The sequence below is a fragment of the Mya arenaria genome, chromosome 9, assembly GCF_026914265.1.
Source record: "Mya arenaria isolate MELC-2E11 chromosome 9, ASM2691426v1".
Lineage (NCBI taxonomy): Eukaryota > Metazoa > Mollusca > Bivalvia > Myida > Myidae > Mya > Mya arenaria.
The window spans coordinates 5,372,238-5,516,416 of NC_069130.1; the positions used below are offsets into that span (position 1 = coordinate 5,372,238).

Here is a 144,179-nt window from a genome sequence, read left to right on the forward strand (position 1 = left end):
GATCCATATCAACGCGCGCTTAATGATTAACAGCGGTGCAGTATCGAGTTAATACAGATGTACCTTCACGAAAACCGTCAATAATCATTTAATTTTTGAGTAAAAACCATCTTAACATCTGTCTAATTAAAGGGTCTAAAAGTTAAAACGTCTAAATTATGATATTAGAAGATTTCAAAACTTTAGAATCCCTGTCTATTTTTTTCATTATCACTGGTTTTCACAAGTCTGAAATCTGAATTTTCGGCTGATTTCTGAAAAAAAAACATTGAGACCCTATCATTTTATGCTACTGTTTATTTGACTGCAAGTGGCAAAAACTCCACAAAACCTATTAAACCTTTTTTAACTAAAGTCTTAAACCAATGAGTGCTCCGTGTTCAATAACAGCCAGGAACTACAACAATTGCAGGAGTGCAGAAACAACAAACAGTCCAATTTTAAAGGACTTTTATTTTCTTAAATTCTGAGAGAGATACAAAATAACAAAATATGACATACCAGCACTGTAACAAATATGACATGCCAGCACTATAACAAATATGACATGCCAGCACTATATTAAATATTACATACCAGCACTTTAAGTTACATAACATCGAAAACATTTGTAGACACTAACAAGGAACCAACACCAACATTTGTCTGTTGTTGTTTTTCAGTCAAACAAGGGACATAACTTGACATTTATAAAAAACAGAGTTATGGGCCTTGTTTAACATGTGTGTGTTGTCACTGACAACAAGTGTACCAAGCTTTATTTGAATATCTTGAACAGTGTTAAATTATGGCTAATTGAAGTTTTTGCACAATTATGCTGCGTATGCCAACAATGACACCAAGGCTTTGATGATTTCACGTCTTTTCTTTTTCAAAAAACAGAGGAGCTTATAGCAATGTACATGAACAAAGTTAACATTGCACTGAACTAAAATAATCAGGCTTTGTGGATAAAAATATAATGTTTTAATACATACATTTAAAAATGTTGATCAATATTCTGTATTATGTCAAAGAATTTGTGAAAACCGGTATAAATGTGAGTAGAAGTGATCAAGAAAAAAATAAAACTGAAGAAAAAAACTCATCATAAATAAAAATAATATTAATAATAAATTATAATGATAATAATAATAATGATAATAATAATGATAATAATAATGATGATAATAATAAAACTTATAATTATAACAATAATAATAAAATCAAACAGCAATTGTCAAATAACGTATTTTATCTTCTCTCTGTCAGACTGTTATACAGCTGCATTTGTCAACAGCATGTACATGTTTCTATAATTATGTGAACATATAATTGTTCATAAATCTATACAATAATTAAAAAAAGTTTGAGCATGCATTACATTATTAACAACACTTTAATGTCATGTGTGTTAAAGAAATGACTAAGAAAGGACCAATTCCTGGTGGAGGTCAATTTAGTAAATAAGAATTTGAGAAACTTTAACAAGAGCACTGTGTTTTTCCCAGTCAAACAAGAGACATAACTTGAAAATAATTAAAGTCAGAGTTATGGGCCTTGCTAATACATGTGTATTGTATCTGGCAATTAATCTTCATTACAAGGCATCTAATAAAGGATGAAAAACATTTTTTTCAGATGTACTGACCAATGAATTGTATATGCAGCTAATCTAAGACAATCTCAAGAAATATATTTGAAAATCTCATATAGCCCATTTCATTAAAAAATCTTGTTTGTTTGAAACAATCTTAAATTTGTTGCAATGTAACTTTGATACTGGCTCAAGTTAATTCATACTTATATTTAAAGATATATAACAAAATAGTAAAAATATGGCAGTAAGTTGTTTTATTTTTTACGATTAAGAACTTTAACGAAACAGGCCCATACAGTGTTTACACCACAGAGATGAATCTATGCTTTGACCTTTTTAGTGTGACCTTGACCTTTGTGCTAATATATGGTTTGTGGCTTATAATAGCTGGCTAAAATTAAATGAACACAAAAAAGCAAAATAACAGAAATATGACACTAAGGTAATTTCAATTGCAAACACAAAACTTCTATAAATTAATGCAACAGGTCCCAGATTTGAAACATTGGGTCATACCCTGATTACAAATATCTGTTCACTACTGTGCTATTACTGATCCTTTTTCTAAACAGTTAAAGGGATTCACTCATGGTTTGTAAAGAAAAACAACGAAATAAAGTGTGGCAAATCATAAGGAGTGTCAAAACTGAGATACCGACAGCTGGAACCGCTCATCTAATGTTCATATTTGCTCAATTATCATCTTTGAAGACCACAATTTTGAATACCGTCGGTCAGGCAATTGAATCAAATTATTGTAGCATGATTGGTTGATGGATACTATAACGTGAAGTTTCCAATGTATTGGATAAAGGTTAAAAAAATTATACATCAGTTGTAGTATAAGTCCTTGTGGCTGGGTGGTGAAGGCATCAGTTTTCAAAGTTTTTCTTGACTGTACCTGCATGAGTTCGCTCCCCTCTACAACCAGAATAATTGTTTATTTTTATTTTTTACTTGAAATCATAGACCTATAAACCATAGGTCCCTGTTTAAATGTATTTTTTTCTGCAATTTTGGTTTCAAAAAGTAAAATAATTACTAGTATAACAAATGTTTTCAGATGCATTACCGAGAATAATTTCTTGTTGTCCCAAAACATAAGCAAGTCCCTTTAAATAAACCATATCGACAAAAAGGCCAAGTATAATGAATTTTGTTTTAATGGCTTAATTGGCTGCTGCTCGTTACAAACAAGACAATGTTACCCTATGTACAATAATGTGAACCTTAGATGCCTGGTGGCCCCATAATATGTCGGTATCATTTGAAAGGGTGTGATAGAAGAGAAAGATTAAATAGAAATGATACTAAAAACATATATTTAAGAAATATTACACACCACTGAGGGTCATATGACATTATAAGGACTGGCCAGTCAGCCCCCTAAGGTGTATATGGACCGAGGCATTAGCCAGTCAGGGGTTGAGTGGCCGGTCCTTATAATGCCATATGGCCTGAAGTGGTGTGTAAATATTTCTTATATTATACTGAAGATTTTATATTACCATTCAATAATTTTAAAGCACTTTAGATGTTTTTTATCAAACATAGCTTATAGTGTTTGCTTACGACAATATTTGCCGTTGTGAAAAAAGCAAGCCACACTTGCCAGTTGTAAGTAATAAGCAATTAATTCCCATTCAAATGGTACTAATGTTATTGGGTCATCAGGCATCAAAATTGAACATAATCACCAATGGCTTGATGGTTGATTTGTATGTTGAGTACCTTAAAGACTGGTGATAAAAGCACATAAATATCATGTAGCAACAAATATCATGAAATCTTCCAGTTTTCAATTTCTAGGTTGTCAAGTTGCCGGGTCTCTTTCTGTTTCCATAGATACCACAGAACACCAACGCCAAGGCACACCACACACTCAATGTAGTAACCGTCCACTAAGGTCACGCAGTTACCCCCTCCAGCTGTGCAGGCCTGGCGACATAAAACATAGCACATTTATACATGTACAAACAACATTCTAAAATAGATTTATAGCAAAATCTTTATAAGAGCAGTATATACAGACTTCATGTTGTTTTTTTCATGAACAAGAGGCACTTTATTATGAAATTGAAAATGACAGTTTGGCACTAACATTTTTTATGAAGATTTACTAGAAATCAATGGACTTGATATATACGACTCATTCATGTTTTGTAATCAATTCTAATACATGATAAATGAAGTTAAAATACATTCTATCCAGTAGTTTTCAAGTTATGCATGAGACAAAAAATGTAACAAAGAGCAATAACTCTGTAGTAAGCTGCAATAGAGTTTTGGTCCTTGTACACTGCACTTCCTCTATTTGTGCTTTACCATTGTATGAAGTTGAATTGAATTTAAACAATTAGTTTTCAAGTTATGCCCTGGTCAAGAAATATTGAAACAGACTGACCACAGGGTGACCCCAATATACCCCTTCAAACTTTGTTTGTCGAGGGTATAAAAATTACATAAGACGGAACCTGTTCCTCTGCTGCAGTAGTACAAAGTTGGCCACTGTCACATGACTTCCATGTGATAGCACTGACCAACCAGAGTCCTAGAGTTGACGGCCAACTCCAACCTGTAACATAGACTTTAGAAATAGTTGTGTGTTATATTCAAAGCCATTGTAACATAGGATCGAGAAATAATTGCGTGTTATACGCCAGGCAATTGAATCGACTAGGTACTGAGCTTACCTAAGTAAGTTAGAGCAAAGTGCTTACCTAAGCAAGCAAAGGCTATGAGTATACTTAAGTAAGCCAGAGAATTGAACTTACATAACTTGTATACCTAAACTATCAAAGGTACTGGACTTATGAAGGTCAACAACTTCACTAAGCTTACCTAAGTGAATAAGTGTACTAAGCTTCCAAAAATACAAAGAATATTGAGCTTAACAAGATTGTTTTGGAAACTAAGCTAATAAAAAACACACAAGAATATTGAACTTGCCAAGCTAATGAGCTTACTAAGATTGGCAAGGATAATGAGCTCACCTAGATTGGCAAGGATAATAAGCTTACCTAGATTGGCAAGGATAATGAGCTTACCTAGATTGGCAAGGATAATGAGCTTACCTAGATTGGCAAGGATAATGAGCTTACCTAGATTGGCAAGGATAATGAGCTTACCTAGATTGGCAAGGATAATAAGCTCACCTAGATTGGCAAGGATAATAAGCTCACCAAGATTGGCAAGGATAATGAGCTCACCTAGATTCCCAAGAGTATTCAGCAGGGTCATGTATGTACCACCTATTGCTGGGTCACTGACTTTGGCATTAAATGCCATACGCGACACAAACATGCTCACACAAAATACCTGAAACAAGGAGGAAGAATAGTATCAACTTTTACAATAGATAATTAGCTAGCATAATACACGGTGGAAAAAATGGTGAGAAATATGCTGAAAAAAATTGATTTCATTTCCAAAATATGACCTATAAGATCTTTCTGAAATACGCCTGAAACAGACTTGGAAAAAATGGTAAAAAACTTCATACAATTCATAGTACGCGGGCATTTTTTTAAAATCATATTTGAAGGAGAATTTAAACCTCCTTCTACCTGCAATAAAATTCTGTATTATTACGATGAATTTATTCCCTTATAATCATCTGCACAGATTGGCAGACGAGAGTAGCGGTATATACGCCTCCCACTTGTATGGCGCATAAAAATGATTGCACAAAAGCTTATTGAATAGAGTTTCTTTCTTTTGGTATGTTCAAATAAAGAAGTAGACCACTGAATGTGTAAGTTACATTTAATATTCTCCAAAAACAAAAAGATATATATGGTATCATACATGAGGTATCTTTACCAGTAAGTACAAACAATTTTTAGGAAAAATTATAAAGCAAGCCTTTGGCTGTGACAAGTTTCAAATTTGTTTCCTTAGATGGCAACAAATGTTAAATTGTTTTCATCACATGACAAATCAACCAAAAATAAAGATTTTATTTATTGTTGGTCAAAGGGTTCATGCTTAATTATAGGACGAAATGATATCAAGTAATATCACACTATTGTATATTAGAAAATACATAATGGTTGTATTACACTCTGAACAAATGTCATATGATAAAATAGGATTTATAATAAGTACTGCATTTTGATCCGAGAGGTTGTCTTCAACTCAAGTGGGTTATTTGCAAATCAATGAGAGAGTCGAATACAATATTCAGGATCAAAATGCAGTACTTACAACCCTTATTATTATATACATTACTGGTTAGATCACTTTTAAGACACATGTCTTCATAATAAATGTCATTTAAATGACGCACTATTTTGTTTTATGTCGCCATTTTAACATCATGCAATGATAATTGTTATGACGATACATCAAAAGAGAGTAATATGACCAAATTGCACTACTTGAGTGAAATGTGAACAACCATATTTACTGTATTATACATATTTATGATGGGCATATATATATATGTATTTTGACTTGACTGAAAAAATCACATAACTTGTTTACCTCGTTAATCATGTAAAAAGCGAGAAGGAGAATGTAGAAGTAGTATGGCAGTTCCCCTCCATCAGTCGTCAGCCCACCAGCCAGATACACGAGGAATGCCATGAATATTGTCATTGACAACCTAAACACAGAGAATAACAAGGTTATCACAAGAATAACAAGGTTATCACACAAAATTAATTACCAACTTTTCTGCTTAAAGGCCCTAAATATAGGTTAATTCATTTTTGTTGTTGATTTTAATGCATTAAATTATTTGGCTTTGATGATCAAAACATAAAAATGCATATGGTTTGGGTACAGATAAGAATATATTTAATAGCGATATTTTAGTGCTTTTTATAACTGGGGAATTTGCGACCACATAGCTATTAACTAAAAAACATTGATAAAAGCTAGAGAAATTAAACTTTTTTTTGTAAGCAAATGATATGCTTCTTTTTGTTTTTATCATTAAAGACAAATGAGTTCACCATGATAATGCATTAAAATGAAAACAACTTTTTTTTAATCAACTTATATTGTGGGCCTTTAACTCCTTCGTCAGCAGTCCTGAACAGTTTTATGAAGAACCCAAGGAGTTGTTTTCATACCTATTTGAGATTTTCAACCCCCGTTATTCCTGGTTAAAAATCAATTCTTAGTACAAAACTGCTCCTTCGATTATTGATGAACATTACCTTAGCATAGAGTAGATAAATTATAAGCATCTTAAGCTTTCATTTTCAACAATCATATGGTAAAACTCTACAACTAGAACTCCGCGAGTCGGATGTGTCGCCTGACGAATTATTTACTGTCGACATTATAGCTGTTAGATTGGCATTTTATTCATTTATAGACAATGATGTTGCCATTTAACTTTCAAGTGTAGGTGGCATTTGAACCCTCAATCAGATATACCTACGGAATAAGTTTCAGGTTGAAACCTATAGTTTACGAGATATGCCACGGACAAAACCTAAGCAAGAAAATTAACAAAGGGCAATAACTCTAAAAATATGGCAGCAAGAGTAACGGTTCTTGTGCATTGCACTTGCCCTCAATGAGATCTATCTAGCTATGAAGTTTCAAGTTGATACCTCTTATATTCTTCAAGATATGCCTCGGACAAAACTTTAAGCATGAAAATTAACAAAGGGCAATAACTTTAAAACTAAGAAAGCAAGAGTTACTGTTATTGTGCACTGCACTTGCCCTCAATGAGATATATCTAGCTATGATGTTTCAAGTTGATACCTCTTATATTCTTCAAGATATGCCCCGGACAAAACTTTAAGCATGAAAATTAACAAAGGGCAATAACTTAAAAACTAAGAAAGCAAGAGTTACTGTTTTGTGCACTGCACTTGCCCTCAATGAGATCTATCTAGCTATGAAGTTTCAAGTTGATACCTCTTATATTCTACAAGATATGCCCCGGACAAAACTTTAAGCATGAAAAATAACAAAGGGCAATAACTCTAAAAATATGGAAGCAAGAGTAACAGTTCATGTACACTGCACTTGCCCTCAATTAGATCTATCTACATATGAAGTTTCAAGTTGATACCACTAATAGTTTAGGAGATATACCCCGGACAAGCGAAAATGGGACGCGGACGCCGCCGCCGACAAAAGTAACCCCTATATGTCGTCTTTTCAGACGACACAAAAACCATTCTGTCACATTCCAAGCCCAAGACAAGGTCAGAGACAATGTGAAGGTGGTTTGACATTCATTTTACTTACAGACAGCAGAAGTAATACACAAGTCAATTGTAACCACGGCCCCCTTAGGTCCGGGGGTATACCGGGGATACCAGGGGAAATGGGCCGTGTTTTTACCTTTCAAGTGGCCCCGCAGTGCCGGGTGAATGTGGTAGTTTTGTCTTCATGCAAAATATAGTGGGGAATGGGCCTTACTAGGGTCACTTGGATGCGGGGGCATTTGGCTGGGATTTTACCATCAGTTCGTCCCTGCAGGACAGAGATTTTACCCGGGTTTGGCTGGACTGAAAGTCCCCTCTATTCCCCGGACCTGGGGGGGCTGTGGTAACAATTGACTGGTGCATAATAGAACAATCATTGCACCAAGACCACACAAATTTGATACTTTGATATTCTGATTTTGGTAAAGAAACATTTGAGCATGCAAGCTTTTTTTCCATTTTGTTTAAAAATTGGAACTGGCAAAGCAAAACTTTTCTTCAAACATAACTTAGAAGATAATCCAAAATATGATTACCGGATACCCAATGAGCATTCATTTCATATGACTGTATCAATCTTCCGGGCGCTGTCAGAGACTTTTAATAACCTGTTTTTGCCTGGTTCAATGCAACATGGGTTTATAAAAAAGTCTTTTTTATGAAACATAGGAGCAGTAAATTTCTTGAACAAAACTTTGATATGGTCAGGAACACAGCAGGTCTTTTTCTAGCCAATTTTGGAACGATACTCAGTATTTGCTCCATAATTTGGGAAAATACATACATGTAGCTTAAATATTTTAAATACGAATAGAAGGGTATTTTGTCACAATTGGAAATTTTGCATGATTATAAAAAAAATTGGCAATTGTCTGACTTGTGACATGCCTAGAAAAAAGCAGGGTTAAGGTAGCTGTAGCATGATTCAGCATGTTGCCACAGTTCAATTGATTTAGGTTTTTTCCAGGTACACATTGTTTATCATTGACAATTATTGCAAATCAACATACAACATGAAATCACCTACTTGGGAAGGTAAACTTTTAAGAACACATTTAGAGGTCGTGGTCCAGCCGAATGTTTTGATATTACAAATGGGAGTATCAGTTGGATCGGCACTAGAGGTACGGCGTACAAGGCGATTGTGGTCTTCGAAACTCCAGCGTCTATCAACTTCAGCTGGGAGACTGCGTCTACTGCCACAAAAGCCACCTGAAATTATTAAATCATTATTTTTTATTCTATGGGTTGGTGGATAAAACTAAAAAAAATATGCTCCACAAAATAAATTCACCTATGATGAAGTAAAGAAGTACATGTAGCTCATATGTAAGCTATGGTAAAAAATGGCTTGGTTAGGGTAACATCTTTTTAAAAAAAACTGGTAAGGTAGGTAGGCTTCTTTATTTTTTTTCAATTTAATTTTTTATTTAATAGGCTTTATGTAAAAATGTTATTGTCACCATTGGAGAATTGTGTAAAAGTGATTTTCTGTATAAAGCTTTAAAGGTATTAAACTACATATTAAAAAAAATAAAAATATATATATATTCATTTTTTTTTCTTTCCAACTGACAAAAAAACGGGTCTTCGCCTTTTTCCTAGGTAGGGTCAGGTAGCCCAAACTAAATGTATTTTTTAAGGCCCATGCCTGTTAGTCAAATAAGAAAAATGGTTAGTTTTGGGCAACTGTAAACACTTGCTTATAACAGATTTATATTCCTGGGGCAAGTTTCAATGAAGGATTCATACTTATAACCACAATAATCTTAAACCTGTAAAAACTTTACAAATGGCAAACATTGATGATTTTTTATTTCCTCAACTTCGTACTCATTTTTTAATACTGTTTAATTCACACAAATATGTAGTGCAATAATGCAATAATAATGCAATAATGAAACAATGACAATAAGATAATTTCTCTTCATGGCTAAATTCTTTCTTGAAACAGCACCCCGGATATTTGTTGTCGGTAAACCTTCTTTTTTTTAAGCCTAATGGCCAACATTAAACTTTCCTTTTTAAGCCAAATGGCCAACATTAAACTTTCTTTTTTAAGCCAAATGGCCAACATTAAACTTTCTTTTTTAAGCCAAATGGCCAACATTAAACCTTCTTTTTTTTAAGCCAAATGGCCAACATTAAACTTTCTTTTTTAAGCCAAATGGCCAACATTAAACTTTCTTTTTTAAGCCAAATGGCCAACATTAAACTTTCTTTTTTAAGCCAAATGGCCAACATTAAACTTTCTTTTTAAGCCAAATGGCCAACATTAAACCTTCTTTTTTTAAGCCAAATGGCCAACATTAAACTTTCTTTTTTAAGCCAAATGGCCAACATTAAACTTTCTTTTTTTAAGCCTAATGGCCAACATTAAACTTTCTTTTTAAGCCAAATGGCCAACATTAAACCTTCTTTTTTTAAGCCAAATGGCCAACATTAAACTTTCTTTTTTAAGCCAAATGGCCAACATTAAACTTTCTTTTTTTAAGCCTAATGGCCAACATTAAACTTTCTTTTTTTAAGCCTAATGGCCAACATTAAACTTTCTTTTTTTTAAGCCTAATGGCCAACATTAAACTTTCTTTTTTTAAGCCTAATGGCCAACATTAAACTTTCTTTTTTTAAGCCTAATGGCCAACATTAAACTTTCTTTTTTAAGCCTAATGGCCAACATTAAACTTTCTTTTTAAGCCTAATGGCCAACATTAAACTTTCTTTTTTAAGCCTAATGGCCAACATTAAACTTTCTTTTTTAAGCCTAATGGCCAACATTAAACTTTCTTTTTTAAGCCAAATGGCCAACATTAAACTTTCTTTTTTAAGCCAAATGGCCAACATTAAACTTTCTTTTTTAAGCCAAATGGCCAACATTAAACCTTCTTTTTTTTAAGCCTAATGGCCAACATTTAACTTTCTTTTTTAAGCCAAATGGCCAACATTAAACTTTCTTTTTTAAGCCAAATGGCCAACATTAAACTTTCTTTTTTAAGCCAAATGGCCAACATTAAACTTTCTTTTTTAAGCCAAATGGCCAACATTAAACTTTCTTTTTTAAGCCAAATGGCCAACATTAAACTTTCTTTTTTTAAGCCTAATGGCCAACATTAAACTTTCTTTTTTAAGCCTAATGGCCAACATTAAACCTTCTTTTTTTTAAGCCAAATGGCCAACATTAAACCTTCTTTTTTTTAAGCCAAATGGCCAACATTAAACCTTCTTTTTTTTAAGCCTAATGGCCAACATTAAACTTTCTTTTTTAAGCCTAATGGTCAACATTAAACTTTCTTTTTTAAGCCAAATGGCCAACATTAAACTTTCTTTTTTAAGCCTAATGGCCAACATTAAACTTTCTTTTTTAAGCCTAATGGCCAACATTAAACCTTCTTTTTTAAGCCTAATGGCCAACATTAAACCTTCTTTTTTAAGCCTAATGGCCAACATTAAACTTTCTTTTTTTAAGCCTAATGGCCAACATTAAACTTTCTTTTTTTAAGCCTAATGGCCAACATTAAACTTTCTTTTTTTAAGCCTAATGGCCAACGTTAAACTTTCTTTTTTTAAGCCTAATGGCCAACGTTAAACCTTCTTACCGCTTGCAGCAATCTTCTGAAAACAGACAAGCTATTTTTTAAAAAGAAGATTTTTGTGACTTCACGTTGACAATCTCTTTTATCTCAACCAAAAAAAATATCCAAGCTTTTTCTACATAGGGGTTCTGTACGGTTTGTTTTCACCTTTAAAGATGCACTCTTACTCCAAAATAAAACTTAGTACAATTAATAATATTGTTTTAATATTGCAAAATGATGAATAAATGTCGAAAATAATGGTTCTTACAAAGAATACCGAGTTTAATTTGAAAGAAATGTGCAGAAAACACGGTATTTCTACCTTAAGAGACTAAAGAAGATCACAAAAAATATTTTAGCATTCACCAATCATTTAATATTTTTGGGCTTTCTGCTACTAAATACATGGTTACAATATTGTTATCAGTAATTGATAATTTCCATAAATACATTATTTAGTAAGTAGCTAAAGGTTTATCAGTCAAATGTTTGTTATACATGTGTATGTATTGATTTTGAATATAGTGTCACTTTAAATTAACCATTGACAATTTTACATATACATGAACTATGTCAATGTTTTATGTGATGTTAAAGTGATTAATTGCCAAGAACAGCATGTGTGACAAGGCTGATCACAATGTTGTGCACTGGGTGGCATGTTAAGCTTGAAACAGAGAAACTTTGCATCTACATGGTGTAACATGAGCAATAAATTCAAGGATCATATACATGCTGAAATAATATTGTCTATGTGAAACCGGCAATGATCTGTCCTGGTTGAGAGCATTGTTCACCATATCACAGTTTGTTTCAGATTCATAACTGTAAAAAAACATGTTCATGTAGTACCTGTAACATACCTGTAGAATCTTGGAGGCCTCTGTTATAAAGACACCTAAGTCCTTTTTATATCCCTCATTCTGTAGAAAAGGTACGGCAGAAATTTCCCTTGCAGTTATTATAGGTTTAAAACTATGGTGAAGAAATAAGTATGGTTTGTTCATTTAACGCTGTCTCTTTACAGCACATATTTTATATTCAGTGGTCAACTACTGGTACTGCCCATCAGTTTCAAAAATCCTTCAATTTCAGACCTATACATGTGTAGCAAGTTCTTATCATACCTAACTTTAGAAATCAATATCATGGTAACAGGTTTAAACCTCAAAATTGTGTACCACAGTGTAATGTACAGTTGTGTAAGCTATACAGGCCTTATAACCCTGAATATTTGTGTAAGCTATAACAGGTTGAAGAATTATAACACTGAACTGTTGTGTAAGCTATAGTAGGTTTAAGCATTATAACCTTGTACGGTTATGTAAGCAATAACAGGTTTAAACCTCATAACCCTGTATCATTGCATAAGCTATAACAGATTTAAACCTCATATCCCTGTATCATTGTGTAAGCTATAACAGGTTTAAGCCTCATATCCCTGTATCATTGTGTAAGCTATAACAGGTTTAAACCTCATAACCCTGTATCATTGTGTAAGCTATAACAGGTTTAAACCTCATAAGCCTGTATCATTGTGTAAGCTATAACAGGTTTAAACCTCATAACCCTGTATCATTGTGTAAGCTGTAACAGGTTTAAACCTCATAACCCTGTATCATTGAGTAAGCTGTAACAGGTTTAAACCTCATAACCCTGTATCATTGAGTAAGCTGTAACAGGTTTAAACCTCATATCCCTGTATCATTGTGTAAGCTATAACAGGTTTAAACCTCATAACCCTGTATCATTGAGTAAGCTATAACAGGTTTAAACCTCATAACCCTGTATCATTGAGTAAGCTATAACAGGTTTAAACCTCATAACCCTGTATCATTGAGTAAGCTATAACAGGTTTAAACCCCATAACCCTGTATCATTGATTAGCTACAACAGGTTTAAACCTCATAACTCTGTATCATTGATTAGCTATAACAGGTTTAAACCTCGTAACTCTGTTTTTAGAGTGTGGGATTGGAAGGGGTATATATGTTTACAATGCATTTCACGATGCATCCAGATTATGCATGGGCATTGATCCTAGAGAGAGAGTATCAGTCTTAGGAGGTTGTGGGGCATAATGCAGACAAAAACCCTTGTAGAGTTATTTTGGTTTGTTAACACACTAACACACTGGACCCCCATTGAACATACCTCTAAGAAGATGGTTAGTATATTTAATGCCCAGGCAGAGGATAGTTGTTGTAAACTCTGGGTTGGCATTCGAGTGTCTTACCACTCTACAACAAGTTCGCCTCATTTTAGAACAACCATTTAACACTATTAATACCTTACCTTAGCTGTAAGCAGTTGTATGGTGTACGTTATCACTGGTTTAAGCTTCATAACCCTGTAAAGTTGCCTGTACGTCTCCACAATGCCTTGTTCATGGTCCACTCCTGGTTCCAACCTCTCCGGCTTAAAAATCAGCACCAGAGTTGTCACCGTAAAAAACACAAAACCCCAGAAATATAGGAACCCTGCAAGACAAATATATATATATACATGCTCATATTTTCTTTGTTTTACTTTGAATCTAAATTTATTTGGAGAACACATGAGGTAGACGAAGGCTCTAAAAGCACATGGCATGCTATCAGCAGTGTGTCTTTGTTTTAAAGGCCCTGGCACATGACTTGCAATAAGCAAAGAGTCTTTGTTTTAAAGGCCCTGGCACATGACTTGCAATAAGCAGTGAGTCTCAGTTTTAAAGGCCATGACATATGACTTGCAATAAGCAGTGAGTCTTTGTTTTAAAGGCCATGGTACATGGCTTGCAATCAGCAGTGTGTCTTTGATTTAAAGGCCATGGCACATGGCTTACTATCAGCAGTGTGTCTTTGCTTTAAAGGCCATGGCTTGCAATAAGCAGTGAGTCTTTGTTTTAAAGGTCATGGCACAAGGCTTGCAATCAGCAGTGTGTCTTTGTTTTAAAGGCCATGGCACATGGCTTGCTATAAGCAGTGAGTCTTTGTTTTAAAGGCCATGACACATGGCTTGCAATAAGCAGTGAGTCTTTGTTTTAAAGGCCATGGTACATGGCTTGCAATCAGCAGTGTGTCTTTGTTTTAAAGGCCATGGCACATGGCTTGCTATTAGCAGTGAATCTTTGTTTTAAAGGCACATGAATGCAATAAGCAGTGAGTCTTTGTTTCAAAGGCACATGGCTTGTAATAAGCAGTGAGACATTGTTTTAAAGACACATGGCTTGCAACAAGCAGTGAGTCTTTGTTTTAAAGGCACATGGCTTGCTATAAGCAGTGAGTCTTTGTTTAAAAGGAACATTGCTTGCAATAAGCAGTAAGTCTTTGTTTAAAAGGAACATGGCTTGCAATAAGCAGTGAGTCTTTGTTTTAAAGGCACATGGCTTGCAATAAGCAGTAAGTCTTTGTTTAAAAGGAACATGGCTTGCAATAAGCAGTGAGTCTTTGTGGAACATGGTTTACAATAAGCAGTGAGTCTTTGGTTTAAAGGCACATGGCTTGCAATAAGCAGTGAGTCTTTGTTTTAAATTGCCATATGGTTCATGGCTTGCAATAAGCAGTGGTTTTTTGTTTAAAAGGCACATGGCTTGCAATGATTCACTCACATGGCTTGCAACAAGCAGTGAGTCTTTGTTTTAAAGGCACATGGCTTACAATAAGCAGTGAGTCTTTGTTTTAAAGGCACATGGCTTGCAATAAGCAGTGAGTCTTTGTTTTAAAGGCACATGGCTTGCAACAAGCAGTGAGTCTTTGTTTTAAAGGCACATGGCTTGCAATGATTCACTCACATGGCTTGCAACAAGCAGTGATTCTTTGTTTTAAAGGCACATGGCTTGCAATGATTCACTCACATGGCTTGCAACAAGCAGTGAGTCTTTGTTTTAAAGGCACATGGCTTGCAATGACTCACTCACATGGCTTTCAACAAGCAGAGATTTATTGTTCAAAACACACTGTGTTTGCAACAAGCAATGTTCCTCTGTTATAAGGGCAAATTTGGAAGATAATAAAGAAGGCCCAATACCTGAGAATGTGATGATGCCCTGTTCAGAAGGCTGAGATCTGAGGTACTTGTTGCAGAAATCTGCTGACTCCAGTGTGAGAAAAAGAACATTGCCAAGGAAAATACCAGCCGTCTGACCGACTGAATTGCATGTACTGGCCCAGCCAACATTGTGTCTAAAAACAGAAAAGAGAACTCTAAAAGGAAAAAGCATAGTAAAGAGAACATTCCCCTAGAAATACCCAGCTGTCAGACACACAGAGTTATATGTACATGTACTGGCTAAAACCCACATTGTGTCTAAAAAAAGTCAAGAGAACTTTGCCAAGGAAATATTACGCCATCATTATTTTACTTTCAGGTTAAATTTTTGATTTTTTTTTTTTTTAAATAGTATTGAACCAACTTCAGTATATATGGTACATGTATATGAACATTTGTAATACATTTGTGTGTGTTTTGATAAAATCTTAAGATTTTTCCTCTTCATACAGTTCATTTTCTAATTGAAAACAGGATGTACCAGCGGTGTTTTCAATTTCTTGTGTGGTTGACAAGAAATTCATTTCCTATGCAAAAGTCAGACACACACATATCAATAACTGTAAAAATTCAAATCAAATGCCAATTTTTTTATCTGAATTGTTAACTCACCTTGCAAGCATGCTGATGGCCCAGCCATCAAGCGAAATGTCCTGTGTGGCAGCCAGAAAGTTGAGGAAGAAGAATACCACAAATAACGTCATCAGGTCTATGTTTCCCGAACCATTTTCCCCCTTCCCCAGTATACCATCCACCCGGGTTGAGAGGTAAAGCATGAAGATGCCGATCAAATACTGAGTTGGCATTAGCCAGGTTTTTCGTCTACCAAATTTTTTAACATATAGCGAATCCACAATTGGTGCCCATAACAGCTTCATGCTAAAGGGCCAATCAATAAAACTGAACCTTGCTTGAACATCATAGCCAACTTTCTTCGTCTGAAGAATTAGTGGAATACTGGCAGACAGTCCGAGTGGAACTCCTTGGAGAACATACAGTAATGTCAACAGTATGATGTTTTTAACATCCCCCTTTAAGCCATGGTGTCGACCTGTAGATGATGACTCAGCTTCAGAGCCATCCTTGTGTAAAACTGCATATTCTATTTCCTTAAACTCACATTTTTGTGCTTGACACTTCATTATATGTTGAAGAGCAGAAAGCCTTTATCAAGCTGTTACAGGCAAATCATCGTATATTGACAGAGTTTGATTGTAACATGATGACTGGTGCACTGAAAGTAGAGAAAATCTGATACTAGTACTTACAACAATGTAAAACAGACTACATGTACAGGGGCGGGTCAAGGATTTAGATAAAAAAGGGTGCTTCAGAAAAGGGACAGGGTGCTAAGGGTAAAAAGGGGACATTGAATCGGGTATGAGGAATTTGAACATTATAAATTTGGCTAAAAATGTTTGAAATTGTGTTTAATTGAAGTAATATTAGGTTTCCACTGTAAAATATGTAGAGTGTGTATGTATTTATAATCTTATAAGAAGTTTTAAACAAAACAAAAGAAATATTTGACAGTCTTGAGCATTTATTTCTATGAAGGCAGAAGGGTGCCCATGCTGGTCCCCACCAGGGCAGAAGGGTGCCCATGCTGGTCCCCACCAGGACAGAAGAGTGCTAATGAAAAGGACAGCACGCAGCAACCTTCCAAAACCCTTCTTCTAAAACCCTAAATGTACTTGTACGTAACTTTACAAAATCCTGAATCCACTGCTGGCTACAGCTGCTTGAAATTCTGTTCAGAAAACAATCTGGTTCAAGATATGATGTTTTAGTGTTAGAATTAAAGAATTAAAATTCTTCAAATAAATTATCCGTTTATTGTATAGAAACCAAGGCTTGTAAAACACATTTTTTTTTAAAGTTTAAAACTAACCCTTTTTCCTTAATGGGGCAAAAAAAGAAGGTTTGGTAAGGGTTACATCCTTTTCAAAAACAGGCAGGGTAGGAAAGATTTTTTATATATATTTTTTTATTTGGCTTTATGTTAGATAATTATTGTCATTATTGGAGAATTGCGTCAAAGTTATCTTCTGTATTAAGCTTTAATGGTTTAATACTACAAATTAAAACACATTTAAAACAAATATTATTTTTAATTTTTTTTTTTCTTCACCAACTTTCTTTATGAACAGTAGGGTTAGGTTTTCGCCTGTTAGGTAGTTAGGGTCAGGTAACCTGAACCAATTGTATTTTTTTAGTCTTCGTTATGCACCTTCCTTATCACAAATCTGATTGACAATTTTTTATTATTATTATTATTATTATTTTTATTATTATTATTAGTGAAATGAGAGAAATGACCCAAATCAATCTGGTATGTGATATTTTGGTAATATGACTATGGTATGTACACACTAAAGTCTGACACCACAATAAAATTTGCATGCCCATAATGACAATTTATAGTCAATCAGATTGGATATATAGACCTGGGTTGTACAACTTGTAGATATTGTATGTGAGGGAAAGAAAAGAGTTTTTTTATTATAAAAATTCATTTATCTTTATGTAATTTAAAGTCCAAGTGATCAGCTTGTGACCGGATTGCTCAACTTCAACACTGACCAAACTTCAAGCAAATGGCATGTATATGATGAACTTCCATAAAGATAATAAACATAGAAATATTACAAACAAGAGTGCTGCCGAGCGAACACTTAATGCTCGACTGTACTTTTCAGTCTATTAAGGGCAAAACTCGACCATTATTAAAACACACGTGCACATCCTCACTAGTAGTATGTTTACAAAGTTTCATGCAAATATTTGGTAATAATGGTCATGAATGGTTAATAAGTTATGGCCATAGTAAAGTGTCTGCATGACTGTTTCAAAACATCAACAGGCATAAGTTGACAATTATAAAAGCCAAATTTATGGGCCTTGCTACAAGTGACATGTCCAATTTTCAAAAGTAGCATACATGTGTACAGTTTTATGTGTATATCCACAACAGTTATTAAGTTAAGGCAAGTTTTTCGCATGACCTTTTTAAAGGATCAAGTGACATAACTCCGTAATTATTGACAGTATCTGGCATTGTGTATTTTAGTTTGAGAACATGTGCGCATATCTTGAATAGTTGTAGCTGAGATCAATTTTTATGCACAATGACGTGGATGTTGCTGACAACACCTAGGCTATGACAATAATGAGCTGAAAACATTCACTAAGTCATTTGTTATTTATATGAAAACAGTTAAACACTTCTTATTTTGAAAATAGTTCTTAATTTTTTTTACAATTGATCCATTAATTAATAAGTTAAAATAAGATAAAAATAAAGACACAAATAATAAATAAAAAAATAAAAAAATATTAAATAACCATATATGTATTTACTTTATTACAAAAAATGAATACATATACAGTACTGTGCGTATATAAATTAAAATTACTGTAATATAAAACAATAAAAAATGTTGTTGCATAAATCTTTCTTGTGAAAGATGCATGCAGATAAAAAAAATCTTGAAAACTAAATAAGGAAACATTTGACATAACTGGAAATGATTAAAATGACAAGAGGATAAAAAATACAAAGCATACCTGTACAAAATGCCACACTCCAGTTGAAAGTGAAAGTAAAATTGTGTTTCCGGTTTCACTTTGAAGTCGAAGTTGTCTCCCTTCATCTCCCTGGTGTAACAAAACAATCTACTGACTAGTTAGTAGACTTTCAGGTGTAGTTTTTACGAAAATATAGTACAATGTAATTTTTGAACCTTTTCAATCCTTTTTTAAGCATGTTTTCTCTTTATACTAGGTATTTTATCATGAAACGTTCTACAAATTTTAAAACGGTGCGATGTTGATTTATTCCTGGAAAATTAATCCTAGGCTTGGGCGCTTTCTTCAATGTATTTTGATGTTGAATTTAACACTCTTCAATCAAAACAGTTGTTCTGTAGCTTGAAATTGTATCTTTATTTAATTATATTGATTTGGATTAAGACAGATGTAGTGCTTTGTTGGAAGTGAACTATTCAAGCAACTTTGAACATATGATTATTATCATATTCATGATATTGGAATACTGTACATCATCATTATAACAACCACCACCACCACCATCATCATCATCAGCAGCAGCACCACAACCACCACCACCACCACCACCACCACAATCATCAACATCAACTCATACATTTCTAGTAACGCAGTCCTCTGGTAGAATGTAATGTCAGAAAAATACTGACCACATGCAGCAGTCTGAAACGCTTTTACATTTTCTAAAATGTGTCTTTTATTATTTAACAGGTTGGATAAAAAAGGTCAAAATACTCTACTTGCAGCTCAATCTAAATGCCTCACAAGGTCCTGAGAATGGGAAACTGTTGAGTGTGGGTTGGCTGACTACATCGGGTGTGAGTTGATTCCAGAGAACAATCGATGTTGGGTAGAACTGTGCATGTAAGCCAATTTCATTGTTGAAACCTGGATGTTTTGATAGTCGTGACACCTGGTTTAGTTTTATGTGAGTCTAAGTTGAGAAAATAAAGGTTTATTTCAACCTGGCTAATTATAATTTTAAAGAACATTGTTGCGCTGACTAAATTCCTGCCCGCTGGTCACTCAATATTTTGCACTACTTGTTCTTGAGTAGTGGCATTTGACAATGCCTGAAACTGGACTATTTTGGTTGACCAGGTGGTTCGTATGTGGGTCCGAAATAGTTGATGAGAACTCGAGTGTTTGCCAAACATATGTGTTGGAAGTATTTGACTTGGCTTAAAGCAGACTTGATGATATGTTAAGGTCTTTATTCAATACATAATTGCAACTGTTGAAATCTGCACGATGAGGGGTTTTCAGGCTGTTTGGCCTCTGTTTCCAACTTAGCTTCTGTGATTTTCTAACGAAAAATATCAGTTTCAGATAGTGTTTAATACATCACACATATATGGAAGAGTTGGTATTAATTACTTTCAGAGTGATAGAACAACTTTGAATACCTGCTTCTGGACAACAGGTATATTTGCCTGTTAGAACAATGGGTGTGCAGGGCTTACTGGGCACATGTTTGGAAAACAGGGAAGCATGCACTGACACATATGATCTAGTCCAAGTGGCCCAGCAGCAGGGTGGACTTGAACTGATTGTCGACTTTTACTCATTCGAGCATTATATTCTGTCAAAGTTTTGGAAAGGATTAAGTCAGCTGCGTGGCAATGACTACTTGCGTATTCTTGGTGGAGAGTATGCTTCACTGCACAACTATGTCACAAAGTTAGTGAATGACCTTAAGTCTCAGGATATTCATCTGGTGTTTTACATTGATGCTGGCAAAGGAAGCTCTTTTGACACTTTAAGGCAGAAATTTAACACCTGGGCAAACAGGCATGAAGAGGATATCAAGAAGATGTCACAGATTCTTGATGTTTTGTGGGGGAAGACTGAAATCAGCCAGCTGTCCACGTACACAAACATTCGTCCAGTAGTCCTGGAGGACCAGTTTATGGCTGCGTTGAGGTCGTGTGGGTGTGAGATACATCAGTCACCCGCTGGGGAGGCAGATTTACTCATCATCAGAGCTTTAAGAGACAGGTCTAAGGCGTTTGCAATTCTGAGCAATGACTCTGACTTCTGTGTGTTCAAAGAAAGTAGGCTGATTCCTCAGGAACTGTTTGACATTGAGAATGACCTTCAGCTTGGAGAGCCTAGGGAGTTACCAGAGAAACCACTGAGGCTAAATGTCAAGGTCATTTCTACAGAGAATGTCATGGCCATGTTAAAGGTATGTATGTAAGTAGTTGTTTATTCAGTTTGGTGTTTTATACATTGCTCTGATGCTCAATTTTTGGCATGTTCTTTTTTTGAAAAGAATTATATAATATTTAAACTACCATTTCTTTTTTTACTGAGAAGCCCTGTATTGAGTCAAGAAAAATTATTGCACAGAGTAATCTAGTATTCATTCTGAGTGACAGGAGGATTTATATGTCATGTATGAATCTTAATACCTTCTTTTATGATTCAAACATGATGTGGGTACATTATTTTCAGTTGAACAACCACAGACTCCTCGTGGAGATGAGTATTGTTGCCGGTAACGATTTCACGGGACCATACATGCGGGGCGGCCTCCACCATAAGATTGATGTCAGGGGACGACGGTGCATACAGAACTTTGCCGGCTGGATCCGACACTACCACACTGCTGACAACCACCCGTACCTGGCTGACCATATTGTGCGTAATTTTGAGTTACTTCCAAATTACCTCAGTTTTAATCATGTCTGTTTTCTTTCAAAGAAAAAAGTCAAACTGTTGTCCTAATCTTTATGTTGTTGGTGGCAATAACATTGTGCAAAATCATTAAACTTGACAATTATTCAAAAGCAGTTTATTATATTAAGATGTTACTTTAGCATACATGTTCGTTAGTGGAAATATTACTATACACACACATGTATGTGGTCAGTAGCAGCTAGCAATGCCTAATTGTTGTTGATAGTATGTCTCATGATCATCATAAAAAAAGTCATGCAAAATTTCAGGTAGACAAGGTTTAAACCTTGTGAAATAAGGCAAACAAAGATGATTAGGTCAATGGTGTAATGTAACCTACTTGCAGGAAATGGATCCTGGTTTCCGGCAGGCCGTTATCCACAGTAGGAACTTCTACAACTTAAGAGGAGAACCAGACAAATGTCCCCAAAAGGGATACTTCTCTCAGGTGAGGATGGGTCTAGGAGTGTTGATAGTCTGTGGTCCTCAATGCAGTCTAACTTAATTTAGAATACTGTTTTACAGCCTACATTCTCAGCCAATGAAATTGTTAATAGGCTTTCATTAAAACCTACGCTTAATCATTAAGAATTTCAACTTTTGCTGGTGTTTAAAGGTCCGCCAACTGCAAGATACACACTCCCTGCGTCAGATTTCAGCCAATAAGGTTGTATTCTAAGTCAGTCAGATGATCTGAAGTAATATTTTAATGATTAAGAAGGGCTCATTCGCTCTGCCCATTCTTAATCATTAAACTCTTACTTCATGTCATCTAACTATTTCTTCTGTTAGGTTTTATGCCAGGTATTGTCTTGGCCAGAGTGTTATTACAGAGTTGCAGTAGTAGGCGTCATTAAATATATTTTTATTTTTCATGACTTGAAAACCTTTCTAGGTACATGTATCTATATCAAACTTTATTAGGATAAAACACATATGTACATGAATGGAAAGTCCCATCACTCTGGCTGAAGCATGTTGAGTTATGCTCCATAATTAGCAGAAAAAGATGAATGCATTTCAATCATTACAGAAAGGTCCTTTCTGGTTCTTTATGTCATTTCACTTGGAATATTTTCGCTTTCAACCCTGGATTGGCAGATTATAAGTATCTTCCATGGCTGCTCGTGTAAGATAGGTTCATTCCAACCCTTGCGTAGGGTGTTTTGGGGAAACGAGGTTTACCAAGTTTCCCAGAACATCCTGGACAAGGGTTAGGATGAACCAATCTATCAAGAGCGTCCATTCAAGATCCGTTTTGTCCCACCTCAGTTTATCAAAATGAAGTTAATATGTATTTTTTAGCTGGAACTCTTGTGTGTAGTAAAATTAATGTGCCTATAGGTATGGGATATTTTGTCTTAGATATGTGCGCAGTGATTCAAAATATGTAAAAAGTCAAATCATTCTTTTAATAGTTCTGTGGAGAGTGCAGCATTATTTCTTGAATGCAGTGTGAAAACTTTTTTTGTGCCATTTGAAGCGAGAAATGCTTTATTTGGATTTAAAATATTGCCATAAGACAAGGTTTCTATGTTGCTATAGACGATGGTCTTCAACAAGGGAGGCATTGCTTGATGACAATAAAAAACTAGTTACATCCAGGTACTTTTTTTATTTTTGCTCGTGGGCAAAATTTCCAGCATGGCCAATTATTTGTATCTACTTATCTGAGGTGGGAGAAATGTACTACCAGTGCTCTTGTTGGCTAATAAGCTTTGCCCTGCAGGCAGTTTACTTATTTATTTTAGATTTGTTTGTACATTTATTATGGTTCTAGTTGTTTGGTGTATAGAGAAATATAATTTGGATTTTTGACTTGAAGTTAAAATTGAGTGGAAATAATTTTCTAGGTGATAGAGGAGAAGATTCGCTCTGGCCAGTATCCTAGCAACATCATGAGCATGCACAACAACTTCTACTGGTACCGCATGTTACTGGAGGACAACAGCTATGGGGCGCCGTGTGCAGAGTGCGCGCTCACACCACTACGGGCTTACCTTTACCGCATTGTGCTGCCGAGGCAGGAGCAACTGGTCAATGAACATGGCCGTAGTCCATACGAACATCTGAGAAAAGCTGGGGTAGGTTCTCATAATTGGTTGTGCTTGTAATCCATTGTTTAAAATTAACCAAATCATGTATGAAGTCAATTAATTATAGGCCCATGTTGTGGTCTAATTGAACGGTTAATTTTAAATGGTTTAATATGACATTAAAATAGAATTTCATAGGCTTTAAAATCATAAAATGGTCTTGAAAATAACCAGAAATATTACTTACATTATTCTAGTTTCATTAAGCTGTTGTACAATACATATAGATATTCTAAGAACATTTATAATGCTCTTTTTATAAAATATTTATGTTAACAATTAAATGTGCATTTATGAGTTTAGCCAATGGAACTCTTCTCCATATGACTCACATTTTATATTAAACATACTTTGATTAAATATATATATATCATACATCTGAAAGCAACATTGTATGTTGTATTATTTTTTACATGAAATACTGAAACAGATTAAAACAAAAGCAGATCTTGTATCAGATCTGATCTTTAACCCACAAGGAAAAGCGATAGACGAATGTTGCTTAGCCCCTTCACAAGGTTCAGCAGGACAAAAGATTCCACTCTTTTCTGCATATTAATCATCTATTTATTATAACAGTCAAACCCTGTTGGCTGGAACTCCAAGGAACTGGCAAAATACAGCAAGCCTCAGAAAATTTGAGCCAAGTGTGAATGCATAGCTTCAGTATAAAGCAATCGGTCCTTTACATCCAGTTTGAGCCAACAAGGAATTCGAGCCAAGGAACTTCAAGCCAATGGGGCTTGTTCATACCTATATCCACTGATAAATGCTATTTTAGCCATACTCTATATTACCTAGGTGATAGCAATAGACGATGGCCGTGCCCCTCCCTTGCACAAGATCCAGCCAGACAAAATATTCAGCAATCTCCGAACGTTTCACCTCATCTGGTCACATCAAGAAAGGGGTACAAGGGTTTATTATTTCTGCCTTTGGGGCAAGTTTAAGGCCCCATTCATAAATGCAAAATGTTCTTTTTCACAGAAATATTAATGAAATTCACAAGTCTAAAACTCTAGTTTAGAATATCTGATAATTTTTTTACCCTTAGATAGATATATATAATTTTTGCTCAGAATTTCTTAATTGCTGCCATTTGTACCTGATCTGTCACCAAATGCAACCAAGTATGCACTCTGAAATACATGATGATTTTTTGGTTGATTGTAAATAATTTCTTATTTTTAACTATCATAAATTCTCCGCTGTGTCAATTATTGACTGAATTAACAGTAAGTCTACGTCCTTGTTCATTTTCACATGCATCTGTTTGTCATTGGCTTTTCTGATGTTTTCTATATTTAAAGGGTTTTGAATACTCAAATAGGTCGGCTATGCATGATTTCGAATGCAAGTTACTTGTCAAATCAAGCCAAATTGATCCTACTTCTTGTACTAGTACTTCATTATTATGTTCCTACATGTACGTCCACAGGTGAGGCTGTGAACTGGTTCGAGCGTTATGGGCGTAAGAATGGCTTCATTTTCTACATTCTTCGCTACTTCCTGCTACTGAACTGGCAACAGAACCTCCATGTGACAGATAACGAATTCCTTGCACTTGTTGCCATGGTGATGGGACGCTCTAGTGAGGAGCACTACCAGGCTATAGTCATCCGGCCAACTGTACGCTGTGTCACCATCGGCAACTGGATGCAGGTTTGGACTTAATTTGTTCTATACTTATATAGTCTTACTGGTGTTTAAATTAAATAAGCAATCTAATTCAAAACATTTAAGATGTATTTATCATAAGCAACAAGATATGAAGCTAGCATGTTTGTGAAATAACAGAAACTGGCTGTTTGGATTTATTGGAGCCTTGGATGCCACAAAGCACATGAAAACAATCATTTGGTTTTCTCATTGGATACCTTATAAGAAATAGAAATGACCATAGGGCTTTTTGCCTTACATTTCAGGATGTGTATCGCCATGGTTACCACATGTTTGGAAGTGTTCTGCACATTCGCCACGAGTTTCCCTTGCCAAGCGAGCTGTTCAGTGGCTCTGTATGGACAGCCATGTATATGGTCTGTCAGGATGAGAGTAAGAAATGCCTTCTTGTAAATGTATACTAGTATCTGAAGATGTTGAATAGGGAGCAAGCTGTATGGGCAGAACGCACGTTTTATGCATTAACTCTCACCTTTAATAGATACATTCAGGAAACCATTGAAAAAAATGAAAGCTGGTATTAAACTGAGCATGCATGATCATGTTAAAATGAAAATTTGCTGTGTTATTTAAAAGCTCCATTGGCTAGGCAACTTAAATTGTAGCCTAAGATGGCCGCAGAGGGGTACTACAATATTGCTGATGAATTGCTATATAGCACCACAGAGAAAATTGCCTTTGTTGCTAACCACAGAAAGGTTCCCATAGAATGTTATGGTTTCATTTTAAAAGATTAATGCTAGCAATAGTAAAAAATCAGCAAGTTTAATCATTAAAACTCATCAAGGTTACAAAGGTGCAATGAAATGAAGAAATAGTGTTTTGCCACTTGATTCTGAACTCAGACTTTCATAAGACTGTTGGTAATCATGGCTTGATATCATTCAGCACATCAGGAATAGCCTTATGGCTGTCCGTAACTTAAACAGTTTTTGACAGAAAGTATATAAATGACCTTCTTCAATAATAAAATTTATATTTAAAATGCTGCCGTATCGATTTTAATGAAAGAAAATAGTTTGATATGTTATTTTGATTGTTAATTTAAAAATTATTCACGGTCATCACCGACTTTGGATGCAAACAAACAATTTACAATAATACTTAATCATCGTTTTATTCCTAAATAATGCTTTGAACATTTGCAGATTGATGTTAATGTGATTGTGGTTTCTACTTTCAGCCTTTCGAATTGCTGCACGTGAGGTTTCACCACAAGTGTTGTACCAGACTCAGCAGGAAATGAACGCTGTTATCCGGGAGAAACGTCACATGATCAGACACATAGTGCAGGATGTTTTTCCATTTGATGATAAGTAACTGTGTTTAAACCAGCAAGGGCAAACACTAGTTGTTGAGGGCAATTTTTTGTACGCAGCTCCTTTAATACAGAAAATATAACAGTTTATGTGGCGCTGAATGGAAAATGAGCCACCATATTGTTGAGGACATTTGATGACTGAGAAACATGACAATGTGTTGTCCTGCCCTTGAAAATGGTATTAAACTGGAAAAACCTTGATGGTATATGCTTCATTCTCCAAGACTTTGTATCTTGTTCCAATATTGAGTATAGGCTACATATTTGATATGGATAACTGGTTGCTGTACATGAACAAGTATTTCCATGTTTTGGGTTGAATGGCAAATATTTTGAACATGCTCTTGTTCTGCCACATCCACAATATGAGTTTGATTTCAATGGTGTACATGATTGTTGGGTTTTGTCCTATCCAGCCTGTAATATCATGGGGAAATCAGTGTGTTTTGATTAGATGTCTGTGTGTTCCATATGCTACTGGAACAAGTATTCTAAATGGCTTACCAGTATGTTAAATGGGCATGTTGGGATAACAGGTCTATTCAATGGTAAGTCAAGCTTACCTGTATGTAAAATGGCATAAAGGTAATTTTAATAGCTTACCAGTGTGTAAACTGTACATGTCTGGCTTACCTTAGTATTAAATATGCATGTCTGGCTTACCTGAGTGTTAGATATGCATGTCGGGCTTACCAGTGTGTAAAATGGACATGTCTGGCTTACCTGAGTATTAAATATGCATGTCTGGCTTACCTGAGTGTTAGATATGCATGTCTGGCTTACCAGTGTGTAAAATCGACATGTCTGGCTTACCAGTGTTCAAAATGGACATGTCTGGCTTATCAGTGTGTAAAAGGTGTATGTCTGGCTTACCGGTGTGTTAAATGGGCTCCTTACCGGGGTGTAATATTAGCATGTCTGGCTTACCGGGGTGTTAAATGAGTATGTCTGGCTTAAGGATGTGTTATATGTGCATGTCTGGCCTAATAGTGTGTTAAATGGGCATGTTTGGTTTACCAGTGTTAAATTGGCATGTCTGGCTAACAGGTTTCTAAAATGGGCTTTTTTGGCTTACATGGGTGTTAAATGGGCATGTCTGACTTACCTGGGTGTTAAATGGGCATTTCTGGCTTACAAGTGTGTTAAATGAGCATGTTTGGCTTACTGGTGTGTTAAATTAGCATGTCTGGCTTACCATTTGTTAAATGAGCATGTTTGGCTTACTGATGTGTTAAATTGGCATGTCTGGCTTACCAGTTTGTTAAATGAGCATGTTTTGCCTACCAGTGTGTGAACATAAGCCAGTCTGGCTTATAGGTGTGTTAAATTGACATGTCTGGCTTGCAAGTGCATAAAATTAGCATGCTTGGCTTAACTGTGTTAAATAGGCATGATGCAACGATGCAACAGCAAGTCGAAATAACACGTGGTCCAAATAAGAAATCATGTCGCCGAATGTCGTGCCGATGACGATAATGTTATCCATATAAATCAGGCATTATTGCAAAAAGAAACCTAGCTAGTTATTCCATCAACCGTTCGAAAATCGCAGGGGCGTTACAAAGTCCGAATGGTATGACTTTGAATTTGTATTAGCCTCTTTTGAAGATAAAGGCAGTTTTAGAGCTACCCCTTTCTTCTACCTCACATTGCCAATATCCGGAATTGAGATCCAAGCATGATTACCATACAGCCCCAGTCAATTTATCCAGATAGTCTTCAATAGCTGCTTTAGGATTATTATGCATCCCCTTTTATGACTTCATTTAAACGCCTTTTATTATTTGGGGCCACTGTTTTCTGTACCATGACAATACCACATACCCATTCGCTCGCAAATAACTGATTTTTTTTCTATCATTTCTTCTATTTGTCTATCAGCCTCCTCCCATATGTGAAATGACATTCTCCTGAACGGATGTCTTATAGATTTCGCGTTGCCTGTGTGTCAATCTGATGTTTAACGATGCCTGTCCTCCCGAAGCAGCATCATTTATAGAAAAAGTTTCAGAGTGTTTAACAAGCAATTTCCACATTTCTCTCTGTGCATGTCTGGCCTAATAGTGTGTTAAATGGGCATGTTTGACTTACATGTGTGTTAGATATGCATGTCTGGCTAACAGGTATGTAAAAAGGGCATGTTTGGTTTACCAGTGTTAAATTGGCATGTCTGGCTAACAGGTTTCTAAAATGGGCTTTTTTGGCTTACATGGGTGTTAAATGGGCATGTCTGACTTACCTGGGTGTTAAATGGGCATTTCTGGCTTACAAGTGTGTTAAATGAGCATGTTTGGCTTACTGGTGTGTTAAATTAGCATGTCTGGCTTACCATTTGTTAAATGAGCATGTTTGGCTTACTGATGTGTTAAATTGGCATGTCTGGCTTACCAGTTTGTTAAATGAGCATGTTTTGCCTACCAGTGTGTGAACATAAGCCAGTCTGGCTTACAGGTGTGTTAAATTGACATGTCTGGCTTGCAAGTGCATAAAATTAGCATGCTTGGCTTAACTGTGTTAAATAGGCATGATTTGCTTACCTGTGTGTAAAATGGGCATGTCTAGCCTACCTGTGTGTGAAATGGGCATGTCTGGCCTACCTGTGTGTTAAATGGGCATGTCTGGCTTACCAGTTTGTAAAAGGGGCATGTCTGGCTTACTGGTGTGTTAAATGGGCATGTCTGCCTTAATGATGTGTTAAATAAGCATGTCTGGTATTCCAGTGTGTTAAATGGGCATGTCTGACTTACCAGTGTGTTAAATATGCATGTCCGTTATACCAGTGTGTTGAATGAGCATGTCTGGTATACCAGTGTGTTAAATGGGCATGTCTGACTTACCAGTGTCTAAAATGTGCATGTCTGGCTTACCGGTGTGTTAAATTGGCATGTCTGGCTTACTTGTGTGTTAAATATGCATGTCTGGTATACCTGTGTGTTAAATTGGCCTGTCTGACTTACTGGTGCGTTTAATGGGCATGATTTGCTTACCAGTGTGTAAAATGGACATGTGTGGCTTACCTGAGTGTTAAATATGCATGTCTTGCTAACCAATGTGTAAAATGGACATGTCTGGCTTACCGGTGTTTGAATGGGCATGTCTGGCTTACCAATGTGTAAAATGGACATGTCTGGCTTACTGGTGTTTTGAATGGACATGTCTGGCTTACCAGTACGTTAAATGGGCATATCTTGCTTAGTTGTGTGTTAAATTAGCATGTCTTGCTTACATGTGTGTTTAATGTGTATGTTTGACTTATCTGTGTGTTAAATGGGCATGTCTGATTTACCTGGGTGTTAAATGGGCATGTTTGACTTATCTGTGTGTTAAATGGGCATGTCTAACTTACCTATTTGTTAAACTGGCATGTCTGACCTATCTGGGTGTTGAGTGGGCATGTCTGATTGATCTGGGTGTTAAATGGGCATGTCCGACTTACCTGTGTGTTAAATGGTCATGTCTGACTTATCTGGGTGTTAAATGGGCATGTCTGACTTACCTGGGTGTCAAATGGACATGTCTGACTTACTTGTGTGTTAAATGGTCATGTCTGACTTATCTGGGTGTTAAATGGTCATGTCTGACTTATCTGGGTGTTAAATGGGCATGTCTGACTTACCTGTGTGTTGAATGGTCATGTCTAACTTATCTGGGTGTTAAATGGTCATGTCTGATTTACTTCGGTGTTAAATGGGCATGTCTGACTTACCTGTGTGTTGAATGGTCATGTCTAACTTATCTGGGTGTTAAATGGTCATGTCTGATTTACTTCGGTGTTAAATGGGCATGTCTGACTTACCTGGGTGTTGAATGGGCATGTTTGGCTTACCCATGTTTAAATGGGCATGTCTGACTTACCTGGGTGTTGAATGGGTATGTTTGGCTTACCCATGTTTAAATGGGCATGTATTTTAGGTTCATACAAAAGAACCTAATGAATGCCTAATGTGGGTACATCTATCAAAAGATAACCCAGGCAAATGCCTTACTCTGATATATGTATTATTGGTGTTGAAATGGAGTTTGGAAGCACAATTTGTATGTTCTTAATTTTATCTAATAGGTTAAACCGTTCATTCATATTATTTGATTTCTCAATTAAATTTTATTCCCACTTAAAAGTTGCATTTTATTATTTTATGAGAAAAAGTTTAAGTGTTAGATTGACAATATTGCGTTAGTTTTTCTACGTCAAAACTAATGAGTTGTTCTCTATCCGTGAGAATCAGTAAAAAAAGGATTGTTACCTGTTGATGAGTCTATATTCTTGAAAAAAACCACAAGTATATAGCTGAGTCAGTTTACATGTTTTTATTAATCTGCGTTTGCATAAATAATGTTGTTTTAAGTTGAAAAAGATTAACATTGAATAAACATTCAAACTTTGTCTGATTTCTTTATTATTTGTAACTTTGTAGAAAATAATCTGGTTGTGATATACACAAACACCTATTTGAAAAATAGGGCCATAATGGCCTTAAATTGTGAGTGAGTTTTAAACCTTAGTTTTATGTGAATGAATGAGTTAATTGGTTAATGGCAATGCAACTTTATATTAAACTACAATTGAGATTTGTCGAATTCATTGCTATTACTTGAAAATTAAAAAAGTATGTCAAAGGTCACAGTGGACTGATATTTGTTTGCAAAACTGCACACATTGGTTTAAATGTGATTTTTGTAGCTTCAAATATAAGAAAGTAGGTCAACAGGTATCAGTCAAGGTCATTCAAGAACAACATTGGTATTTATATTTAAAACTGTTCACATATTTTTTCCCCTTAAGCTTAGAAAATAAAATAGTAGGTCAAAAGATCACAGACAAGGGCATAAAGTCACAACATTGATATTTGTTTACAAACCTGTACACATGGACATTATTCTATTGCTGAAATTTCAAAGATAAGAAAGTAGGTGAAAAGGTCACAGTCAATATCATCCAAGGACAACATTGATATTTGTGTGCAAAACTGTATATTTATATGGTCCAACTTTCTTTTCTGTAGCTTAAAAATATGGGGTGTGACTAGCTTTGACTCTAGGTGTATAATTTGAACAGTATGGTAGAGGGCCATCATATGATGCTACATAATAAATATCAAAGGTCTGGGCCATGTAGTTTAAGAAAAAAAGATGTTCAAAGATTTTCTTGGTCATTTTGTCTTCAAGGGCATATTTGAACATTCGCCTTCTTTCTTAAAAACCGTCAGTTCCGGATCACGCCCTTGAAGTTGGCAATTATCCGAGTGTCATGTACTCCTGCATACATTTCTATGATGTCATCAATGGTAGATTGAGACATACTGCATTGATTGCATACTTCTTGCTAAGTCCATCTGCAATTTTATGAAGCTGACCAGGTTTAGGCTCAATTTACATGTCATACATTGAAAACACTTTTATCCACCTTGCAACTAAACGTTGCAGAGGATTTGCTTGGTTCACAAAATTCTAGACAAAGCGTCTATAGTCACTGCATAATCCTTTGAATTATTTGACATCCACCATAGGTGAAGGAAAATGCCTTTATTAACCCCACGCACTTTTGCCGTATTGGTCTTAATGACACAGAAATTCAACGTTCTTCTGAATAAAAACTGGAGATTTCTTGGTTTCACTATCAACGATGCAACAGCAAGTCGAAATAACACGTGGTCCAAATAAGAAATCATGTCGCCGAATGTCGTGCCGATGACGATAATGTTATCCATATAAATCAGGCATTATTGCAAAAAGAAACCTAGCTAATTATTCCATCAACCGTTCGAAAATCGCAGGGGCGTTACAAAGTCCGAATGGTATGACTTTGAATTTGTATTAGCCTCTTTTGAAGATAAAGGCAGTTTTAGAGCGACCCCTTTCTTCTACCTCACATTGCCAATATCCGGAATTGAGATCCAAGCATGATTACCATACAGCCCCAGTCAATTTATCCAGATAGTCTTCAATAGCTGCTTTATGATTATTATGCATCCCCTTTTATGACTTCATTTAAACGCCTTTTATTATTTGGGGCCACTGTTTTCTGTACCATGACAATACCACATACCCATTCGCTCGCAAATAACTGATTTTTTTTTCTCTATCATTTCTTCTATTTGTCTATCAGCCTCCTCCCATATGTGAAATGACATTCTCCTGAACGGATGTCTTATAGATTTCGCGTTGCCTGTGTGTCAATCTGATGTTTAACGATGCCTGTCCTCCCGAAGCAGCATCATTTATAGAAAAAGTTTCAGAGTGTTTAACAAGCAATTTCCACATTTCTCTACGAAATCAGATGGTTCTATGATTCCACTATTCTCAGTAAGCATTTAAACCCTTGCTCTCTAGCGATCACCTCTGATTGTGGAGTGACAACTACCTATTCAACTAAAATTACCTTAGCTGCTTAATGTTCAACCGACACTAACTTTTAACACTTTCTCACCAATGCTGAGAGTATCATTGGTCAGATCAAGCTTTTTCCTTTCAAAAAATCCAGACCAATGAAAACAGTGTTTCCACTTTAACGTCTGTGATGAAATGCGTGCCGTCTAGATGGAAGGGAACGGAACGGAAGATTTACCTTCGATGATTAGGGGTTCTCCAGCTGCTACATCAACTAAGGAAGAAACTTTATGGAGTGTTTTTCCTCCAAAATTCGCTTCGATGCTTTATTGGATAAAAATGAAAGCGTTGCCCCAGTGTCAATAAGATTTTACATAATTGATTCCACATTCATGAAAAATGCCATCACCGAAGTATTACGTTACTTTTGATTTGTTTTTCTTTTATTCCAGGTCCCCTGTTTGGTTGTTAGAGCCATTTCTTCCTATAATTTGGGCAATCCCTCTAAAAATACTACATTGCTTCACAATTGAAACAACGTTTTTTTCACGCTCATTGTTAAGGTGGTTGGGCACATTTGTTCGATAATGTTTCCACAGCCTTGGCCAAATTGCCTTTAAAGCTTTGGAAACAGTGTAGCTCATTTTCAAGTTTCGACATTCTAATGCCATTACTATCATTCTCATGAACAGACATATTCACTTTCATTTCTGTGATATTTGCGCTCTGACCTTTGGTAAGCCTCCATCTCAAGTACATGCTAAACCGCGTCATGGAGGTTCGATGGTCTAATTGCGGTAGCGTTTCAGTTGCTCTGTATTCGCCTCCGTAGTTGGCATCCGTACAAGTTTGTCTTGGTGGTAGGAACCGATCTTCAAGCGCTTTTAGTGCAGCAGTCCTCGGCGCTTCCACCCAAGATGGGTGCATGTTAATCAATCCGGGCAGCAGTCACTACATTCAATTAAAAGGTAGTCTTAAGGCGGAAATATTTATCAGCTTGTTGTTGAACATTGTAATTTTTAATCAATTTTCAAGGAATCAACCATAGCGTGAAATACCTAAATTGCCAAAATTCACTCACCACATATCTGAAAATAATGACGTACACTCTGGAGGCGTTATTGGGCGGCGATAAGCCTTGCCAATATTCCCGGTCTGTAGGGGTCGCATCGCCTCCCTCTGGTCGCATCAGCCACTCAAAAAGGTCAATATGGTTCTTTTACCCAAACAGGAGGCCTAGACGTCAATTTTGGTCCAAAGATAAATTTTATTGAGCGGTGTTTGCCCTGGGTGTACAGTTTCTCCATCCAGATTAATCATCATCATCATCATCATCATCATCATCATCATCATCATCATCATCATCACTATCATTCTGAGCAAAAGGCAGCCCGTCCGAAACGCTCTTTTCATCTAAAAACTTCTTTCATACGCATGTTTATTCAATCGACTTACTGGCGCAGAAGAGTTACTGAAAAGGACATCAGGTGATAATTATTTTTATTTTGTGAAAAGTAAAAGCAAATATCATCCTTTGATAATGATGTTAGATCAAGCATGTTATATGTTTAATTTCTTATAAAAATATTTTAACAATGTTTCAGTTATTTGGTAACTTAAAAATGACACTTTTAGTAGAAAAAATAGTGCTAGTCAGTGCATGTCGAACTTGTTCTCTAACTATGTCTTTTTAACATAACTGTTTTAATAAAAAAATGGGCCATCATTTGTTTTAATAATTGATTTTCAAACTTATTTTTTCTACTTCTTAATTTCATTTCAGAATAATTATTGCTTTATTGTACGATAAAGTGCATGCCATTATTATTGATACAGAACAGACGTCCCTGATACTGCTGATCCTGCATTTATTGTAAAGATAACCATTGAGTATTATATTAAATGAGGACAGTTTTAATTTAAATAGATGCTCATTCAGGTGGTTAGTCAAGGCATCAGATTTTCATTTGTATTCAGTTTCGCATAAAACATCATAATGAAAAGAGAGCTGTATACTTTATTGATATGAATGTGCTGAAATTTTAAATATCAAGTTCTACTTTAATGAGATGTCTTAATGCTTATCAAATAAGAAATTGTCCCCTGGTCTGTGGGTACCTTACTATCCTTGATAAACACACCTAGTTTTTATTTAGTATATATCCACTGTGTTGTTTGTGGAGTTTTGTTCTGTTGATCCTTGTTCCTAGTTTGTAATTGTTTGATTTTGTGTTCTATGATTTTGGCTTTACACTGTGCCATTAAACGGGGTTTATGTTTAAATTTCTGGCTTCTGCACTTGAGGTTTTCATATAAATATTGAACAGTAATATTATTCAAGGAAATTCTTTTCACAGTGTCAGTTATTTACCAGCTGGATAAGCAACATAACAGTAGTACGAAGTAAGTAAGAAGTTTTCTAAGAAGTCCTGCCGATATGGCTTCCAATTCAAAAATGATGAAAACAGGTAACCAATAAGACAACAAAACCATACAACAAATATGATATAACCAAAGTGAAAACTACTGTAACAACATGCTTAGACAACGAAAAGAGGCATGCATATAAAACTACAGGTGTCCAATGATAAACAATTCCATCTTTGAATTTATGAAAGGTTTACCGAAAATAGGTGAAAATATTACGCTCGATAGAAATGATCAAAACACTGCATTGATTGGAAAATACCAATATGACATTGATAAAGACAGTTTGACAAGAGATTCCGAATCGCTATTGGTAGTTGCGTACATTGAAATCGTCAACCATTTGATTTACTCAAAAGATCCATGATTATAAACTGGATGAAGTAAGTGCAGTGAAATATTTCGTGGCCGATAACTAGTGTTACAATTGCTGGCAAAAGCATGTATTGATTCAGAAAAATAAACGACGAAGTGATAGGTAGGGTATGTCTGCCATTTTAATATTTACAGAACTTGTGTATGCAGGAGTCGTGGGTGCGATCCCTGGCCGCGTCATACCGAAAGACGTTGAAAGTTGGTACAAGTAGCTCTCTTGACTGGGCTTGGCATTTAAAGGTTACTGCTTGGAAAAGTGGTGTACTCAGTACTGGTTTAACCCGGGAACGTTGTACCTCATGTATCGGTGCTTTACACCGAGCAAGTAAAAGAACCAAGGGGTATCTTCGAAAAAGAGCTAGGGTATCGCACTCGGACTTCCTTGTATCCTACTTTTGTCAATTGCGCGTGCTTTTCTTTGAGCAAAAACAAAGCTACCCATTGAAAGTAAATCCTTGCACATTCACGGATTATCCTAGACCGCAAAGTCTTAAGAAATACATGCATGCATGCATGCATGCATGCATGCATGCATGCATACATACATACATACATACATACATACATACATACATACATACATACATACATACATACATACATACATACATACATACATACTCTTTAGGAACAGCAGAAAACACCACAAGCAACACCGTGCATACATACTATATCAAACCATATTACTTTAAAAGACGGAATATGTTCAAGTTTATTGAGTTGATGACCTCTCAGAAAGCTGTTGTAAATAGAAATTTAGCGATATATGTGTATAAAGCGTTCGAATTACGAAAAACGTTTCATATGTATTATGAGTTAAAAAATATATCCTCTTCGCTGTTAATACATCATGTCTTACGACCTATGACTTATTTTGTATAACAATTAATGTACGTTTTATAATATGTATACTCATGGACATATTGTTTATTGTAAAAAACTATGTACCCAAATGAGAATGACCACAAAGTATCCGCGATAGGGATGGAAGACCCATTATGTAACCAGGCGTTAACGCCGTCATTCCTCGGAGTGTTTTCCAGTTGTTTAACGCTCATGGTCTTTCACTTTTGGAAAATAATGGAAACTACTACTTTGTGTCACATTTGCACTAGTTAAGCAATCTGATACCCACAAATTACAACCATAACGGGTTTCAAATAACTTTCATTCTTCCAATGATCATTCTACCGAGTAATTGTCTTTTGTTCGTCTTCCCAGGTACCGACAGGATTGAATACCGGCGTACAGGGTGCCGCCATTTTCCTAACCTGCTAATCTGGGTTTACTCTGTGTACAGGTATATTCCTCGGATATCAACCCGAAAACACCGGCTGTTTCTGTTTACATACGGAAAATCCATACCTGGTATTTTTCGCTGTATATATCTTCAAAAGTAATAAGGCTGTTTTTATTGCTTGCTTTGGATAAATATGGGTGTCACTAAGTTATTTAGAAGATTTTTGACTTAAATAGAAAAATGAGTTTTATTTTCCAACAAGAAAAGAAAACAAAAGTTTGTTATTAAATAGATTTCTTGTATTTAAAAATTAAAATATATCCCGATTTCGAAATCACTTGATATTTGTTTTTTAGTCTATGGTCAAAATAAGAATATTTTATTGCGAATTTTTAACTAAAATACGACAATAATGTTTATTTTCGCTAAAATAAGTGTTACCCTGGTTTAATAATAAAAAAAATCAATTATTGAGGTAAATATCAAGAAAGATCAGATTTTTTTTTTATAATATGTGATGTGTGAATGAGAAGTAAGAAACATGTATTGTCCTGTCTATTGTCCTCTGGTATGCGTGTACAAGAACGGGTTTTTCAACTATTTCAAGCTATAAATAGATATTTATATTTTGGAATATTTCCACCTCTAAGTCAAACACAAACCTATTCATATATTTCATTTTGTATTGTTTAAGAGTATTGTTTTTGCAGTATAGATTTATCTTGTGCTTTATTCATTGGATAAACATTCATACTAAACTGTTTTATTGTTATGAAAATCCAGGTAAATTATACTTTCGTTTTGATATTTACAACGCAATAGTAGTATTTGTTGTTGCATTTGTTGAAACATCTGATTTTTTTGGTTAAACAATCGCCTTTGCTCAAAACTGCATATCAAATTTGACCTTCCAAGGTGGTACCTAACAATCCTTGATAAACATACCTAGTTAATTTATAAAGCTTGTATGCACTGTGCTGTTTGTGGAGTTTTGTGCTCTTCTTCAATGTTTCTTGTTTGTGACTGTGATTTGTTTTTATGTTCTATGTCTTTGGCGTTTGCCCAGTGCCATTAAACCGGGTTTATGTTTAAGCTTTTTGCTACTGAGGTTGTTTCTGTAGTTTTACGCATAAATATTTACACATTTGCAGGTAAATTTGCTTTCAATTTATATTTGTGGTATATGAATGATATAGTACATATAAAAATAGGGCTATGCTGAGGCCAACAAATTATGTTTGGCTACCAACTTTAATTACAAATTATTTCTGAATGTAATTTCCTGTTGTTTTTTGTGTGACAAATATGTGTTTTACAGTGTGAAGACGTTTGAGTCAACACATCTTTGGGTTCTTTATGCTGAGTGTGCTTAAGCATCTGAGAATATTTTTGATAATAGGTGTTATCATTTAAAAAAAATCTTTCAAAAATGTTATCTTAATGGTGGAAACTAAGATGGAGATTTAAGTCATATGTGACGTTAATACCACAAAATACATAAAAGTTTGTAAATAGCCGCTTTTGTTGATGAATGTTTAGGGGCTGGTGAAGGTAATAGTCCTGTTTCCCGTCTGGCGAATCTGTTCATACTATGGTTATGTTTAATGGGGTCATGGCTGAAATTGTGATTGATAATGGTGCCAGTATTTCATTATTTCTATAGAATTCACTTGATGAAATGCCAACTAACCAGTTATGAAACCATTGTAGAGTCTCGAGTTGGTGCAAAGATTGATTATTTAGGTTAAACCGAATTAAAATTGTGTTTGGTTTTTCAGAATTCTCATTTGTATTAACCATTGCTGGCTGTCCATGATAACAAGCTGAGTAGGTTTTGTCCCGACATTCTAGGTACTATTTGTGTGATTCCTCTGATGGATTTTCTGAGGCATGGGAGTTGGCAGTAGATACCTCGTTTGATGTTCAGATGCTTGGTAACCCGTTTATTAGGCTATCAAAATCCAGGCCAAACTTCAACTTTGACATGTGTTACTAGAAATGTTGACCAAAAGTAATAACTGGTAATCCTAGGTATGTTGTCTTTCCAAGGCTTATAAAACAGTCTGGGTCATTTGCTGGAATTGTTATCAAAGAATGAAATGTGTCTGCGACGACAATACATAATTATGAGAGGTAAAGTTACGGTTTGACAGATAACCAAAGGTGATGTAGTTGAACAGTCTGTCTCTGAATTACCTAGTTCTAAACCAATTGAAGAGATATGCGCAGGTCAATATCATCTGATAATTTGTCCCGAGAGCAACTCTTTCTAACAGGTATTAAGAAAAAGGATATATGGTTTTCCACTGGTTCAACCGACATTGGTTGTGCTAAACTTCTCAAGATTGGGCTTGAAGATGCTAAGTCATTCAAGCAACCATACCGAAAGGATACCAATTACAATGTATACAGAGATGCGTCAGCATGTTAATCAAATGTTGCAGGCCGGTGTCATGAAGAAATTAGATATAAATAATCCTTATTCAAGCATTATTGTCTCAGTAAGATGGACACGTAAGATTTTATTTACAAAGATTGGCGCTTTTTTAACTCTACAACTAGAACAATGCGTACCTAGATCTGATTATATGATTGATACATCAGTAGTTTCTACCAAATTTCCTTAACTTGATATACGGTCAGGAAACTTGAATACGGGAATGGAAGAACAAAGCAACCAGTATACGACTTTTTTTTGGTAGGAAATCTAAATGCTATAAAACAATGAATTGAAGTTGAAACCCTCCAAATGTGAGCTTTTTATGTTTCTATATCTTATAAGGACACACCATTTAAACTATAGGAGTTCATATCGATCCAAAGAAGACTACAGCTGTTCGAAAGTAGCCAATACAAAATAAGGTGAAAAGAGTTGAGACAATTGTTAGGAGTTTGTTCCGAATTACGCCTGGATTATAAACACTTAGATGCATTTACATTCTTAACGACACGAGAAGTAAAAGGCTTAGAAGTAATGTGAAATTGGGGAAATAAACAGCAGTTAGAATTTGACATGTTTGTCAAAAAGCTAATAAACGCTCCTATCCTGTCTTTTGCAGATATTATAAGCACGATATCCTGCATAATGATATTTCCGAATCTGGTTTAGGGACTGTCCTATACCAGAAAAAGGATGATTGTACAGAGCGTGTCATAGTTTATGGTAGTCGATGTTTGAATCCGAGCAAATTGCGATATCTTGCGCAAAAAATCCTAAAATTGGCAGTTATCAGTTTAAAGATTATCTTTGGGGTAATACTTTTGAAAAAGTGACTGAAAACTCCCTTGACATAAGTTCGCATTTCAGCAAAGTTGTATGCATTTACCGATGGTTCAAAGTTTGAGCAAACTTCAAATTTCCATTGCGTTACAAGCCAGGCACGTTTTATGCCGACGCTAATGGACTTTCAAGAATTTCAGAAGTTCAACCTTGTTCAAGTTGTCTGTTGAGCTGCTTTTACACATGTACCACTTTTATCTTGTATTTCTACAGGTTCTGAATTGCCAGTGGACACTGTCGATAATGAAAATATTAACACTATAATAAAAAATGACTGGAAGAAAAAAAAGGCAAAAGATACAATAATTTTTAGGAGGCTGTTGTGAAGTGGTTCTCGCCAAAAGAGATGTTGAAGAAGTCGTCGCTTCGGGTAAAGCGTTTCCTTAGGGAATGAAGACATCTCTTTGTAGAAAATGAATACTGTATAGAACCATTACACAAGACCGTCAGCCATGTAACCAATTATTTTATTTCAATTTGTTATAGGAGGTATACATGATGATGCAGGGCATTCTGGTAAAGCGTTATGGTTAACCAGGCAACGGTTTGACTGGTCAGTGCTTAAAAAAATGTAAACATCTTGGTAGAAAAATGTGTATATTGTATAAGTTTCGAATACATGGAGCTGAATTAGTAACATTACAACAAGTATCCCTATGGAACTTGTTTGTATAGATATTTTGACTTTAGAAATGTTCATGGGAGGTTAAGCGTGTCCTAGTAATAAACGATCTTTTTACGAAATACGGGCTATCTGCGCCATGTCGTATCCAAAGATTTTTAGGGCGAAGAAACTTCTGATCTGAATGTAACTCCATCTCGTGACCAAGCCCAACAATAGATGCAACAGTCGCAGCAGTCTGACAGAGTGATATACGATTCTTGACCAGAAATAATAGGAAGTAATAACTTTCGATTTATTTCAGAAACAAACATTCTATCTGAGGTACTGCCCAACAGGCCAATCAGAGTCCGTAAACCATCAAAAAGATATGGCAAGTGGGTGTATCAGAGGGAGGTTGAGACTCCTTCATTATTTCATGTTAAAGCTTAAGATGATTGTGTTGTTTATGAAATGTGTATTGTTTGCATGCCCTTGTAAAACAGCATTGTTGACATTAATGTAAATCTTCTCTGTATTTGGATCTTTCTGTTTTATGTCAGAAAGAAAATATTTGGAAAAAAACGGGTCAGGATTGTATATTCTCTGTACTATTTAGTATGTGTATATATATATTTATTGTGGATACTATAACATGGTTTAAGGTTCAAAATACTAGGAATGTCCTTTAATTCCCCCCCCCCTTCGAAAAGAGGGGTATATGGCATTGCAGATGTTGCTTGGTCGATTGGTCGGTTGTTCGTTCATTCGGTAGTTCGGTAGGTCGGTCGGTAGACAAAAAAATGTCCGAGTGATAACTCGACAATACCAACATCTGTGGTCCCCAAACTTGATTAGGTTGTTGGGCTTGACCAGATTGACACCTATTGATTTTGAGGTCATCCGCTAAACGGTCAAGGTCACAGTGACCTTGACACAGAGCTTGGCCTTGTGGTAGCTCAACAATGTCTGGAATTCTGGATCTTAAAATGACAAGTAGATGACCCGGATTAATTTTAAGGTGATCGGGTCAAATGTAGAGGTTGCAGTGACATTGTGCGCGAAAATTTGTCCCAATGCCTATACATTGTGTCCTCAAACCTGACTTGACTTATGTTTGACCGCTAGATGACCGAAATTGGTTTTGAGGTTATCGGGTAAAAGATCAAGGTAACAATGACCTATAACGCGAAACGTTTGTCCGCGTGATAATTTGACAATACCTGCCTGCAACCATTGGCCTTAATCCTGACATGAAGGTTGGCATTGATTTTATGGTCATCAGGCCAAAAGTCAAAGTCATAGTGATCTTAAATGTGAAAAGCCTGTACGAGTGGTAACTAGACATTGCATAGACCTATGGTCCTCAAACTAGACATGTAGGTTGGGTGTGACAAATGGATAACCCTATTGATTTTTGCTTTTTAAGTGTCAAAAGTCAAGGTCATATTGAATTTGAACGCAAAAATCTTGTCCGACTGATAACTTGGCAATACCTGCATCGCCATAACTTAAAGTTGACGTGGAGATTTTTTTTATTAGCTAATCCCTATTGATACCAGGACAAAGCAGCTTATTTATCCAGTTATCCAAATATCCCTGACAAAATGGCGCTCAGGGGGAGGCATTGTTTGCTTAGGTATCTTGAATTCAGGTTTCAATGTACTTTGGGTTTGGTACATTTGTGAATTGTTAGTTTACAGTTTTTGTGATATAGGCCAATGCCAATCGAGGATTTTTAAAATATTCTGATCTTAATTTAACGTACATCGACTCTTACGAATGCACTAAATGTTATGGTCAAATTTTGACGATCTACAGAAAAAAGTGCTGGTACACCCTCGCTGTTTTCTAAAGATTGCAAAAGCTGAACTCTAACATTTACTTAAAGGCTGTTGAAGAGCTCTTCGTACATGTAAGAGTCAAATTTTGACGATCTATAGAAAAGAAACTGCAGTGAAATGATTGGACTCAAAATTTAAAAATGCGGATTTATATACCCAAACTCTAGATCCGATCTTAGTTTTACAGATTTCTTTCCTTACGCAATCCATAGTTTTAAGAGCAGACGGATTCTTCAGTTCCGCATGTGAAGACAATGTTTTAAATGGCAGGTTTACAATTTTTTTTTAAATATATTCTATATAGGAATCACAAAAAAAAAACTCTCGCCACCGTAAAATTGTGTGCGGGTGAACTTTCATCAGCGGATTCAGTGTTGTTGTTTTTCCGCAACCGAACTTAACCAACTTTTCCGGCATACTGTTTTTTAATGCACTGACTGTACACTTGACCTCCTCCCTGTGTCCGCCATGTACTTCTGGGTCGCCCTTACTTCCGTCTTCATCATGCGTGTCACATTCTCCGAGTTTTTGGTTAAAAGGATTTGACTCGTTCCATCCGTAATCGTGTAGACATCTAGCCTAGCTTGCTGAAGTCCGGCAACAAAACCAATTTTTGGACGATAAGATAAAATCTTAGTAGCTTACACTGTGAGCATGAATATACATGTATTACAATAAGCTTGATATATTTTCGATATTTCTTGAGTGTTTTAAGTTGAACTTACATTGACCGATATGTTCCAACATAATATTCTAGTACTAGTTTGGCTCCAATTACCCTGGTTGTTTCCACTCCCTGCGTCTTACTGTTCGATTTGAAATGAAAAAAACAAACCAACAACTTGATGTTGCCCAGAGAGCATTTTAAGTAGAAACGACCACCGTCCACATAGAACTTTATATTTTATTATATTAAAGGTAGAAAATTTAAATGGTCACCATGTCGAACACCACGTTCCCTAACAATACGGCAAAATTAACATATTTTTGTAAATTGTCGGTTTCAGTGAGTTTCAGTTAAAATCACCAAGACGAGGGGCTTAACATGTTGTTTGGTTCTTAATACACATCACATATATATGTAACACTTTACAACAGGTGTTGATTACTTTCAGGGTGAACAAACACTTTAAATACCTTCTTTAGTCAACAGAGATATTTGCTATTTACAACAATGGGTGTCCGGGGTTTGCTGAGTACATGTTTGAAAGACTCGGACGCATGCACTTACACGTATGATCTAGTCCAAGTGGCCCAGCAGCATGGTGGACTTGAACTGATTGTAGACTTCAACTCATTTAAGCATCACATTCTGTTAAAATTTTGGAAAGGTTTAAGTAAGCTGCGTGGCAATTATTACTTGCGTATTCTCGGCGGGGAGTACGAAACACTGCACAACTATGTCACAAAGTTAGTGAATGACCTTAAGTCTCTAGGTATTCATCTAGTGTTTTACATTGATGGTGAGAAAGGGAGCTCTATTGAGGCTTTAAGGCAGAAATTTAACACCTGGAAAGAGAGACATATAAAGGAAATCGAGAGGATGTCTCAGATTCTTAATGTTATGCGGCAAAAGACTGACATAAACGACCTGTCCTGGGACACAAACATTAACCCAGTGCTCCTGAATGACCAGCTTATGGCTACCTTGAGGTCATGTGAGTGTGAGATACATCAATCACCCGCGGGAGAAGCAGATTTACCCATCATCCGAGCTTTAAGAGACAGACCCAAGGCATTTGCAATACTAAGCAATGACTCGGACTTTTGCGTGTTTAAAAAAAGTAGGCTGATTCCAGATGATCTGTTTGACATTGGGAATGACCTTCATCTTGGAGAGCCACGTGAGTTACCAGCAAAACCATGGAGGTTATTAGTTAAGGTCATTTCTACAGAAAGGGTTATGACCATGCTGAATGTAAGTATGTAGCTGTTGATTCGGTTTGCTTTGTTAACATGAATGTTCAATCATACGTATCTGTTCATTCTGTAAAGCAACCTTCCAAGTACGACTTTTGCATTTTTGAACGCTTACACAGACGCCGACTATCACAAACATACTTTATATACACATACATTATAAGGACATATCTGTAATAGATTGTGATCATTTGGATCCATATCAAAATTCCTTTTTCTACACACATTTTGCACAGATGTTAGAAGTATTATGTTTAAACTATACATTGTAGCGTTTCTTTTAAACTGAAAAACACTGTTAAACAATGTAATATACAAATCAATCTAGTCCACGATTATTTTTGTTATTATGTTGATTATATATGGGATGTATATAAAATGTTTGAACCTTGACTTCTGTTATAATTGAAACACGGTTCGGGTACACTATTTTCAGTTGAAAGAACACGGACTTCTAGTAGAAATGAGTATCGTTGCTGGTAACGACTACACACGACCATATATGCAAAAGTATATCCGCCATCGCACTTATTTAAACAACGGGAAATTCAGTTATAATATTGATGTCCAGGGAGGACCTCACATACAGAGCTTTGCACACTGGATCCAAACAAACCAAACAGCTGAGGAGCATTGGTACTTGGCTAAGTGCATGGTGTGTATTTTCAACTCAAAAATCTTATTTTTAACCTGTGTATTTTCCGTGTTTTTTGTCAAATATAGTTTCTGGTGCATTTTTTGTAAACTTTGGCAATTACTCAAAAGCTGTCTTCGACCTTACCATGCTACTTAGTACATGTAACCGGTAAAAATATGTAATAATATGTACTCTGTATGCAATGAGAAGGAATACCATTCACTCTTGCTTTAACAGTTGTCTATTGTATGGCCAAGGTTTATCTTAAAAAGACATTCAAAACTGTTTACACGGCATAAACGATCGAAGATGATTAAGTCAATTATGTTATGTAACCTAAATGCAGGAAATGGATCCTGGATTCCGGCAGGCCGTTATCCACAGCAGGAACTTCTACAACCTAAGAGGAGAACCAGACAGATGTCCCGATAAGGGAGACTTTTCTTTGGTGAGGATTGGTCTAAGAGTTGTGAAAGTAATAGCTTTGCAAATGATGTAGCATGTGCTCAATGCAGTCTAAATAGACTTACATTTGGTTGGATGCGATGTATTTTCATGGTCATAGTGTCACAACAGAGTAACAGTAGTAGGCATCGTCAAATGCATTTATATTTTTCATGTTGTAATCTACATGTATCATGTATCAAACTTCACTCTGATAAGATATGTGCTGAAAGTCCCATCACTCTGGCTGAAGCATGTTGATTAATGCCCCTTAATTAATATATTATAAGACAAGCGTTACTATGGATACAACCATAAAGGTTCTATCCGGTTCTTAAAGTCATGTCAAATGGAACATGTTCGCTTTTCAAACCTCGATTGTCAGATATGTACTTCCAGTGCTCTTGTTGGCTTATAAGCGTTGCCCTGAAGGTAGTTTACTTATATATTTGATTTTGTTGTACATCTATTAATTATTATGGTTCAAATGGTCATTTGGTGTATTGAAAAATATAACTTGGGTGATTGATTTTAAAGGGACTGTACACTAGTTTGGCACCAAAATTATATTTTCTGATTAATAAAATGTTTTACTCTTTAATATCATAATTGTAAAAAAATGTAAAAAGTCGGAGACCGGGTTTGAACCGGTGTCGCCAAAACTGAAGCTCAGTGTTGTATCCACTGTGTTACGAAGGCTTACCCTACACGGTTGGAATATTTAAGCTTTATACCTAACTCGGTAATATCACGTGATAACATCGACTAGCAAATCACGCATAAGGAATGAATTCTACTAGTTAGACATACCTAGTAATCTTTTTTAATAGAAAATACGAAAAAACTGCGAAAATAAATTAATTGTAAAATATTTTATTTTTTATATTTATGGCACGTCAGTTAGTAAGTTTCAATGCATTGTACTCATCGATAACACGTTTAGGTCAGTTTTCGAACAATTTTCTCTTTTATTTCGCTATTTCATCATACGGAGTACAGCCCCTTTAAAATGAGTTGAACTAATTTTCAAGATGATAGAGGAAAAGATTCGCTCTGGCCAGTATCCTTGCAACATCATGAGCATGCACAACAACTTCTACTGGTACCACATGTTACTGGAACACAAAGACACTTGTGCGGAACGTGCGCTCACACCGCTACGCGCTTACCTATACCGCATTGTCCTTCCGATGGAGGAGCAGCTGGTCAATGAACATGGCCGTAGTCCATCGGAACTTAGTGAAGCTCAGGTAAGTTGTACTTGCAATCCAATGTTTTTCTAACTAATCACAACATGTATGAAGGCATTTAATTATAGCGCCTATGTTTATGATCGATATCATGGGTTAATGACAAATTGGCTTAAAAATAATAAAATGTCCTTGAAAATAACCAGAAACATCACTTTAATACATTACCCAATCTGTTGAACGATACTCTAAGAAAATATATAATGCTCTTCTGACCAAAGCTCTACGTTAAACAATTCAATGTGCATTTGTGAGTTTAGCCAATGAAACTCTTCTCCTTATTACTCAAATTTTATATTAAGCATACTTTAATTTAACATAAAGAAAGCTTAATGTATATGATCTCTCAGCCCCAGCATGTAATCTTATGCACAGCAACTTAAAAACAGAAAGCAACATCTGATAGCAACATTGTTTGTTGTACTTGTATTGACATAATAATGAAACAGATTAAAACAAACGCAGAGCTTATAATATTTAACCCCCAAGTTAAAGTAATTGAAGCCTTTCACAAGGTTCATCTGTACCAAAAATTCCAATCTTTTCTGCATATTAATCATCTATGTATTATAACAGTCAAACCCCGCTGGCTCGAAATCCAAGGAACCGGCAAAATACCGCGAGCCTCAAAAAAAATCGAGCCAAGCGTGAATGCAAAGCAATCGGACCTTTACATCCATTTCGAGCTAACGAGGAATTTAAGCCAAGGAAATTTAAGCCAAGGGGGCTCGACTGTTCATATCTGTATTCACTGATAAATGCTATTTTGACCATTCTCAATATGACTTAGGTGATAGCAATGGACGGTGGTCGTGCCCCTCTCCTCGATAAGATCAAGCCGGACAGAACAGTAGAGAATCTCCAAACTTTTCACCGCATCTGGTCGCATCAAGAAAAGGGTAGAAAGATTTTTGCTACCTGAAATGGGGCCATAATGAGGCTCCATTCATAAATGCAAAATATTACTTTTATCACAGAAGTATCAATAAAATCAACAAGTCTGATGTTTTACAAAAACAAAGTAAAAAATGGTTTTTCGGTGTTATAAAATTAGAATTTTCGCGAAAAATATGTTGCAAAATGCAACCAAGCATGCTCACAATGATTTTTTGGTTAATCGTAAATGATTTTTTAGTTTGGTATTACTGTATGAAACCACTTTTCTGTTGTGTCAATTATTGACTGGTTTAATGGTAAGTCCACCCTCGTTAAATGTTTTACAAGCATCTGTTTGTCCTGGGTTGAATACTCAGATAGGTCGACTAGGCATTATTTCAAATGCAAGTTACTTGTCGAATCATTGCAAGTTGAAACTTGTACTTGTATTTCATTATTATGAGTTCCTCCTACATGTATGTCCCCAGGTGAGCATGTAAACTGGTTCGAGCGCCATGGGGATAAAAACGGCTTCATTGTCTACATTCTCCGCTACTTCCTGCTGCTGAACTGGCAACAGAACCTCAACGTGACAAAAAACGAGTTCATTGCACTCGTTGTCATGGTGATAGGTCACTGGGATGAGAAGCACTACCAGGCCATGAGCATCCGGCCGAGTATACGCTGTGTCAACATCGGCAATTGGATGCAGGTTAGGACTGTTTGTTCCATTTCTATGTGAATTGTTTTACTAGTGTTTGAATTAAAAAGTAATCTTATTAAAAACAATAAGATATTTTTATAATGAGCAAGAAGATATAAAGCTGGCATGTTAATGAACTGATAGACACTCATTCTTTGAAAGTATTGGAGCCTTTGATGCCAAAAAGCACATATAAATAGTTTGGTTTTCTCATTGGATAACTAATAAGAAATGACCATATGGCTTTATGCCCTACATTTCAGGATGTGTATCGCCATGGTTACCAAATGTTTGGAAGTGTTCTGCACATTCGCCGCGAGTTTCCCTTGCCAGGCGAGCTATTCAGTGGCTCTGTATGGGCAGCCTTGTATATGGTCTGTCAGAGTGGCGGTAAGAAATGCTCTCTTGTAAAATTATACTAGTATTACAGATGTTGACCTGAGAGCAAGTTGAACGGAAAAAACGCGCGTTTTATGCAATTCCTCTCTTATTTAAAATATACATTGAGGTAACCGATGAAAATAGTGAACACAAGGATTGAACCGAGTATGTATGATCATGTCATATGGAAAATGTGCTGTGGTTTTGAAAAGCTCTTTCGGAGAGGCGGCTTAATTGTAGCCTTGGACAGCCGCCGAGCGCTGTTATGATATAGCTGATGCATTAGCAAACTGCCTTCGCTACTAACCACAGGCGTTTGCCAAATAAAATGATATGTCATCATTTTGAATAAATAATGCTAGCGTTTTTATTATGATATCTCATTCATATTAAAATTATACAATAAGTACAAAACATCGATAATTACTACTTAGCTTCGCTTATGGCTCCTACAATGCTTAATATTTTCTCATGGAACGTCCGCGGTATAATGTCGTCAGCTTTCTCGCTCTCATGCATGCTTGACGAGCACAATGTTGACATCGCTATAATATCTGAGCACAAGCTAAAGCCTGGTAACAAGCTGTTCTTAGACAGTATTCATGCTGATTTTAGTTATCTGTCTATGGAACATAATGATACATCTTGCGAAACTAATGCAGTATCCTGCGGGAGAGCTGGCATCGCTTTCATGTTTCGTAAGAGACTGCTTGTTAATATCTCGCAAGTGCATGCGTGCCTCAATAACAGAGTAATTGGTATCGAGGTATGCAATGTTCTAGATATACCAACGTACATTTTCGGTGTGTTTTACCAGCTGAAAACGACAGAACATTTTATTGTGAAGTTATTGGCGAATTAGAAGCGCTTATTTCATTTTACTGTACCCAGGGCCATGTAATAGTTGCTGGTGATTTTAATGCTAAATTATACGACTATAGCCCAAATTCTGTGGCATTAACAAGAATCGTAAAAAGCTATAACCTTATACGTGTTAACCTTCGCCCATATAGCAACTCACATGACTATAGCTACGTAACTAACCGAACAATGATAGATCATATGTTGGTATCCGCCGATTTGTATATACGTGTCACATCGTTTGAAGTCATTGACGAAAGTAAAATACTTACGTCTGATCACTTGCCATTTGTCATGACCCTTACTGCAGATACTCAAAGTCGACATGCCGTTAACGATACAAATGTAAGGCGAACTCATGTCGCTTGGGATAGACTTACACCTGACGACATTTGCATGTATCAAACAATGCTAGATAAAGCGTTTATAAACGAGGAGTTATCCATACTCACAGACGTTAATACATTAAATGAGACCATTGTATCAGTACTATTATCAACGTGTGACAAATATCTACCAACACACAACCCGATACACAAACCAAAGACTTACTGGAATGATGAAATAAAACAAATATATCTAACTGCTAAACACAAGCGATTACAATGGATGCGAAATGGTCGTCCGCGCAATCCAAGCGATGATTCATTTAAAAGATTTAAGCGAGCAAAATCCCATTTTAGAGCTACACAGCGGAGGTTCGCCTATGTGCATCATATTTTCGATAAAATCGATAACGCGACAGGAACAGATGACAAGTTATTCTGGCGCCTTCTTAGAAAGTTAAAAAATAAAAACCCTAACGGTGTTTCAAAACTTGAGGTTGATGGCGTAAAGTACGAGGGTGAGATGATAAAGGATGGTTTTGCTAGTTTTTACCGATCCGTATTTGATGTTGGCTATAATGTGCCGCTTTCAGAATTTGAGCGTGAAGTTAAAGACAGAAGTAATGAAAAGGTTCGCGAATATTTACCAGATAACACTACATTTAAAGAAATCTCAGAACATAAAATTAGGATCGCGATTAAAAGATTAAAACGTAAAAAAGCGCCCGGTCCAGACTCGGTTTTAAATGAACACGTTTTATACGGTGGGCAACCAGTTATTATGGCCCTTAAGGTTCTGTTTAATGATATAGTACGCTACGAAGAGTACCCAGCGTCATGGAAGCGTAGTTACATCATCCCTATTTACAAAGGAAATGGCAAGCCACGGTCAAGTCCTAGTAGCTCCAGGCCGATTTCACTTATTTCTACGTTTTGCAAAATATTCGAGCGTGTCATCGTAAATAGATTTGATAAAATGTCATTTTCCAAATTTCCGAATAAACAACAACAAGGATTCCAAAAAGGACTGAGTTGTATAACTGCAGCCTTTAATCTACAAGAAGTAATTGCGCATAATCTCGATAGTGGAAGTAATGTATATGTAGCTCAGTTAGATATGAAAGGCGCCTTTGATGTTGTCTGGCACGACTCCCTATTTTTGAAATTGCACGATCTTGGCATTCAAGGGAAGCTATGGAAAACTCTACTTTATGGTTACCAAAACCTTACAACATACGTGAGGTGGTCTGGTTCAACGTCTGCCTCTATAAGTGTACGTAGATCTGTCCGCCAAGGTGGCGTATTATCAGGTTTTTATTATTTAGTGCACATTAACGACCTGCTGAATCGATTAGAAACATCTGGATATGGCGCCAAAGTTGGTACAATTGCTGCAGGGAATCCTACTCTCGCAGATGACATTACACTCGTTGTTTTAACGCCCTCCGGTCTTCAGCATATGCTTGATATCGTACATGACTATGCAGTTCTTCACAAATTTGAAATAAATTCTACAAAATCTTGTTGCTTGTCGTTCTCCACAAAACGCTTGTCAGTTCCGCTAATAGTAACATTTGCCGGACAATCGCTTAGTTACGTAGAATCGTCCACTCATTTAGGGATACTAGTTAACTCTAAGTATGGAATGCGGTCTACAACACGTTTTGAAGAACGGTGCCAAACGGGCAAAAACTCATCCCATGCTATGAAAGGTTATGGACTACATGGCGAAGGTCTTAGTCCATTAACTGCCACTAGCATATATAAAAAAGTCATTATTCCAACTATTTTATATGGAAGCGAATTGTGGAATAACCTCAAGTCATCGGTTCTCGATATTATCAATAGGACTCAACATTATGTTGTTAAAATGATTCAAGGCTTTTATTAATACACTCGTTCCGACGTGTGAGTCAATGGTGAGACTATATCGTCTTATAAGCTTAGTCGAGATACGCAAATTATCTTTTCTGCAAAAGATAATGACGTTGCCTTCCGATAGTTTAACGCGACAACTTTTTGTAAGGAAATATATAACATTTCTTAATCGCCGAACAAGTAATCCAATGCTTGGCTTTATACCTGACATATGCGCTTTGGTAAACAAATACCGCTTACAAGATAGCCTTAATTATTTCATATTGCATAATGTAGCGCGTTCGAAGTGGAACTGGAAAAGCTCTATTCATAAAACCGTGAAACAGACAAAACTTACTTTATGGCGCGAAAGACTTATTAGCGACAGGGATTTTTTACTATTCAAAAATCTCTATAAACAAATTGAGCCATGTGTTGTGTGGCAGTCCGCAAATAATCGCTCGGACTTAAAACTTGCGCATTTTATTGCTAACTTGTTGCTAGACAAGCCCTCTTTACTGCACTCCGTCTGTTTTATTTGCAAACGCGTGTTCTTTAACAAAACCGAGCATATCGTGTTTGCTTGCCCGTGTACAGCAGCTGTACGCGATAGTTTTTATTGTGATATAAACATGGTATTTGGTCAACATGTCGGATCCGACTTAGCTAAAAAAGATTCGACAATTTTCAGAGATTTTGTTTTTGGGAGCAAGTACATACAAAATGAAGACAATAATCAATTGCTATCATGCAAGCTCAGTTTTCGTTATGTACAAGATGCGTTCAATGTATACAATACTTTCGATAGTGTTTAAATAATACTGGAACAGTGGCATTTGTGCTTATATTGCGTAAGATGATTATGTTTATATTGTATGATCATACAATTGCTGTTAGTTTGTCATAAATATTGTGTTTGAATTGAACCCATTGTATACATGTATGTATAACTCTCATGCTTCTTCATGCATGAAATAACTTTTTCTACTGACATATTTAAACATGCTTATATATATTACATTGTGTTCTAATCTCCCATGCGGAGGATATATATTGAAATAAATGAATAAAAATAAAAATGAAATGAAAGTCATCGCTTAGTCTCCAGATAATGCTTTAAACATTTATAGATGAATATTTATGCAATTGTAAATTATAATTTCAGAAAAATTAAAAAAGAAAAAAAAGAAAGCTGCTCTGCCTATATGCAAAACAGTGTTGCGCAAGACTCGGAAGAAAATGAACGCTGTTGTAATAGACAAACATGACATGATTACAGACATAGTGCAGGATGTTTTCCCATTTGGTGATTAGTAACTGTGATCAAATTAGCAAGGGAAAATAACACTTGTGGGGTGCAATATTGAACACATCTTCTGGCTGATTATATGAAAGTTATTAGCAGGCGCTTTATTTAAAACGAACGGCTATAGCGTCGATGACGTTTGATGAAAATGTTATTGTGTGCCTTCACCTTATATAAAATTTCTTTTTGCGGCTTAGTCGCTTTTGTAATGACTACATGGCATTTTGATCAGACTTTAAACGTCGCATAACTCAGAATCTCAGTGGGTGAGCCATGTAGGTCTCCAAGCCGACGAAGATTGTGTACATAAAGTATGGTTATTTGTGTTTGAATTATCAACTCCAGTGTTTGCCATCAATAAATCATGAATTTACTTATTTTTATGCCATTTCAAAATACTAGTAAGGCACAAATTATTATAAGATATCACTCCACGTCTTTATCAAAAGCCAAATAGTCGCTTTGGGAAAATTGAATTGTGTATCCTCCCGAAAGGGAGTTTCCAAATAAAAATAATAATAATAATAATAATAATAATAATAATAATAATAATAATAATGTTATACTTACAGGGAAAAAAACTTGATCAGAACACACTTGTATGTGCAGTTCTAAAGAACTTTACAAAAGCATTCGACTGTCTGCCCAATGATCTCAAATTAGACAAGGTTAATGCATTTTGATCTCTCAATCCAAACATGTAAACTAATTCAAAGATCTTTCAAACAGAAAACAACAAGTCAAACTTGGTCAAAATATCAGTGAGTGGAACTCCATCCTGAAATGCGTGCCACAAAGATCAATATTAGGGCCTCTAGTCTTCATCATCCTTCTGAATGACATCTTCTACTTTATTAAAAATTCTTGATATTGTTATGGCCACTTTCGAGGAAGAAAGTAACATTAACAAGCGTTAACCGATAGGGCGGCCCTAGCGCGTCCTAGTTTACTTTTTATTTAAATTTTGGGGTTGAAAAGTAATAAAATGCGCCCAAAATGCACCATTTCTGTATGTAGGGGTTTGCCCATCATAGGAGCAACCAAGTCTTTGCACGATTATGTTTCTGATAATGACAGCAAAAGTAGTTATATTACATGAAAAATTAAGTATTTTCTCATATAAGCAATTCTTTCCAGCGATATTTTGTAGCAAGCTAAAGTATTTTTTATATAGATTATAACATTTATTTACAAACTACACATGTGTGTACCATGCTTTGATCCCCATGTACATAATGATACTTACAACTTTGCTGTTTAACATGTTTACTATTATTATCATCGATTTATAGTCTTGTAAGAACTAACCGTATGTCAACTAGCGGAACCGTGCGCGTGTAGACTGGCCGTACAGCAAGGATAACTAATTGATAATATCATTATATACATTTATCTAACCCATCTTACTTTATGTAATTTCCTGCATAAATATAATAAGAAACGGCTTTTGTAAATACTGTTTTCTGATATGTAGCCTATTTAAAACTATATGCTTTTATATCCAGGTCAGCTGCTCATTGTTATGTAATGTCTATTTGTTTTGCATGTCTGAGATTAGCTCAGTGAGCTCTTTGGTGTTTATCAAGATTTATTTTCAAATAACATCCCTGGGGTGGAAGTTGTCCCCATCTTATACACTTATACAGGACAACTTTGAAAATCTTTAGAGACTGATTAGTTATATTAGTTGTTCATTTATTCGGAATAAATTCCTCAAAAAGATCAAGTCCTTATTCATGAATACGGTCTGAGACTGTCCGTTCCCTGGTTTTGTCTACCAGACCCCTGACATTCATGCTACGATCGTGACTGCACTTCTCATCATCACACACGGCGCTGTTCACACACATGGGACACGCTACTGCTATGGTGGAGAAAGTGTGAAACGCCCAGTTATCGAAGCCGCTATAGTTGCAGCGAGGAGTGGGAATACTTTACTTATTGATAGGCAGATTTTGTGGATGCTACTAAAATCGCAGCATAATTGAAATGCACTAATATCCACGATATAGCCTGGACAAACTCAGATTTAAAAAAAACACTATAAAATAAGGTGGAAAAACGGAAAAAAAATCCAGTATATGATTATAATTCTTTGCTTTTATTTCCATATCAAGTTCAATTTCTATCATATTTTTGAAAACTATCAGGTCAAGGGAGGTAACTATAAATAAATATGCAGGACATGATTGTTTGTTGTGCACTGTACTTTCTCTCATTGCCATCCATCACTATTTCAAGTTTCATTTCAATCATTTTAGTAATTCCAAAGATATGGCCCGAACAAGCACCAATCAACATGAAAAAATGGTGAAGGGGAGATAACTTAATTAAAGTAGTAAGACCCTAATGGGTTTCATTTCAAAGTTTTAAAGCAAAATAATAAAAAAAAAATTGTAATTCCATCTACCTATTTCAGCCAGGTCTGCAAGCAATGAACTCTTCAAAAAACCTAATATGTATGTGTAGAAATATCTTTAATTGCTGTTTAATAAAAATCAAATAAAAAACGTCAGTAAAAAAATGTATGCTACTGAAAAAAGAGAAAATGCTTTTGGATGGATTCAAACGGCTAACTAAGGAATCCCTTAAAAGATGTGCCTGCGCTTAACAACATAGGCTAAAGCATTAAAATTGAAGAATTTCAAGTGGTTTTCATTAGGAGTGTGGGCAGGGGTTTTCATTGACTTTGACAAATGGGGTCATTGTTGTTTCCTTCGCTCCACGTGTATTGGGCCCTTCATAAATTGTTAGGGCCATTTACGATTTAACACTCATTTGAAGTGAAAAAAAACACACATAATATTTGCGTGAGTTGACTGTGGCTCATAAACTTTAACGTGTTTTTCGCCATCCTTCCCAGATGTTAAATGAAAAAAACAACACTATAAGTTATCTAATAATCAGGCTATCAGGCTGACATACTCCATTAGCCGACAGAGAATACTTTAGAAAATACTGTTAATGGCTCAACGTCAAATTCTACGAACCCGAACCATAACGGGTTTCAAAAAGCTTCCATTCTTCAATGATTACACAACCGAGTAAATAAAAGTCTTTTGTTCGTCTACCCAGGTAAAGACAGTATTGAATATCGGCGTACAGGGTGCCGCCATTTTGCTAAGTGTCGACCTGTCGATTCAGATTGACGCGTGTCTACCTGTCTTAAGTTGTGTTTACTTTGAAAAGGTATGTTCCCCGGATATTAACCCGAAAACACTGGCTGTTTCCGTGTTGATACTGAAATGTTTATGCTGTACATTCGGAAAATCAATACCGGGTTTCTTTGCTGTAATTTTCGTCAAAACTGGTAAGACTGTTTCTGTTGCTTGATTTGAATAAATATTGGTGGCACTTAAATGCAACAAATAAATAGATAATTTCGCGAAATTAAGATTTTTGGCTAAAACAGAAGAATTAGCTTTTTTTTCCAACGAGGAAAGATAAAAAAAATAAAATATATCCCGATTTTGAAATAATGTGATATCTTTGGCGAAAATAGAAATATTTTATTGCGAATTGTTAACTTGAATACGACGCTAAGGTTTATTTTCGCTACAATAATGACCAAGGTTTAATAATAAAAAAACTCATTTATCAATCCCTTAAAATAAATATTAAGAAAGATCAGATTTGGTTTTCTTAACATGTGAAGTGTGAATAAGAAGTGAGTGATACTAAACATGTATTGTCCTGTTTACTGTTTACATGGATGAGTCCTGTGCGTGTACAAGAACTGGTTTTACGACTATTTCAAGTTATTTATAGATGTAAGCATTTTGGCATACTTCCAACTCTAAGTCAAACAAATCCTTTTCGAGTCAGGTTTTTACGTGAAAACATATTAATATCGTTTGTTTTGTAATATCAAATTATATTGTATTTGCAGTATTGATTTATCTTGCGCTTCATTCATTGGATAACCATTAATACTAAACTGTCATTTGTTTTTCTATTGTTATGAAAATCCAGGTGAATCATACGTTCGTTATTAAATTTAAACCGCACTTTGATCTTAGCATTGTGATCAAATTACTTAGGAGTATCTTTCTTACTCCATATGTGTAATAATTATATCATTTGTTGATACATATAATATGTTTGTTTTTATTTTGTGTTTGTGTTGAATGAATAATATAGTACACACAAAATAAAAAATAGAGTTGTGCTGTGGCAGTGAAGATTTAGGATAATACTAAAATAGTTTTAGATAATACTTAAGATATTCTCTGCACATGTTTGGCTAACAATTTTAATTACAGATTAATTTTGAATGTAATTTCCTGTTGTTTTTGTGTGTGTCAACACATCGTTTGGTTCTTTATGCTAAGAGCGCTTAAGCATTTCAGAATATTATTGGATAATAGGTGTTATCATTTAGAAAAATCTTTTTAAAAAATGTTATTTCTATGGTGGAAACTAAGATGGAGATTTCAGTCATATTAAGACGGCAATGCCCAAACTCACAAAATATCAGGTTTGTAACCGCTTTTGTTGTGGACCATTCAGGGGCTGGAGAAATTGAAGGTCATCTTTCCTGTCTGGCGAATCTTTCAATTCTATGATTATGATTAATTGGGTCAGGTCTGAAATTTTGATTGATATTTGAGGTGCCAGTATTTCATTATTTCTATAGAATTCACTTGATGAACTGTCAAACAAACCAGTTATGAAACCATTGTCTCGAGATGATGCAAATATTGATTATATAGGTTACACCGAATGTGAGTTGTCTTTGAAATTTTAGGATACTCCTTTATATTTTTCATTGCTGGTAGTTCATGATAACAAGCTCAGTAATTCTTGTCCAGACATTCTTGGTACCAGTGTGATTCGTTTGTTACATGAAAGCTCATCTGATTGTTTAACTGGGGCATGGCAGTAGATACTTCGTATGGTGTTCAGATGCTTTGTAAAACGCCAATGAGGCCTACCAAATCCATACCAAACTTCAACTTTGACGTGTGTTACTAGAAATGTTGACTTAAAGTAATTACTGAAAATACCGACTTTGGAAATCCTAGGTATACTGTCTTTCAAAATGTAAAGAAGTCTGGGTCATTTGCTGGAATTAGTTTCGAGGTATGAATTATGTCTGCAAAGCCAACACATATGAGACCAAAAGTTACGGTTTGCCAGTTAACCAACGGTGATGTAGTTGAAAAGATAGCCTCTGAGTTACCTTGTTCCACACCAATAGAGATAGGCGAGATCTTGTTGTTATAATCAACTGACAATTTGTCCCAAAAGCAACTCTTTCCAACAAGTATTGGGTAACCGGATACATGGTTTTCCACTGGTTCAATCGACAATGGTTGCGCTATGGATTACACCTCAGAGAGTGTTTAGTTTTCATACGTGATATTCTTTTCTACCAGAAACTTTGAAGAGAATGTCAAGCGTTTGGCATTAGTAAAATCAAACACTGGATTGAAGTTGAAACCCTCCAAATGTGCGTTACTTATGTCTCTTATTTCTTATTTAGTACACATTATTTCAGCTAAAGGAGTTCATACCGATCCAGAGAAGATGGCAGCATTTGAGAAGTGGCCGATACAAAAGCATGTAAAAGAGTTAGACAATTCTTAGGAGTGTGTTCCTAACTTCGCCAAACTACGCCTGGATTGTTAACATTTAAACGCATTTACTTTCTTAACGAAACGATAAGTAAAAGGCACAGAAGTAGTGTCCTGTCTTGGTTATGAACAACAGTTGGTATTTGACATTCTTGTCAAAAAGCTGTAAATGCTCATGCTCTGTCCTTTGCAGATTTTCTAAGACATTTATCGTGCATATTTATATTCCCGGATCTCGTTTAGGTGCCATCCTGTATGAGAAACAGGATGATGGTACAGAGTTTATGCTAGTTGAAATTTAAAGGCAAGTGAATTGCGACACCCTGCGCAAAAAACAACAACTTTTTTGTTCGCTCTAAAATAGGATGTTACAGAAAAATTCAATGATTATCTGTCAGGTAATACTCTTGAAGTAGTTCCTAAAAATAATCCCCTGCCATATGTTTGCATTACAACAAAGTTGGATGCGGTCAGTTACCGATGGATTGCAGCTTTAGCAAACTACAATGTTCATTGCGTAACAAGCCAGGCACGTTTTATGCCGACGCTGAATGACTATCAGGAATTCCAGAAGTTCAATCTTGTTCAATCTGTCTGTGGAGCTGCTTTTACAGATGTACCACTTTTATCTTGTATTTCTACAGGTTCTGAATTGCCAGTTGACATTGTCGATAACGACAATATTAACACTATGATAAAAATTGACTGGTTCCAGAAAGAACAGGCAAAAGATACAATAATTTCTAGGGTGGCTGATCTGTTGTGCAGTGGTTCTCGCCCCAACGAGATGTTCCAGAAGGAGTCACTTTGGGTGAAGCACTTCCTTAGGGAATGGAGCCATCTCATTGTAGAAAATGGAATACTGTATAGAACCATTACACAAGACCATCAGCCATGTAACCAATTATTTATTTTAATTTTTATAGGAGGTATACATGATGTGGTTAGCCATGCAACGGTTTAAGTGGTCAGGGATTAAAATGATTGTAAACTTCTTGCTAGAAAACTGTGGATATTGTTTAGGCACGAAGTCTCCAATACGTGGAGCTGAATTAGTAACATTACAACAAATATCCCTATGGAACATGTTTGTATAGGTATTTTGACTATAGAAATATCCATGGGAGGTTAAACATGTCCTAGTAATAAACGATCATTTTACGAGGCACGCAATAGCTGCGCCATTTTCAGGGCGAAGAAACTTCTCATCTGAATGTAACTCCATCTTGTGACCAAGCCCAACAAAAGATGCAACAGTTGCAGCATTCTGACAGAGGGATATACGATTCTACACATGCAATAATAGGTAGTCATACCTTTCCATTTCAGAAACAAAAGTCTATCTGAGGTATTCCCCAACAGACCAATCAGAGTCCGTAAACCATCAAAAAGATATGGCAAGTGGGTGTACCCGATGGAGGCTGATGCTCCTTGATTAGTTCATGTTTAAGCTTAAGATGATTGTGTTGTTAATCATAATGTTTATTTCTTGCATGCCCTTGTAAAACAGTATTGTTCAAATTAATGTAAGTCTTCTTTGTATTTGGATCTTTCTGTTTTATGTCAGACAGAAAATATTTGAAAAAACCCCGGTTCAGGATTTAATACTGTCTATACTTTTTTGTATGTTTATATATTTATTATGGATAATATAACATGGTTTTAGGTTCGAAAATACTAGGAATGTCTTTTAATTCCCCCCCTTCGAAAAGAGGGGTATATTGCATTGCATATGTTTCTCGGTCGATTGGTCGTATGTTCGTAAGTTGGTCTGTCGGTCAGTCGGTCGTTGGGTCGGTAGACAAATGATTGTCCGAGGATTATGAGGTTATCCGCTCAACGGTTAAAGTTACAGTTACCTTGAATGCAAGAGCATGTCCGACTTATAACTCAACCATATCTGGACTTCTGGACCTTAAATTGACAAGTAGATGATCTCGATTGATTTTGAGGTCATCGGCTCAAATGTCAAGGTAGCAATGACATTGTCCGCGAAAAATTGTCCGATTAATAACACAATGCCTTGACCTAGACAGTGTCCTCAGACCATTAGATGACCGAAAATTGTTTTGAGGTCATCTGGTCAAAGATCAAAGTTACACTGACCCATTACGTAAAAAATGTGTTCGAGTGATAACTTGACAATACCTGCACCCATTGGCCTCAAATCTGACATAAAGGTTGGCATTGATTTTGTGGCTATCAGGTCAAAGGGCAAGGTCATAGTGATCTTAAATGTGAAAAGCCTGTCCGAGTGTTAACTAGACAGTGCATAGACCTATGGTCCTTAAACTTTACATATTGGTTGGGTGTGACATGTGACGACCCTATTGATTTTGGCTTTATAAGGGTCAAAAGTCAAGGTCATAATGAAATTGAACACGAAAATCTTGTCCGACTAATATCTTGACAATACCTGCAACGAAATAACTCAAAGTTGACATGGAGATTGTTTTTTTCATTAGCTAATCCCTATTGATTAAAGGTCAAATCATCTAATTTATCCAGTTATCCAAATGTTTCTGACAAAATAGCGCTCAGGAGGGGGGGGGGGCATAATGTTTGACAAAAATCGCTTTATATGTATATTTTTTATAGTTGGTATTTCATTGACCTATGCTATTTAGACCTTGTTGTGTATAATATCATGCTAAGGTATCCTGAAATCAGGTTTCAATGTACTTTGGATTAAGTACATTTGTGAATTGTTAGTTTACAGTAATTATTTCATAATGGGCCAATGCCGATCGAGGATTTTTTGAATATATCTGATCATTAATTTTACGTACATCGATTCTTACGAATGCACTAAATGTTATGGTCAAATTTTGACGATCTCTAGAAAAAAAGAGCTGGCCACCTCGGCTTGAGGCCGAGGGTAAACCCTCGCTGTTTTTTGAAGAAGCTGAACTTTTTACTTAAAGGCAGTTGAAGAACTCTTCGTACATGTTAGAGTCAAAATTTGACGTTCTACACAAAAGAAACTGCGGTGAAATGATTGGACCGAAAATTTAAAAATGCGGATTTATATACCCACACTCTAGTTCCGATCTTAGTTTTACTGATTTCTTGGAAACCTCCGATGGCCACGGTCAGAGGACCTACGATTATAGGTTTTCGTTTTATACACAACGCCTTTTTTGCTATAGATTGTATTTCTTTACTTACGCAATCCATATTTTTAGGAGCAGACGGATTTTTTTCAGTTCCGCATGTGTAGATAATGTTTTAAATGACAGGTTTACCATTTTTTACAATATCTTTTATACTGGAATTACCAAAAACCTCTCGTCTTGTTGTTATGAGAAAAGCTACAGAAATGCGGGTTGCATGCGGGTGAACTTTCATCACCGGATTCAGTGATTTTTCCGCAGATTCGTTTAACTAGTTATCTATAAATATAGTTATACAACTTGGGTGGTAATCATAAAGCATCTTAAGTCATTTCCTAACTTAAATCAACTTAAATCAATTTCTTAAAATTTTAAATCAAATTTAAGTCAAATTAAAAGAAATGTGTTTTTAACATTAAAGTTTCATTTATCTGCAATGTATTTAAAGGTAACTGGTAACACGAATCTTATCTAGTTAACAAGTTAGTAAGTTACTTATAAAGTGGAATTCGCAAATCATAACTAGATAACTAATTACTGCTAATAGCCAAAAATGCATTGATAAATAAGTGGTAACACGAATATAATATATAATAATATCTAGTTAACCAGTTATTATATTACTTATAAAGTGGAATTCGCAAACAATGTCTAGTAAACCTGTTAATGTTGTACAGCTAAACAAAGGTAACTTGTTGCAGTTCTTGGCACTTTCAAGCCGGTTTTAAGTCTTATGATATTTATCTTACCGAAAAAAGTAACGAGAATATTAACTAGAGAGCTAGATAAATAAAAAGTGGTTAACACGAAACAATCCGCGAACGTTAACAGGCTATCTTACGGCAGTTATATGCCACCATAGGAAACAAAGTTTTGATATGTTCGTAAATTGTGGGTATATGTGAGTTTCTGTTTCTTTTTTGCTTATGATCGGGGATTTATTGGTATTTTGATTTAATTTTCTAAATACCCCCTTTTAGGTTACTCCTTTGCTACCCTTTTCGCCTCTCAGTTTTAACTGCCGAAGATGTAATCAATCGTATGCCGGCTTGTGAAAAAATAGTTATCCAAATATGTTTTGAAGATTGATGTTTAACTCGTGTGTCAGTGTAAACATTTCATAAACACCGTAAATATTTAATAATGCATTTATGTTCCTAATGATGACAGTTCAATTATTTTTAAATTCGACAAGGCTTGAATGAATTGACTAAATTGCCCTGGTACTGAATATGTGAAAGGTCGAAAGTGTCAACAATGTGGATTTATATCGGATTAAAGGGTTTTAGATTTGTTTCATGATGAACCGTGGATATTAAATCACATCCACTGTCAGAGATCAGTCTGATTCGCATGTAGATGGCGTGAAGACAACGCTTTTAATTGTTGTTTGAAAGTTCAGCAAAGTTCGGATTACAAAGTCAGTCAGTTTTAAACGAAATTAAATATTTCATACTACATCGAATTTATTTTTATAAGAATTCGAGTGTAGGTCGTACGTATGTGCAGTAGGCATTGTACTTGGCTTTTGGCAGACTTGACGATACAAGACAGAACATTATTTAATTTCACATATATTCACAAGGTACATAGTCATAGAATATAAATACATTTATATAATGTGAATTTGTCACATAATACAGATTCGTTACATGCAATGTTTATTTTTAGAAATAAATATTTTGTCATACGTGAAAACAATTGTGTACAAAATATAAAATATGAAGATGAGCTGGTTTAAACTTATCACTATATGTTATGGAAGTTCTATGTTTAAGAGATTCTTTTATTTATTTGGATAATTTTAATAAAGTATTGTTGTTGTCTGACTTAAGCAGTTCTATAAACTTATACATGTTTGGTCTGACATAAAATATTTCTGGAGATATTTCCTTCTGATATCATTATAACACGGACATATTAATATAAAATGAAAGCCATCTTCTAGATCATTGCAATTACAAAAAGTACAATAACGTTCATTTCTAGGAATGTTGTTATTTGCACATCTACATGTGTGGATTCTTAATGAATGTGCTGACAATCTTAATTTAGTCATAAAACATCGAAACTTATGTAGTAAAATGTTCAAGCATTGTTTAAAGTCTAATATACTTTTAATATTATTATACCGGTTCAGATCACTACTTCTAGCCTTGTCATTACCCCATGTTTGCTTAAATGTAACAATTAATGTTTCTCTGAACAATTGTGATATAACAGTGGATTATAAAAAACATGCATATCCATGCTTGCTCAGAATATTTTTAACATCAGTTACCCAATTACGTTCAACAATTTGACAGTCTTTTAATAGAAATATTATATATTTCCTTGCAGCATCTTGTTTTCTTATATTTTCTTATATTTTCTTATACATTTGTAGCATTATCTGTTTTCAAAACTTTGAACCAATCCTTTAAATTTATGTGCTCGATCTCTTTTGATTTTCAGAAACCCCAAACCTCTGACCCATTATCTTGTATTGAGGCAACAAGGGCATGAAATAATGCACAACTAAGTTTTGGCTTGATAAACATACCTAGTTTTTAGCTCTACTGGCCAAAGGCTTCAGTCTTCAGTTTTAATTGTATCTCGATGAAACTTGTACAGTATCTAGATATCCATCAGAGCTCGATTCCTTTAAAAAAACTAGTCAGATCCGCCCATGCAGGCCTAGATTATGGCCTTTGATAGTATAAAAAAATGCTATAGTGTAAACAATTGGTTGTGAACACGCTACAATCTTCAGTTTTGATCGTATCTCTACGAAACTTGTACAGTATTTAGATATCCATTAGAGCTCTGTTCCTTTCAAAAACCAGCCAGATCCGACCATGCATGCCTAGAGTATGGGCCATGAAAGTATTAAAAAATCGGTTTGTCTGTAAACAATTGCTTGTGAACATGATACAGTCTCCAGTTTTGATTGTATCTCGATGATACTTGTACAGTATTTAGATATCCATTAAAACTTGGTTCCTTTTGAAAATCAGCCAGATCTGCCCATGCATGCCTTGATTATTGGTCTTGAAAGTATAAAAATGCTATTTTAAGCTAAGTCTATTTTTAGCCAAGTCTACATGAGCGAAGTCTATTTTTAGCCAAGTTTACATGTAAAGTCACAATTGCTTGTGAAGGTTTGTTCAAATTATGCCCCTTGGGTCATTACTGCCCCCTACCCCCGGAGATTGTCCCGCAAGGGACTAGTGTGGCAAATGCAAACGACCTCGGCAACGTTGGCGGAGGCCTAGGGAAGAGTTCTCTTTTCTTTGTAAGGGATGGTCTCCACCTCACCCCCACCCTTTAATTGGGAAATGTTAAAAAAAATCTCAAACCACTATGCAAATCCTTGCTTTTTTGAACAAGGCTTTATTTAGTGGTCCACTACCATGCTTGTTCAAAATATGCCCCTTGGGTCAAAACTGGCACTGCCCTGGGTGTCACAATTTTCCTAGAGACTTATTTAAGAAATATTTTCAAAATCTTCTTGTTTAAAACCACAAGGCCCATGCCATTGATATTTGTTGTGGAGCATCATATGATGCAATTGAAAACATTTGAAATAATGCCCCTTGGGCAAAAGCTGGCCCCACCCCTTTTGACTTACTTATTAATTTTTAAAGCTACAGTAATGAAATTTTGACCATGTGAGCAGTTTTGCAAACGAGCATTAATGTTGTCCTCGGATGTCCTTGACTTTGACTGACTTTTTATTTTTAAAGCTACAGAAATAATGAGTACAGTTTTGAAAGCAAATATTGTTTACCCTCAGATTACCTTTACTCTGCTTACAACACTTCCTGTCCTCAGATGTTGAACATGTAGCGTTTTCAGCTAACCCAAACACTAAAAGTGAACTATATATTTGTTGCCTATTACTCAAACGTACATGCTCCGGATTGAAAATGACCACAAGAGCCATGTCAGTAGAGCATAGGCCCTTTTGGGCCTCTTGTTTTTATATAGTATGTATGCACTGTGCTGTTTGTGGAGTTTTGTGCTGTTCTTCCATGTTTCTTGTTTGTGATTTTATGTTCTAAGTCTTTGGCGTAAACCCAGTGCCATTAAACCGGGTTTATATTTAAACTTTTTGCTACTGAGCTTGTTTCTGTTGCTTTTCGCATAAATATTGATATCATGCTTATTGCAATTAGCTAATAAAACATTAAGTGCCTTAAGGGCTTTTCTAACTATGTGTTCATGATTCCTGGTAAATGTAACGGTGTGATTGCAAACACTCCCCAAATAATTGAACTTAAATCCAATAATATGTGTATAGGAACTTTTCATTTCTTAACAGAGCACCTTTTTACGAAAAACCATGACTTTGGTTTTACTAATATTGACCTCTAGACTCCATTTATTACAGCAAATTTTTAATAATGACAGAGACCTTTTAATATCTTCAGGTGTGTTACTTAAGAAAATAATATCGTCTGCAAAAACAAAAGTAGTATAACTATAAGGTCATTAATAATGAGGCCTTAATTCATATATGTTAAAATATTTCTAAATCTTCCATAGACAGAGAACACAAAACAGGAGACATTACTTCACCCTGACTAAAGCCTATGGCATATTCCAAAAAAAATCATAATGATTATTTAAAACTTTAACAGACGATTTTACTCTTTCATACGTATCTTTATCAGTTCGAAACTTAATTGTTTTATATAATTAGTTTTATACATTTGTAATCATAGGATATTTCTGTAAATGCAATAAAAAACCTCTTTATTAAATCTACAAATACACAAAACATGTATATTACGGGTTTTCCTAAATGCATGATTGTTACAGTAGAAATCAGCAGGGCCCGGAGCTTTCGTTGCTATTTCGTTTTTGTATACACATCGCATATGGAACTTTTAACAACAGGTACTGATCACTTTCAGAGTGAATGAATAACCTTAAATACCCGAATTTGGACAACAGGGATATTTGCTATTAACAACAATGGGTGTCCGGGGTTTGATGAGTACATGTTTGGAAGACGTGGACGCATGCAGTGACACGTATGATCTAGTTCAAGTGGCTCAGCAGCGGAAAGGACTTGAATTGATCGTCGACTTCAACTCATTCAAGCATCACATTCTGTCAAAGTTCTGGAAAGGTTTAAGCAAGAATCGTGGCAATGACTACCTGCGTATTCTCGGTGGAGAGTATGCCTCACTGGACGAATATGTTTCAGAATTAGTGAAGGACCTTATATCTCTGGATATTCATCTAGTGTTTTACATTGATGCTGAGAAAGGGAGTTCTAATGAGGGATTAGAGCAGAAACTTGACACCTGGAAGGAGAGGCATGGAAATGACATCAAGAAGATGTCACAGATTCTTGATGTTTTGTGGTGGGAGACTGAAATAAGCAAGCTGTCCTGCGACACAAACATTAACCCACTTCTCCTGGATGACCAGCTTATGGCTACCTTGAGGTCGTGTGGGTGTGAGATAAACCAATCACCCGCGGGGGAAGCAGATTTACTCATCATCCGAGCTTTTAGAGACAGGCCCAAAGCATTTGCAATACTGAGCAATGACTCTGACTTTTGTGTGTTCATGGACAATAGGCTGATTCCAGACCCTGGCATTCATACGTTCAAGGGAAGTAGGCTTATTCCAGATGAACTGTTTGACATTGGGAATGACCTTCAGCTTGCAGAGCCAATAAAGTTACCAGCAAAACCACGGAGATTAAAAGTTAAAGTCATTTCTACAGAGAAAGTCATGGCCATGTTGAAGGTATGTATGTAGCCGTTGATTCAGTGCGTATACTTTTACATGTAGTGTGGGTGTGCCAAGACAAAACCACTCAACTTCGGAGTTCGAAAATATTTATTTATACGTAGTCGAACGAAACCTAAAACATATAAAAGAATATGCTAACATAATCATATTATTAATAACACAAAATACAAAGACAATGGACAGTGATCGGTAAATATATCAAGGGAGACTTCGCGGTTAAATACATAAAACATTCTAAGAACTATGAGCAATAAACTTACCAGGCACGTCTAAATAATAATTAAATATGAATGAATATTTGAGCTCAAAGATAAGAGCGAATATTAAATAAGTAAGAATATAGTAACAACTGTTACTATTGAAATCTTGACTTGCGTCGATGATGATTCAGAACGGAATGATTTATGTGTATATATAAATAAGGGCGTGTGCAATGAAGCGGGAAAAAGGGGAAAAGGCATTATGAACCAATCAATCACTCTATAAATTTAGACAAACTCGCATAACCAGTATTCACGCTCTGACGCACTCGGACATAGACGGACATTGACGGACATAGACGGACAGTAACGCACAGAGGACAATAACCACGTAGTACAACACTAAACACGACGATACACAAACAATACAAAACAATATACGATATAGAACCATACCAAACACACAAACTAATAAAATACTGAAATATGCACCTTGCTACATACTCCCCCTCCTGGTTGGAATGTACCCTACATTCAGGAAACATACTTTCCGGGTAAAGAGAGTAAATAACTTTATCTCAAGGAAATGAAATATGATAGATATCAATATTAAGTGTCAACGATAGTGTATTCAAATAATATTACGAGAAGAATAAAATCTCATAATGTATAGCAAAGGCTTAAGTATTGTATATAAAACATGAGACAAAGGATGTGGCAAATACAATAGAGTATATCTCAAACAGATACAACTGTTAATACATATATGTCACAAAGGGCAGCAGTCGCTTCGCAATGAAAATGCCTGTAACGCAATATGAATATTATAATGGGTAAAACCATAGTACACTGCGCTATAATAATAATAAAACTACTAATATTGTTGTGAAAACTACCTGAAAAGCTATAATGAGAGCAGTACAACTCATACATAAGCCTACTCAATCTACTTAGTCTCAAACAAAGAATTCAGCTGTTTGCTGATAAGCCCACTCGCCATACCTATCAGGTGGACGTTTAGTACGTCGCGGCCTGGGCACGGGTATGGGAGTAACAGGACTCGGACTAAGTCTAGAAATAACTGGATCAGGAGTACGTAAGGACGGGACAGGACTGGGCGTAGGTGGAGCGACAATATGAGGGGTATGGACAGGAGAGGACGGGGCTAAAGAATTGACACGTGTGGCCGGTTGAGAAGGACTGAAACGACGAAGATCTCGACGCTGAGGGATGATATAGACAGCGGAGGAACTTGACTCTTCCGAGCTAGTGTCGCCATCATACTCCTCGTCGAGATCTTCGTCGATTCAGTCCTTCTCGTTGGGCGCCAAATGTAACAGACTGCACAAATTGCTATGTGCACCTGTCGGGGTTCGAACCCACGACCTCTCGCTCTGCAGGCGGACACTCTCACGCGTCGCTATAAAAGCTAGCTCTATAGCGAGACAGTATAAGTGCCGCTATATACATCGTATACCCGGTTACATACATAAATGCTTTATCATATACATCTGGTCATGCTGCAAAGCATCCTTTCGATTCAGACTCTTTGTACGTGAAGTTTACACAGAAGCCAGTTATCATGAACAAACATACATTATATACACATATCTCAACATTTTCACAAAACGGCCGTCTGACGGAGCACTGTCAAAACATTATTTTGAAAACAGGTTTGTCGAAGTGTTTTATGAAACTAATCACCTTATCAAACTCCGGTAATAAAACAAAGGCATGGCTCTTTAAGCGGCAAATAATGCCCTTTTTTCATTTAAAATGTTGAAGTAAAATGAAAGTTATCTTTGTTTTAAGTCTTCATTTAAAGCAAAATGTTGCCTTCCGACGTTGCACTCATGGCGTAATCTATCACGTGGTATACACAGACTGTATCTCTTATGGGTTATAGCCCTTTGCATCCATATTAAAATTATACTTTCCGTATCCATGATATATATTTGGAAGGTTCCCCGTAGGTTTTGCTCCGATTTTACAAGTATTTTATTCAAACTACAGTGTAGCTTTTCTTTTAAACTAAAAAGCACTGAATTGAGTAAATATGTAATGTACAAAGCAATCTAGTCAACATGTTTTTATTTCTGTGGATAATATATGAAATGTTTATGGAAAGTTTGAATCTTTAGACCTCTGTAATAATTTAAACACTATTTTCAGTTGGAAAATCACACACTTCTCGTAGAAATGAGTATTGTTGCCGGCAACGACTACACAAGACCATACATGCAGAAATATATCCGCCATCACACTTATGTCAACGATGAACGCAAGTATAAGATTGATATCAAGGGAAGACCTTGCATACAGAACTTTGCCGTCTGGATCAAAGAGTACCGAAAAGCTGACACTCATCCATACCTGGCCTTCCGCTCAGTGTGTTATTTTGTTTTACTTCCAACGTCCAAAATTTTTACTAGTCTGCTTTTCTTTTAAGAATTCCTCAAAAGCTGTCTATGACCTTAACATGCTACTTAGTACATGCTACCGGTGGAAATATAATAATGATATTTAATATATAATGTACTCTGTATGTAGTCTGTAGGAATACCCATAACTCTGGTTTAAGCAGTGTTGTATTGTATAGCCCTGGATTATCTTCAAAATTCATTTAAAAAGGTATACAAGGCATACATTATCAAAGATGATTAAGTCAATTATTGAATTTAACCTACTTGCAGAGACGCCATCCTGGTTTCCGACAAGCCGTTATTTACAGTCGGAACTTCTACAACCTAAAAGGGGAACCAGACAAATGCCCTCAAAAGGGAGACTTTTCTCAGGTAGAAATGGGTTTAGGAATCTATATAGTTTGTCTGATATCATTGCAAACGAGTTAGTATGTCCTCGGTGCAGTCTAACTTGACTTATGTTACAACATATATTGTCATTATGTCAAGATTATTGTGTCGCCTACGAGTTGTAATAGCCAGAACTAGTGCCAGAAGTAGGCATTGTCAAATATATATTTATAGTTTTCATAGCTTGATAACCTTTCCAAGTACGATTAGCTGCATTAAACTTGATGCTTCCAAGGCGGTACCTAACAATTCTTGATGAACATATATATATATATATATATCTAGAGAGAGTATTTATGCACTGTGCTGTTTGTAGAGTTTTGTGCTGTTCTATGTTTCTTGTTTGTGAATTTGTGTTCTATGTCTTTGGCGTTTGCCCATTGCCACTAAACGGGTTTATGTTTAAACTTTTTGCTACTGAGCATGTTTCTGTAGCTTTTTGCATATATAATTATAATGTAATCTGTATGTACTCTGTAGGAATACGCATAACTCTGGTTTAAGCAGTGTTGTATTGTATAGCCCAGGATTATCTTCAAAAGTCATTCAAAACGGTATACAAGGCATACATTATCAAAGATGATTAAGACAATTATTGAATCTAATCTACTTGCAGACACGCCATCCAGGTTTACGACAAGTTGTTATTTACAGTCGGAAAGGTGAACCAGACAAATGCCATCCAAAGGGAGACTTTTCTCAGGTAGAAATGGGTTTAGGAATCTATATAGTTTGTCTGATATCATTGCAAACGAGTTAGTATGTCCTCGGTGCAGTCTAACTTGACTTATGTTACAAGATATATATTGTCATTATGTCAAGATTATTGTGTCTCCTACGAGTTGTAATAGCCAGAACTAGTGTCAGAAGTAGGCATTGTCAAATATTTTTATAGTTTTCATAGCTTGATAACCTTTCCAAGTACGATTATCTGCATCCAACTTGATTAGGGTAAAACATAAAAATGTGTGAAAATCCCATCATTCTGTCTGAAATACATGCTGAGTTATCCCTTTTTTTAAACTGAGAAACATAACGAGCAATACAAAGGGTAAAAACAAAGAGGTTCCATCTTGATTCTTTTTTTTATGTAGCTTAGTACCTGTTCACTTTCACCCCTCACTTGACACCCACCCTTGCAGTGTTCTTGTTCCCTAATAAGCTTGACTTAAAGGTATAGGTAGGTACCACAAGTCCGTGCTCTTGTTCCCTAATAGGCTTGGTCCTAAAGGTAAAGGTAGATACCACCAGTGCTCTTGTTCCCTAAAAGGCTTGGTTATATAGGTAAAGGTAAATACCACCAGTGCTCTTGTTCCCTAATAGGCTTGGTCCTAAAGGTAAAGGAAAATACCACCAGTGCTCTTGTTCAATAATAGGCTTGGTCTTAAAGGTATATTTAGACACCACCAGTGCTCTTGTTCCCTAATACACTTGGTTCTAAAGGTAAAGGTAGGTACCACCAGTGCTCTTGTTCGCTAATACACTTCGTATTTAAGGTAAAGGTAGGTACCATCAGAGCTCTTGTTCGCTAATGCACTTGGTCTTAAAGGTATAGGTAGATAACACCAGGGCTTTTGTTCACTAATAGGTTTGTGTCTTAAGGTAAAGGTTAATACCACCAGTGCTCTTGTTCGCTAATACACTTGGTCTTAAGGTATACATAGGTACCACCAGTGCTCGTGTTCGCTTGAACACTTCGTCTTAAATGTATAGGTAGGTACCACCAGTGCTCTTCTTCCCTAATACACTTGGTGTTAAAGATATACGTAGGTACCACCAGTGTTCTTGTTCCCTAATAAGCTTTTCCCTATATGTGTAGGTGGGTACCATCAGTGATGTTGTTCCCTAATAAGCTTTTCCCTATAATATATTAAGGTGGGTACCATCAGTGTTCTTGTTCCCTTATAGGCGTGACCCTATATGTGTAGGTGGGTACCACCAGTGTTCTTGCTTCATCATAGGCGTGGCCCTATATGTATATGTAGGTACCACCAGTGTTCTTGTTCCATAATAAGCTTTTCCCTATTTGTAAAGGTTGGTAACCCCAGTGTTTTTGTTCCCTAATAAGCTTTTCCCTATATGTGTAGGTGGGTACCATCAGTGTTCTTGCTTCATTATAGGCGTGGCCCTATATGTGTAGGTGGGTACCACCAGTGTTCTTGCTTCATCATAGGCGTGGCCCTATATGTATATGTAGGTACCACCAGTGTTCTTGTACCATTATAGGCGTGGCCCTATATGTATTGGTAGGTACAACCAGTGTTCTTGTTCCCTAATAAGCTTTTCCCTATTTGTAAAGGTTGGTACCCCCAGTGTTTTTGTTCCCTAATAAGTTTTTCCCTATATGTGTAGGTGGGTACCACCAGTGTTCATGCTCCATTATAGGCGTGGCCCTATATGTATAGGTAGGTACCACCAGTGTTCATGCTCCATTATAGGCGTGGCCCTATATGTGTAGGTGGGTAAAACCAGTGTTCTTGCTTCATTATAGGCGTGGCCCTATATGTGTAGGTGGGTACCACCAGTGTTCTTGCTCCATTATAGGCGTGGCCCTATATGTGTAGGTGGGTACCGCCAGTGCTCTTGTCCCCTTAAAGGCGTGACGCTTTATGTGTAGGTGGGTACCACCAGTGTTCTTGCTCCATTATAGGCGTTTCCCTATATATGTAGGTGAGTACCACCAGTGTTCTTGCTCCATTATAGGCGTTGCCCTATATGTATAGGTGGGTACCACCAGTGCTCTTGTTCTCTAATAAGTTTTTCCCTATATGTTTAGGTGGGTACCACCAGTTCTCTTGTTCGCTAATAGGCTTTTCACTATAGTTGTAAGTGGGTACCACCAGTGTTCTTGCTCCATAATAGGCGTGGCCCTATATGTTTAGGTGGGTACCACCAGTGTTCATGCTCCATTATAGGCGTGGCCCTATATGTATAGGTAGGTACCACCAGTGTTCATGCTCCATTAAAGGCGTGGACCTATATGTATAGGTAGGTACCACCAGTGTTCATGCTCCATAATAGGCGAGGCCCTATATGTGTAGGTAGGTACCACCAGTGTTCATGCTCCATTATAAGTGAGGCCCCTATATGTGTAGGTAGGTACCACCAGTGTTCATGCTCCATTATAGGCGTGGCCCTATATGTGTAGGTTGGTACCACCAGTGTTCATGCTCCATTATAGGCGTGGCCCTATATGTGTAGGTAGGTACCACCAGTGTTCTTGCTCCATTATAGGCGAGGCCCTATATGTGTAGGTGGGTACCACCAGTGTTCTTGCTTCATTATAGGCGTGGCCCTATATGTGTAGGTGGGTACCACCAGTGTTCTTACTCCATTATAGGCGTGGCCCTATATGTGTAGGTGGGTACCACCAGTGTTCTTGCTTCATTATAGGCGTGGCCCTATATGTATAGGTAGGTACCACCAGTGTTCTTACTCCATTACAGGCGTGGCCCTATATGTATAGGTAGGTACCACCAGTGTTCTTGCTCCATTATAGGCGAGGCCCTATATGTGTAGGTGAGTACCACCAGTGTTCTTGCTTCATTATAGGCGTGGCCCTATATGTGTAGGTGGGTACCATCAGTGTTCTTGCTCCATTATAGGCGTGGCCCTATATGTATAGGTAGGTACCACCAGTGTTCTTACTCCATTACAGGCGTGGCCCTATATGTATAGGTAGGTACCACCAGTGTTCTTGCTCCATTATAGGCGTGGTACTGTATGTGTAGGTGGGTACAACCAGTGTTCTTGCTCCATTATAGGCGTGGCCCTATATGTGTAGGTGGGTAAAACCAGTGTTCTTGCTTCATTATAGGCGTTGCCCTATATTTGTAGGTGGGTACCACCAGTGTTCTTACTCCATTATAGGCGTGGCCCTTTATTTATAGGTAGGTACCACCAGTGCTCATGCTCCATTATAGGCGAGGCCCTATATGTACAGCTATGTACCACCAGTGCTCTTGCTCCCTAATATACTTGGCCCTTTATATATACATAGCATGGATTATTGACTTTTAATTGAGTTGAAATAATTGTCAAGGTGATAGAGGAGAAGATCCGCTCTGGCTCTGGTCAGTATCCTAGCAACATCATGAGCATGTACAACAACTTCTACTGGTACCGCATGTTACTGGAGGACAACAGGCGAGGGGCACCGTGTGCGGAGTTGTCTCTCACACCGCTACGTGCTCACCTTTACCGCATTGTCCTGCCGAAGGAGGAGCGGCTGGTCAACGAACATGGCCGTAGGCCATTTAATAATCTTGCAATAGCTTGGGTAGGTTTTTGTTTTGTTATTCGGCGTGATTGGAAACCATTGATTTTGGAATAAAATCAAAATATGAATAAGCTCAATAAGTATAGGCTCATGTCGTGGTCAAATTGAAGGGTTAATGCCAAACGGTTTTAATTGACATCAAATATATAAGTTAGTTTGAGACATTCATGCTTTAAAATCATGAAATGATTTCGAAAAAAACAAAAATATTACTTACATTGTACAAGTTTTATTTACATGTTCTTATTCTGAGAAAAATTCGTCTTATGAAATATGCATGTTAACGCATTAAATGTGCATTATCGAGTTAAGCAAATGAAACTATTTCCCATATAACTAAGTTTTTTAAGTTTAAACATATTTTGTTTAACATATAAATCAAACATCATATAACAACATTGTAAGTGATTTTGTGAAATACATAATGTTATATACTTGTTATAGGGAAACAGATTAAACCTAGGGTAGGGATTATAATGTTTATCTCCCGGTGAGATAGCCGGTGAGAATTCTTGCTCCCTGTCCCTTTATTTGGACGAAATATTCCGCTATGTTCTGTGTATTGATAATTTATTTACTAAAGCACATAAATCCATCAGGTAAAAAAAAAAACACTTTTATTTCTGGATGTTGATTTTTCATCAATTATAACACACATATATCTACCAGGCCAAAATGTTCCAAAATTTTCTACATTTTAATTATCCAATAATTATAACATACTTATATCAACCAGGTCAAAACTATTTTACTATTTTCTGCACATTAAGTATCCATTTATTATTAAATATACATTATATTCACCGATTAATGCTACTTTAGCCATTCTCGGTATCATCTAGGTGGAAACAAAAGACAATGTTCCTGCCCCTCCCCTTGACGAGATCGAGCCAGACAAAATCTCGGACAATCTCAACACGTTCCACAAAATCTGGTCACATCAAGAAAAGGGTACACAGTTTTTTTCTACCTAAAATGGGGCCATTATTTGGCCCCATTCATAAATTAAAGAGGTTACTGTTTTACAGAAGTATAAGTGAAATTCACTAATCTGAATCTTAAAAATATTCCATGTTTGTTTTACAAAAAACAACAACAACAAAGCTTAACATTTGTTCTAATTATGTTTGGCCTTCTTTTATTTGAATTCACATTGGGTATTTATTAAGTCATGCCATTTGTAACTGAGCTGATGCCAAATACAGCGAAGCTTGCCCTCCTAAGTACAATGTGTTTCTGGTTGCTTTTGAATTTATGTTAATAATAATATTGTCTTTCACTGTTTCTGTTTGGTTATTTATCGTAAAGTCGTCCCAATTGTGCGTCCGTCCCACCGTCTGTATGTCACACCCTTGTACGAATAAAAACTACTGATGGAATTAAAAACTAACTTGGTATATTGATTTATGGCAAAGAATAAAGATGCATTGCACAATAACCATGGGCATATTATGCATATATATTAAGTTATAGCCCCTTTATCTTTTTTTCATAGTCAATGCTTGTCCGGAACTTATCTTTGAAAGTACAAAAGGGATTTAAATAAAACTTGAATATGGATGAATGGCATTGAGAAGGAAATGCAATGCACAAGAACCATGATCGTTCTCAACACAGTTCTGTAGAAATCTCCCCTTTACCTGATATTTATCGAAAACGGGTTCTTGTCCGGGTCATGTCTTGGAAAATAGTTAGAAATTGAAACGAAAGAAATAATAAGGATGATTGTATATGACATTGAGGAAGTGCAGTGTGGAAAGCCATTTTTTTTGTCCCAGTATATTTTTTTAAGTTATTACCCATTTACACGTTATTTTTGTTTTGAAAATGGGTACTTTCCAGTTCCTCTTTTACATCTTTTTGCATGAATATGATTTTTTCTCAACTTGTGGTTAGAAATGCTTCAACCATTTACCTTCTTACGAACATTGTATAGCAATCTCTGCCTTTCATTGAAATTTGGCGTTTGAGCATCGATACTCACATGCATCTGTCAGGGCTTTTAATACCTCTGTATCAATCTTATGGTTATGAAAACTCAAACATGAGTATATGTAAGCTACTTTTCAAATCGATGCAAGTCTACCTCTACTTGTTATTCATTACTATGTGTAACTCCAGTGTTCCTACATATACGTCCACAGGTGCGACTGTGAACTGGTTCGAGCGTTATGAGCTTAAGAAGGGTTTCATTTGCTACATTCTCCGATACTTTCTGCTGCTGAACTGGAGACAGAACCTCCAGGTGATAAAGGATGAGTTCCTTGCACTCTTTGCCATGATGATGGGACGCTGGGATGAAAAGAAATACCAGGCTATCGTCATCCGGCCGACTGTACGCTGTGTCACCATCGGCAACTGGATGCAGGTTTGGACTTTGTTTGTTTCATTTCTATGTGCATAGTTTTACTGGTTTGAACTTAATAAGCAATCTAATCAAAAACATTTAAGATATATTTTTAACAGTAGAACAAAGAATTGATGCGGACATATTCGTGAAATTATAATAATGCTCGCTCTTCGATTTATTGGAGCCTTGGATGCCACAAAACACATGGACAAAACTCTTTCGGTTTTCACTTTCGATACCTAAAAGAATGACCATATGACTTTATGCCTTCCATTTCAGGATGTGTATCGTCATGGTTACAATATGTTTGGAAGTGTTCTGCACATTCGCCACGAGTTTCCTTTGCCAAGCGAGCTGTTCAGTGGCTCTGTATGGACAGCCATGTATATGGCCTGTCAGGATGACAGTAAGAAATGGTTTCTTGTAAATGTATACTAGTATTATAGATGTTGACCTTAGAGTAATCTTATGTGCATAACACACGCTTCATGCAATAACCATCATCTTTTAAAGACATTTAGGTTGCCTATGGTAACAGTGAAATGAGGGATGAAACTGAGCCACATGATCATATTAAATGGAAAATTTGCTGTGTTAAAGAAAAGTTCCTTCTGCGAGGCGGCCGAATTATAACCTTTGACAGTTTCGGACAGCTATTATGATAAAGCTGATGCATTGTAGTTTGTTACACAGCAGAAAGCAAACTACCGATGCTACTAGCCTAGGAGTTTCCCATAAAATGATATGTTATCATTTTAAATCAATAATGATACATTTTTTTTAATTAAATCTCTTACATGTTTGAAGTATACGATAATTCTCTTCCTTAAAAGTCATCAACAGAAATTTTATTATAACCATGATTTAGATTTCTCAAGTTATAACATTTCTTTTTTCAAATGCCGTCGTATAGATTTTTAAAGAAATACAACATTTTGTTAGTCGATTTTTTAAAAATCGTAAAGGGTCATCATCGCCATTGGAGGCAAACAAACGATTTTCGACAAAACTAGATCATCGCTGTATCCCTTAATTATGTTTCGAACGTTAAAGATAATATTAATGCAATTGTGGTTTCTGCTTTTTAGCGTTCCAGAAAGCTGCTCGTGAGGTTTCGCCACAAGTGTTGAACCAGATAAGGGTAGAGATGAACGCTGTTATTCGAGAAAACCGTGACATGATCAGAGACATAGTGCAGAATGTTTTCCCGTTCGACGACGAGTTACTGTGATTAATCAGCAAAGACAAATAACACTTGTGGAGTGCAATTTTCTGTACGCGTATCCTGATTGATATTAATGACAGTCATTATCTTGCGCTTAATTAAAAACGAACGGCCATATTGTCGAGGACATTTGATGATATAGCAATGTTAAAATATGCCTTCACCTTTGATGAAATTAGTTTTTGCGGCTATGTCGCTTTTGTAATGACTACATGGTATTTTGAGCAGACTTTAAACGCCGCATAACTCAGAATCTCAGTGTGTGAGCCATGAAGGTCTCCAAGCCGATGAAGGTTGTATACATAAATCGTGGTTGTTTTTGTTGTAAATTTCAACACCAGTGTGTGCCATCAATAAATGATTAATTTACTTAATTTTCTATGCAATTCCAAACTACTAGTCATGCACAAATTATTATATCACTCCACGTCTTTATCAAAAGCCAAATAGTCGTTTTGGAAAATTTGAATTTTGAAACCTCCCGAAAAGGAGTTTCCAAATTATAATTTGTCAAAAGTTCAGAAATCTTAAAACCAAGCTCAAAAGAGAATCTATAGCTGTTTTTTTTCCAAGAACGGAGTAGTGGAGGACTCAAATCTAAAATAAACATATGGCAGACAATTTATTCCTTTTCTCTCATAGAAACCTACAAAAAAGGCAGAAACCAATAACTTAGTTTGCATCAACATAGTGGAATATATTGGAATATCTAGAACTCAGCTTAAAGAAAATCACCCTAGTATTGACAAAATACAGTAAAATTGTCAAATATCCCTGATGTGCATTTCACCCCGGAAATCGATCAAGATATTGGAAAATATATTTATAGGTTAAATAAAAAAGCAACTGGAAAGTACCAGATTCCTCCAAAATTCATCAACGATGGCAAAGTTCCCATCCAAAACATGGTCAATGAAATCATAAGCCAATGATCATTTTCAAAGCACGAGTTGTCCCTATTTTCAGGAATGAACTATAGACCAGTCAGTCTTTTACCATCAATGTCCAAATTATATGAACGGATTATAAGTGAGCAACTGAACAGTCTATTTGATGAAAACTCATCCTTTCCTGGCAACTTTCAGAACAACATATTGGATGCCAAATTACCCTGTTAAAGGGACTCGCTCAATGTTTGTAATATTGCACTTTTTAACGGAATAACTTGTGGCAAATCATTAGGAGTGTTAACATAAATAAAAACGATTACTTAAAATATCTGACACTAGTTAATTGTATCCCAATTCAATTGAAAACGAAGATTAACTCAGAAAATATCAGTCAAAACAGACCCAAACAAATAACAGGTAAGATAAAGGAATCGAAACAAACAAATAATTTTCTATATTCGATACAACGAAAAAACAAATTCAAGCCATCATAAGAAACTAAATGGCAACATACATTCCCAAACATAGAAAATATTGAATGGAAGAAAATACACAATATAATTTATATAAGCTCGAATGTTACATCATTACGAAGTTTTATTTATAAATTATTTTAAAGATTAATACCCACAAATACATATTTGCATAAATGTAAAATAAAACTCTAAATTCTAACTTATGTGATTTTTGTAACATACAAATCGAAACAATAAACCACTTATTTTGGGACTGTCAGAATGTAAAACCACTATGGAATGTCTTAAATAACTTTATTAAACAACGATCGATAAATATCGTTGTAACGAAAGCAATAACATTTTTCGGTATCCATAACAAATTTAAACACACACCAATATATAATTTTCTTATCTTATTAATGAAATTTTATATATTCTCAATGAAATATCGAAACACTATCCCATCATTCAATGCATATTTACAATAGATAACTCTGAGACAAAATATTGAAGAAGATAACGCATACAAAACAATATGATTACCACACTCTCAAATGGAATGTATTAAAATTATGATACATTTTTTTTAAATAATTAAAATGCCGATTGTATGAAGAACCATAATGCATATAAATAGTATAGATTCTTTTGTCAACTTTTTATACAACGATATATAACAAAAGAATAAATAAGTGAAGGTGACGTGTGGATGTGTGGATGTGCGTGTGTGTGCATGTGTGCGTGTGTGTGCGCCTGTGTGTGCGTGTATGTTTGTTCCTAGGTGATTAGTTTCTAAAGTGTGCATAAAGGTAGCTAAGCAATTGGATATCCTTCAAAGACTAAGCAAATTGTTTACAATTAATACAAAGCTTATTACCTTTAAATATTTAATCTGATCCAGTTTCACCTACTATTCTGTTGTTATATAGTGGCAAGACCAACACAGAACAAATAGAATAGATTCGATTCAGGGCTTTAAAATTGTTTTAATGATTACACCTTAGCTTCTTCATATAGTTTATTTGCCAACATTACATCTGAGCAGGGTAAGATGCATCGCTAGTAAAACTTACAACTGTCTGTACGGTTTCTCACATGAATATGTTCAAAACCTTGTAGACATGTAATTTTAATTTACGATATGAAAAATGTGTAGATGTACCATCAGTAAGAGCAACTAAATAAGCCAAAAGCTATATCCGCTTTGATACTTTTTTTACAACTACAACTGCTGTTTTTTTTTCGGCAAGATTTTAATAAGGTGTAACGAATTGGTGTCTTACTCAGTGGTAGGTGCTGATATTGTCAGGACAATGGCCGGGTAGAGATTTGGCTGGAAACGTGTAGGTAGGGGTTGTCCCCTCATAGGTGCAACCATGTCTTTGCACGCTATTGTTTCTGACTCCTTATATAAGCAATTCTTTCCAGCGATTTTTTCCTAGCAAGCTAAAGTATTTTTTATATAGATTATAACATTTTTATTTACAAACTACACATGTTTATACCATGCTTTGATCCCCATGTACATACTGATACTTACAACTTTGCTGTTTAATATGTATACTGTTATTATTATTGATTTATACTCTTGTAAGAACTAACCGTATGTCAACTAGCGGAACCGTGCGCGTGCGGACTGGCCGTACAGCAAGGAAAACTAATTGATAATATCATTATATACATTGATGTGATCCATCTTACTTTTTGTAATTTCCTGCATAAATATAGTAAGAAACGGCTTTTGTAAATATTATTTTCTGATATGTAGCCTATTTAAAACTACATGTATATGCTTTTATATCCAGGTCACCAGCTCGTCTTTATGTTATGTCTGTTTGTTATGCATGTCTGAAATTAGCTCAGTGAGCTCTTTGCGTTTTACCAAGATTTGTTTTCAACTAACGTCCCTGTGGTCGAAGTTGCCCAATCTATACAAAAACTTTGAAAATCTTTAGAGGCTAATAAGTTATATTAGTTGTTCATTTATTCGGAATAAATTCCTCAAAAAGATCAAGTCCTTATTCCTGAATACGGTCTGAGACTATCCGTTCCCTGATTTTGTCTACCAGACCCCTGACATTCATGCTACGATCGTGACTGCACTTCTCATCATCATACACGGCGCTGTTCACACACATGGGACACGCTACTGCTATGGTGGAGAAAGTGTGAAAAGCCCAGTTATCGAAGCCGCTATAGTTGCAGCGAGGAGTGGGAATACTTTACTTATTGATAGGCAGATTTTGTGGACGCTACTATAATCGCAGCACAATTGAAATGCACAAATATCCACGATATGGCTCGGACAAACTCAGATTTAAAAAAAAAACACTATCAAATAAGGGGAAGAAACTGTAATAATGCAGGGCATAATTATGATTCTTTGCTTTTATTTTCATATCAAGATCAATTTCTATCAATTTAGTGTTTTCCAAGATATGGCCTGGACAAGTACTCATTTTTGAAAAATATCGGGTAAAGGGAGGTAACAATAAATATGTAGGGTAGGATTGTTTGTTGTGCACAGTACTTTCTCTCATTGCCATCCATCAATATTTCAAGTTTCATTTCAATCATTTAAATAATTTCCAAGATATGGCCCGAACACACCAATCATGAAAAAATGGTTCAGGGGAGAAATATCAATTAAGGTAGTAAGATCCTAATGGGCATCATTTCAAAGTTTTAAAGCAAAATAAAAACGTTCAAGAAATATTCATGAACAAATAAGAGTTATCAATTCAAAACCACCTATTTCAGCCTGTAAGTAATGAAATATTCAAAGAAGTTAATATTAATGTGTTGAAATGTTTTTAATTACTGTTTGATTAATAAAAAATAAAACCTTTTGTAAACAAATGTAAGCTACTGAAAAAGAAAAGGCTTCTGGGTGGATTCGAACTTGAATCCCTCAAAATATGTGATCCTGCGCTAAACAAAAAGGCTAAAGCATTGAAATTGAAGTTTCAAGTGGAGGGCTATCTTAATAAACATGATAGGATCATGGTTCTTATGCACTGCTCTTCCTCTCATTGCCATATATTAAGTTTTATTTCAATCCCAGCAGTAATAATTTTTAGTTGTTATTGAGAGTAGTTGCATGAGTTTTTTTACCTTATAGAAATAAAATACAGGCACGAACAGTTTTTTAATACATAGATGAGCATAGAGTAAAACAACTCGAAGTAATCATTCAGTTATAAACATAGTTGACCACAGGTAAAAGTCTGCATTTTATCTGCTTTACTTTACACCAGACATATTTCTCCCTGTGGTCAACCATGCCAAACCGTTGCAAAACATGGGAAGTTTTCAACAAAATCAACATGGATCAGTCAACAGTTTTCTCTCTCCATTTTTTCACATATACACTTTGATCAACAAGTACACATGATTTAACAAATATACAGTACCATCTAAATAAATCAAGGGCTTAGAGCACGACCAACATTGCTCTAACATTTTCGAAGGGGGGCATATAAAAGGGTCCTAAAGATACGGCTGCCAATTCAAGAATGATGAAAACAGGTAACAAGTAAAAAAACCAAACCATAGATCAAGCAGGAAATAACCAAAGTGCAGACTACTGTAATAACATGCTTAGACAAAAAAGGGGCATGCAAATAAAATTACAGGTTTCAAATGATAAATAATTCCATTTTTGAATTGATAAAAGGTTAACCGAAATATACATCAAGGAGGCATTGATATTGCGCGTGACAGATACGATCAGAAAACTACATTAATTGGAAAGACCGGTATGACATTAATAACGACAGTATGACAAGCGATTCCGACTCGCTCCTGGCATAAACACACGTTGACATCGTCAACTATTGTAGTCTATAAGTCCATATACACTGGATGAAGTTAGTGCAGTGAAATATTTTGAGACCTACAACTAGCGTTACAATGGCTGGCAAAAGAATGTATTGACTAAGAAAATAAACGACGAAGTGCTTCTGATAGGACGGAATGCTAGGCTTTTTAATTTTGGTTGTGTATGCTCAATTGCTCACAAACTAAAGATACTTTCTACATACATTGTTCCCAAATTTGCATTTTATATAACAATATTCAGTTCGAAATGATGTCTCAAAGCCTCATTTCATAGAACAAAACAAAAAAGTGCTTTTTATACCAAGTGTAAAACCTTCAAATACAGTGTATTGATGTTTTATTGTTCACAGACAGTGTTCAAACCTGACCGTTTAGATGTTTTGCTTGCCTTTCGATTTATATCACATTTGCAACATGGCGAACACATATTGAAACCACCTAGTTCTCCTTGATAAAAAACCGTGGTTTTATATATAGTATAATGATTATATATCTGTTTGATGTTTGCAGTCAAAGGAGTAATTCCTCATTGGTTTTGCCGGAAGGAACTGAAGATATGATTATCCGGATGCTGTATTCGAAAGTTGTCATTCCTGATGAAAACCAAGTGGTTATCGGTGAAACTAGAATTGAGACACGGGTTAAACGCTTAAACGCTTGATGTTAGAAAATATCAGTCTGGATGTCATTCCTGATCAGAAAAAAGTATCTTGCGAGAAAAGAATCAATAGTATAATTATGTAAAAAATAGTTGCTATGTTTTGAATACGTTAACTTGACAGCTGTTCCAAAACGCACATATGTTTGTGGTGAATATAAATGTTAAAAGACAAAACAGCCAAAATATTATACATTTTAAATTTTGGAATTGTGGTTACGATTAACCGGGTCCTCAATAAAATTTGACTGAAACGTCCATACAAAGAAATGTGAACGATTAGTCGACTTTCTTGTTTGCTAATGTTCTATAAAGAGGTCAGTTTGTACCGGCTGAAAACAGTAGAAATGCCTTTGAACCGTTCATTTTGGTCAACAGTCGGTTCTTTCTGAGAACATTCATAATTGATATTGAAGAGTGCATTTATCATTATCAATTTTCATACGAATGCTCGTTGAAAGCGTGGCTAGTATGGCATTTACATATCCATTCCATATCTGATGCATAGATGTTTAATTCATGTCCTTACGTTTAATCTTTAATTCATGTGATATATTGCAAATAATTACATTGTTAACTCTTTTAACAGTGTTTTATAATTTATAAAAGTAACTTATTCATAAGGCACTCATTCATGTTTTGGAACCAAAATTGAAAATTCCCGGCACTGCATCTGAAAACACTAACATCATAGTTATATATATATATATATATAGTCTGATATCGAAATTGCAGACAAAACACATTCAAGTTTTAAAAAAGTGTTGATGGTTTCATCTGAATCAATTTGGCTGTTTTTGCTCCTATCTGTTTCTTTCAAATTCTCTGGTTTGGGAAGACTACTCGGTGTCATAATGTCACAAACTGGATCAGGAGTTTCAACAAATTCATCACGGGGAAATGGTTGTTCAGTGAACTGGGGGTTGTCTTCACTGGATAGTTTTAGAAGATCTCTTGCAGCATTCTGCGTCTCCCTTTTCTGGGGCGATCCACTGTACGTCGATATCTGCAACAACAATGTGCCTTTACATCTATAGATGAGATACCGATCACGTTCAAATGTTTTATTTATTTCCAAACAAAATAAAGTGGGCACATTGCGTTGTATAACTAGTATAATACTGAAAGTGATCAAAAGTGGATTAAAAAGGATTTGTTTGTGTGTTTTTGAAATGTTAAACAATAGCTATACAGGTAGTACAGTGTATACAGTGTATACATGTATATAGAGCATATTGGACATTGGAATTTGGACAGTGGTCATTGAGTGTATTGGAGTGATTTGAATTCTTTGCATATATACAACATACATGTAACAAGATGGGAATAGACATAGCACTCTACCGGGCACGTATAGGAGCATTTATTCAACCTTGTGCTAAGCTAAAGAAATGCCCGACTGTATATACTCCGTACTCAAAGTCATCTGACATACACATGATAACTTTTATGTGCTGCAGTTTAATTGAGGAATCGGTTTCAAGTTACGAGTTTCATGACACATGCCCCAGTGGCATCAACAGTGTCACCATTGAGCGTCAATATAAACAAACCAATACATGTCCGATAGTGAGCAATTTCATATTTGTCGTATACCAGTCGTCTTTTGATGTTGTCCTCAGACGTGGAGCAGAATCCAGGCCCAAGCAGTGAGACAGACCTTATACTTGATGCTATAGAAGCAGCGAATGCAAAAACCACGTCACAAATCACTGAAGTAAAAGATGAAATCTCCAAATTACGTCATGATGTTTCGAATATCCAGACTGAACTATGTAATGTTAAATCTATTTGTAGAGATCTAGATAAACGCCAAAAGGCAACAGAAAATGATCTTAAAACTATTAAATCCAAAGTTGACGACATTGAATATTCTTCTAGTGTTTTTGAAGCTGACTAAGGTCATTTGGCAATCAGTGATGAAACTAATCGAGACCATATTGACATTATTATGAAGCAAATGAACTAAATAGAGCGCGAGTCGCGTAAAGGTAATTTTCGGACTAGGAGACGAGGAGCACGAATCATCTGATGATACCAAGTCCAAAGTTATAAGTTTAAAGATCATAATAACAAATTTGAACTGTTTAAGTTTAGAGATAAATTAAGGCTGCATGGTGTCAGAATAGCCAACGACCTTACAAGTTATAAAAAGTTACAATTAGATGATCTTAAAAGGTCTGGTAAAAAGGGTTACTTTAAGAAGGGTACTTTAGTTGAGCTTGACAATAACGTTCAACCCCGAGTATTCAGGCGAGCAACCAGGCATCAAGATCAGCAGGTACAGCCACCTCAGCAGGATGGAGATCCAGCCAGACGCAGAAACAGCTAATGTTATAGACTAGGGGGGTGGTCAACGCTCATTTGTTCGGAAACTTAAAGTGGAAGTTTTGTCATGGAATATTTGTGGAATTTATACTAAATTGAATAATGATGATTTTATACAATATTTTTTGGCGTTTGACATTATCTGTCTCCAAGAAACATGGTGTCTGGAGTGTAATGACATTCAACTTATTCTACCTTGTTATTTTTGTTATTTTTGCCCTGCGAAAAAATCTTTGAAGGCTGGGAGAAATATGGGGGGTGTAGCAATTTTTATAAAGGATTACCTAACTCAGTATATTAGCCGTGTTTGTGAAGATTTTATTTACGGAATATTGATAGTTATTGATAAAGGTATATTTTGTCCTGATAAACAGATTCTTTTAGTGTCATTATATAATCCACCACAAGTGTCACCATTTTATACGGATAAAACAGTCAGTGGTTTATCTGAATTTGAAACATTGTTATGTAATAGCAAATATAATTTGCAGGCATATGAGTTTTGCTATGTGGGGGTCTAAATGCGAGCACTGGTGTTTTAAATTATTTTATTAACATAAATCTAAATATACCAGTGTTTGCTCAGCTGGAATCTATTTTTGAGAACGATGTTATTACAATGAGAATTTCGAAAGACAATACTGTTAATGCTTTTGGAAAATTTCTCTTACAGTTTTGTATAACTTACTCATTATGCATAGTAAATGGACCAGTTGGGAGTGATAAAGGTGTTGGTGATTTTACGTACTATGGAGATATTGGGTCAAGCGTTGTGGATTATTTTATATGTGGCCATACATGTATGAGATTTGTAATAATTTCAAAGTAGACGCTAACCCTGAAAGTGATCATATGCCATTAGTTTTGTGTCTTGATAGTATGTTAAAACCAGATGTTAATGATAAAGCCAAAATTATTTATAGTAGCAAAATTTGTATAGATGAAAGTAGTTATGAACATTACCAAGATGTGTTAAGCCAAAGTATATTTAATGATGAATTCAAAGCTGTTGATGATATGTTAGAATTAGAGGATTTTGATACTAGTACTTTAGTCGAAGAATTCCAAAAATGTATTTTAAATGTATCGAAAGATTTTGTAAAGCAAATAAGGAAAACGAGTAAACGTAAAGTAGGTTTGAACTGGTTTGACAATGAATGTAAAGAACTTAAACGAAACGCTTTACGTAGTCTTAGATTGTATAAATCAACAAAAAGAATGGCAGATCTGTTTAATTATAAGGTAACAAGGTCTAAATATAAGTGTGTTTGTAAATCTAAGAAATTACTATGCTTGAAGCGCATTGGTTTAGATTTAGAGAACTCCATGCCAAATCCTAAACAGTTTTGGAGTAAAATAAAGCGTTTAACTGGCAGACAAAGAACTGATCCTGATATAAGTGGCGAGGAATGGCTGCAGCATTTTAGGACTTTATTCCAATCTGATACTGACACTGAAAATGTACCCCCCCCCCCCCTATTATTGACAACTTCTTTAATGAAGTGGATGGTTCAAATAATGTCATCTTAAACTCCAGGATTGAATCTGATGAGGTAATAAAGGCAGTGAATGACTTAAAGTTAAATAAAGCTTCAGCCGGAGAGCTATTGCTTGCACATTTTAAATATGGTCTTTTCTATTTATTGCCATATATGTTACGTATTTATAACCAAATATTTACATCAGGTCAGTTCCCGAGAAGCTGGACGCTATCTATTATTATACCAGTGCACAAAAAGGGAAGTTGTAATAATCCTGATAATTACAAGGGTATAGCCCTCGTTGATATATTTAGCAATATATATATAAGCATTTTAAACAGAAGACTTTCCTATTATACTCAAGTTTATAACTCCCTCTCGGAGTCGCAAGCAGGATTTAGATACGGTTATAATACAACTGATAATGCTTTTGTTTTATATTCTGTTATAAGCAAGTATTTAAGTACAAAGGGTAAGAAGTTATATGTTGCTTTTATTGATTTTAAAAAAGCGTTTGATTCTGTGGATAGGGCAAAATTATATACAAGCTTATTTAGACAAAATGTTAAAGGAAGGCTATTGGATGCTATTCAATCAATTTATAAAGATGTCAAAATGTGTATTAGATGCAAGGATGGAAAAACAGAGTGTTTTGACTGTCCAAGTGGTTTAAGACAGGGGTGTACTTTAAGTCCAGTATTGTTCTCACTTTTTATTAATGAGTTGTATAGTTATATTGAACAAAGTGGTGTGCATGGTGTTCAGCTGTCCCCTTCTGATATTGAAGTGTTTCTTCTTATGTTTGCAGATGATGTTGCTCTGTTATCTGATACAGTTGTAGGTCTACAAAAACAACGAAATGCGCTAAACTTATTTTGTGCTGATACTAAGTTGCAAGTTAATACTAGTAAAACAACAATTGTTGTTTTTTGAAGAGGTGGGCAGCTGGCAAGTAGAGAAAAATGGAAATATAGTAATGAAAATATAGATGTTGTATCAGGGTTTACTTATGTGGGTTTATATTTTAGTTGTACATTGTCATGGTATAAGATGGCAGAGAATTCTGCTCTAAAAGCTAGGAAAGCTTAACATTGTCTTTTTAAAGGCATTGCATCGTTACCTTTTGTTAAGTCTTCAGTGTTTTATTAAAATGTTTGATACAAAAATATCACCTATAATGTTATATGGTGCTGAAATTTGGGGAATGACTTCAATGAATGCTATAGAAAATGTCCAATCATATGCATGTAAAAGGTATTTAAATGTATCTTCTAAAGCTTGTAATGATGCTGTTTTAGGTGATCTAGGTCGTTTACCATTACATATATATGCTTCAAAACGTTGTCTTAAATATTGGTTAAAAATTTTGAAACTTCCTGATGATAGATATGTAAAGTTGTGTTACAATATGTTAAAACTGTATGATAGTCTAGGTCATGAAAATTGGGTTAGTGTATTGCGTATGAATCTGTCTAGGAATGGTTTTGGATATATTTGGGAGTCACAGCAAGTAGTAAATGAAAGTGCCTTTTTTAAAGAATATGAAACGAGATTAAAAGATCAACATCTACAAGTATGGAGTCAAACTTGTTCTGAGAATATGAAACTTAATAAATTTTACATGTATATAAAATCGTGTTTAAAGTCAGAATTATATGTGAACTGTGTTACAGTTGATTAATTTCGTAAATGCTTAGCAAATTTTAGATGTTCATCACATCGCCTTGCTATCGAAACAGGCAGGCATACCGGAATTGATAGGGACCATAGATTTTGTTTATATTGTAAAAATGTTGTTGAGGATGAATATCATTTTGTTATCAAATGTCCATTGTATAGAGATATAAGAGAAGTGTATATCCCATCTAAGTATTATGTTTACCCTAGTCTTCACAAGTTCTTTCTATTAATAGCTACAAAAAATGAAGAAATTTTGCAAAAATTAGCTATGTATTTGTATTATGCAGAAAAAATTCAAGACAGTGTATCAATAGTTGATTTACATGTATGATGCCATATTAACAACTAATATTTTGTGAATTCTATGCTTGGTCAACTCCACGTTGTTAATATGTATTTATGTATGCATATCTGTATATGGGCCGGAGGCCTTCATACAATAAATATTTGAATCTTTGAATCTTTGTATGGGTGTTCATAGCACCTTCTATTTCAGGGGTCCAATTACAATCCACTCTAGGAAATGTTCTCTGTGGTATTTAAACTTGCAGTGTGTGTGTGTGTGTGTGTGTGTGTGTGTGTGTGTGTGTGTGTGTGTGTGTGTGTGTGTGTGTGTGTGTGCGTGGGCGCGTGCGTGCGTGCGTGCGTGCGTGTGTGTGTGTGCGCGCGCGCGCGCGCGTGGGTGCGTATGTGTGTGGGCGTGTGTGTGTGTATGTGAAAAAACATTGTGGCTTGATTTTAATTGTTAACAATAAAACATCACACTATTTCTTATCCGTTTCTGTATGTTAGATCATTTTTTCATACTTGTAAGGGTGTCCTCAGCGTTAATGAAGGGAGTGATCTGTCATACATATCTGCAGGTTGCCCTGAAAGCGAAACCAAAACTATAAAATCAGAAAATCAAAAGAATATTTTATAAATGATTTAAGAAATATTATAACTAAAATCAACAAAATTACAATGAACATTATTGTTTAGTCATTGTTAACGTAAGCAGGGTTTTTCCTTGACTTTGACAAATGGTGGCCATTGTTGTCCCTTGCTCCACGTGTCTTGGGGCCTTCATAAATTGTTGGGTTCATTTACGATTTTACACTAATTTAAACTGAAAAAAACGCAAAAACCCATAAGTTATCTAATAATCAGGTTATCAGGCTATAAGCTCAGTAGCCAAAAGTTTAAACATAAATCCCGTTTAATGACACAGGGTAAACGCCAAAGACATAGAACGCAAAAACAACAAATCACAAACAAGAAACATGAAACAACAGCACAAAACTCCATAAACAGCACAGTGCACATATAGTATATAGAAAACTAGGTATGTTTATCAAGGATTGTCAGGTACCGCCTTGGAACGGTTAGTAAAATGTTATTTTACTGGGGTTTTAAAACAGTTTACGAGCACAATATTTATGCAAAAGGCTACAGAAACAAGCTCAGTAGCAAAATGTTTAAACATAAACCCGGTTTAGTGGCAATGGGCAATCGCCAAAGACATAGAACACAAAATCACAAACAAGAAACATAAAAGAACAGCACAAAACTCCACAAACAACACAGTGCATATATACCATATAAAAAACTAGGTATGTTTATCAAGGATTGTTAGGTACCGACTTGGAACGGTTAGTAAAATGTAAATTTACTGGGGTTTTAAAACAGTTTACGAGCACAAACCTCACTCTTATCCCAACAATCCTGAACAAAGAAATAACGTAAAAGGTAAATATTATCAAAGTATGCATTAACTTGGGGAAACGTAATAACAAAACAAATATTATTAAACTTTAATACTTAAACTTAAGTACTTCAATAATTAGGGATTCCAGTTGATCTGCAGACGGAGGAATGCAATTCAGATTTCCTAATGCAAACTCTTATCAAAGATACGATGCAGTCATTGTTTGAAACTATGAGCATCAAACACAGTCTGCCTTAGAAAATAAAACGATTAAAACTGTGTGGTCATAGTGTTTCATGATAAAAAGCATCATTGTACTAAATCTGGAAACAAATAAAGAAAACATTATTAAAAAATAAAAGCGACATATATTAGCTCAACTTTGCTACGAAATGATTACCTATGTAAAATATTTGAAGAAAATGACGTCACATGCCGGAACATTCCGAGCCAGCCAAAGACGGTTTTAAAAATGATATGAATCTGCAAAATTTTCGTAAAATCAAAGGACTGGAATGTTAGTTATGTAAGGATGCTATACTCAACCTTATATTTTTGTTTCAGGAATTCATTTGCAAAAACTAGAAGGCAAGTACCTGCTTGAAACATTTTAATCTTACGATTTTTTACGAACATCGGTTGTTTCCGCTTGGATACTGTTTTGTTCTGTTTTGTTTTCGCTGTACACGGAAAATTAATACCGCTATATGTTACTTATCAATATTCGCTATTTATTTCGTCAAAACTGGCAAGGCTGTTTCTATTGTTTGGTTTGAGTAAGAAAATGGGTTTGAATTGTGTTTCATTTCATATGAAGTGTGAATTAGTGGTTAAGTGTTTTGAACATATATCGCCTTGTATATTGTACTCATGGATTATTGTTATACGTGTACAAAAACAGGTTTATCACCTAAGTTATTAATACATATTTAGTATTTCGGCATATATTTTCCGCTCTTAATTAGTATTACAAATCACTTTCGAGTCAGGTTTTGAGGTGAAAACATATTCATACCTTTTATTTTGTATTATTGAAATGTATTGTATTTGCAGTCTAAATTTATTATGTGCTTTATTAATTGTATAACTATTATTACTAAACTGTTTGAATTATGTAATTTAGCCTTTATTAATGTAGTTTACGTTTCTGTTGTTAAAAAATCCAGGTAAATTCTACTTTCGCTTTGATATTTACATCGCAGTTTGATCTGGGCTTCTTTAAACATTCGCTTTTGTTAAAACCTGCATAATTTGTTTAAGCTATACATGTTTGCATGTGCATTTGATTTCAATTTGTGTTATTTGAATATAGGGTAATACTAAAATCCAAATTGGCAGCAGTATTACCAAGGTTACCAGAAAATTGATTGTGCTTATGCTAGTTGAAGTATGAATTCAAGCGAATTGCCATATCTTGCGCAAAAAACATCTCTGAAATGGGCTGTTTAAAGTTCAAATATTATATGTGGGGTTATACTTTTGTAGTAGTGACTGTAAATAATTCCTTGACATATGTTCGCATTTCAGAAAAGTTGTATGCAGTCAGTTACCGATGGGTCACAGCTTAAGCAAACTTCAAATTTCCATTGCGTTACAAGCCAGGCAAGTTTTATACCAACGCTGATGAGCTTTCAAGAATTCCAGAAGTTCAATCTTGTTCAAGCTGTCTGTGGAGGTTCTTTTACAGATGAACCACTTCCAGTTGACAGTGTCGATAATGACAATATCAACAGAGTATACGGAAAATCAACTGGAATAAAGAACAGGCAAAAGATACAATAATTTCTAGGGTAGCTGATCTGTTGTGCAGTTATTCCTGCCCCAGAGATGAGATTTCCAGAAGCAGTCACTTTGGGTGAAGCATTTCTTTAGGGAATGGAGCCATCCCAGTGTTTAAAATGGAATACTATATAGAACCATTATACAAGACCGTCAGTCATGTAACCAATTGTTTCTTTCAAGTTGTTATAGGAGATAACATGATGATGTAGGGCATCCTGGTAAAGCGTTGTGATTAGCCAGGCAACGGTTTAACTGGTCAGGGCTTAAAAAGAATGTTAACTTCTTGGTAAAAAACTGGATGTTGTATAGGCAGAAAGTTTCCAATATATGGAGATGAATTAGTAACATTACAACAAATATCCCTATGGAACGTGTTTGTATAGATATTTTGACTGAAGAAATCTCCAAAGGAAGCGTGTCCTATTAATAAATTCATTTTGCGAGGTACGCGTTAGCTGCGCCATGTCGCATCCAGAGATTTTCAAGGCAAAAAAAATCGAATCTCAATGTAGCTCGATCTCGTGACCAAGCTAAGGAAAAGATGCAACAGTCAAAGCAGTCTGACAGAGGGATATACGATTCTACACCAGCAATAATAGCCTATTAAATAAGTAGTCCGAGCTTTCCTTTTATTTCAGAAAGATAAGGCACGTTCACGTGGGTGTACCAGATGCAGACTGACACTCCTTCATCATTTCATGTCTAAGCTTTAGATGGTTCATGATTTAATATTGTCTATAGTAATTCTGTATGTTTATATATTTATTATGGATACTATTAAATGGTTTTAGGTTCGAGAATACCAGGAATGTCTTTTTATGCTCCCTTCGAAATGAGCGGTATATTGCATTGCACATGTTGTTCGGTCGATTGGTCGGTCATTAGATCGGTCCGTCGGTGGGTCGGTGGGTCGGTAAACCAAAGTTTCTCGAGCGATAACTCGACAATACCAACATCTATGGTCCACAAACTTGACTTTCTAGGAGTTTGGGCTTGACCAGTAGAAGACCCCTATTGATTTTAAGGTCATCTGCTCAACGGGCAGGATCACAGTGACCTTTAATGAAAGAGCTTGTCCGAGAGATAACTCAACAATGTCTGGACTTCTGGGCCTTAAAATTGACTTGGAGATTAGTAGTGACAAGAAGATGACTCCGATTGATTCTGAGGTCATCGGCTCAAATGTTAAGAATACAGTGACATTGTGCGCAAGTTGGCGTGGAGATTGGTTTGTTCAGTAGCTTATCCCTATTGATTTAAGGTCAAATCTTATTTATTTATCCAGTTATCCAAATGTTTCTGACAACATGGCACTCAGGGGGGAGGGTATAATGTTTGACAAACATTGACCTATGCTATTTTGACCTTCTTGTGTATAATATCAAGCTTAGGTATCTTGAGATCAGTCTCCAATGTACTTTGGATTTAGTACATTTGTAAATTGTTAGTTTTCCGTTATTGTGATAACATAATTGGCCGATGCCAATCGAGGATTTTTTTAAATTTCTGATCATTAATTATACGTACATCGATTCTTACGAATGCACTATAATGTTAGAGTCAGATTTTGACGATCTACAGAAAAAGAGCCGGCTACCTCGGCTTGAAGGTTGCCAAAACTGAACTCTTACATATACTTAAAGGCTATTGAAGAGCTCAACGTGTATGTTCGAGTCAAATTTGGAAGATCTATAGAAAAGAAATTGCAGTAAAATGATTGGACCGAAAATTTGAGATTAATAATCTTGCCTAAATCAAACTACACTTATTCTTAATAAGTATGTCCAATACTTTTTCCCAAACGTTGCTCCAATATTTAAAATTGATAGGACATTCCAAACATGCAGCTTTAAGCCTTGGCCAATGGAGTATTTTGTCATTTTCTAATAAGAAACAAAATTCAAACCCTTAAAAAAACACAGTTCCACTGCTTTTGAAAGTGTTTCGTGGCCATCAATGCTGCCATCTAGTATCGTAATGACTTTCTGTCCATTTAGCTCTACAACATTACTATTATCCGCACTACCTTGGTAAATATACGCTCAGCTACCGATACACCGAACTATAAACAATAGTAACTGGCTAGAAAATATCATGTATGTATTTTTTCATATAATCGAATTTTACTTTAAACAATAACAAATGCGGATTTACATACCCACAATCTAGTACCGATCTTGGTTTTACAGATTTCCGGGAGGGAATCCTCCGTATGCCACGGCAAAGGGATCTACAATCATAGGGTTTTCGTTGAGTTTATACACAACACCTTTTTTGTTATTTTTTTTTATTTTTTGCTTACGAAATCCATATATTTAAGAAAAGCGGACGGATTTTTCAGTTCCGCATTTGTAGGCAGTGTTTTAAATGGCAAGTTCACAATTTTCTACAACAGTTTTTATTTAGGAATCACCAAAAACTTCTAGCCATGTTGAAGGTACGTGCGGTTAAACTTTCTTGGATTCAGTGTTTTTTTCCGCAATCGAACATTACCAAGCTTTCCGGCATCATGAAGCTGCGGCGTTTATACGCTACGCTTTATAATTCATCCAGTCTTATTGCATTTACCTTATACTCCTCCTACGTTCGTTTTTCGTTTAAATTTTTGGAATTTCTACTGATATAAGTGTTCCTTTTTGGAATTGCATATAGAGTGAGAGTCCACACGATACATGTTGTACTATCATTGATTTTATTACAACTGCCAGTATGTGACTGTAGTTGCGGGATTTTCTGTGAGGTTCTTGGCATGCGCACTGCATACACTGTGATCATGAATATACATGTATAACAATACGCTCAACTTATTTTCGATATTTCTTGAGTGTTTGAAGTTGAAGTAACCTTGAACATTTGTAAGATTTGTTCCAACATATCATTCTTATGTTGTGTTAGTTTGAACCCTATTATCACGTTTACGTCCACTCCCTGCGTCTAACTGTTCGATTTGAAAATTTGAAAAGAGAAAAACTTGATATTGCCCCAAGAGCATTCTTAGTAGACATGACCACCGTTTACGGAGAACTATATATTTCAAGATCGTAAAGATATTTTTTTAAATAGAGGAGTTAAGTGGTAGCCCAGTCGAAACCACGTTCCCTAACAAACACGGCAATAATAAATATACACATGTTTTGATAGTTTCGTAAGTTTTGGGTATAGGCGAGTATCTGTTTCTTTTATGCTTATTTTCGGGGATTTATTGGTATTTTGATTAAATTTTCTAAATACCTCTTTGCAACTCTATTCGCCTCTCAGTTTTAATTGCCAAGAATGTAGACTGTCGTAGACTTGGCTTTTAGCTGGTATAAATAATCACTATATGTAGTGGAAGATCCATGTTTAAAACTGCACTCTCACAGATAGAACGTTTTGAAAACTTTTTTTATTTTTTAGCTTGGAACGAGCCAATTATTGCAAAAATCAATGGAAACTAGTTATATAAGACTTCTGACAAAAAATAGATCGCAGAATTTTATATTTAAGTTAAAAAAAAATGGTGTTTTATGCATTTTCCTTAAACCGTTAGTAAAGGTTAAAGCCATAAAACATTAATTTTCGAACTGAAATCTGCGATCTGATCTTTTGTCAGCAATCTTATATCATTGGTTTGCAGATATTTACGTTAAAAAATGTTCTTTCCAAGACAAAAAAAATATGATAAATCTGTGAGAGTGCATCTTTAAGAGATTCTTTAATATATTTGGATAATTTAAATACAGTATTTTTGTTGACAGACTTTAGCAGTTCTATAAACATATACATGCTTGGTCTGAAAAATATTTCTTAAGGTATTTCTGTTTTATATAATTATAACAAGGACATATTAACATAAAATGAAAGTCATCTTCGAGTTCATTGAAATGACAAAAAGTACAATAACGTTCATTTCTAGGAATGTTGTTATTTGCATATCGACAGGTGTGGATTCTTAATGAATGAGCAGACACTCTTAATCTAATAATATAACATAGTAAGTCACGTGGTGAAATGTTCAATTATTGTTAAAAGTCTAATGTTCTTTTAATAGTAGTATACAGGTTCAGAACACTACTTCTAGCCTTTCCATTACCCCATGTTTCCTCAAATGTAACAATTAATGTTTCTCTGATTAAATTATCAATTGTGTTAACATTATATAACAGTGGATTATCAAAAACATATGCATAGCCATTCTTGCTTAGAATATTTTTAGCATCAGTAACCCAATTACGTTTACCATTTTGACAGTCTTTAAGAGACATATGATATATTACCTTGTAACATCTTATTTTTTTATTTTCTTATAGCATTATCTGTTTCAGTAACTTTGAACCAATACTTTTAATTGATGCGCTCGATCTCTTTTGATTTTCCTAATCCCCAAACCTCTGACCCATTACCTTGTATTGAGCCAACAAAGGCATGAAATAATCGACAAAAGATGTTTGGCTTGATATTATACTTATTGCAATTAGCTAATAATATACTTTGTGCCTAAAGGGCTTTTCTAACTATGAGTTCATGATTCCTAGGAAATGTACCCGTGTGATTGTAAACACTCCCCAAATAATTGAAGTCACTAACACCTTTAATCCAATAATTTGTGTATAGAAATTTTTCATTTCTTAACAGAGCAACTCTTTTACGAAATAGCATGGCTTTTGTTTTTACTAATATTGACCTCTAGACTCCATTTATTACAGCAGATTTCTAATAATGACAGTGACCTTTTAATCTATTCATGTGTGTTACCTAGGAAAATCATATCGTCTGCAAACAATAGAAGTATAACTATAAGGTCATTAATAATGAAGACTAAATTCATATCTGTTTTTAAAAAATATTTCTAAATCTTCTAAAGACAGAGAAAACAAAACTGTGGGCATGAATTCACCCTGCCACAAGCTTATGGCATATTTGAAAAAAGAAGAAGAATTATTTAACACTTAAACAGCAGATTGTTCTATTTCATATAAATCTTGTATACGTTGATTCTGGTTGTACACATTTTGAACCATAGGGCATTTCTGTAAATGCAATAAAAAAACCTTTTTGAAATTTACAAATACACAATACAAGTATATTACGGGTTTTCATAAATGCATGCTACAGTAGAAATCAGCAGGGCCAGGGGCTTAACATGTTGTTTGGTTTCTGTATACACATCGCATGCATATGGAAAACTTAACAACAGGTGTTGATTACTTTCAGAGTGAATGAACAACTTTGAATACCTGATGTTGGACAGCAGGGATATTTGCCATTGATAACAATGGGTGTCCGGGGTTTACTGAGTACATGTTTAAGAAACTCGAACGCATGCAGTGACACGTTTGATCTAGTGAAAGAGGCCCGGCAGCAAAACGGAATTGAGCTGATTGTCGACTATAGCTCATTCAAGCATCACATTCTTTTAAAATTTTGGATAGGTTTAAGTAAGCTACGTCGCAATGACTACTTGTATATTCTCGGTGGGGAGTATGCTTCACTGCACAACTATGTCACAAAGTTAGTGAATGACCTTAAGTCTCGTGGTATTCATCTGGTGTTTTATATTGATGGTGAGAAAGGGAGCTCTATTGAGGGATCAGAGCAGAAACTTGACACCTGGAAAAAGAGGCATATGGAGGACACCGAGAGGCTGTCACTGATTTTCAATGTTTTGCAGCAAAAGACTGACATAAGCAAGCTGCCCTGGGAAACACAAATTAACCCAGTGCTCCTGGATGACCAGTTTATGGCTTCCTTGAGGTTGTGTGATTGTGAGATACATCAATCGCCCGCTGGAGAAGCAGATTTACCCATCATCCGAGCTTTAAGAGACAGGCCCAAGGCATTTGCAATACTGAGCAATGACGCTGACTTTTGCGTATTTAAAGAAAGTAGGCTGATTCCAGATAAGCTGTTTGACATTGAGAACGACCTTAAGCTTCGAGAGCCACGTGAGTTACCAGAGCAACCACGGAAATTAATAGTTAAGGTCATTTCTACAGAGAATGTCATGGCCATGTTGGGGGTAAGTATGTAGCTGTTGATTCGGTTTGCTGTTTTTTACATGAATGCTGTATCATATATATCTGGTCAATCGTTAAAGCAACCTTTCAATTCGGGCTTTTTGCATTTGGATTTTTTGAATGCTTACACAGAAGCTGGCTATCAACACAAACATACCTTATTTACACGTATCTGTAATGGAGTGTGACCATTTGGATCCAAATTAAAATTCCTCTACTTAAGGATACTTTTAGTAGAAATGAGTATTGTTGCCGGTAACGATTACACAGGACCATACATGCAGAGGGCACTTATACCAACGGAATATACAGCTATAAGATCGATGTCAAACCTTACATACAGAACTTTGCCGACTGGATCAAAACTATCAGAAAAGTTGACAAGGATCCATATCTGGCTAACCGTATTGTGTGTAATTTTGTTTTATTCAAACGTCCCGAATAGTAACCAGTGTGCTTTTCTTTTTTAGTTTCTTTCTTCAAAATATTGTTCATGGTGCTATCTAGTATATGTTACCGGTGAAAATGTGCAAATATATGTTCTCTGTATGTAGTCCGTAGGAATTCCCATAACTTTAAACAGTGTATATTGTATGGTCCAGGATTGTCTTAAAAATTCATTCAAAGCGGTATACAAGGTATACACTATCAGCGATGATGAGGTCAATTATTGAATTTAACCTACTTGCAGAAACACGATCCTGGTTTCCGACAGGCCGTTATTCACAGCAGGAACTTCTACAACCTAATAGCGGACTCAGACAAATGTCCTCAAAAAGGAGACTTTTCTCAAGTAAAAATGGGTTTAGAAATCTATATAGTTTGTCTGAGTGATATCATTTCAAACGATGTAATATGTCGTAGGTGCAGTCTAACTTGACTTGTTAGATTTTATATTGTCATAAAGTCAAGGTCATTGTGTCGCCTGCGAATTTTAATAGCCAGAACTAGTGCACGAAGTAGGAATTGTCAAATATATTACATAGCTTGATAACCTTTCCAAGTACGATTATCTGCATCAACTTGAAAAGGGTAAAACATAAAAATGTGTGAAAGCCCCATCATTCTGTCTGAAATTCATGTTGAGGAATGCCCCTAAACTAACTTAAAAACATAGTGAGCATTGTAAACGGTGAAAACAAAGAGGTTCCATCTGCTCTAATTTAGAACCATTTTGCTTTCACCCGTCAGTTGGCACCCATCCCACCAGTGCTCTTGTTCCCTATTAGGCTTGGTCTTAAAGGTAAAGGTAGTTACCACCAGTGCTCTTGTTCCCTTATACACTTGATCTTAAAGGTATAGGTAGATACCTTCACTGCTCTTGTTCCCTAATAGGCTTGGTCCTAAAGGTTTAGGTAGGTACCACCAGTGCTCTTGTTCGCTAATACACTTGTTCTTAAAGGTGTAGGTAGATACCACCAGTGCTCTTGTTCCCTAACAGGCTTAGTCCTAAAGGTAAATGTAGGTAACACCAGTGCTCTTGTTCCCTAATATGCTTGGTCCTAAAGATATAGTTAGGTACCACCAGTGCTCTTGTTCTCTAATAGGCTTGAACCTAAAGCTAAAGGTAGGTACCACCAGTGCTCTTGTTCGCTAATTCACTTGGTACTAAAGGTAAAGGTAGGTACCACCAGTGCTCTTGTTCCCTATTAGGCTTGGTCCTAAAGGTAAAGGTAGGTACCACCAATGTTTTTGTTCCCTAATAAGCCTTGCCCTATAGGTATAGGTAGATACCACCAGTGATTTTGTTACCTAAGCTTGGTCCTAAAGTTTTAGGTAGGTACCACCAGTGCATCTGTTTCTTAATAGGCTTGGTCCTTATTTTGTTTTTCGGTTCCACCAGTGCTCTTGTTCCCTAAAACAATTGTTCTAGAAGTATAGGTAGGTACCACCAATGCTCCTGTTCCCTAATAAGCTTTGCCCTATAGGTATAGGTAGATACCACCAGTGCTTTTGTTCCCTAATAGGCTTGGTCCTAAAGTTTTAGGTAGGTACCACCAGTGCATTTGTTTCCTAATAGGCTTGGTCCTTATGTTGTATGTAGGTTCCACCAGTGTTCTTGTTCCCTAAAACAATTCCTCTTAAAAGTATAGGTAGGTACCACCAGTGCTCTTGTTCCCTAATAACCTTTGCCCTATAGGTATAGGTAGGTACCACCAGTGGTCTTGTTCCCTTATAGGCGTGGCCCTATAGGTATAGGTAGGTACCACCAGTGGTCTTGTTCCCTTATAGTATTGGCCCTATATGTATAGGTAGGTACCACCAGTGCTCTTGTTCCCTAATAAGCTTTGCCCTAAATGTATAGGTAGGTACCACAAGTACTCTTGTTCTCTTATAGTATTGGGCCTATATGTATACGTAGGTACAACCATTGCTCTTGTTCCCTTATAGGCGTGGCCCTATATGTGTAGGTAGGTATCACCCGTGCTCTTGTTCCCTAATTAACTTGGCCTTATATATATTTAGTTTACTAATTCATATTTATTTGTAAATATATTATTGTTCGTAAAATTGTTTGGTGTATTGGAAAATATAACTTAGATTGTTGACTTTTAATAGAGTTGAAATAATTGTAATGGTGATAGAGGATAAGATTTGCTCCGGCCAGTATCCTAGCAACATCATGAGCATGCACAACCACTTTTACTGGTACCGCATGTTACTGGAGGACAACAGGCTGGAGAGTTGTCTCTCACATCGCTACGTGCTCACCTCTACCACATTGTTCAGCCGAAAGACGAGCAGCTGGTCAAAGAATATGGCCGTAGGCCATTTAATCATCTGACAATAGCTAAGGTAGGTTCTTGTTTGGTTTGTTCCCACTTTCCCACCCGCTAATTTTCTCAGTTACAAATAATCACCAATTATCTTTTCGCACCTCAAACTTGCCTGTATTTTCTATACTGTTCAACAAATACTTGTACTTGCAGTATATAATGTCTCTGTTTTTAATTACGGATGTTTTGTTTCTCTTTGATTGAATTACATACTTTTTGTAGAATATAACTGTATTTTTTTCATTTGTTTGCAATGCATATCTATAAATATAAAAACAAAATATTGTTTGTAATTGTATTTAGATAAAATACAAATCACAATAATAATTCAGAAATTATTGCAAATTATTTTGAAAACAATACTGATGAGTCCTATTTAATGCAATTAACACATTTCTGGTAACCAACAGTTGGAAACTCAGAAAAAAAACCCAGCTTACTAACTATAAGTCATTATTTAACATAGAAGAAAAAGGTCAGTTTCCTCAGCATTCATTATTCAACTAAAATTACAAAAGCGCTAGTAAACATACGGCTCAAGTTCTAAATGGCTATATGTACAGCCTGAAAACCAGAAAACGGGAGAATCGCTCATGGAATTGGGTTAACAAAATCTGTGATGCGAAAATCAACACTAGGACTGATCTTCCTACCAAAATCGCTGGTGAAAAAATCACCCAAGAGCTGATAGCGGCATCGTTGCCGCAGATATCCCGAGTGGTCTGAGAAAGCAGGAACAGGGGTTAACACAGTCTGTGTCATCCATCTTTAACGATATGCTAAAAGACAGTTCTCCGACATGGGACAATTCCATCAAAGAGGTTGTGGCTAAACTGCCGACATTCTACGAAGCCAAATCGAGTCTATACAGACAGCGCTCGAAGACTAGGCCAGTGCTGCCAACGACCAGAGCAGATGCCAACTTGGAAGGGAAGTGGACAGAGACGCTAGCCGGGGAGCCATTCCTCATCGCAAACGACGGTGATGTTGAGCGAATGATCATATTCGCCACCGCTGACAACCTGACCCAACTGTCTACACCCGAGACCTGGTATATGGAAGGTACCTTACTTCTACAAGCTCTACGCAATGATCGACGGGTATATGTATCTTCAGGCACAACAAATCAGTGAAGAAGCTCGTGCTACGTGCTTTGGCACTGCCACTCGTCCCCCTAGCGTCTGTAGAAGATGTGTGGTTCCAGGCACTGGAAGAATGTGACAATGACTCCGTGCGGGTGTCGCAGTTTAAGGACTTTGTAATTGATAAGTGAGGGAGACCGCCGAACCTGGAACTATTACGACAATGATAGAATATATAGTACAAATCATATTGAGGGTTGGCACCATAAAGTTAATAACCAACTGCACCACTGTCACCCTAATTTTTACAATCTGGTAGACATTGTACAGAAAGAGCAGTCTGCTTATGAGTCCAAGATATTCCAGCACGTCAATGGTGGAAAGCAGCGGCCGAGGAAGCGGGTCTACCGTGAGCTAGAGCAAAGGCTCATCAGGCTTAAGTACCAGCTGCAAACTGATGATATGGATATTATGACATATAAATCAGTACATATAAATTATAAATATTTCAGTATGTGCTATTTGTTAGTAGTGTTGAACACTTGTGTATGTATTTGTCATTTAATATCAGTGCTTTGTTATTCTACAGTTATTTTCCTATTATAGTACATTCTTGCATTTTTAATTATATGAACTTTTATGAATTGCAAAAATTAATCAGCCCTATAATTGTGTTATTTTATTAAAATTAAGAACAACTTTTTAAAAACTAGAAACGCAACTTTTTCAGCTCAGTATAGCAATTTTCGCAAATTATTACCTATCAACTCTATTGTTACAACACACAATACATCTCCCCCAACCCCAACCTCAATTTCTATAGGAAAAGATTGGGAAATTGGGAACACACCTCTTGTTTTTCGGCGTGATTGTAATCTATTGAAATCAAAACATGCATGAGCTCAATAATTTCAGGCCCTTGTTGTGATTAAATTGAAGGGTTATTGCCAAACGGTTTTAAATGACATTAAATACAGCAGTTATTTTAGGACATTTTTGCTTCATGAAATGTTCCCGAAATAACCAACAGTATAACTTACATTATACAAGATTCATTTACCTGTTGAATTATAAGTAATCATATGCTGAGAAAAATACAAAGATCTTCATATGAACTATGCATGTTAACGCATTAAATGTGCATTTGCGAGTTTAGCCAATGAAACTCTTTTCCATATTACTAAGGTTTTTTTCAGTGTAAACATATTTTGTTTAACATATAAATCAAACATCAGAAAGCAACATTGTAAGTGACAGTGTTAATACATACTGTTATAAACATGTTATAGGGAAAACAGATTAAACCGAGGGCAGGGATTATAATGTTTGTCTCCCGGTGAGATAGCCGGTGAGAATTGTTGCACCCTATCCCTTCATTTGGACGAAATATTCCGCTATTTAAAAATATTAATAATTTATTTACTAGAGCACACATATCCAGCAGGTAAAAATCACTTTTATTTCTGCATATTAATTATGCATCAATTATAACACAAATATATATATCAGACCAAAATATTCCACTATTTTCTGCACATTAAGTATCCATTTATTATTAAATATACATATATTCACCGATGAATGCTACTTTAGCCATTCTCTGTATCATCTAGGTGGAAGCAAAAGCCAATGTTCATGCCCCTCCCCTTGACACGATCGAGCCAGACAAAATCTTGGACAATCTCGAAACGTTTCACCACATCTGGTCAAATCAAGAAAAGGGTACAAGATTTTTTCTACCTAAAATAGGGCCTTTATTTGGCCCCATTCATAAATTAAAAAGGTTACTGTTTACCAGAAGTATAAGTAAAATTCACAAATCTGAATCTTTAATATATTACATTGTTTTACAACAAGAACAATAACAGCAAAGCTAAACATTGGTCCTCATCATTTTGGCCTTATTTAATTTTAATTTACATTAGAAATTCCTGCCATTTGTAACTGAGCTGATGCCAAATACAGCGAAGCTTCACCTCTTAAATATGATGTGTTTCTGGTTGCTTGTGAATTTACATTTATAATTATATTGTAACCGTCATTCACTTTTCTGTTTGGTCATTTATCGTTAAGTCGCCCCAATTGTCAGTCCGTGTTACTGTCTGTATGCCACACACTTGCACGGATAACAACTTCAAAAATACTGATGGAATTAAAGGATTACTTGGTATGTTTATTTATGGCAAAGAAAATGGATGCGTTGCACAATAACCATTGGTATATCGTGCTTATATATTTAGTTATCTCCCCTTTATCTTTTTTTCATAGTCATTGTCTGGGCCGTATCTTGGAAAGTACAAAAGGGATTTAAATCAAACTTGAAATAGAGATAGATTGCGATGAGAAGTGCAGTGCACAAGAACCATGATCCTTCTTAACACATTTCAGTAGTAATCTCTTAACCTGCTATTTTTCGGAAACAATTCGTCCCAGTATATTGTATTTTAGTTATTTCCCATTTACATGATATTTTTGTTTTGAAAATGAGTACTTGCCCGTTCCTCTTTTACATATATTTGCATGAATATGATTTTTTTTAACTTATGGTTGATAATGCTTCAACCATTCACCGTCTTACGAACAATGTATAGCAATCTCTGCCTTTCATTGAAATTGGGCGTTTGAGCATCGATACTAACATCAACTCAAACATGAGTAAATGTAAGCTACTTGTCAAATGGATGCAAGTCTACCTCTACTTGTTTTCATTACTATGTGTATCTCCAGTGTTCATACATTTACGTCCACAGGTGCGACTGTGAACTGGTTCGAGCGTTATGGGCGTAAGAAGGGTTTCATTTGCTACATTCTCCGCTACTTCCTGCTGCTGAACTGGAGACAGAACCTCCAGGTGATAGAGGACGAGTTCCTTGCACTCGTTGCCATGGTGATGGGACGCTGGGGTGAAAAGAAATACCAGGCTATCGTCATCCGGCCGACTGTACGCTGTGTCACCATCGGCAACTGGATACAGGTTTGGACTTTGTTTGTTTCATTTCTATGTACATAATTTTACTGATATTTGAATTAAATAAGCAATCTAATAAAAAACATTTAAGATATATTTATTTTAACAGCAGAACAAAGAATTGATGCGGACATATTCGTGAAATGATAATAATGCTCGTTCTTCGATTTCTTGGAGTCTTGAATGCCACAAAACACATGGACAAAATGCTTCAGTTTTCACCTTTGATACCTAAAAAATTGACCATATGACTTTATGCCTTCCATTTCAGGATGTGTATCGCCATGGTTACCACATGTTTGGAAGTGTTCTGCACATTCGGCACGAGTTCCCCTTGCCACGCGAGCTGTTTAGTGGCTCTGTATGGACAGCCATGTATATGGTCTGCCAGGATGCGAGTAAGGAATGCCTTCTTGTAAATGTACACTAGTATTATAGATGTTGACCTGGGAACAAGAACAAGTTGTATGGGTAGAACGCACGCTTTATGCAAAACCCTCATCTTTAAAAAATATTTTTAGGTTTCAAATGGTATCGGTGAAAGGAGGGATGAAACTGAGCCACATGATCATATTAAATGGAAAAGTTGTTCTGTCAAAGAAAAGTTCCTTCTGCGAGGCGGCTGAATTGTAGCCTTTGACAGTTTCGGAGAGCTATAATGATATACCAGTAGCTGATGCATTGTAGTTTGTTACATAGCAGAGAGCAACCTACCTATGCTACTTGCCCCAGGAGTTTCCCATATAATGATATGTCATCATTTTAAATGAATAATGCTAATCTTATTATTGAATCTCTTTCATATTAAAAGAATACAAGAGTTATCTTAATCATCGATACATATATATCCCAGGAAAAGCTTCCTTAAAAGTCATCGACAGAAATTGTATTATACCCATGTTTTGGATTTCTCAAGTTATAACATTTCTATTTTCAAGTGCCGTCGTAAAGATCCTAAAGAAATACAATATTTTGTTAGTCGATTTTTAAAAAATCGTAAACGGTCATCATAGCAATTGGAGGCAAACAAACGATTTTCGACAATACTAGATCATCGCTTTATCCCTTAATAATGTTTTGAACGTTAAAGATAATATTAATGCCATTGTGGTTTCTGCTTTAAGCGTTCCAGGATGCTTGTCTTGGGGTTTCGTCAGAAGTGTTGGACATGATTAAGAAGGAAAAGAGCTCTGTTATCCGAGAAAACCGTGACATGATCAGAGACATAGTGCAGGGTGTTTTCCCGTTAGACGATGAGAAACTGTGATTCAATCAGCAAGGACAGAAAACACTTGTGGAGTGCAATTTTCTGTACGCATCTCCTGACGTATTATAAGTCAGTCATTATCTGGCGCTTAATTAAAAACGAACGTCCATATTGTCGAGGACATTTGATGACATACAAATGTTATAGTGTGCCTTCATCTTATATGATTTTGTTTTTGCGGCATAGTCGCTTTTGTACTGACTACATGGCATTTTGCGCAGACTTTAAACGCCGCATAACTCAGAATCTCAGTGTGTGAGCCATGAAGGTCTCCAAGCCTATGTCAGAAGGTTGTGTACATAAATTATGTTTGTTTATCAACAAGGCTGCCTTGTATTATTATGCTGATGTCAGTCCTCTATCTGTGTGAGTTGGAAAAACATATTGATTGTGTCATGACCACTCCTGAGGAAGAAAGTAATATTCACTAGCGGATTCATGGTGGGGGCGGGCTAAAATCGTCCTTTTTATTTCAATATAGAAGAAAAGTAATAAAATACGCCAAAAATGCACTACTTCGGACTACAAATTGTTAAAAATATTCTTGAGGGACGACCCAAACCCCCTGCCAACACTTTAAACCAAATAAATTAACGTCGAATCCGTGTTGGCCCGTGGAATTTTGATTTTTCCATCCACGTGCAGGCTTACCATGACAGTTTTTAAACAATTTGTCTTCAAGTCTGTTGAAGAAATGAAGCAATTCAATATTCAAAGTCACATTATTGTTTGTGAAGAGAAGTTAAACTTTGGGGCGTTGAGGTAGGTACCTTATTAAACGTTTATGCCCAGTTTTCTAAAAAGTGCATAAAGGTAGCTAAGCAATTGAATATCATTCAAAGACTAATCAAATTGTTGACAATAAATACAAAGCTTATTACCTTTAAATCTTTGATTTGATCAATTTCACCTACTATTCTGTCTTTTGGCATCCATGTGACAAGACCAGCACAGTTAAAATTGAAAAGATTCAATACAGGGTTTTAAAAATTGTTTTAATGATTACACCTTAACTTCTTCTTTATATAGTTCATTTGCCAACATTACATCTGAGCACGGTAAGGTGCATCGCTAGTAAAATTTACAAATGTCTGTACGGTTTCTCACATGAATATGTTCAAAACCTTGTAGACATGTAATTTTAATCTCAGATATGAAAACTGAGTAGATGTTCCATCAGTAAGAACAACTTAATATGGCAAGAGCTATATCCGCTTTGATGCTTTTTTACAACTAAAACTACTGTTTTCTTCGGCAAGTTTTTAATATGGTGTTACGAATATGTGTCTTACTCAGTGGTAGGTGCTGATATTGTCAGGACGGTGGCCGGGAAGATAATTTGGCTGGTTAGTTGTAGGTAGGGATTGCCCCCATCATAGGAGCAACCATACCTTTGCACGCTATTGTTTCTGATAATGTCAGCACAATCAAGAAGTATTTAGATCACATGAAACATTAAGTACGTACCTCCTCTTACCAATTCTTTCCAACGATTTTTCCAGGCAAGCTTAAGTGTTTTGTATAGATTATAACATTCATTTACAAACTACACATGTTTATACCATGCTTTTATTCCCATTTACATATTGATACTTTGAACTTTGTTATTAAACATGTATACTATTATTATCATTGATTTATATTATTGAATGAACTAATTATATGTCAACTAGCGAAACTGTGCGTGTGTGGACTGGCCGTACAGCCTGGAAAACTAATTGATAATATCATCGATCTAATCCATCTTACTTTTTGTAATTTCCTGCATAAATATAATAAGAAACGGCTTTTGTAAAAACTGTTTTCTGATATGTAGCCTATTTAAAACTATATGATTTTATCTCCACGTCACCAGCTCTTTGTTATGTGATGTCTGTTTGTTATTCATGTTGTCTAAAATTCTCATTGAGCTCTTTGCGGTTTACCAAAATGGTTTTTTGTTTTTAAATAACGTCCCGGGAGTCGCAGTTGCCCCCCTTTCTATATATTTTTATGGTAAAACTTTGAAAATCTTTAGAGGATAATAACTAGTTATATTAGTTATTCATTTATTCGGAATCAATACTTCAAATAGACCAAGTTCTTGCTTATATATATACGGTCTGAGACCACCATGTATACCTGCTGTGGATTGTCCGTTTCCTGGTTTTGTCTACCAGACCCCTGACCTTGATGCTACCATCGTGATTGCTCTTCTCCTCACACACGGCGCTGTTCACACACATGGAAGCGCTACTGCTGAGGTGGAGAAAGTGTGAAACGCCCAATTATCGAAGCCGCTTTAGTTGCAGCGAGGAGTGGGAATACTTTACTTATTGATAGGCAGATTTTGTGGACGCTACTGAAGTCGCAGCAATTGAAATGCACAAATATCCACGAAATGGCTCGGACAAACTCAGGTTTTAAAAAAAATATCAGATAAGGGGAGGAAAAGGAAAAAATGCAGGGCATGATTATGATTCATTGCTTTTATTTTCATATTAAGTTAAATTTCTATCAATTCAGTGTTTTCCAAGATATGGCCTGGACAGTGGACAAGCACGCGTTTTTGAAAAAAAAAACGGGTAAAGGGAGGTTACAATAAACATGTAGGGCATGATTGTTTGTTGTGCACTGCACTTCCTCTCATTGCCATCCATTAATATTTCAAGTTTCATTTCAATCATTTAAATAATTTTCAAGATATGGCCCGAACACACACCAATCATGAAAAAGTGGTAAAGGGGAGAAAAATTAAGGTAGTAAGATCCTAATGGGCATCATTTCAAAGTTTTAAAGGGAAATAAAAACGTTGAAGAAATATTCATGAACAAATAAGAGTTAGCCTAACCAACTATTTCTGCCTGAAAGTAATGAAATCTTCAAAGAAGTTAATATTTATGTGTGGAAATGTTTTTAATTACTGTTTAATTAATTAAAAATAAAAACTTCTGTAAAAAAGTAAGCTTCTGAAAAAGAAAAGGCTTCTGGGTGGATTCGAACTTGAATCCCTCAAAAGATGTGGTCTTGTGCTAAACAAAAAAGGCTTAAGCATTAAAATTGAAGAGTTTCAAGTGGAGGGCTACCTTAATAAACATGATAGGATCATGGCTTATGCACTGCAGTTCCTCTAATTGCCACATATCAAGTTTTATTTCAATCCCATCAGTAATAAGTTTTGGTTGTTGGATGAAGTTAGTGCAGTGAAATATTTTGAGACCTATAACTAGTGTTACAATGGCTGGCAAAAGAATGTTTTGACTAAGAAATTAAACGACGAAGTGCTTCTGATAGGACGGTTGCTAGGCTTTTTTAATTTTACAGAGCTTGTGTATGTTCAATTGATCACAAACTAAAGATACTTACAATATACATTGTTCTCAAATTTGCATTTTATTGCATTCCTGATCAGAATCAAAGTATCTTACGAGGAAAATATAGTTTTGATTGAGTTTACTTGACAGCAGTTCCGAAAGGCACATACGTTTGTGATGAATATATATGTATACAAGACAAAACATTAAAAATATTATGTATTTCAAATTTTGGAATTGTGGTTACGATTAAACGGGACCTCAATAAAGTTTGACTGAACGAACCGTTCCAAAAAAGAAATGCTAACGATCAGTCGCCTTTCTATTTTCCTTATATTTTATAAAAAGGTCAGTTTAAACCGGCTGAAAACAGTAGTAATGTGTTTGAACCGTCCATTTTGGACAGCAGTCGGTTCTTTCTGAGAACATTCATAATTGATATTGAAGAGTGCATTTATCATTATCAATTTTCATACGAATGCTCGTTCAAAGCATAGCTAGTATGGCATTTTACATATCCATTCCTTAGCTGATGAATAAATGTTTAATTCATGTCATTACCTTTAATCTTTAATCCATGTGATTTTTTCAAACAAACACATTGTTAATTCTTTCAACAGTGCTTTATTATTTATGAAAGTAACTTATTCATAAGGATCTTAAAGGCACTCCTTCATTTTTGGCACCAAACTTGAAATTTCCTGGCACTGCATCTGAAAGCACTTACATCATAGTTAGTTTACTCTTTGGTATCGAAATTGCAGACAAAACACAATACAACTTTCAAAAATAGTATTGATAGTTTCATCTGAATCAATCTGGCTGTTTTTGCTCTGATCCTTTTCTTTCCAATTCTCTGTTTCGGGAAGACTACTCGGTATCATAATGTCACAAACTGGGGCAGGAGTTTCAACAAATTCATCAAGGGACAATGGTTTTTGGACGGTGCCCGCTCAGGGCAGCGTTCATAGTAGGGGCAATCGGCTGAAAAGTTGCAAACCGATTTACCGCCTGTCTCGGCCGAATAAAGAGTGCGGTTTTTCAATGCTTAAAACACCAGTAATATTCAATAGCTTACAAGAACATTAATAATTATGCAATAAACCTATAATTCTAAAGCACAAAGGATATGTTTAAAATACATTACTTAAGAATGCATGATTTATTTTATCTTGATTTTTTTGCTGCGCGAGCTGACCGTTACATTTAATGACATTGGACTTTTTCCTTTTTTGGCACCAACCAAATTACTTGCTAGAATAAATCCGGACTCCCAAGCTTTACTAGAATAAGGGCCAGTTTTATTAAACTTCGTACGAAGTCTGTTTTGCTTACGAACTTTGTACGATGTATCTAGGTTGTTTAGCCGTTTTGTTAAGAATTTCGTACGAACAAGCACCTGTTTCTTCGTAGAGCTACGAAAATTTTTACGAAAGCTCTTAGGGTGGCGTACGAACTTCGTAGACTAAAAATGGCCGCCACAACAACAGAAATATTCTATATTGGCGATCTATCATTTATTATGGCGTATTTTAACAAAACCAACTGCCAATTTCAAGACAGAAGACGACTCTATGGAATCTGCAACCCGGTGAGTAAATAAACCGTTTTGACTAAATTTTCAGGGGGGTCGTGCTAAATTGCTCACCGATTAGCTGACCATATAGGAATAGAAGAGATTTGCTGACGAATTGCTGACCATATGAACAAAGAAGGATTTTTTTTTAAGTTTTTCTGTTTGTTTTGTTTGTTTTTAGTGTTTAAAATGTTTTACTGTTATATGAAATGATTAATTGAATTGACGACTGTTCTTTTTTGTTATTCCAAGAGCGTTTCGTTGCAGATAGATGTCTTTTTATCATTAAAAGAAACAGTACAACTTTGCAATATCGGGTTTCCTTATACGTTACATTGGTCAGCTAAGATTTAAGAACTCCTCTCTATCATTGAGTAATAGTTAGCGGCATATAAAATAAGTAAACAAGACAACTAAGTTTCAATGCTATAATAACAAAATCAATTTGATAATAATTGGTCTGTTACAAATCCTTAACTCGTATTACTTTTTTAATTTATCAACAATATCAGGCCATTAATCGGGTTAAGGGTAAAAATATTTGTCAATAACATATTGCTTACATAACAAATTTATTAAGTATTTAGTCAAAAACTTAACAATGTATCATAGTCCATTTTCCTTATATGTTACATTGGTCAGCTAAGAATTTGGTCAGTAACTTTTCAATATCGAGTTTCCCTATACGTTACATTGGTCAGCACTATGCAGTGAACCGTGAAGTTGACTGACCATATAGAAACAGTACAACTTTGCAATATCGGGTTTCCTTATACGTTACATTGGTCAGCTAAGAAATTGGTCTGTAACTTTTCAATACCGGGTTTTCCTATTCGTTACATATTGGTCAGCTAAGATTTAAGAACTCCTCTCTTATCATTGAGTAATAGTTAGCGGCATATAAAATAAGTAAACAAGACAACTAAGTTTCAATGCTATAATAACAAAATCAATTTGATAATAATTGGTCTGATACAAGTCCTTAACTCGTATTACTTTTTCATTTATTAACAATATCAGGCCATCAATCGGGTTAAAGGTAAAAATATTTGTCAATGACATAATACCTACATAACAAATTTATTAAGTATTTAGTCAACAACTTAACAATGTATCATAGTCCATTTTCCTTATATGTTACATTGGTCAGCTAAGAATTTGTTCAGTAACTTTTCAATAGCGGGTTTCCATATATGTTACATTGGTCAGCTAAGAGATTGGTCAGTAACTTTTCAATACCAAGTTATCCTATACGTTACATTGGTCAGCACTATGCAGTGAACCGTGAAGTTGACTGACCATATAGTCATTTTGGTCAGCTAAGAAACTGGTCAGTATCTTATGAATGATGCATTACTTTGACATCAATATGCACTGAACCATGAAATAGAGTGACAATACAACAATTGACCCCGAGGCTCTTGGTGCAAATTGTGACAACTCGATAGTCGCACAGTGTTAGCGTTCATATCTTAACACGATTTTAAGGGGCTTCAAGGACCATACAAGTTAATGAATAAATATAAATTAAAAGCGTACACTAGATTCACCAATAATGCTTTATTTGTTTATAGTATGTGAACATTTCATTATGCTGTATGCTCAACGAATCACAATTATTTCATAAAAAATTTAAGAATTTAAAGGACATGTAATTACACATAATATGAGTAAATATAATATAATGCCTACATAACAAAACTATTAAGTATTTAGTCAAAAACTTAACAATGTATCATAGTCCATTTTCCTTATATGTTACATTGGTCAGCTAAGAATTTGTTCAGTAACTTTTCAATATCGGTTTTCCATATATGTTACATTGGTCAGCTAAGAAATTGGTCAGTAACTTTTCAATACCAAGTTATCCTATACGTTACATTGGTCAGCACTATGCAGTGAACCGTGAAGTTGACTGACCATATAGTCATTTTGGTCAGCTAAGAATTTGTTCAGTAACTTTTCATTATCGGGTTTACTTATACGTTACATTGGTCAGCTAAGATATTGGTCAGTTACTTTTCAATACCAAGTTTTCCTATACGTTACATTGGTCAGCACTATGCAGTGAACCGTGAAGTTGACTGACCATATAGAAACAGTACAACTTTCCAATATCGGGTTTCCTTATACGTTATATTGGTCAGCTAAGAAATTAGTCAGTAACTTTTCAATGTCGAGTTTTCCTATACGCATATTGAGTAAATATGATATAATCTTCTTTCTCACTTATCGACTCCTTTGGCACCAACGGATAAAATTCCAAACTTTTATCCAGGAAATCACGCGCTTTAAATCCAGAGTATGAAAACACGGGACACTTGGTTAAATTGCCTAAGTATTTCGCCTGCGAATGTCCAACAATCAAAGCCATAATGAAACTATTTAAAAACACAAAGTCCAGCTAAAAAAATATTTCACTATATGAGCACGCAAAACTGCACTAGACAAAATCCTTTTAAATTTACAAATGGAATCACACAAATTACAGAAAAATAATGAAAAATACGGCAATATTTCGGAGTTAATTTTGCAACGACTATGAAAGTGATATTCTCGACCAAGAAAATGAAATATACACTTATCAAACTTTAATCATTAGCAACAGTTTGCCTATGATTGCCTTATTATTCACAAAATAACTTAGAACATACAACAGATTAAAGAGAAATAATTTCTTAATTAAAATTATCAATACCGATTTGGCAAACACCATTCTTTTGATCGTTCTTTGATGTAGTGCAGATAGTTTTTCACAGGTAGTGAAGCTAACATTTAAAGCTACATTAACAATTAAAAATATTGCTTTCAAATAATTGTACTGTACATCGTTATTAAAACCGTGATATTGTTCACATATTTTCAACAACCCAGAAAAAAATAACTCATTGAAATGCAATTTCCCCCCAAAAAAACCCGACAAACATCCGTCTATTCTTACACTTTTAAGGAGTATATAAAATAAATTTAACATAATATGTCTTGAAAGATCTTAAATATCAAAACTTTTTTTCAATTGTTTTCCTTCTTTGTCTATATGGTCAGCAATTGGTCAGCAACTCTCTTCTATTTCTATATGGTCAGCTAATCGGTCAGCAGCTTAGTATTGACCGGACACAACCTCGCGCCAACTGTCAAAATGTTTTGAAAAACAAAATGCACTTATTTCGATGCATTTCAAGAGTTTTGTTGTGATAAGAACACTGGAATATAGACTGAAATACTATCCAACCATTGGATTCATGGTATTTGAATTTTACGGTGTTTTAAGTAAAACAAACAAGCTAAAACAGACTGATTTTATGACAGTGATCTGTCATTTCATCTGTCAAAGTTTTTATCATTTTTCAATAACTTGCTTTGACTTATATTTACAAGATTATCATGTCTCTAATAGTGTTCAGAAATTCTAAATCAACAATGAAGCTTATAAATTTAAAAGTTGCGGGGGTGGGATGGGTCTAGTCCATATAAACAGCCGCTTCAGAGTCTTTGATAATTTGTCGTCGGAGGCCGAGTTATTACGATTTTATCGAGTTGTTCCCCTTCGCATAATTGTTAACTGTGTCAGTCAACTTTCGTTTTATTGGAAAGGTAAACAACTTGTTTTAATGCATTAAGTGCTTGTTTGGCGCAAAATAACATTTCACTTACATGGTAAAATATGAATTTAACTCTTTATGATCAAGTTCAACCATAAAATACTTCACTTAAAACAATTTCAATATTTTAACCCCCCGCCCCCCCCCCCCCCCCCCCCGTTTTTTGCACATTCCCGTTTTGACGTTAGGGATTGGAAGAATCCCTTATAACACGTCTATTATTTTAGACTACCAGAAGGTTTACTTGTGTACTTAAGCATACATGTAAGCTCTATTGGTCACAGTTGGGAGACTTGTTTGTCCCAAACTACATTTTTTTCAATTTTCTTGCGGTTCTGAAAACATTGCAGCTAGTAATGGGACTTGGACTGGGGACTCCCTGTTTGCAAGTTTGTGCTCTATCAACTTGGCTCACAGGCCCTTAGAACTTAAAATAACTTAAAGCTTGCAGTTGAATTGTTCAACCAGCTCGACAAACTGTTCCTGATAACTTAATTTGCAAACAATCTGACCTTTGTGGGTTAGTACTGGGACACACTCATGAACCGTAAAATATTAGTACGGTACACCTAGGTGCAAAAGTAGGACAGGTTCAGATCTTGAATCCCACGACTGATGACTACTTGAGCTCAAGCAATGGCTTTATTAAAACAGAAACCACCTTGCATTTAAAGAAAAATGTCAACCATATTTTAAGCTTCAAAAAGAAAACAGCCTGTTTATAAATAAATAGATTATTCATTTTTTTATTTCAGATCTTGACATGGATCCAAGATGCTGGTAACTAGGCGGGACGGATTGTTACACAGAACTGCAGGTTTCTGGATGGGTAACTAAATTTCCATATTTCCGGTTTACTTGTCTTATTTATAAGCAAGATAAAAGTAAATACACCGCAAGAGCGAATCAAGTGGACATCCGATTTATTCGTGCATTATTTACAGTCAGTTTGTAGCATTTTTTTACCAAATCTCAATTTAATACAAACTTTTAAGATTATCATGCATATAGTTTGATGCACATTCTATAATTATAATATTAAAGATGTGCAGCATATATATGGAATGATCCAAATCACTGGATAATGTATATATGTAACATTGCATGTGAAAATGCATAGCAGCAAGTGATATAAGACTGCTGAAAAATCACATTGCAAGTTTTCATATTTATTTTCAAAAATTGATGTTTTATGCATTTTTCAAAAACATTAATTTGCGACAGAAACATGAAAAACTGCGATAAAATCTTTTGTCAGCATTCTTGTATCGCTGGTTTTCAGATGTTTACACAAAATTTGCTCATTCCTGGACAAAAGATAAAATATTATTAAAACTGTTAATCTGTAAGAGTGCGGCCTTAAAGAAAACAAATGAAATAAAAAGGGTTTTTAATGATTTCTAGCAGATAAGTCTGTTGTCAAAGAACCAAATTTTAGGTATCATTGTAGCCGTCTGTCATGTCAGAGACAATACACTAATGTTATTGTATTATATTTGTATATGATGTATAGGTCCTAATTATTAGGTCTATAAATCCGGCTTTAAGAGATTTTGAGTTGTGCCCTTTATTTAACTGAGAAAACAACTGATGTTTTATTATATGTATTTTACAAGTGGCTCTGTAAAATATTCTGTGACTGTTAAAAGGTGTAAATTTAAAATATTTTGTATATGTACCCAATTTTTTTTATCATTGTTTTTTTGGCTCTTAAATAATTTTTGTTTTTCGTTTCAGAGACTCAGCGCCATGTCACAAATACTTCAGAACCTAGAATGAAAGTTACCGAAAGAGCAATAGACTTTCCAATCTCTACAAAATTCATCTTAACTGTTTTTCAAGGTGATACTTGAGACTACCAAAGACTTTTCAAGGACAGAATTCACAAAACAGTTTATGCCACCATCTCATATCAAAGGATTGTGCTTGAGTTGAACAGCCTTCAAACAGAAACTGTTTCAAAACCTTCAATGGATTCATTCTGATTCACCCTTGCTGTGATCTGAGCAACTATTTACATCAATTCAACATTGTAAATTGTTTAAACTTGAAAATTCTGTCTTCGTGCAACTCACATGAATCTATTTACTGTGGACTTTGATGTTGACTCTATACATGAAGAAGAGACCATCTTTATACATACTGGCATATCTTTTAAAAAGGAAACAAATATTATAACCAACATACTACACTGTTATGTCATCCAAGGACTCAGCTACTGACTCAGTTTATAAATACTTCAAAGGAAAAATGTCTCTGTCAATGTAATTACTGCTGTGCATAATACGACATTTTTTTATTATGCGCCCCTTCAAAGAAGAGGGGTATATTGCTTTGCACATGTCGGTCGGTCGGTACCGTCTACTGTATGTATACCAAAGCTTGTCTGAGTGATAACTCAACAATTCCTGAACGTATGGTCATCAAACTTTACATTAAGGTTGGGCCTGATCAGTAGATGATTTTAGGGCTCATCGGGTCAAAGGTCAAGGTCACAGTGACCTTGAATGGTAAATTAATTTTAAAGCTTGTCAGAGTGATAACTCAACAATGCCTAGACCTTTCTTCATCAAACTTGATATGGAAGTTGGGCCTCACCAGTAGATGACCCCTATTGGTTTTGGGGATCATCGAGCCAAAGATCAAGGTCACAGTGACCTTTAATGGAAAAAGGTTGTCCAAGTGATAAATCAACAATGCCTGCCCCCATGGCCCTCAAACTTGACTCGGAGGTTGGGCCTTACCAGAAGATGAACCCTATTGATTTTAGGGGTCAAAGGTTAAGGTCAAAGTGATCTTGATAGCAAACTCGACAATTCATGAACCAATCATGCCATTCAGTCTGAATGGTCATCAGACTTGACATAAAGGTTGGGCCTGATCAGTAGATGACCCCTCTTGACTTTGAGGGTCATCAAGCCAAGGTCAAGGTCACAATAACCTTTAATGCAAAAAAAGATAACAAATCCTCTCTCAGGGATATCTGAACAATGTCTGAACCTACGATCATCAAACTTGACATGGAAGTTGGTCCTGACAAGGAGATGATGCTTATTGATTTTAGGAGTCATTGGGTCAAAGGTCAAGTTCACAGTGACCTTGAATGCGAAAATGTTTCGAGTGATAACTTGACAATGCCTGTACCCATGGCCCTCAAATCTGACTTGGAGTTGTGTCTGGCCTGTAGATGAGTCCCTTTCATTTTAGGGGTCATCGGGTCAAACGTCAAGGTCACAGTGACATTGATTGAAAAAAGCTTGTCTGTGTGATAACATGTCAATGCCGGAACCCATGTCCCTCAAACTTGACATTTAGATTTTTGTAGACCAGCTGATGACTCATATGGATTTTGAGGTCATAGTCATTAGAGTCAAAGGTCATGGTCATAACACACTCTATCCTCACACTTTGAATGGTCATAATCTTAAAACTGCCTCAACGGCATCCAATGTCAGTGACTAATCAGCTGTCATTTCGGTCCATGCTTATTTCATTCAATTGTTCATATAATCCTCACAACATGGCGCTCAGGTGGGGGCATAATGTTTGACAAACATCTCTTGTTGATATTTGGCTCATTTCTTACATGTAGCTGTAACATTTTGGGCAACTTCTCAATTATTTTGTTAAAGACATTTTTCATCCAGCTCATCAAAGCCTAAGTTAGTGTTCATGTTAACTTTTATGACTGCCTGTTTATTGTACTTTTTATAAATTATTTTTAATGACTTTTTCTCAAGAACCATTTGGCTAAGTATGTCTCCTCCTGAAATAGACTAATTCTTTTAGCTCCAGTTGTCTGTCTGTCCGTCTGTAACAAATTGTGTCTGCTCCATGTCTCTTTAACTTATTGAAGGATTTGATATAACTTCCCACAAATGTACACCATATTGAGAGGAAGGGTTTATTATGCCCCCCTTCGAAGAAGAAGGGTATATTGCTTTGCATAGGCATGTCGGTATGTTGGTCGGTCCGTCGGTAGACCAAAGCTTGTCCGAGTGATAACTCAACAATTCCTGGACATATGGTCATCAAACTTTACATGAAGGTTGGGTCTGACCAGTAGATGACCCCTATTGTTTTAAGGGCTCATCGGGTCAAAGGTCAAGGTCACGGTGACCTTTAATGGTAAATTAATTTTAAAGCTTGTCAGAGTGATAACTCAACAATGTCTAGACCTATGGTCATCAAACTTGATATGGAAGTTGGGCCTGACCAGTAGATGACCCCTATTTTTGGGGGGGTCATCGGGCCGAAGGTCAAGGCCACAGTGACCTTGAATGGTAAAAGGTTGTTCGAGTGATAACTCGACAGTGCCTGCACCCATGGCCCTCAAATTTCACTTGAAGGTTGGGCCTGACCAGTTGCTGAACCCTATTGTTTTTGGGGCTCATCGGGTCAAAAGTCAAGGTCACAGTGACCTTGAATGGTAAAAGGTTGTCCGAGTGATAACTCAACAATGCCTGCACCCATGGCCCTCATAATTGAATTGGAGGTTGGGCCTGACCAGTGGATGACCCCTATTGTATTTGGGGGTCATTGGGCCAAAGGTCAAGGTCACAGTGACCTTGAATGGTAAAAGGTTGTCCATGTGATAACTCGACAATGCCTTAACCCATGGCCCTCAAACTTGACTTGGAGGTTGGGATTGACCAGTAGCTGACCCCTATTGTTTTTGGGACACATGGGATCAAAGGTCAAGGTCACAGTGACCTTGAATGGTAAAAGGTTGTCCCGAGTGATAACTCGCCAATGCCTGCACCCATGTTCCTCATAATTGAATTGAAGGTTTGACCTGTCCAGAAGATGACTTCTATTGTATTTGGGGGTCATCACGCCAAAGGTCAAGGTCACAGTGACCTTGAATGGTAAAAAAGTCGTCCATGTGATAACTCAACAATGCCTGCACCCATGGCCCTCAAACTAGACTTGGAGGTTTGGCCTGACCAGTAGCTGACCCCTATTGTTTTTGGGGCTCATCGGGTCAAAGGTCAAGGTCACAGTGACTTCGAATGGTATAAGGTTGTCCGAGTGATAACTCAACAATGCCTGCACCCATGGCCCTCATAATTGAATTGGAGGTTGGGGCCTGACCAGTAGATGACCCCTATTGTATTAGGGGGTCATTGGGCCAAAGGTCAAGGTCACAGTGACCTTGAATGGTAAAAGGTTGTTCATGTGATAACTCGACAATGCCTGCACCCATGGCCCTCAAACTTGACTTGGAGGTTGGGATTGACTAGTAGCTGACCCCTATTGTTTTTGGGGCACATCGGATCAAAGGTCAAGGTCACAGTGACCTTGAATGGTAAAAGGTTGTCCCGAGTAATAACTCGCCAATGCCTGCACCCATGTCCCTCATAATTGAATTGAAGGTTGGACCTGACCAGAAGATGACTTGTATTGTATTTGGGGGTCATCACGCCAAAGGTCAAAGTCACAGTGACCTTGAATAGTAAAAAAGTTGTTCATGTGATAACTCAACAATGCCTGCACCCATGGCCCTCAAATTAGACTTGGAGGTTTGGCCTGACCAGTAGATGACCCCTATTGATTTAAGGGGTCAAGGTCACAGTGACCTTGAAAGCAAACTTGACAATTCCTGGACCTATTGTCATTAAACTTGACATGATGGTTGGGCCTGACCTAACCTCTCTTGACTTTTGGGGTCATCGGGCCAAGGTCAAGGTCGCAGTAACCTTTAACACAAAAAAGTTAACAAATGTTCTCCCAGTGATATCTCAACAATGCCTGAACCTATGATCATCAAACATGACATGGAAGTTGGGCCTGACAAGGAGATGACACTTATTGATTTTATGAGTCATTGGGTCAAAGGTCAAGTTCACAGTGACCTTGAATGCGAAAATGTTTCAAGTGATTATTCAACAATGCCTGCACCCATGGCCCTCAAACTTGACTTGGTGTTGTGTCTGACCTGTAGATGACCCCTTACGATTTTAGGGGTCATTGGGTCAAAGGTCAAGGTTACAGTGACCTTGAACGATACATTGTCAATGCCTGCACCCATGGCACTCAAACTTGACATTTAGATTTTTGGTGACCAGCTGATGACTCCTTTGGATTTTGAGGTCATAGAGTCAAAGTTCATGGTCATAACACACTCTATCCTCAAACTTTGAATATTCATAATCTTAAAACTGCTTCAACGGCATCCAATGTCAGTGACAAATCAGCTGTCATTTTGGTCCATGCATATTTCAATCAATTGTCCATATAATCCTGACAACATGGCGCTCAGGGGGGCATAATGTTTGACAAACATCTCTTGTTATTATAACTGTTGAGCAGTTTCTGAACTTGACTGTATTATATCTTGCATTTACCTCAAGCTGTTAAGTGATCAATATAACATTGACCAATACAAGGAACTAAACCTTCTAGGTCACCATTTTGGAATAAAGTAATACTTAAAGCTCATATTTCCATAAGAATCTGCTCATATACAGTTTAAATAGCTTATACAAGTATATCATTTCAACATAACATCAGATCCTCCACTGTTTTATGTTTGCAACATTTTTTTAAACTTTGATTTATATATCATGACTTTTATAAACAAATACCAAACAGCAACTCTATACTCATTTGGGCAGAATTTTGTAAATCCAAGCATTGCCATTTGATATTCAATACTTTTTGGCAAATCGGGGCATTTTCTGTCACATTAAAATCAATATTAACAATAAATCGCCAACTTCAATATTCTCATAGTTTTGTGCCCATTCTTTGCCAATTATTTGTTTGTCTATTGGTATACATGTATGTTTATTCATACTGTTTTTCAAAATAACGAATTAATAAAATGTTTGAAATATTTTATTTGTTCATAACTTATTTAATATAACAAAAAGATGACTGCATTTTGTTTTATTTCACATCATGATCACTCATAGAGCAAGACTTGAAGAAGTATAGTGATATAGCCACAGGTGTTTGTCTGACTTTCTCCTACCCAAGAGGGCATGTGTTTGAATCCCAAGTTGGAAAACACAGTTCAAAGGTCAGTTTATGTATCCTGATTGCAGGCAAAGAAAAACACTCTTTGATGGGCACCTGTAAAATAGAAGATACATAATCTTTACTATTATACATAAAACGTGAAAGTTGTTTGTAAGATAAAAAAAGAAATGGTCTAACATTTTTTTCAAATACAATTCTTGATAATATTTCTTGTAAAAGTACACATTTATCTTAAGAGATAAAAAACACTACAGTACAAATTTGTATTGTAAAAGCCATTTCTCAAATTCAAATGAAATGCCTGCCTTGACAGTGATATTTTGTATTAAGATTACATATATTGGTAAAAAATCAGTAGTTTGCAAGAAGCAGTAGCAAGTATTTTCTTATTTCATACTATGTTATAATGGCAATTGCATCTGTTTTTGAAAGACTAGGTCTAATAACACTAAAATATAATAATAATCCTACTCCCCGATTACTGTTTGCATAGTTTTTGCAATAGTTGGTTTAATCATACGCTGAGATATACAGTCATACCCAATGCTTTTCAGTGCTGCAACACTGCATCTCAGATGACTGAGCTTTTCTTTCAAAAGATTGCCTGCAATGAAAAACTTAATAAATCATATCAATAACAAACAAAGAGGATACTGTAATTGACAATAGGTCTACCTATTTGTAATGACAAATGTCATTTGTATACTGGTTAGTATATAGAATTGTATATTAAAACATATTTGAGTGTGTAAACTTACATACCTTAAGGAAACAGTTCAAATAATATTCGCTAACTAAACTCTTTCTTATATTTGTACTTCCGGGGTTTTCAATCGAATAGAACAAAGAATTAACGAACGTAATAGTACATTTACCTTTTGGGATGTGATTATTTAACATGTTAACGCCATAACAATTATTATACACACTACAAGAGATAAGAAATGAATATAGTTGGTATCGAAATGTGTCATAACCTGAAAACATTGCAATGTGACACAGGAAACAGCTGTTTAAACGGGTCAAACCATGCCGTAGCAACCGTAGTCGACAAAACGTTACCACTCACTGTATTTATTCAAACAAATAGTAAATGTCTATTTTGATTATTCGAAAAGCGAAGCAGATCAAATCACTATTTGCGATTTTTTTAGTATACTCACATCTACGGTTTGTTTACATTTTCGTACGATCCTTCCCCATTTTGAAGAGTAATTACGTACGAAAGCGTTAATAAAACGGTCGCAGAAATCTTCTGCTTAACATGCATTCATAAAAAATAGTCATGCATGACGAAAGTTGGCTCTTGAAATAACCAAACTGTCAATAGTTGATAACAACGACACGATTTTGAAACCAGGCAGCTCTCCCTGTATATTTTTCTGCACATACACCAGAGGCACCGTCCCTCAGCACTTTCAGTGCTTCGATTCAGTAAACTGGGGGTTGTCATCACTGGATATTTATATATATATGTGTGTGTGTGTGAATACCTTTGTCTATTGATTTTAATTGTTAACAACAAAACATCACACTCTTTTTTATCCGTTTCTGTATGTTAACCTGAGCATTTGTTCATACTTGTAAGGGTGGCCCTGTCTGGGTTTGATCTGTCATACATATCTGCAGGTTGGCCTGAAAGCAAAAACAAAACTATAAAACCAGAAAATCAAAGAATATTTTATAAATGAATTAAGAAATATTATAACTGAAATCAACAAAATTACAATTAACATTAAAGTGTAGTCTTTGTAAACGCAAGCAGGGTTTTTTCGTTGACTTTAACAAATGGGGGCCATTGTTGTCCCAAGCTCCATGTGTCATGGGCCTTCATAAATTGTTTGGGTCATTTACGACTAAACACTCAATTAAACTGAAAATAAAACAACACATAATGTAAGCGTGAGTTGTTTTTCAGACTGTGGCTCATAAACTTTAATGTGTTTTTTGCCATCCATCCCAGATGTTAAATGAAAAAAACCCATAGGTTATCTAATAATCCGGCTATCAGTCTGTCATACTCCATTAGCCGACCGAGAATACTTTAGAAAATCCTGTTAATGGCTCATCGTCAAATTTTACGAACCCGAATGAGAATGGCCACAGCGTATCTGCGATATGGACGGAAGCTCGTTTATGATAATGTTAACCAGGCATTAACGTCGACAATCCTCGGAGAGTTTTTTAGTCGTTTAACGGTCACGGTCTCTCAATTTTAGAAAATAATGGAAACTTCTTTTTTGTTTCACATTTGCACTAATTAAGAAATCTGAGACCCACAGATTACAACCATAACGGGTTTCAAAAAGCTTTCATTCTTCAATGATTAATCAACCGAGTAAATATAAGTATTTTGTTCGTCTACCGTCCAGGTACCGACAGGATTGAATATCGGCGTACAGGGGGCCGCCATTTTGCTCAGTGACGACCTGTCGATTCAGATTGTCTTTACTCAGGTATATTTGGACAAGTATATTCCCTGGAATTTTGCCAGAAAACACTGGCTGTTTCCGTGTTGATACTGAAAGGTTTACGCTGTACATACGGAAAATCAATACCGGGTAATTTTCGCTGTAATTTTCGTCAAAACTGGTAAGGCTATTTCTATTGCTTGATTTGGATGAATATGGGTGGCACTTAAATGCAACAAATAATAAGATGAATTAAGATTTTTGGCTAAAATAGAAATATATGTTTTATTTTCCAACATGGAAAGATAAGAAAAGTTTGTAATTAAATAGATTTCTTTGTCATTAGAAAATAAAATATATCCCTCTTTCGAAATCATGTGATATTTTATTTTTTAAGTCTTTGACGAAAATAGAAATATTTTATTGCGAATTGTTAGCTTAAATACAACGCTAAGGATTATTTTCGCTATAATAATTACCTAGGTTTAATAATTAAAAAAAACATTTATCAATCCCTTAAGATAAATATCAAGAAAGATCAGATTTGTTTTTCTCAACATGTGAAGTTCGAATGAGAAGTAAGTGGTTCATGTATTGTCCTGTCTACTGTTCACATGGATGAGTCGTGTGCGTGTACAAAAACTGTTTTTTTTTCTACTATTTCAAGTCATAAATAGATATTAGCATTTTGGCATACTTCCAACTTTAAGTCAAACAAATTCTTTTCAGGTCAGATTTTGACGTGAAACCATATTAATATCGTTTATTTTGTAATTTTAAAATGTATTGTATTTGCAGTATTGCTTGTTTTTCTATTGTTATGAAAATCCAGGTAAATTATACGTTCGTTTTGATATTTAAAACGCACTTTGATCTTAGCATCATTGCTTAGGAGTATTTTCTTTCTAACTCCACATGTGTAATAATTATATCAATTGCTGATACATATGAGATATTTGGTAAACACTCGCTTTTGTTAAAAACTGTATAACAAATTTGAGCTATATATGTTTGCATGTTAATTTGTTTTCATTTTGTGTTTGTGTTATATGAATGATATAGTACACACACAATAAAAAGGGAGTTGTGCTGTGGCAGTGAAGATCTAGGGTAATACTAAAATAGTTTCAGATAATACTTAAGGTATTCACTGCACATGTTTGGCTAACAATTTTAATTACAGATTATGTTTGAATGTAATTTCCTGTTGTTTTTGTGTGTGTCAAATATTTGTTTTACAGTGTGAAGACCTTTGAGTCAACACATCGTTTGGTTCTTCATGCTGAGGGTGCTTAAGCATTTGAGAATAATTTTGGATAATAGGTGTTATCATTTTGAAAAATCTTTAAAAAAATAATATTTCTATGGTTGAAACTAAGACGGTAAGGCCCAAACTCACTTAATATCAGGTATGTAACCGCTTTCGTTGTGGACCATTCAGGGGCTTGAGAAATTGAAGGTCATCTTTCCCGTCTGGCGAATCTTTCCATACTATGATTATGATTAATTGGGTCAGGTCTGAAATTTTGACTGATATTTCAGATACCAGTATTTTATTGTTTCTATAGAATTCACTTGATGAACTGTCAAACAAACCAGTTATGAAACCATTGTAGAGTCTCGAGTTGATGCAAATATTGATTATTTAGGTTACACTGAATGTAAATTGTCTTTGAATTTTTAGGATACTCCTTTATATTTTCCATTGCTGGAAGTCCATGGTAACAAGCTCAGTAGCTCTTGTCCAGACATTCTTGGTACTAGTGTGATTCGTTTGTTCCATAATAGCTCCTCTGATGGATTAACTGAGGCATGGCAGTTGGCAGTAGATACTTCGTATGATGTACAGTTGCTTGGTAAAACGACTTTGAGGCCTATCAAACTCCACTTCAAACCACTTCAAACGTCAACTTTGACATTTGTTGCTAGAAATGTTGACTAAAAGTAATTACTTAAAATGCCGACTTAGGTAATCCTATGTATACTGTCTTTCCTAGGCTTGTAAAGCAGTCTGGGTCATTTGCTGGAATTGTTATCGAAGTATGAATTATGTCTGCAAAGCCAACACATATGAGACGTTAAGTTACGGTTTGCTAGTTATCCAACGGTGATGTAGTTGAACAGTTGGCCTCTGAATTACCTAGTTCTACACCAATTGAAGAGATAGGTGCAGATCTTGCTGTTATAATCAACTGATAGTTTGTCCAAAGAGCAACTCTTTCCAACAAGTATTGGTTAACCGGATACATGGTTTTCCACAGGTTCAATCGACAATGGTTGCGCTAAGAGAGTGTTTAGTTTTCATACGTGATATTCTTTTCTTCCAGAAACTGAAGAGGATGCCAAGCGTTTGGAATTAGTAAAATCAAACACTGAATTGAAGTTGAAACTCTCCAAAAGTGCGTCACCTATGTCTTTTACTTCTTATTTAGTACACATTATTTCAGCTAAAGGAGTTCATACCGATTCAGAGAAGATTGTAGCTTTTTAGAAGTGGCCGATACAAAAGCATGTAAAAGAGTTGAGACAATATTTAGGAGTGTGTTCCTAACTACGCCAAACTACGCCTGGATTGTTAACATTTAAACGCATTAACGAAACGAAAAGTAAAGGCACAGAAGTAGTGTCCAGTCTGGGTTATGAACAACAGTTAGTATTTGACATTCTTGTCAAAAAGCTGTAAATGCTCATGTTTTGTCCTTTGCAGATTTTCTAAGTCATTTATCCTGCATATTGATATTTCCGGATCTCGCTTAGGTGCCATCCTGTACGAGAAACAGGATGATGGTACAGAGCTTATGCTAGTTGAAATTTGAAGTCAAGTGAATTGCGATATCCTGCGCATAAAACAACAACTGTTTTTGCTCTGAAATAGTATGTTACAGAAAAATTCAATGATTATCTGTCAGGTAATACTCTTGAAGTAGTGCCTGAAAATAATCCTTTGCCATATGTTCGCATTACAGGAAAGTTGGATGTGGTCAGTTACAGATGGGTTGCAGCTCTAGCAAACTACAATGTTCATTGTGTTACAAGCCAGGCACGTTTTATGCAGACGCTGATAGAATTCCAGAAGTTCAATCTTGTTCAAGCTGTCTGTGTAGCTGCTTTTACAGATATACCACTTTTATCTTATATTTCTACAGGTTCTGACAGAGGACATTGTCGATAATGACAATATTAACACTATGATAAAAATTGACTGGAAGAAAGAACAGGCAAAAGATACAATAATTTCTTTTTCTACACAAGACCGTCAGCCATGTAACCAATGCTTTTTTGTTTTTGTTTTTTATAGGAGGTATACATGATGATGCAGGGCATTCTGGTAAAGCGTTGTGGTTAGCAAGGCAACGGTTTAACTGGTCAGGGATTAAAAAGAATGTAAACTTCTTGGTAGAAAACTGTGGATATTATTTAGGCAGGAAGTCTCCAATACGTGGAGCTGAACAAGTAAAATTACAACAACTATCCCTATGGAACTTGTTTGTATAGATATTTTGACTTTAGAAAGGTCCAAGGGAGGTTAAGCGTATCCTAGTAATAACGATAATTTTACGAGGCACGCGCTAGCTGCGCCATTTTCAGGGCGAAGAAATTTCTCATCTGAATGTAACTCCATCTCGTGACCAAGCCCAACAATAGATGCAACAGTCGCAGCAGTCTGACAGAGGGATATACGATTCTACACCAGCAATAATAGATATTCATAACATTCCATTTATTTAAGAAACATACAGTCTATCTGAGGTACACCCCAACAAACCAATCAGAGTCCGTAAACCATCAAAAAGATATGGCAAGTGGGTGTACCAGATGGAGGCTGAGAGTCCTTCATTATTTCGTGTTAAAGCTTTAGATGATTGTGTTGTTTATTTAAAGTGTATTGCTTGCATGCCCTTGTTAAACAGCATTGTTGACATAAATGTAAATCTTCTCTGTATTTGGATCCTTCTGTTTTATGTCAGACAGAAATATTTGAAAAAAAAAACGGTTCATGATTTTATATTCTCTATACTATTTAGTATGTTTATATATATATATATATATTATGGATACTATAACATGGATTTTAGGTTCGAAAATACTAGGAATGTCCTTTAATCCCCCCCCCTTCGAAAAGAGGGGTATATTGCATTGCACATGTTGCTCGGTCGATTGGTCGGTTGTTCGTTCATTCGGTCTGTCGGTAGTTCGGTAGGTCGGTCGGTAGACAAAAACAATGTCCGAGTGATAACTCGACAATACCAACATCTGTGGTCCCCAAACTTGATTAGGTTGTTGGGCTTGACCAGAAAATGACCCTTATTGATTTTGAGGTCATCCGCTAAACGGTCAAGGCCACAGTGACCTTGATTGCAAGAGCTTGGCCTTGTGCTAACTCAACAATGTCTGGACTTCTGGACCTTAAAATGACAAGTAGATGACCCGGATGAACTTTAAGGTGATCGGGTCAAATGTAAAGGTTACAGTGACATTGTGCGCGAAAATTTGTCCCAATGTCTACACCTTGTGTCCTCAAACTTGACTTGAAGGTTATGTTTGATCTTTAGATGACCGACATTGGTTTTGAGGTTTTCGGGTAAAAGATCAAGGTAACAGTGACCTATAACGAGAAACGATTGTCCGAGTGATAACTTGACAATACCTGCAACCATTGGCCTTAATCCTGACATTAAGGTTGGTATTGAGTATGTGGTCATCAGGTCAAAGGTCAAAGTCATAGTGATCTTAAATGTGAAAAGCCGAGTGGTAACTAGACATTGCATAGACCTATGGTCCTCAAACTAGACATGTAGGTTGGGTGTGATAAATGGATAACCCTATATATTGCATTTGGCTTTATAAGTGTCAAAAATCAAGGTCATAATGAATTTGAACGCAAAAATATTGTCTGACTGATAACTTGACAATACCTGCATCGACATAACTTAAAGTTGACGTGGAGAATGTTTTCTCATTAGCTAATCCCTATTGATATCAGGACAAAGCAGCTTATTTATCCAGTTATCCAAATATCCCTGACAAAATTGCGCTCAGTGGGGAGGTATTATGTTTGCTTAGGTATCTTGAAATCAGGTTTCAATGTACTTTGAATTTGGTACATTTGTGAATTGTTAGTTTACAGTTATTGTGATATAGGCCAATGCCAATCGAGGATTTTTGAAAATTTCTGATCATTAATTTAACGTACATCGATTCTTTCGAATGCATTAAATGTTATGGTCAAATTTTGACGATCTAAAGAAAAAAGAGCTGGTACACCCTCGCTGTTTTCTGAAGATTGCAAAAGCTGAACTCTATAACATTTACTTAAAGGCTGTTGAAGAACTATTCGTACATGTTAGAGTCAAATTTTGACGATCTATAGAAAAGAAACTGCAGTGAAATGATTGGACCCAAAATGACTCTAAAAAAAATTAATCCCCAAAAATGCGGATTTATATACCCAAACTGTAGTTCCGATCTTAGTTTTACAGATTTCTTTCCTTACGCAATCCATATTTTTAAGAGCAGACGGATTCTTCAGTACCGCATGTGAAGACAATGTTTTAAATGGCAGGTTTACCATTTTTTTACAATAAATTCTATATTGTAATCACAAAAAAACTCTCGCCACCGTGAAGTTGTGTGCGGGTGAACTTTCATCAGCGGATTCAGTGTGTCTTTTTCTGCATTAGAACTTAACCAACTTTTCCGGCATACTGTTTTTTTTGCAGTGACTGTACACTTGACCTCCTCCCTGTGTCCACTTGTACTTCTGGGTCGCCCTTACTTCCGTTTCCATAATGCGTGTCACATCCTCCGAGTTTTTGGTTAAAAGGATTTGATTCGTTCCATTCGTAATCGTGCACGACTTCTAGCCTAGCTTGCTGTAGTCCGGCAACAAAACCAATTTTTGGACGATAATATTAAATCTTAGTAGCTTACACTGTGAGCATGAATATACATGTATTACAATAAGCTTTATATATTTTCGATATTCTTAAGTGTTTTAAGTTGAACTTACATTGACCGATATGTTCCAACATATCATTCTAGTGCTAGTTTGGCTCCAATTACCCTGGTTATTTCCACTCCCTGCGTCTTACTGTTCGATTTGAAATGGAAAAAACCCCAACAACTTGATGTTGCCCAGAGAGCATTATAGGTAGAAACGACCACCGTCCACAGAGAACTATATATGTCAAAATAGTAAAGGTATAAAATTTAAATGGTCACCATGTCGAACACCACTTTCCCTAACAAAACGGCAAAATTTACATATTTTCATAAATTGTCGGTATACGTGAGTTTCAGTAGAAATCAGCAGGACGACGGGTTAAACATGTTGTTTAGTTTCTTCATACACATCACATATATATATATATATATATGTAACACTTAACAATAGGTGTTGATTACTTTCAGAGTGAACAGAAACTTTAAATACCTGAATTTTAACAACAGAGGTATGGACTATTTAATACAATGGGTGTCCTGGGTTTGCTGAGTACATGTTTGGAAGACGCGGACGCATGCACTGATACGTATGATCTAGTTCAAGTGGCTCAGCAGCCTGGTGGACTTGAACTGATTGTAGACTTCAACTCATTCAAGCATCACATTCTGTTAAAATTTTGGAAAGGTTTAAGTAAGCTGCGTGGCAATTATTTCTTGCGTATTCTCGGCGGGGAGTATGAAACACTGCACAACTATGTCACAAAGTTAGTGAATGACCTTAAGTCTCTTGATATTCATCTAGTGTTTTACATTGATGGTGAGAAAGGAAGCTCTATTGAGGTTTTAAGGCAAAAATTTGACACCTGGAAAGAGAGACATATAAAGGAAATCGAGAGGATGTCTCAGATTCTTAATGTTTTGCGGCAAAAGACTGACATACGCGACATGTCCTGGGACACAAACATTAACCCAGTGCTCCTGAATGACCAGCTTATGGCTACCTTGAGGTCGTGTGATTGTGAGATACATCAATCACCTGTGGGAGAAGCAGATTTACTCATCATCCGAGCTTTAAGAGACAGCCCCATGGCATTTGCAATACTGAGCAATGACTCTGACTTTTGCGTATTTAAAGGAAGTAGGCTGATTCCAGATGATCTGTTTGACATTGAGAATGACCTTCAACTTCGATAGCCACGTGATTTACCAGAGAAACCACGGAAGTTAATAGTTAAGGTCATTTCTACAGAGAATGTCATGGACATGCTGAATGTAAGTATGTAGCTGTTGATAAGGTTTGCTTTTTTAACATGAATGTTCTATCATACTTATCTGGTCATTGTGTAAAGCAACCTTCCAATTACCACTTTTGCATTTTTTGAACGCTTACACAGACGCCGGCTATCACAAACATACTTTATATACACATATGTGTAATACATTGTGATCATTTGGATCTATATTAAAATTCCTCTTTTTACACACATATTGCACAGATGTTAGAAGTATTGTATTTAAACTATCCATTGTAGCGTTTCTTTTAAACTGAAAAACACTGTTTTATATTGAGTTAAACAATGTAATATACAAAGCAATCTAGTCCACGAATATTTTTGTTATTCTGTTGATTATATATGGGATGTATATGAAATATTTGAAACTTGACTTCAGTTATAATTGAAACACGGTTCGGATACATTATTTTCAGTTGGAAAAACACGGACTTCTAGTAGAAATGAGTATCGTTGCTGGTAACGACTACACAAGACCATATATGCAAAAGTATATCCGCCATGGCACTTATTTAAACAACGGGAAATTCAGCTATAATATTGATGTCCAGGGAAGACCTGGCATACAGAGCTTTGCACATTGGATCCAAACGAACCAAAATGCTGAGCAGCATTGGTACTTGGCTAAGTGCATGGTGTGTATTTTTAACTCAAAATCTTATTTTTAACCTGTGTATTTTCCGTGTTTTTTGTCAAATATAGTTTCTGGTGCATTTTTTGTAAACTTTGGCAATTACTCAAAAGCTGTCTTCGACCTTACCATGCTACTTAGTACATGTAACCGGTGAAAATATGTAATAATATGTACTCTGTATGCAATGAGAAGGAATACCATTCACTCTTGCTTTAACAGTTGTCTATTGTATGGCCAAGGTTTATCTTAAAAAGACATTCAAAACTGTTTACACGGCATAAACGATCGAAGATGATTAAGTCAATTATGTTATGTAACCTAAATGTAGGAAATGGATCCTGGATTCCGGCAGGCCGTTATCCACAGCAGGAACTTCTACAACCTAAGAGGAGAACCAGACAAATGTCCCGATAAGGGAGACTTTTCTTTGGTGAGGATTGGTCTAAGAGTTGTGAAAGTAATAGCTTTACAAATGAGGTAGCATGTGCTCAATGCAGTCTAAATGGACTTACATTCGGTTGCAGGCGATGTATTTTCATGGTCACAGTGTCACAACAGAGTAACAGTAGTAGGCATCGTCAAATGCATTTATATTTTTCATGTTGTAATCTACATGTATCATGTATCAAACTTCACTCTGATAAGATATGTGCTGAAAGTCCCATCACTCTGGCTGAAGCATGTTGATTAATGCCCCTTAATTAATATATTATAAGACAAGCGTTACTATGGATACAACCATAAAGGTTCTATCCGGTTCTTAAAGTCATGTCAAATGGAACGTGTTCGCTTTTCAAACCTCGATTGTCAGATATGTACTTCCAGTGAACTTGTTGGCTTATAAGCGTTGCTCTGAAGGTAGTTTACTTATATATTTGATTTTGTTGTACATCTATTAATTATTATGGTTCAAATGGTCATTTGGTGTATTGAAAAATATAACTTGGGTGATTGATTTTAAAGGGATTGTACACTAGTTTGGCACCAAAATTATATTTTCTGATTAATAAAATGTTTTACTCTTTAATATCATAATTGTAAAAAAAAATGTAAAAAGTCGGAGACCGGGTTTGAACCGGTGTCGCCAAAACTGAAGCTTAGTGTTGTATCCACTGTGTTACGAAGGCTTACCCTACACGGTTGGAATATTTAAGCTATATACCTAACTCGGTAATATCACGTGATAACATCGACTAGCAAATCACGCATAAGGAATGAATTCTACTAGTTAGACATACCTAGTAATCTTTTTTAATAGAAAATACGTAAAAACTGCGAAAATAAATTAATTGTAAAATATTTTATTTTTTATATTTATGGCACGTCAGTTAGTAAGTTTCAATGCATTGTACTCATCGATAACACGTTTAGGTCAGTTTTCGAACAATTTTCTCTTTTTTTTCCGCTATTTCATCATACGGAGTACAGCCCCTTTAAAATGAGTTGAACTAATTTTCAAGATGATAGAGGAAAAGATTCGCTCTGGCCAGTATCCTTGCAACATCATGAGCATGCACAACAACTTCTACTGGTACCACATGTTACTGGAACACAAAGACACTTGTGCGGAACGTGCGCTCACACCGCTACGCGCTTACCTATACCGCATTGTCCTTCCGATGGAGGAGCAGCTGGTCAATGAACATGGCCGTAGTCCATCGGAACTTAGTGAAGCTCAGGTAAGTTGTACTTGCAATCCAATGTTTTTCTAACTAATCACAACATGTATGAAGGCATTTAATTATAGCGCCTATGTTTATGATCGATATCATGGGTTAATGACAAATTGGCTTAAAAATAATAAAATGTCCTTGAAAATAACCAGAAACATCACTTTAATACAAAACCCAATCTGTTGAACGATACTCTAAGAAAATATATAATGCTCTTCTGACCAAAGCTCTATGTTAAACAATTCAATGTGCATTTGTGAGTTTAGCCAATGAAACTCTTCTCCTTATTACTCACATTTTATATTAAGCATACTTTAATTTAACATAAAGAAAGCTTAATGTATATGATCTCTCAGCCCCAGCATGTAATCTTATGCACAGCAACTTAAAAACAGAAAGCAACATCTGATAGCAACATTGTTTGTTGTACTTGTATTGACATAATAATGAAACAGATTAAAACAAACGCAGAGCTTATAATATTTAACCCCCAAGCTAAAGTAATTGAAGCCTTTCACAAGGTTCATCTGTACCAAATATTCTAAACTTTTCTGCATATCAATCATCCATGTATTATAACAGTCAAACCCCGCTGGCTCAAAATCCAAGGAACCGGCAAAATACCGCAAGCCTCAGAAAAATCGAGCCAAGGGTGAATGCAAAGCAATCGGACCTTTACATCCATTTCGAGCTAACGAGGAATTTAAGCCAAGGAAGTTTAAGCCAAGTGGGTTCGACTGTTCATATCTGTATTCACTGATAAATGCTATTTTGACCATTCTCAATATGACTTAGGTGATAGCAATAGACGGTGGTCGTGCCCCTCTCCTCCATAAGATCAAGCCGGACAGAACATTAGAGAATCTCCAAACTTTTCACCGCATCTGGTCGCATCAAGAAAGGGGTAGAAAGTGTTTTAGTTTAAACATATTTTATTCAGTTCGTATATACAAAAATAACAGTACAGCAATAGTATGATGAAATGGATCGGAAAACAAGCAATGTAATTGCTTATATTAATTCCTTTCCATGTAGCAGTGTACAGTAACGAAATGCATAGAAAAGTCAGTGTATGATGTGAAGTGAACAGTTTGACGAAATATATTAGTTTAATAACTGTTCAAACTATTATTTACATTTAATTTGAATGTTTTGGAATAATAAGATAACTATTAAAAAGACAAACAAACAAAAAGAAAAAAAAACGCAAAAATATTCTGTCACACACACTGTCCCGATGAAAAGCGATCGATACACCAATGGGGTCGACTGTTAGGCATCAAAACGCTTTGATGCTGTAATGAATCTCTGGACTTTTAAAAACAAGCTTGAATTAGCATCAAGGGTAAGGCGATCATTACCGAAAAGAAGATTTTCTACAGTAGCAGCACAAGGTAAATCATGGATAAAACGGTTACGCATTAATTGATATCTAGGACACTGAGTGAGATAATGTGACACAGTTTCAACGGCGCCACAAGCACAAAGGGGAGAAGGAATAATATTTCTTCTGTGAAGGTCATAATTTAATGAGCTACATCCTAATCGCAGACGAGCATGATTAACTTGGTGTTGTCTGTTTCCTACATTATACAGGAGTTGTGATTTCTTTGGATTCGTGTTAAATTGTGATTTAAACTCGCTGAGAGTAGGTGCATGTCTGATATCTTCAGGAAGTGAGTTCCACTGGCGAATAGTCAGGGGTAGAAATGAAGTAGCATAGGCTTGAGTTTTACAAGGGATGACTGGAACTTCTGAGCGATTTCGTAGGGCATATGGCTGAGCTCTCGGCTGAGGAATTAGATTTGTAAGATACTCTGGAGAAAGGCCATTTTTCATTTTAAAGAACAGAATGAGGCGATGTTTGCGTCTCCTTTCCGCAAGTGTATCCCAGTTAACGTCAGCTATAAGCCGCTCAATACTACAAAGTTTGGTAGCACCGGTTACAATTCTAGCCGCCTCGTGTTGGACAGCTTCGATATCATTTTTTAATTCATTACTACAATTGTCCCAGACAACATCGGCATACTCGAGTAAAGGTCTAATAAAAGTGACATACATTTTGTCCAAGGCTGCACGGGAAATTACAAACTTTAACGTCCTAAGAATACCAATTCTCTGCCATGCCTTGTTGACGTTTGAAGATATGTGGGATTGCCATTTGCCATCTGAAGAGAAGGTTACCCCAAGATGTTTATGAGTGCTGATTTGAGATATGGGTACATTGTCGAGATAAAGTGGGAGTTGATTTTGTTGTTGACGTCTACGAGAAAAGAGAACAGATTCTGTCTTGGATGGATTAAAAGTTACTAGCCATTTCTTCGACCAAGATGATATTTGAGATAGATCATGGTTAAGGTCGGCTGCAGAAGATACGGGATCTTCGACAATAATGTAAAGACTGGTGTCATCTGCGAATAAGCGTATGTTTGCCTTAATGTCATTGACAATGTCATTAATGAAAATAAGGAAGAGCAATGGTCCAAGGATAGATCCTTGAGGAACACCAGCGTTGATAGTGAGGATTCCTGAAGCAGAGTTGGATAGGACTACCCGTTGTTTGCGGTCAGAAAGATAAGAGGAAAACCAATGGAGAAGTGAACCACTTATACCAATGGATGACAGCTTATGAATAAGGCCATGATGCCAGACTCGGTCGAACGCCTTTGAAACGTCACAAAAGACAGCCCTTACTTCTTTCCCTTCATCTAAGGCTTTCCTGACGTCGTTGTAAAAGAAAGCTAACTGGTTGACGCTAGAATCGCCTTTGATGAAACCAGATTGGAAGGATGTAAGTATTGTATTCGAGATGACGTAGTTGTAGAGGTGTTTGTGGATACAGCGCTCCATGAGTTTGCCAATACAACTTAGAAGTGATATTGGTCTATAATTGCAGGGACTAGATGGATCAGATTTTTTGAAAATGGGGCAGACGTTCGCCAACTTCCATGGAGAAGGGAAGGTAGAGTTTGCCAACAATCTGTTAAAATATTTCGAGAGAGGCACAGCAAGTTCGTCTTTGCCCTCTTTAATAAGTTTAGGACTAATCGAGTCAGGACCACTGGCTTTACTAGGATCAATACAGGAAATTGCATCTCTAACGTCCTGGCTTGTCAACAATATTTGTGAGAGGAAAGTGGATGGAACGTTCTCAACTGTAAAAGGGGGATGTTGCTGGGGTTCTATGGTTGATTGTTTGCTAAAGTATGAGTTTAGAAGGTCTGCCTTTTCTTCATCGGACTCTGCCTTAATTGTTCCATCAATAAGAGTTGGAATTGGTGAAGATGTTTGTTTTTGAGTTAGTTGTTTAGCTAGTTTGAACCATACTTTAGTTGTTATGTTATCAGAGTTAATTTTGTTTATTATTTTATGTTCGTATTCCTTTTTAATTTTTCGAATTATATTTGTTGTTTCGTTGCGATAGTTTCTGAATTGTTCCCAAGCCAGTGCATTATTTGAAAGTTTAGCTTTTCGGTGTAATTTGTTACGTTTTCTGATTCGTTGTTTTACCTCTTTGTTTATCCAAGGAACGTCGCCTGGACGAATAGTTACGTTTTTATTTGGAATACTCTCAGAGGCTGATTTTAAGATTGAGCTAGCGATTGTGTCTGCCGTAGCATCTAGATTTTGATTGTTTTCGATGAACGACCAGTCGGTGGATCTCAGTTTATCGTTATATTTTACATAATCGCCTTTGTCATATAACCATATTTGGCGCTGAAAGTGAGTCTGCTTAGGTTTTGTGAATTTTAAGACAGCAACAGTCGGACAGTGAAACCGGACAAGATTTGGAACAAAAGGATCTGCGACGAAACTTGAAATAACTTGATTAGTGTGTTTAATGAACATGAGGTCAATAAGTGAACTAGAGTGCTCGGTGAAGTGAGTTGGTGAGTTAATGAGCTGTTCAGAATTTAGGGAGTCTATCAATCTACACATTTTATTTGACGAATTCAAGCTAATGTTGATGTTAAAATCACCTGCTACAAGTATGTTGTCAACATGCTGGTTGAATGCTTGGTCGAGTGAATGTTCCATGTTAAGCCACTGTGTGTTGTTTGAGTTAGGAGGTCGATAGATTCCGCCCACAAGTAATTTGCGCTGGCATACATGTATTTCAACCCAAACCGCTTCGACACCATTAACATCAAGATCATTTCGTTGAATTGCATGCAGAGTATCTCGGACATATATTGCGACACCCCCACCAAGACGATCGTTTCTGTCATAACGAAATGGTTTTTTAAAGTTTGGGAGTTCGACATCTTTGTCTGAAATTTTATTTGACAGCCATGTTTCAGTAAGGACAAGAATATCGTACGGTTGTGCTTCTACTGTTAGAATGTCAAGTTTTGGTTTCAGACTTTGTATGTTCAGATTCATGATGCTCAGACCACTATTGGTTAGTGCTGCATATGAATTTAATGAGGAGTTCAAGCTATCAGAGTTTGTAGAAGGACCAGGATTAAGCTCAATATCGCCCGATCTGCTGATGAGCAGTGTGGCGATGTACATGAAAACTAGAACAAAGTACATTAATGAAGCCAGGGATGCTACAAGTTGGCGAGTTAAATAAGAAAAACTATTTGAGATTAGCATCTAGAAAGTTGGTCGTTAAATCATAATCTGTCGCCAACTGAAATTGAAGGGGCGTCCGATTACCCAACAATATCGCACCAACAGTGAATCGATGATCGATGACAGTGTGTGTGTGTGACAAAACAAAAATATGAAGAAAAGGAAGATAATTGAAGAAATACATTGCCATAGCAAAACTGTTGATATATGTGGAGGGGACATTTATAAATACATAATACATTTTAAGTTGCCAGTATGTTAAAGATGGTAAACTCCATGGAGTTGAAAAGTATAAGTTAAGATTGAAATATGTGATATAGTAAGTATAAGTAAAAAAAAAAAAAAAAAAACAAATACAGATTTTGAGCAATGTGTTTGAACGTATACCTTTACAACGGTTTTATTATTATATATTAAAAAACAAACAAAAAAAAAACAAAAAAAAAACACATTTGTCTAGAAAGAAAACAAGTATCAAAATGCTTACAAATCGACGTAAAAGAGAAATAAAAAGTAATGAACATCATATGTGTACCTTTAGCTAAATAAACAAACAAACAAATAATCAATAAAGTAGAAATAATAATAATAATAATTAAGGCTACACTTTTATCTATGTACCAATTATGAGACTGAACAAATAAATACAGCAGCGACTCACAGCAACATCAAGCTTAAGTAACAATTACAGGATATAGTCAGATAAAAAAGATTAGGCACACAGACACACACGCACACGCATGCACGCACGCACCCACACGCGCGCGCGCGCACACACACGCACGCACGCATGCACGCACGCACGCACACACACGAGATTATCTGTTTACAAAGTCATGTGCATTAGATTACTTCTTAAATAATGTTGAAAAATAATATTTAATTTATTGTAGTAATTTTTAAGGATCGTTTGTTTGTTTTAAGTCGCTGTATAATGTTCGATTATACAATAAAGACACATTGTCGGTATTGCTTACATCCTTATAAATGTTCAATAATGCTTTATCGCTATAAACAAACATGACAGCATCAGACTAGTAATATGTTAATTGTTCGATTAGAGTATTTCAACTTTATTTAATACAACGTTGCTTATATCGTTAAACAGTGGGTAAATTATTTAGTCAATATAAACACAAGTATGCTATCGACGCTGGTGTGAATAGTCTATCCGTATAAACACTTGGGAATCGAAGCGTTACAATTTTATGTAAACTGCGGAGCAGAAAGTTACGTCTACTAATTAAATTTGGCTAATTCGCCCATCGACTCGCATCTATGCACTTTGTCGGAGTTGTCCTTAATCAGAATAACGCCATTGGATGTCCAGGCAGACTGGACCCGTTTGTTCTTCACAAGACGTCTTGCATGGTAATATACTTCACCACGTGTTTTGGTAAGTTCCTCGTTAATGAACACACGCTCAAGGATTTTCGAGTGTTTCAGTTGAGAACGATGAGTGAAGACAACTTGCCTAGCTCGGTACGATGTGAACTTAATGATAATGTCTCTTGGACGTGAGTTAAGCTGCTTGTTGGAACTAGTCGACTGGCCAGGGGAGGACTTCTCAGAGGAAGATTTTGGTTTGCCAAGACGGTGCATGTTGTCAATGTCGTGAATATCAATGTCAACTTTGATCTCGGTTGACAGACACTTGAATATTGCATCCATAGACTCGCCTTGCTCCTCCTTGATGCCAGAGACCCGTAAACAATTCCGTCTACTGTACTGATTGTTGGTATCGTCCTGTTTTTCTAGGATGTCAATCCGACGCTCAAGTTGCGCGATTCTATCATTAAGTGAAGCATTATCGTGCTGAAGCGCCGATATCTTACTGTCGACATCTCCAAGCACTTTAGATACGACGGCAGTCACCATGTCGGTTAACTTCGACTCAAATGTGGCTTGCAAAACTTCTGCTATTTTCATAATCTGGATGTCGTTTAACGTAATTTCAACATTTTCAGCCATAATTGAGGAGGTAGAGTCAGAAGACAATATTCGTGACTTTTTAATATCAACTAAATCTAGTGGTGATGAAGCTTCACGTTTTTTGTCACAATTGCTAGGGGTGTGGCTCATGATAGGAACGCTACTTTTGTCGCGCAGCGTAGATACAGACACATGAAGCGTGGCAGGTATGAGTCCTCGTGCTTTAACCGAAATACCAGGTGCAAACAGAATGTTTACAAACCCGTGAAGCGTGACACAGGTAGATATTAAATAAACGTTGTATCTAAGTCAAAAAAGCAAAAAGGAAGTCACCTCTTAGCACAATTTAGTCCATGATACATTCACGCACACTCGTATAAGCTCTGAATAGTCCCGTAACTAAGTTTCACTGAATAATTTGCAAAAATGTCCCTCGAACAAAGGTGTGACTAAACCATTACACTGACCGGAAAGTGTTTTGCTGCCTGAAATGGGGCCATAATGAGGCTCCATTCATAAATGCAAAAAATACTTTTATCACAGAAGTATCAATAAAATCAACAAGTCTGATGTTTTACAAAAACAAAGTAAAAATATTTTTTCGGTGTTATAAAATTAGAATTTTCGCGAAAAATATGTTGCAAAATGCAACCAAGCATGCTCACAATGAATTTTTTATTAATCGTAAATGATTTTTTAGTTTGGTATTACTGTATGAAACCACAGTTGTGTCAATTATTGACTGGTTTAATGGTAAGTCCACCCTCGTTTAATGTTTTACAAGCATCTGTTTGTCCTGGGCTGAATACTCAGATAGGTCGACTAGGCATTATTTCAAATGCAAGTTACTTGTCGAATCATTGCAAGTTGAAACTTGTACTTGTATTTCATTATTATGAGTTCCTCCTACATGAATGTCCCCAGGTGAGGCTGTATACTGGTTCGAGCGCCATGGGGGTAAAAACGGTTTCATTGTCTACATTCTCCGCTACTTCCTGCTGCTGAACTGGCAACGGAACCTCAACGTGACAGAAAACGAGTTCCTTGCACTCGTTGTCATGGTGATAGGTCGCTGGGATGAGAAGCACTACCAGGCCATGGAGATCCGGCCGAGTATACGCTGTGTCAACATCGGCAATTGGATGCAGGTTAGGACTGTTTGTTCCATTTCCATGTGAATTGTTTTACTAGTGTTTGAATTAAAAAGTAATCTTATTAAAAACAATAAGTTATTTTTGTAATAAGCAAGAAGATATAAAGCTTGCATGTTTATGAATTGATAGACACTCATTGTTTGGAAGTATTGGAGTTTTTGATGCCAAAAAGCGCATAAAAATAGTTTGGTTTTCTCATTGGATAATAAGAAATGACCATATGGCTTTATGCCCTACATTTCAGGATGTGTATCGCCATGGTTACCAAATGTTTGGAAGTGTTCTGCACATTGGTCACGAGTTTCCCTTGCCAAGCGAGCTATTCAGTGGCTCTGTATGGGCAGCCTTGTATATGGCCTGTCAGGGTGGCGGTAAGAAATGCCCTCTTGTAAATTTATACTAGTATTACAGATGTTGACCTGAGAGCAAGTTGTATGGAAAAAACGCATGTTTTATGCAATTACTCTCATCTTTTAAATATACATTGAGGTAACCGAGGAAAATAGTGAACACAAGGATTGAACCGAGTACGTATGATCATGTCATATGGAAAATGTGGCGTGTTTTTGAGAAGCTCTTTCAGAGAGGCGGCTTAATTTTAGCCTTGGACAGTTGCCGAGCGCTGTTATGATATAGCTGATGCATTAGCAAACTGCCTTTGGTACTAGCCATAGGCGTTTTCCAAATAGAATGATATGTTATCATTTTGAATAAATAATGCTATCGTTTTTATTATGATATGTCATTCATGTTAAAATTATACAATAAGTATATTTAACATCGATAAATATTTTGCCAGGAATAGCTTCTATAACATCATCAACAGAATATATATTATACCCATGTTTTTGATTTCTCAAGTTTAAACATTTCAATTTTTGCGTTTTCACCGATTCCATTCAAGTACAAGGTTCTCCTATACGCTAAGTGCAAATATTCTAAGGAAATAAAATATTTTGTTAGTCGACTTTTGAAAACCGTTAAAGGTCACCATTGGAGGCACACAAATGAATTTCGACAAAATTAAATCATCGCTTAATCCCCAGATAATGCTTTAAACATTTACAGATGAATTTTTAGGTAATTGTAAATTATAATTTCAGAAAAATTAAAGAAAGATGCTCGCCAGGTTCGGAAAAAAGTGTTGCACAAGATTCAGAAGGAAATGGACGCTGTTATCCAAGAAAACCGTGACATGATCAGAGATATAGTGCAGGATGTTTTCCCATTTGATGATTAGAAACTGTGATCAAATCAGCAAGGGAAAATAACACTTGTGTGGTGCAGTTTTCTGTACACATCTTCTGACTGATTATATGAAAGTTATTATCTGGCGCTTTATTTTAAAACGAACGGCCATAGCGTCGATGACGTTTGATGAAAATGTTATAGTGTGCCTTCACCTTATATAAAATTTATTTTTGCGGCTAAAACGTTTTTGTAATGACAACATGGCATTTTGAGCAGACTTTAAACGCCGCATAACTCAGAATCTCAGTGTGTGAGGCATGTAGGTCTCTAAGCCGACGAAGATTGTGTACATAAA

At 35.9% G+C, this 144,179-nt stretch overlaps 4 protein-coding genes and 2 pseudogenes across 19 annotated transcripts; 5 read left to right on the forward strand and 1 right to left on the reverse strand.

Annotated features, from left to right (window-relative positions):
* Positions 1-435: 435 nt before the first annotated feature.
* On the reverse strand, positions 436-18,978 carry LOC128246919 (acetyl-coenzyme A transporter 1-like). 2 transcript variants are annotated; one of them, XM_052965461.1, is made up of 9 exons: positions 18,927-18,978; positions 15,972-16,593; positions 15,339-15,493; positions 13,626-13,810; positions 8,783-8,967; positions 6,065-6,185; positions 4,789-4,897; positions 4,054-4,154; positions 436-3,517 (listed from the first exon to the last, which is right to left on the reverse strand). In XM_052965461.1, the coding sequence occupies exons 2-9, from the start codon at positions 16,499-16,501 to the stop codon at positions 3,359-3,361; spliced, it is 1,545 nt and encodes a 514-aa protein (XP_052821421.1). In that variant the 5' UTR covers positions 16,502-16,593; positions 18,927-18,978; the 3' UTR covers positions 436-3,358. The 2 variants fall into 2 exon arrangements, with proteins under 2 accessions (XP_052821421.1, XP_052821420.1); XM_052965460.1 differs by having other exon boundaries at positions 4,042-4,154.
* Positions 18,979-18,984: 6 nt separating this feature from the next.
* On the forward strand, positions 18,985-31,071 carry LOC128246920 (uncharacterized). Of its 6 annotated transcripts, none has more exons than XM_052965462.1 (10): positions 18,985-19,060; positions 19,638-19,790; positions 20,310-21,114; positions 21,384-21,569; positions 21,955-22,056; positions 23,462-23,692; positions 24,506-24,614; positions 25,143-25,366; positions 25,630-25,756; positions 26,568-31,071. In XM_052965462.1, the coding sequence occupies exons 3-10, from the start codon at positions 20,371-20,373 to the stop codon at positions 26,702-26,704; spliced, it is 1,860 nt and encodes a 619-aa protein (XP_052821422.1). In that variant the 5' UTR covers positions 18,985-19,060; positions 19,638-19,790; positions 20,310-20,370; the 3' UTR covers positions 26,705-31,071. The 6 variants fall into 6 exon arrangements, with proteins under 6 accessions (XP_052821422.1, XP_052821425.1, XP_052821427.1 ...); XM_052965465.1 differs by having other exon boundaries at positions 18,986-19,060; positions 19,673-19,790; XM_052965467.1 differs by having other exon boundaries at positions 18,986-19,044; positions 19,673-19,790.
* Positions 31,072-37,105: 6,034 nt separating this feature from the next.
* LOC128246923 (uncharacterized) lies at positions 37,106-55,049 on the forward strand. Of its 5 annotated transcripts, none has more exons than XM_052965480.1 (9): positions 37,106-37,230; positions 44,131-44,717; positions 45,156-45,374; positions 45,703-45,804; positions 46,832-47,050; positions 47,841-47,949; positions 48,415-48,638; positions 48,893-49,019; positions 53,220-55,049. In XM_052965480.1, the coding sequence occupies exons 2-9, from the start codon at positions 44,343-44,345 to the stop codon at positions 53,366-53,368; spliced, it is 1,524 nt and encodes a 507-aa protein (XP_052821440.1). In that variant the 5' UTR covers positions 37,106-37,230; positions 44,131-44,342; the 3' UTR covers positions 53,369-55,049. The 5 variants fall into 5 exon arrangements, with proteins under 5 accessions (XP_052821440.1, XP_052821437.1, XP_052821438.1 ...); XM_052965477.1 differs by having other exon boundaries at positions 37,118-37,202; positions 43,915-44,717; XM_052965478.1 differs by having other exon boundaries at positions 37,185-37,230; positions 43,946-44,717.
* A 1,399-nt stretch (positions 55,050-56,448) lies between these two features.
* On the forward strand, positions 56,449-79,949 carry LOC128246921 (uncharacterized). Of its 6 annotated transcripts, none has more exons than XM_052965472.1 (11): positions 56,456-56,549; positions 60,266-60,337; positions 66,948-67,794; positions 70,173-70,388; positions 70,694-70,795; positions 71,430-71,516; positions 74,856-75,092; positions 75,935-76,043; positions 77,237-77,460; positions 77,722-77,848; positions 78,531-79,949. In XM_052965472.1, the coding sequence occupies exons 3-11, from the start codon at positions 67,009-67,011 to the stop codon at positions 78,671-78,673; spliced, it is 2,031 nt and encodes a 676-aa protein (XP_052821432.1). In that variant the 5' UTR covers positions 56,456-56,549; positions 60,266-60,337; positions 66,948-67,008; the 3' UTR covers positions 78,674-79,949. The 6 variants fall into 6 exon arrangements, with proteins under 6 accessions (XP_052821431.1, XP_052821432.1, XP_052821430.1 ...); XM_052965473.1 differs by lacking the exon at positions 60,266-60,337 and adding an exon at positions 60,102-60,242 and having other exon boundaries at positions 56,486-56,549; XM_052965471.1 differs by lacking the exon at positions 60,266-60,337 and having other exon boundaries at positions 56,449-56,549.
* An 18,776-nt stretch (positions 79,950-98,725) lies between these two features.
* On the forward strand, positions 98,726-107,561 carry LOC128202851 (uncharacterized; annotated as a pseudogene).
* A 17,956-nt stretch (positions 107,562-125,517) lies between these two features.
* LOC128246924 (uncharacterized) overlaps positions 125,518-144,179 on the forward strand; it is a 19,810-nt pseudogene continuing 1,148 nt past the window's right edge.

Coding starts and splice junctions, on each gene's coding strand:
- LOC128246921 (XM_052965471.1), top strand. CDS start 67,009: ATGGGTGTCCGGGGTTTGATGAGTACATGTTTGGAAGACGTGGACGCA. Junction 70,389..70,693: donor CATACCTGGCCTTCCGCTCA/GTGTGTTATTTT, acceptor ACCTACTTGCAG/AGACGCCATCCTGGTTTCCG. Junction 70,796..71,429: donor AAAAGGGAGACTTTTCTCAG/GTAGAAATGGGT, acceptor ATCTACTTGCAG/ACACGCCATCCAGGTTTACG.
- LOC128246923 (XM_052965477.1), top strand. CDS start 43,974: ATGGGTGTCCGGGGTTTGCTGAGTACATGTTTGAAAGACTCGGACGCA. Junction 45,805..46,831: donor ATAAGGGAGACTTTTCTTTG/GTGAGGATTGGT, acceptor CTAATTTTCAAG/ATGATAGAGGAAAAGATTCG. Junction 49,020..53,219: donor TATGGTCTGTCAGAGTGGCG/GTAAGAAATGCT, acceptor TTATAATTTCAG/AAAAATTAAAAAAGAAAAAA.
- LOC128246919 (XM_052965460.1), bottom strand. CDS start 16,501: ATGAAGTGTCAAGCACAAAAATGTGAGTTTAAGGAAATAGAATATGCA. Junction 4,898..6,064: donor CTTTTTACATGATTAACGAG/GTAAACAAGTTA, acceptor TCCTTGTTTCAG/GTATTTTGTGTGAGCATGTT. Junction 3,518..4,041: donor AGGAACAGGTTCCGTCTTAT/GTAATTTTTATA, acceptor TTATGTCGCCAG/GCCTGCACAGCTGGAGGGGG.
- LOC128246920 (XM_052965462.1), top strand. CDS start 20,371: ATGGGTGTGCAGGGCTTACTGGGCACATGTTTGGAAAACAGGGAAGCA. Junction 21,570..21,954: donor CGTACCTGGCTGACCATATT/GTGCGTAATTTT, acceptor ACCTACTTGCAG/GAAATGGATCCTGGTTTCCG. Junction 22,057..23,461: donor AAAAGGGATACTTCTCTCAG/GTGAGGATGGGT, acceptor ATAATTTTCTAG/GTGATAGAGGAGAAGATTCG.